Raw genomic sequence first — 114,479 nt, 5'->3', positions numbered from 1 at the left:
GCTGACTCTGGGAGGGCTCACGCCAGGAGTACTTCCCAAAACTTCTGCTGCCAGCGTCCCTGTCCTCATGGTGAGCGAGAGCCACCCCCTGCATCTGCCGGAGACCTTCCAACACTGGCAGGTAAGTCTGGTTCAGTCTCCTATGGGGTCACCACTCCTTCCCCTGGGTCCCGATGCGCACACTACTTTGTGTGTGCCCTCCAAGAGTAGAGTCTCTGTTTCCCCCAGTCCTGTCGATATCCTGCAATCAAATCCTGCTAGCCTTCAAAGTCTGATTCTCTTGGAATTCCTCCTCCCGTTGCCTGACCCGCAGGTTGGGAAGCCTGACATGTGGCTCAGAACCTTCACTCCAGTGGGTGAACTTCTGTGGTATAAGTGTTCTCCAGTTTGTGAGTCACCCACCCAACAGTTATGGGATTTGATTTTATTGTGATTTTGCCTCTCTTACCTTCTCAATGTGGCTTCTCCTTTGTCTTTGGATGTGGGGTATCTTTTTTGGTGAGTTCCAGTGTCTTCCTGTCGATGACTGTTCAGCAGTTAGTTGTGATTCTGGTGTTCTTGCAGGAGGGAGTGAGAGCACGTCTTTCTACTCCACTATCTTGAACCAATCTACAGTCACGTACTCCTTGTTTTTCTTCTACTATTATTTCTCAGTCTCTTTTACCGAACTTTTTTTTTTTTGTCCTCCTCTATTCACCCTTTATTGTTGGTGTTCCTCAAAATCAATCTTAGACCTACCATTCTTCTTATGCTATAACCTCCCTACTTGTTTACATGCATATGAATGCTTTCAGTTATTATGTATACACAAATGACTCCCAAATTTATACCTCCAGCTCATACTTCTGAGGTCCAGGCCATATGTCTAACTGCCTACTTGAAAACTCCAGTTAGATGTTCAAAAAGCACCTCACACTTGAAATGTGCAAAATCAAACTCAGGGCCTGCCCTCTACCCTGACTACTTGGTCTTTTTTTTGCTTTAACCTTTCCCTGTCTTGCCATCCATCCATTTTCTAGGTCAGAGATGGGGAATCATCCTTGACTCTTTTCCCTCTCACTTCCCATATCCAATATTTCAGGCTGGTAAATTGTTATCTCCCTGTGTTCTCAGAATTGCCACCAAAGCTCTAGAGCTAACAACAACAGGCTCCAAGGAACCCCTATCATCTAAAGAGTGGGTTAATGAGAAGCAGCAGAACTAGCTTTGCAAATGCAAGCATCAGTCTCTCCCACCCTCCCTTTGCATTTTATACACACACACACACACACACACACACACACACACACACACACACTAGAGTAACATAAAGAGAGTCCCTGGGGATAAATGATGTGTCTCTTTCCCTCCCCATATGCCGAGGTAATAAAACCAATCAAATTTCTTGTAAAGACAAGAAACGTGTGGAAGAAGGAAATACAAGCATCTCCTTGCTGGGTTGGACATCTACTTAGGCAGTGGACTTGTTAATTTGCTCTCAGCACCACCCTGAGCAGCAGAAAAACAGAACTTGAGAATAAAGGAAAGTGACATCAGTTCGAGTGGCACAGTGGTTGGATTTCCCAGAAGACACTGAAGAAGAAAGCTACACTTGAAGGGAATTGCTGGTAGGTGTCCAAGAGGGCCAGAGCCCAAGTGAGGGTGCCACAACACCAAGAGGCTGTGGTGTACATTGCTAAAGTAGGGTGTCAAAAGAGGTGGCCCCTCCCACATCAGAGAACTATGCAGAGGACCTTGCATGACCCTGTGAAGAATGCCTCATCAGACAGAGGCAGCATTTGATGCCTACCAAACAGAGTATATCAGCAGCAGCTCCAATTAAGTGGGAGACATTTGTAACCTTTCCCCAGCTCTACACTCAGGCCCCATAGGCCACGGAACAGAGAAAAAGGTAAGAAAACAGACCACATGGCAACCCAACTTCCAGAGACATCTTTCAGTCCTTGGGTTATAACTGGACTGAGTGGGGGTGGGTGGAGAAAGGTTTAAATTGGGTATAAGATTGGACTAGGCCAGACAGGACTTTTTAATAACAGTAAATGATCTGCAAACTATGATAATCTGCTAGAGATGTCATTAAGGAATCTGAAAGGAAATGGGATCAGCACATGTGAAGACAGTGGTTAGCAACAAAAGTAGAATCTTTTCATGTTTATATCCCACTGAATTAAGTCCCTTCAACCACCTGGTACACAATCGATCATAGAGACTTCTCTCTGCTTCCAGCACTCTTGGCCCTCTCCACACAGCAGCCACAGTGCTCTCGTAAAACACAGATCTGGTCACACAACCCTCCTGATTAAACTCTTTAGTGGCTTATCATTAACACACCTGGGATAAAGATCTAACTCCTTAACACTGCCCACAAAGCCCTGATTCCAGTCCCACCTGCCCCGCCTCCCTGCTCTGTACTCCACCCACTCTGGTCTGTCCAGGCCTCAGGCACACCAAGATCAGCCTTCACATATGCTGTTCCTCTGGCCAAAACACCCTTCCCCACCCCTCCTTTCCCACTTCCCACTCGTCTAGAGTTCCATTCATACGTCACTTCCTCAGGAAACTATTCCTTAAACTAGGCAAGTATTCCCTTGTTACACACTCTCAGAGCACAGTATACATCTTCATAACACTTATTATAATAATTACATATATTTATGTATTTGTTCAATGAAAAAAGAGCCTGAGTAGTTTTATTTACCTTTGTACTCCTGACACTTAGCACAGTAGCTAGCAATGAGAAGGCACACAAGAAATATTTGATGAATAAATGAATGAATGAGTGAATGAATGAATGAATTTCCATGCATTTACCAATGTCATTGAGTACATCTCCAACTAGGCATCACTGAACATATTTTAACCTCAGTAACAGCAACAAATGAGATACGGTTTACCCTCAACACAAACATTGAGCAAGTCCACCTTAGCTCTTGTCCTCTCTGGGAAATCTTCTCTGATTACAATAATGGACTACTAGTAGTAATATGAGGTACTTAGTGAGAGCACACTGAGTGCCAGACAGATTGTGCTAAAGTTTCTTTATCAATCTTATCTAATCATCACAACAATACCATGGGCTAGGTGCTTTTATTATCCACTTTTTTTTAAAAAGAGAAGGAAACAGAGGCTTAGAGAAGTTAAGGGACTTGCCCAAAACCACATAGCAAATGTGCATTAAGATGGGACTGGAACCCAGATATGGCTGACTCTAAGACCTATGTTCCTCAATAGTCACGATATGGAAACAATCCAAATGCCCACCAATAGATGAATGGATAAAAAAAAGATGCGGGAGGAGCTTCAAGATGGCAGAACAGCAAGGCGTGGAGATCACCTTCCACCCAACAAATACATCAGAAACACAACTACATGTGGAACAACTCCTACAGAACACCTACTGAACACTGGCAGAAGACCTCACATCTCCCAAAAGGCAAGAAACTCCCCACATACCTGGGTAGGGCAAAAGAAAAAAGAAAAAACAGGGGCTTCCCTGGTGGCGCAGTGGTTGAGAGTCCGCCTGCCGATTCAGGGGACACAGGTTCGTGCCCCGGTCCGGGAGGATCCCACATGCCGTGGAGCGGCTGGGCCCGTGAGCCTACAAAGAAAAAAACAGCGACAAAAGAATAGGGATGAGACCTGCACCAGTGGGAGGGAGCTGTGAAGGAGAAAAGTTGTCCACACACTAGGAAGCCCCTTCGCGGGCAGAGACTGCGGATGGTGGAGGGGGGAAGCTTCGGAGCCACGGAGGAGAGTGCAGCCACAGGGGTGCGGAGGGCAAAGCGGAGAGATTCCCGCACAGAGGATCGGTGCCGACCGGCACTCACTAACCCGTGGGGCTTGTCTACTCACCCGCCGGGGCGGGCGGGGGCTGGGAGCTGAGGTTCCGGTTTCGGCTTCGGTAGGATTCCAGGGAGAGGACTGGGGTTGGCTGCGTGAACACAGCCTGAAGGGGGCTAGTGCGCCACAGCTAGCCGGGAGGGAGTCGGGAGAAAGTCTGGAGCTGCCGAAGATGCAAGAGACTTTTTCTTGCCCCTTTGTTTTGCGGTGCGCGAGGAGGGGTGATTAAGAGCGCCACTTAAAGGAGCTCCAGAGACGGGCGTGAGCCGCGGCTAACAGCGTGGACCCCAGAGACGGGCATGAGACACTAAGGCTGCTGCTGCAGCCACCAAGAGGCCTGTGTGCAAGCACAGGTCACTCCCCACACCTCCCCTCCCGGGAGCCCGTGCAGCCCGGCACTGCTAGGGTCCCAGGATCCAGGGACAACTTCCCCGGGAGAACGCACGGCGCACCTCAGGCTGCTGCAACGTCACGCCGGCCTCTGACGCCGCAGGCTCGCCCAGCATTCCGTACCCCCCCCTCCCCCAGGCCTGAGTGAGCCAGAGCCCCTGAATCAGCTGCTCCTTTAACCCCATCCTGTCTGAGCAAAGAACAGACGCCCTCAGGCGACCTACATGCAGAGGCGGGGCCAAATCCAAAGCTGAACCCCAGGAGATGTGCGAACAAAGAAGAGAAAGGGAAATCTCTCCCAGCAGCCTCAGGAGCAGTGGATTAAATCTCCACAATCAACTTGATGTACCCTGCATCTGTGGAATACATGAATAGACAACAAACCATCCCAATTTGAGGAGGTGAACTTTGGGAGCAACGATATATATATTTTTCCCCCTTTTTCTGTTTTTGTGATTGTGTATGTGTATGTTCCTGTGTGTGATTTTGTCTGTATAGCTTTGCTTTTGCCATTTGTCCTAGGGGTCGATCTGTCCGATTTTTTCTTTTTCTTTTTTTTAGTATAGTTTCTAGTACTTGTTATCATTGGTGGATTTGTTTTTTGGTTTGGTTGCTCTCTTCCCTTCTTTTTTTTTATTACTTAAAAAAATTTTTTTAATAATTATTATTTATTTTAAATTATTTAATTAAATTTTATTTTCTTGTATCTCTTTCTTTCTTTCTTTTTCTCTCCCTTTTATTCTGAGCCGTGTAGATGACAGGCTCTTGGTGCTCTGGCTAGGCATCAGGGCAGTGCCTCTGAGGTGGGAGAGCCAAGTTCAGGAAATTGGTCCAAAAGAGACCTCCCAGCTCCACGTAATATCAAACAGCAAAAATCTCCCAAAGATATCCATCTCAATGCCAAGACCCAGCTCCACTCAGTGACCAGCAAGCTACACCCTATGCCAAACAACTGGCAAGACAGGAACACAACACCACCTATTAGCAGAGACGCTGCCTAAAAGTATAATAAGGTCACAGACACCCCAAAACACACCACCAGACGTGGACCTGCCCACCAGAAAGTCAAGATGCAGCCTCATCCACCAGAACACAGGCACCAGTCCCCTCCACCAGGAAGCCTACACAACCCACTGAATGAACCTTAGCCACTGGGGAGAGACACCAAAACCATGGGAACTACGAACCTACAGCCTGAGAAAAGGAGACCCCGAACACAGTAAGTTAAGCAAAATGAGAAGACAGAGAAACACACAGCAGATGAAGGAGCAAGGTAAAAACCCACCAGACCTAACAAATGAAGAGGAAATAGGCAGTCTACCTGAAAAAGAATTCAAAATAATGGTAGTAAAGATGATCCAAAATCTTGGAAATAGAATGGAGAAAATACAAGAAACTTTTAACAAGGATCTAGAAGAACTAAAGAGCAAACAAACAATGATGAAAACACAATAAATGAAATTAAAAATTCTCTAGAAGGGATCAATAGCAGAATAACTCAGGCAGAAAAATGGATAAGTGACCTGGAAGATAAAATAGTGGAAATAACTACTGCAGAGCAGAATAAAGAAAAAACAATGAAGAGAATTGAGAACAGTCTCGGAGACCTCTGGGACAACATTACACGCACCAACATTCGAAGTATAGGGGTCCCAGAAGAAGAAGAGAAAAAAAAAAGGGACTGAGAAAAAATTTGAAGAGATTATAGTTGAAAATTTCCCTAATATGGGAAAGGAAACAGTTACTCAAGTCCAGGAAGCACAGAGAGTCCCATACAGGATAAATCCAAGACACATATTAATCAAACTATCAAAAATTAAATACAAAGAAAAAATATTAAAAGGGAAAAACAACACATAACATACAAGGGAATCCCCATAGGGTTAACAGCTGACCTTTCAGCAGAAACTCTGCAAGCCAGAAAAGAGTGGCAGGACATATTTAAAGTGATGAAAGGGAAAAACATAAAACCAAGATTACTCTACCCAGGAAGGATCTCATTCAGATTTGACAGAGAAATTAAAACCTTTACAGACAAGCAGAATCTAAGAGAATTCAGCACCACCAAACCACCTTTACAACAAATTCTAAAGGCACTGCTCTAGGCAGAAAACACAAGAGGACTTCCGGGAAGATGGCGGAAGAGTAAGACGCGGAGATCACCTTCCTCCCCACAGATACACCAGAAATACATCTACACGTGGAACAACTCCTACAGAGCACCTACTGAACGCTGGCAGAAGACTTCAGACCTCCCAAAAGGCAAGAAACCCCCCACGTACCTGGTTAGGGCAAAAGAAAAAAATAAACAGAGACAAAAGGATAGGGACGGGTCCTGCACCAGCGGGAGGGAGCTGTGAAGGAGGAAAAGTGTCCACACACTAGGAAGCCCCTTCGCGGGTGGAGACTGCGGGTGGCGGAGTGGGGGAGCTTCGGAGCCGCGGAGGAGAGCACAGCAACAGGGGTGCGGAGGGCAAAGCGGAGAGATTCCAGCGCAGAGGATCAGGGCCGACCAGCACTCACCAGCTGAGAGGCTTGTCTGCTCACCCGCCGGGGCAGGCAGGGCTGGGAGCTGAGGCTCCGGCTTCAGTCGGAGGGCCGGGAGAGGACTGGGGTTGGCGGCGTGAATACAGCCTGCAGGGCATTAGTGCACCGCGGCTAGCCGGGAGGGAGTCCGGGGAAAAGTCTGGACCTGCCGAAGAGGCAAGAGACTTTTTCTTCCCTCTTTATTTCCTGGTGCGCGAGGAGAGGGGATTAAGCACGCTGCCTAAAGGAGCTCCAGAGACGGGCGCGAGCCGCGGCTAAAAGTGCAGACCCCGGAGACAGACATGAGACGCTAAGGCCGCTGCTGCCGCCACCAAGAAGCCTGTGTGCGAACACAGGTCACTATCCACACCACCCTTCTGGGGAGCCTGTGCAGCCCGCCACTGCCAGGGTCCCTGGATCCAGGGACAACTCCCCCGGGAGAACGCACGGTGCGCCTCAGGCTGGCAACGTCATGCCGGCCTCTGCCGCCACAGGCCCACCCCGCACTCCGTGACCTTCCCTACCCCCCGGCCTGAGTGAGCCAGAGCCTCCGAATCAGCGGCTCCCTTAACCCCGTCCTGTCTGAGCAAAGAACAGATGCACTCCGGCGACCTACATGCAGAGGCAGGGCCAAATCCAAAGCTGAGCCCCTGGGAGCTGTGAGAAAAAAGAAGAGAAAGGGAAATCTCTCCCAGCAGCCTCAGAAGCAGCAGATTAAAGCTCCACAATCAACTTGATGTACCCTGCATCTGTGGAATACATGAATAGACAACGAATCATCCCAAATTAAGGAGCCGTGTGGATGAAAGGCTCTTGTTGCTGCAGCCAGGAGTTAGTGCTGTGCCTCTGAGGTGGGAGAGCCAACTTCAGGACACTGGTCCACAAGAGGCCTCCCAGCTGCACATAATATCAAACGGCGAAAACCTCCCAGAGATCTCCATCTCAACGCCAGCACCCAGCTTCACTCAACGACCAGCAAGCTACAGTGCTGGACATCCTATGCCAAACAACTAGCAAGACAGGAACACAACCCCACCCATTAGCAGAGAGGCTGCCCAAAATCATAATAATTCTACAGAAACCCCAAAACACACCACCAGACGTGGACCTGCCCACCAGAAAGACAAGATCCAGCCTCATCCACCAGAACACAGGCACTAGTACCCTCCACCAGGAAGCCTACACAACCCACTGAACCAACCTTAGCCACTGGGGACAGACACTAAAAACAACAAGAACTACGAACCTTCAGCCTGCAAAAAGGAGACCCCAAACACAGTAAGATAAGCAAAATGAAAAGACAGAAAAACACACAGCAGATGAAGGAGCAAGACAAAAACCCACCAGACATAACAAATGAAGAGGAAATAGGCAGTCTACCTGAAAAAGAATTCAGAATAATGATAGTAAAGATGATCCAAAATCTTGGAAATAGAATAGACAAAATGCAAGAAACAGTTAACAAGGACCTAGAAGAACTAATGATGAAACAAACAATGATGAACAACACAATAAATGAAATGAAAAATACTCTAGATGGGATCAATAGCAGAATAACTGGGGCAGAAGAACGGATAAGTGACCTGGAAGATAAAATAGTGGAAATAACTGATGCAGAGCAGAATAAAGAAAAAAGACTGAAAAGAACTGAGGACCATCTCAGAGACCTTTGGGACAACATTAAACGCACCAACATTCGAATTATAGGGGTTCCAGAAGAAGAAGAGAAAAAGAAAGGGACTGAGAAAATATTTGAAGAGATTATAGTTGAAAACTTCCCTAGTATGGGAAAGGAAATAGTTAAGTCCAGGAAGCACAGAGAGTCCCATACAGGATGAATCCAAGGAGAAATACGCCAAGACACATATTAATCAAACTGTCAAAAATTAAATACAAAGAAAGCATATTAAAAGCAGCAAGGGAAAAACAACAAATAACACACAAGGGAATCCCCATAAGGTTAACAGCTGATCTTTCAGTAGAAACTCTGCAAGCCAGAAGGGAGTGGCAGGACATATTGAAAGTGTTGAAGGAGAAAAACCTGCAAACAAGATTACTCTACCCAGCAAGGATCTCATTCAGATTTGATGGAGAAATTAAAACCTTTACAGACAAGCAAAAGCTGAGAGAGTTCAGCACCACCAAACCAGCTCTACAACAACTGCTTAAGGAACTTCTCTAGGCAAGAAACACAAAAGAAGGAAAAGACCTACAATAACGAACCCAAAACAATTAAGAAAATAGGAATGGGAACATACATATCGATAATTACCTTAAATGTAAATGGACTAAATGCTCCCACCAAAAGACACAGATTGGCTGAATGGATACAAAAACAAGACGCATATATTTGCTGTCTACAAGAGACCCACTTCAGACCTAGAGACACATACAGACTGAAAGTGAGGGGATGGAAAAAGATATTCCATGCAAACGGAAATCAAAAGAAAGCTGGAGCAGCAATTCTCATATCAGACAAAATACACTTTAAAATAAAGACTATTAGAAGAGACAAAGAAGGACACTACATAATGATCAAGGGATCGATCCAAGAAGAAGATATAACAATTGTAAATATTTATGCACCCACCATAGGAGCACCTCAATACATAAGGCCAATACTAACAGCCATAAAAGGGGAAATCGACAGTAACACATTCATAGTAGGGGACTTTAACACCCCACTTTCACCAATGGACAGATCACCCAAAATGAAAATAAATAAGGAAACACAAGTTTTAAATGATACATTAAACAAGATGGACTTAATTGATATTTATAGGATATTCCATCCAAAAACTACAGAATACACTTTCTTCTCAAGTGCTCATGGAACATTCTCCAGGATAGATCATATCTTGGGTCACAAACCAAGCCTTGGTAAATTTAAGAAAATTGAAATTGTATCAAGTATCTTTTCCGACCACAACGCTATGAGACTAGATATCAATTACAGGAAAAGATCTGTAAAAAATACAAACACATGGAGGCTAAACAATACACTACCTAATAACGAAGTGATCACTGAAAAATTCAAAGTAGAAATCAAAAAATACCTAGAAACAAATGACAATGGAGACACGATGACTCAAAATCTATGGGATGCAGCAAAAGCAGTTCTAAGAGGGAAGTTTATAGCAATACAATCCTACCTTAAGAAACAGGAAACATCTCAAATAAACAACCTAACCTTGCACCTAAAGCAATTAGAGAAAGAAGAACAAAAAACGCCCAAAGTTAGCAGAAGGAAAGAAATCATAAAGATCAGATCAGAAATAAATGAAAAAGAAATGAAGGAAATGATAGCAAAGATCAATAAAACTAAAAGCTGGTTCTTTGAAAGGATAAACAAAATTGATAAACCATTAGCCAGACTCATCAAGAAAAAAAGGGAGAAGACTGAAATCAATAGAATTAGAAATGAAAAAGGAGAAGTAACAACTGACACTGCAGAAATACAAAAGATCATGAGAGATTACTACAAGCAACTCTATACCAATCAAATGGAAAACCTGGAAGAAATGGACAAATTCTTAGAAAGGCACAACCTGCCAAGACTGAATCAGGAAGAAATAGAAAATATGAACAGACCAATCACAAGCACTGAAATTGAAACTGTGATTAAAAATCTTCCAACAAGCAAAAGCCCAGGACCAGATGGCTTCACAGGCGAATTCTATCAAACATTTAGAGAAGAGCTATCACCTATCCTTCTCAAACTCTTCCAAGATATAGCAGAGGGAGGAACACTCCCCAACTCATTCTACGAGGCCACCATCACCCTGATACCAAAACCAGACAAAGATGTCACAAAGAAAGAAAACTACAGGCCAATATCACTGATGAACATAGATGCAAAAATCCTCAACAAAATACTAGCAAACAGAATCCAACAGCACATTAAACGAATCATACACCATGATCAAGTGGGGTTTATTCCAGGAATGCAAGGATTCTTCAATATACACAAATCAATCAACGTGATACACCATATTAACAAATTGAAGGAGAAAAACCATATGATCATCTCAATAGATGCAGAGAAAGCTTTTGACAAAATTCAACACCCATTTATGATAAAAACCCTCCAGAAAGTAGGCATAGAGGGAACTTTCTTCAACATAATAAAGGCCATATATGACAAACCCACAGCTATCATCGTCCTCAATGGTGAGAAACTGAAAACATTTCTGCTAAGATCAGGAACAAGACAAGGTTGCCCACTCTCACCACTCTTATTCAACATAGTTTTGGAAGTTTTAGCCACAGCAATCAGAGAAGAAAAGGAAATAAAAGGAATCCAAATCGGAAAAGAAGAAGTAAAGCTGTCACTCTTTGCAGATGACATGATACTATACATAGAGAATCCTAAAGGTGCTACCAGAAAACTACTAGAGCTAATCAATGAATTTGGTAAAGTAGCAGGATACAAAATTAATGCACAGAAATCTCTTGCATTCCTATACACTAATGATGAAAAATCTGAAAGTGAAATTAAGGAAACACGCCCATTTACCACTGCAACAAAAAGAATAAAATACCTCGGAATAAACCTACCTAAGGAGACAAAATACCTGTATGCAGAAAATTATGAGACACTGATGAAAGAAATGATACAAATAGATGGAGAGATATACCATGTTCTTGGTTTGGAAGAATCGACATTGGGAAAATGACTATACTACCCAAAGCAATCTACAGATTCAGTGCAATCCCTATCAAACTACCGCTGGCATTTTTCACAGAACCAGAACAAAAAATTTCACAATTTGTATGGAAACACAAATGACCCTGAATAGCCAAAGCAATCTTGAGAAAGAAAAAATGGAGCCGGAGGAATCAGGTTCCCTAACTTCAGACTATACTACAAAGCTACGGTAATCAAGACAGTATTGTACTGGCACAAAATCAGAAATATAGATCAATGGAACAGGATAGAAAGCCCAGAGATAAACCCACGCACATATGGTCACCTTATCTTTGATAAAGGAGGCAAGAATATACAGTGGACAAAAGACAGCCTCTTCAATAAGTGGTGCTGGGAAAACCAGAAGCTATGTGTTAAAGAATGAAATTAGAACACTCCCTAACACCATACACAAAAATAAACTCAAATTGGATTAAAGATCCAAACGTAAGGCCAGACACTATCAAACTCTTAGAGGTAAACATAGGCAGAGCATTCTATGACATACATCACAGCAAGATCCTTTTTGACCCACCTCCTAGAGAAATGGAAATAAAAACAAAAATAAACAAATGGGACGTAATGAAACTTAAAAGCTTTTGCACAGCAAAGGAAACCACAAACAAGATGAAAAGACGACCCTCAGAATGGGAGAAAATATTTGTAAATGAAGCAACTGACAAAAGATTAATCTCCAAAATTTACAAGCACCTCATGCAGCTCAATATCAGAAAAACAACCCAATCCAAAATGGGCAGAGGAATAAATAGACATTTCTCCAAAGAAGATATACAGATTGCCAACAAACACATGAAAGAATGCTCAACATCATGAATCATTAGAGAAATGCAAATCAAAACTACAATGAGATATCATCTCACACCAGTCAGAATGGCCATCATCAAAAAATCTATAAACAATAAGTGCTGGAGAGGGTGTGGAGAAAAGGGAACCCTCTTGCACTGTTGGTGGGAATGTAAATTGATACATCCACTATGGAGAAGAGTATGGAGATTCGTTAAAAAACTAAAAATAGAACTACCATACAACCCAGAAATCCCACTACTGGGCATAAACCCTGAGAAAACCATAATTCAAAAAGAGTCATGTACCACAATGTTCATTGCAGCTGTATTTATAATAGGCAGGACATGGAAGCAACTTAAGTGTCCATCAACAGGTGAATGGATAAAGAAGATGTGGTACATATATACAATGGAATATTACTCAGCCATAAAAAGAAACGAAATTGAGTTATGTGTAGTGAGGTGGATGGACCTAGAGTCTGTCATACAGAGTGAAGTAAGTCAGAAAGAGAAAAACAAATACCGTATGCTAACACGTATATATGGAATCTAAAAAAAAAAAATGGTCATGAAGAACCTAGGGGCATGACGGGAATAAAGACACAGACATACTAGAGAATGAACTTGAGGATATGGGAAGGGGGAAGAGTAAGCTGGGAGAGAGTGAGAGAGTAGCATGGACATATATACACTGCCAAACGTAAAATAGATAACTAGTGGAAAGCAGCCGCATAGCACAGAGAGATCAGCTCAGTGCTTTGTGACCACCTAGAGGGGTGGGATAGGGAGGGTGGGAGGGAGGGAGATGCAAGAGGGAAGAGATATGGGGATATATGTATATGTATATCTGATTCACTTTGTTATAAAGCAGAAACTAACACACCATTGTAAAGCAATTATACTCCAATAAAGATGTTAAAAAAATGTGGTACATATACACAATGGAATATTATTCAGCCAGGAGAAAGGAGGATATCCTCCCATTTATGACAACATGGATAGACCTTGAGCACATTATGCTAAGGGAGATAAGTCAGAAAGAAAGACAAGTACTGTATGGTACCACTTGTTTGTGGAATCTAAAAAAGTTACACCTATTAAAAATAGAGAGTACAATGGTGGTTACCAGGGCATGGGGGGAGGAGGTGCTGTTAAGAGAGATGGTGTTCAAGGGTACAAACTTACAATGAGTAGTAAATAAGCCTCAGAGATCTAAGCACAGTAGAATGATTTTAGGTAATAATGTTGTCCAAAAAATTTTTTTTAGAAACCTATGTTCCTAACCATTATAATACATTGTTTCCAAAACACAGGGCTTTCTCCCTCATTTAATATTTAAGATTGTATCTGGAGATATAATCTTCTAATCCTTACAGTACTGTTTTTTTCCAGTGCTATTTAACACCTGGATTAAGATATAAGACTTCATGTTTGTATGTTTTGATTTTTCATTAAATTTTAAGTTACTGGCAGAGAGGGGCCTTTTATTGTGTTTTGCTTCTCTGGCTTCCTCACATGGCCCATGCTTGGTTGTGAGGGCTGAGAAATATTTATATAGGATGAATGAATAAATGAGTACTGGAAGTACCTTACTTAATAGTTTATGTGGACTAAATGTGCTATGTTCATTAAACACAATTCCAAGTTTAGGGAGACATATTTTTAATAAAGATGCCTATGGATCAATGCCATGACTCCTATTTAAGTGTTTGATATGACAATATAATGTTCCTCTGGAAAAGTTAACACACCGTATTTTCTTATCTAGAACATCAAAACCTGACCACTTTGTTAGATGTTAGTTTCAAAACAATTGCCGAAATGTTTATGTTAATTTGAGATAAAATATTAAATAGACAATACCTTTTATCAGCTATGTAAAGTACATTAGGTTCATCTTCATTTTGTATAAGGCTAGAAGGCACCATTCCGATAGTAAACCTCCATTTACCTGCTCAAATATTAAATCTCCCCATGAATGGTGTGAATGTAAAATCTTATTCAGGTATTTGAAAACTATTTTGTTACTGAGAAAGAAACCTAGAAGAGAAATCAATAATTCTCCTGGCTTCTGACCAACAATTTTGTAATTGTGTCAACCAAATAATTTTCAATTTATTACCTCACGTCAGGAAATCATAAAGATAATTCTTTCCCACTTACTACAACTGGGAGCCCCTGAGGTAAATCTCCCTATTTAGTCATCGATATGGGAAACAATACATCAAATATATGCATTTTTGCTTAAATTCATTTTGCCAAAATTGTATGAAGCTTTATCATCTCCACAATAGAAAACGTGGGTTGAAATAATTAAATGAAAAACAAATACTGCTCTCACATTCACTGCTTCCAACTTCATGCATCTGCCTCTTTAAAGGATCCACAGCTTACTTCATCAAGTGCTTTGCTCCTGAACATTCACTGCAGGGTCAAGAAAAGAAAATGAGTTATATGCAGCTATATGAGGTTGTGTTCACTTAATCATTTACTCTAAGTAATATGGACCTAAGGGCATGACACATTGTAAGTTAAAAGAGCAATGGCCTAAGAACTACAATTTGTAGTTTAATCTGGATGCTGTTTTAAATCTTTTTGAATTTCCGCTTTCCCACTGGAAAAATGGTGAAATTCCTGACTTGTATCTACTTATAGGAATTTTAGGAGGACTGAGATGATATATCAGAAACACTTTGAGAATATCTAAGGTTAGCTGTATCATAATTCTTGGTATTTTTAAGTAGCTTTGGCTTTATTTTACATAGATACTACTGAGGAAGACTGGAGAGATAAATGTTTCCTTCTATTACAAGCCTTTTTCAGAATTTCTCAACACATATCAACAACCAGAGCAAAATAATATTTGTGATCCTTGATTACTTTAAAAAACAAAATACAATTTTTAAAAAGCATGAAAGAAGTAAGACTGGTAACTTTCTATTCAGCTCAAAATTTATTTTAGAAATGTTAACTTCACCATGAACTATTCACCTTCAGTCTTAAGTGTATTTCATAGGGATGATTTAAATTTCTGATATTCTGGTTTCCACTGATGAATTCTGCATTTTGACAAGTTTTGATGAAGTCTATTCACTCTAGACAATTAATACAAACTTAACTTGAATAGTTGATTTTGACTTTATCCCCTTGAGTTCCTAGAACTGCCTTGATTAAATTTTAAAATATAATTACAGGTAGCACATTGAGTCAGTCAGTAGTCAGAGAAATCTGAGCTCTGAATGCCGACTTCCTGCAGCACACTGCATTAAGTGCTCTGGAGGAGGGTGGCGGTAGATGGGAACAGTCATCATGAAATGATTTAAGGATTATTATTAACACAACATATCACCAAGTACAAAGTATTCAAGTGGAAACTGTATACACAAAAGTTCAAGAAATGGAGAATAAAGGAAGCACCTTTCCTGCTTTAACTGCCTGTCCTATACATTTAGTAAATGTGTTTTGTGACTGCTAGTAGCTTTGCTGGCATCCCAAGAAAACAAATTAAACAATGTTGGTCGACTTACAAATGGGCAGCCTGGGTTGGTGCAGAGCAGTTCTTTAATTTGTTTTACCTGGTAATACTGCAACAGTTTTGTTAAGTGAAGGGTCAGGGAGAGATATTTTTAAGAAACTTTTTGTTTTGGAATAATTTTAGATTTACAGAAATGTTGCAAAAATAATACAGGGTTCCTATATACCCTTACCCAGTTTCCCCTAATGTTAATATTTTGCATTGCCATAGTACATTTTTCAAAACTTAGAACCAACATTGGTATATTACTATTGATTAAACTTTGGAATTTATTCTAATTTCATTCATTTTCCACTAATGTCTTTTTCTGTTTCAGGATTCAATCCATATATCACATTGCATTTAGCAGGAGTGTCTAACGTCTTGCTGCTGCTATTTAAAATATCAGTCGTTTCTGGACAATGAGGCTACTCAGTCAAAATATTAATGTGAGCAGTAATAAAAATGAATTGAGTGTCCAAGGGCCACCTGGGCACACCATAGTATCAGATTCTTAACTAACTTTGGAAAAAGTTAAATATGGTTTTGTAGGCAGTCATTAATCTTTTATTTTTTTATTTTATTTTATTTTTTTGCGGTACACGGGCCTCTCACTGTTGTGGCCTCTCCCGTTGCGGAGCAACAGGCCCCGGACGCGCAGGCTCAGTGGCCATGGCTCACGGGTGCAGCCGCTCCGCTGCATGTGGGATCTTCGCGGACCGGGGCACGAACCTGTGTCCCCTGATCAGCAGGCGGACGCTCAACCACTGCGCCACCAGGGAAGCCCAATCTTTTTTATTTACCTAAAGGTGACGATTGTATCAATACAAGCTCTATCATCATTTCTAGAGGGGTTTTTTTGTTTGTTTGTTTTTTGTTCTGGGGGCTTTTTTTTTTTTTTTTAGTATATCCATGAGAACATTTTGATGTGATCATTCTTTTGGTATCACCTAGTGTAGGCACCTAGATTTTCCAAACGAAGACATGGGAAGAGGCTGATTTGGTTCCCAGTTAAGGAAGCTTACCTTAGACACTAGAGAAAAAAAAAACCTTAAATGGTCGGCTTATATGTATCAGAAGATAATTATGGATCAAGACCAGTGGGTCTCCAGTTTGGGCATGCACCAGGATCACCTAGAGGGCTTATTAAAATACAGATTTCTGAGTTCCATCCCCAGAGCCTGACTCAGAGGGTCTTGGCTAGCCCAGGCATTTGCACTTCTAACAAGTTCCCAGGTGATGTGATGCTGCTGGTCCTGGTACTAAACTTTGGGAATCACTTTTGTTGATAGTTGCATGAAAGAAAAATAAAGCTATTTTGTTCTGACAAGGTATAATCATAGGTCCCTGGATTTATCTGTTGCCTACCAGTCAGATAAGGGGTCTGTTAAATCTCATTTCATGTCTGTGCAACGACTAAGAAAAATAAAACAAATATATTAGCTTTCTGCAGTAGTTCCACCAGTCTGTCTTCCCTTCAAGCAATGTAATCATTTAAAAAATAATATTGTTTTTAACAATAACATTATAAACCAACAATAAATTTTTGGCCTGAAACAAGGCCTCTGACTGATCAGTGGAAATTAATATGGGTGGGGGATGTAATGCACATCTTCAGCAGTGTTTCTCAGACTTTAATGTGTTTACGGATCACCTGGGGATCTCTCGGTTGGCCTGGGTATGGACCCCGAGATTCTGCATTTCTGTCGAGCTTCCAGATGATGCCACTGCTGCTGGGCCATGGATCATACTTCAGGTTAGCTCTATTATGCCTTCTGAAGGTTTTAGCAAATACAAGATGTTCTAGCATCTAGTGCTCCCTGGAGAACCCTGGAACTTCCTAGCATGTCTCTGTCGTAGGAATAGTGCCTTGGACTAAGGCAAATTTTGGAATATACTAATCTGCCTCTGAACTCTAGACTTTAGAATAAAGAAGGGATAATTGTAGGGAAACTAAATCAACAAAATCTTCCTGGAGGGTACTGGTACATGGTGGAAACTTTTGGAACCTGGTCACTTACTGAGGGGTCCTTTATCTCTAATCTCCACTTTTTTACCCTAGTTAATCTAGTAAGTAGGAGTGACCTAGAGAAAAAATAGAGAAGAGTATAATCCAGTTCTGCAGTTTCTGCCCACATCGCTGCTGTGAATGCTTATCTCATGAACACGTCTTCAGTTCCTCAGACTGTTCTTCCATCTCCTTACCTCTCTGTCCCAGAGGTCCTACTGGCTCGTATGATGGAAATTCCAGGAAAGCTACCGACTTTTGTTATTTCCCCTAAATGAAGCTTAGCTTTCTTTCAATTTTTGTGGAGCCAAAGGCCAACATTATGTAAGACCTTATCATCCCTATTAGAGTGTAAAGGGATAAAGGATAAGGAGTCTTTTATCTCTATTTCAACTGGTTGCTATAAGAAAAAAAAAAGGAAACTTCAGAAGAATTGAAAAGGTTTGTTGATTGCCTCAAGAAGAAGAGTGGCTATGAGAATGCATTCTTTTCCATCGTGGGTTGGAAAAGAAGAAAAACCTTAGTCAGAAACAGCTAATAGTATAAACTTTGGCTCTCCCAAGATGCTGCCTAATGATCCATCATAGGGTGGGATGGTGATGTGCATCTTGCACAAATGAACAGCGTAGAAGGACCCCCACAAAGCACCCCTCAGACTGTCTCTATCGGTAGACTCCCAAAATATTTTCAAGTTAATGATAAGGTGGCTCTAGCTAACTAATGGTGGCAATGGAAAAGTCAGGCAATTTTCAGGAGTCCATAGATGAAAAAGGTAACAGTGAGATGGCCTAGCCTGAGAAATAGCCATGGGAAGTATATATCAACAAGAGGCCCTCACCACTCACAAATCTCCTAATTCCTTGCTTCCATCCCCTGCATTGCATTATAGGTACTACCATCAGTGACCTGGAGCCAAAGGAAGCCCCTATTCAAGAAAATCAGAATTTCAGAAAACCTCTATCCCCCATTGTAAGCTTGGCAGCTTACTAGTACCTGAAGACTTTTCTGATGAGACTAGTAGTGATTTTAACAAACGTGATTTGTTGATATTGTAAAATATAGTGTGTCAACTTTTAGAAGAAATGCATAACTCAGTGAACCAATATTTTCCAGATGACCAGTGAATGCGTGATATTACAAAATCATGCATGGGTAAAAGATCCATTAAAAATGAAAAATGGACTATTAGATTTTAATGTAACAGAGCATAAAGAGCTGCTTAATATGATTTCAGATTGTACATTGCAACCAGCCTTTAAAAAACTTAAAACTAGTCAAATTTTAATGTAATATCAAAGACGAACATCCATGGCTATCTGAAGAAGTTCTTAAATACTCCTCTTTTCCAACCACATACCTGTTTGAGGCCAGATTTTTCCTTATATACTTCAACCAAAATGGTATGTCACAACAGGTTAAACATAGAAGTAGATACAAACCCAGCTACCTCCTATTAAGCCAGACATAAAAGAGATTTGCCAAGCATGTAAAATAATGTCACTCTTCTCATTAGCTTTTTTGTTTGGAAAAATACAGTCATTTTCATAATGTGTGTATGTTATCACATAATGGGTCTATTGTTATTATTTTTAAGTAAAATATATTTTTTCTCAGTTTTAATTTCTACATGGTAAATATTGATAGATAGAAACCACATAAATGAAAGTTCTTTGGGGTCCCCAATAATTTTTAAGGACAAAAAGTTCTAAAACAAAAAGTTTGAAAACCGCTAGCCTAAGCTAAGGACTATGCTTCATTAGCTTTCATTTTTAATATTGTGTCTCTGATAATTGTATAGAATGTTTGCTATATTTTATGTTCATGAAATGACATGGTAGAGAATATTTTATTTCACATAGTAATTCTTTCTATGATTATGGAAAATTAAGACAAATATGGGGAAAATAAACAGCATCGGTTGAAAACAAATAAATGAATATCTGTGTCTCTGGTCTGAGTGATCTAATCACTACGTGCAGGTTAATATCGATGGGAAATACATCCTGAGCTACCAACAAGGGACTTACAAACACACCTAATCTGGCTCTTTGAAGAAGACATGAGAAGAAACTTGGTCTTCATTATAAAACAAGGTAGTGGTTATAGAACCTCTCATACTTTTGGGATTTGCTTTCTTACTTGGGCTCTCCCCACTGGAGTTCTTTGAAGGCAGGGAGATAGGTTTGTTTGTTTTATAATGCTATAGCCAGAGGATCTGGCATAAAGTATGACTTAATAAATATTTGTTTAATGAATGAATCAAAAGAACACTAGATACTTAGATATATAAAAGCCATTCCAGGCTGATATTTAAATTATATTTACGGTTGCTACATAGTCAGAAACACCACTCAGAGGCACAGTATACCTTACAAAGAAATAAATAAAAGTTCCTTTGATGAACTCAAACAATAAGAAATCACTTTAAGCGATGATATTTTAGTGAAACTGCATTTAAAAAAAATTATTATTAATTTGGTTGCACTGGGTCTTAGCTGCAGCAGGCGGGCTCCTTAGTTGTGGCATGCAAACTCTTAGCTGTGGCATGCATGTGGGATCTAGTTCCCTGACCAGGGATCGACCCTGGGACCCCTGCATTGGAAGCACGGAGTCTTATCCACTGCGCCACCATGCAAGTCCCTGAAACTGCATTTTAATTGTGGTGCTGCTTTCCCTGGTCAGGTAAGGATCAGAAATATGTATCACCATTTCTGACATGGTGGACCTCTACGTGCTCTGGAAATATTAACAGGCAGAAAAAAACCCTGTTTATTCAGACATCTCACCTTATTGCTAAGGATCAAGCTACTTGGAAAATAAAGAGAGCACTGTCCTTGCATCCTACACCATCATGGCCAAGTTTAGAGTCTACCGAAAAAAAGTTAAAGGTCTCAAGGAAATGATCAGAAGTTATTCCAAAGATACAATCTAAAGACTTATTTCTGGAGGAAAACTTCTGGTTTCCTAATATATTTTTGGTTTCTGGAAAGGCCAGGAAATGCATTGTCTATTTCACAGTGTGGAGTATATAGGGATGATAGTATTCACCACACAATTACTCTCCAGGTTTTCAGTATCTGAGAAGTCCCTGTATTTGAGTCATTCTAATTCAGTTTTAGATAGGAGAGGGTGTGGTTCTAATATCTCCTCACAAAATTGTATTCATTCTACTCGTGTGGACTTTAATTTCTTTCAAAGGAGAGCTGACATTGTGAGAGTCCTTTCGACACTTGGAATCCTTGTAATAACTTCTCAACCAACTTCCTGTGTCAGTACAGTCTGGGAAACAAACCTCATTAGTCACTAAGGTAACTTAAGGTAAAGAATACTGTAAACGAAAAAGAGAACTCTCAAACTTCCATTAGATAAGTAGTTTAAGTGCCCAAAACAGGTCTTGGGTACCAAGGAAACATTCATAGATGAGACGCTAGCTTTGTAATAGTTCTATTGTTCTGTCAAAAGAAAATTTGGAGAGCTTTACTTGATATAAACATTTTATCAAGCAAGAAACACTACTCACAAACAGGGCGATTTGAGCTGAAAGGTGGTTAGAAGCTCAGCATTCAGCAGTTACAGCTGAATTTATAAAGCATGGATGAGGGAGTACATTTTTTTTTTTTTGTGATTGGTTACTAGAAACTTAACGTCTTTTTATGGGAGTAGCACTGTGTACACTGACCTGAAGAAAGCTTTTGTGTTTTAGGTCAGAGGCAGTACTTTGGGGAAATCAGGATTGTTTTAGGTCGGAGTCAGTACTTTGGGGAAATCAGGATAGTTTAAGTTTTGGTTATTTAACTATGAGTGTTTGGTCAAAAAGTATATTCAAAATGTGGCCTCTGTTTTGGTTTTTCTTTTAACAATTCTGAGCAACAAACTGAATGGCATAATTCAAGCTCAGAAAGCGTTAATTTATTACTTTGTGTTTGCCCAAGGGTTATACCACATTGCAAATAAAAAATCTTCCATCCCTAAAACTGATATTCCTTTTTCTCATGCAATGGATTAATATTTTGAACTTTTGGAATGGTTTCTGTGATATAAAGAGCTTAAGTCATATTGTAAAATACAGATCAAATTTTCTCAACAGAATCTTAGGTCATATATTTATTTAGATCACTGAACTCATCTGGTGTCCAAGTGTTGTATTCCATGGTCTCCCAAATGTCAGAACTAAAACAAGTAAAAGATATTTATTAAATATCAAAAATAAGTGTTTTATTTTAAAATAATGTATACTCTATTAGAAGGGGGCCCTGAAAATAATGAACAATGAAGCAATTACTGAGAAAAAACAAATGGAAGAAATGGACCTCATATTAAGCAGCACTCTACACTGACCACTACTGAATACTTACACTAGAATTGTGTTTTATCTTCTGCTGAACTGTAAGGTACTTGAGGGCAAACATGATGTCTTTCTTTCTCAACAATGTTTAGCTTAGTCTCTAGATCTAGACGTAATAAAAATAGCTAGTTAGCATTTATTGGGTGTGTGTATTTCTTTAATGTACATTATCTCAATAACCTATGTGGTAATATAATTAGCCCAGTTTACAGATGAAGAAAATGAAGCTCACAGAGATTATGTGATTTAACTGAGATTTTATAGCATCTGAGCCAAAATCTGAACACAGATCTGAATATAGAGCCCACTGTTTCCATCATACTTACTCACTCTATTCATTTATTGAGTAGCATTAAATACACATTTGATGAATTGATCAATGCTTTTATGATTTCTTCCAGATAAGAATTTTATTCTGATCATAGAAATCGTCTTATTCAACCCACACAACTATTATTACCAGTAAGTCATGAAGGCAGTCTCTATAAGCAGTCTTTTTTTTTTTGCTGTACGCGGGCCTCTCACTGTTGTGGCCTCTCCTGTTGTGGAGCACAGGCTCCAGACGCGCAGGCTCAGCGGCCATGGCTCACGGGCCCAGCCGCTCCGCGGCACGTGGGACCTGACCGGGGCACGAACCCGTGTCCTCTGCATCGGCAAGCGGACTCTCAACCACTGCGCCACCAGGGAAGCCCATAAACAGCTTTTGGTCTCATTTGTAGGGCACCACTGAATAAATTAAAGACAGTTATCTAGTTCAGGATTATTTTGTATTCTTATAAGGAAAGAATGTATTATATGTAGGGAGTTAAAATATTAAGGCTAGAAGAGACTTCCAAAATATTTTTTTCAGTCTATGTTTTTTAGATAAAGGTTGGTTTGTCTCCTCCTGCTGCCCCTCCTCCTCCTCCTCCTCCTCCAACTCCTCGCTTTTGATCTGATTTTTCCTCTTTAAATAAACTGCATAATATTTTATAAATTATTACAGCCAAACCTGTATGTCAGTGATTTTTTAGCTCAACACTATTTGTTCCTTTCTATTGTATTGTACAATTCAAATCCAGTTTTGGATCTAAACATGATAGGTTTGTCTTCTAATCACAATTTTGCAGTTGTGGCTTGGTAGTAAGTTTTGGTGGGACTCTTATTCTAAAAGACAGTTTTGATGTTTTTAATGTCCTGTTTAAAAGAACTTAAAAAGGTGAAAAACACAGTACAGACACCAAAATGTTGGATTATCAAAACACCCAATGTCAATATTGAAACATATAACTTGAAATTAAGACAATTTCTGGAAAATCATGTGCTGACTCTAAACCAAAAGGAATTCTGTTTGGAGGGCATTTTCATAAAAAATTAAAATGAGAAATACAGCAAAATTTAACCACTGGGGAAACACTTTCTTCACTTGGCTTCCATGACACTCTACTCTCTTGTTTTTCCCTTCTCATTCTCCTTTACTAGGTCCTCCTTTTCTCTACAGCTCTTCATGTGGGACTGCTCCAGGATTCAGTCCTTCATCCTCTTCTATTTTTCAGTTCTTTATCTACACTCATTATAATGGTTTGAAATACTATCCGTTTGCTGATGACTCCCTAGTTTTGCTCTCTAGCCCACAGCTCTCTCTCCTGCTGCAGAATCACACATCCCAACTGACTACCTGACAACATGATGACGAGTAAGCATCTCAAACTTAACATTCCGTTACTGAAGTCTTGATCTGACCCTTCAAACTTGCTCCACATGAAGTCTCTCCCATCTCAATTGATGGTAACTCCATCTTTCCAGTCACTTGGTTAAAAAATCTTGGAGTCATCCAAGATTCTTCTCTTTCTCTCATGCCTTTTATTCAATCGTAGGAAGAATCTGATCACTTCTTACCACCTCCACTAGAACCACCCTGGTTCATGACATTCATTTCGCCCCTCCTGTCACTTTCCCTCCCCTACAGTCCTTTCTCAAGAGAAGAGTCTGAGTGATGCTTTTAAAATGTGTCAGGTCACGCCATTCCTTTTCTCAAAATGCTCCAAGAAATCTTCACGTCACATAAAAGCCAAAGTCCTTACAAAACCCTACACAATCTGGCACCCTAACCCCCCCCCCCCCAGCACTTACTCTCCTCCTTTCTCATTTGACTCCTGGCTTCCACGGTGTTTCCTGAACAAGCTAGGCTTGCTACTGACTAGGAGCCTTGGAGCTGTAAGTTTCCTTTGCCTGGACAGCTTTTCTCAGATTAACAGATCTTCCCCCAGTTAACTGCATAGTATGCCCCATTACCTCCTTCAAATCTCTGCTCAATAATGAAGCCCACTCTGAGAATCCTATTTAAGAGTTGTAGTCTGCCCCTCTATCCCCTCATCTTCTTTTATCCTGTTCTATTCTTTCCACACCGTGCACTACTTAATATTAATAGTTTACCACACTAATTATTTTGGAGCTCATTGTTGTCTCTAGTAGAATGTAAACTCTCTATACTTCAAAGATTGTTTTGTTCTTAGGTTTTAGGGGGTCGGCACACGGAAAACGCTCAATAACGGATTCCACCAACTCATCATTTCATTGTTCACACTGCTGGGCAAGCTCCCTAAACTCTCCTTAAGCCTAAATTTCAGCACCTTCTTAAACCGCTAGAACTCACAAAACTATACATTTTCCTTTAAGAACTTTGCGACCCCGGAAGTAATAGCTTAAGGACGGGGGTCGGAGGAGAAAGCTACTTCCGTTTCCGTACAGACCACAAGGAGCAAAAATACCATGGCGAAGGCCGGGGCAAAGAGCGGCGGCAGCGGAAACAAAGGCTTGAAACGCAAAGCTGCTACTGAAGAACCTCAGGAGGCTGCAGTCGCTGAGGATGGGACGACGGAAAGTGGGGTCCAACCCTCGAAGGCGGCTGCCTTTCCTCCAGGCTTCAGCGTTTCGGAGATTAAGAACAAACAGCGGCGACACTTAATGTTCACGCGGTGGAAACAGCAGCAGCGGAAGGTATGAGGCGCGGAGGCGGCAGAGCGCGTGCGCGATGTCCCTTTCGCTCCTCTGGGGTGGAAGTTGGGGGATGGAGGGGATGTAGAAGGGGCATCTAACCCATTCTGGTGTGCACGTATGGGGGAAGGGTGTCCTAGAAGACTTATTGGGACTATAATTTCTAATCCGAGATCTGATGGATTGAGGGTCAACAGGCGCTGGGGGAAAAAAAAAAAAACCTATTTTATATTGTGTGTCAAGCATTCTGTTCAGAAGTCGACAGAAGTTACAGATTTACGGTACATCTTGCCGGTTCTTGATCATTTTAAAAGCATGTTTTGTTTATAAAATACTTGAGTAACTAGTGATGGTTTTATTGGAAACAACCTGAAAACTCTCTCATTACCGTTTATTTTTAGTACTTTTCAAGACAAGCAACCAGCATAGCCACGGTTTTCTTTAGGATGCAACTTGCAAAGGAATGCAAAACAAAACAACAAAAACTATTTAACTTGTTTAGATGTACATTTTGCACTTTCACTTAATTTGAGGTTTTATAGTAAAAGATAAAGCTAGTGAAATTTTAAACATTTAAACTTGTCAATTTAGATTAGTGTTTTGAAGGAGCAGAATCTTTGAGAAATCTTATTGATTGGCTAGCTCATTTGGTTTACAATAACAGCTACGAAAATGTAAGTCAGGATGTTTCTTTTAATACATTTCTAAGATTGCTCAGTTTAAATATTCATAGCATTAGTAATTTGTAACTTCAGTATGTGTTTGTGATATAACTGGTGGTTTCTCAATATTGTTCTTTTCTTTTTCAAATCCTTTAGGAAAAGTTGGCAGCTAAGAAAAAACTTAAAAAAGAGAGAGAGGCTCTTGGTGATAAGGTAAATGAAACTTTTAGTCCTCTGCTTTCTGTCTGGTATTATGGAGTGCTCCCTGATACTTACATTGAATCACTTTCTTTTAAAATTTATTATGAAATATTTTGGATATATAAAATGATATAAAAATAAGGCAGCATACCCCTTTCTATCCTTTACTCAGCTTAAGAAATTATGCATTAGTAGATAGTGTTCAAGTTCTTGTGTACTTTTTTCTGATTGTTTTCCCCTCCAAAGAAACACTCATTGGGACTTCCCTGGTGGTCCAGTGGTTAAGAGGGTTAAGACACCGTGCTTCCACTGCAGGGGGCACCGGTTTCAAACTTAGATCCCTCTTGACATGTAGCGTGGCCAAAAAAAAAAAAAAGATAAGCACTCATGAAATTGCTCTTTATTGTTCCCATGCACTTCCTTTATTACCTTTACTATGTTTGTGTCCCTAAACAGTAAACCCAGTAGTGGTGTTTTGCATGTTTTCAAAATTTCAAAATGGTGTGTATACTTCAACTTGCTTACTTTACTTAACTTTATGTGTTTGAGAGGCAGAGACACATCTCCCTGACTGGGAATGGGGAAGATCCCCGGTTTAGGCCTGTAACTGGAGCTCTTCTGACTTGATGCACTTTGTTATGCAAGGCTGGGGAATGGCTGGGCACAGCCTCTTCTGTTGTAGGGTTGGGGCATGTAAGAATGAGAGCTGACTCTGAGGTTAGGAACCTGCGAAGAGTGAGAATGGGGAGTGGGAGGAAGGTGAGATACCTGAGTGGATTATGGCAAAGAAGAGAGAAGAGATAATGCATCAAGAAAGGATTTGGCTATTTTTGTGATATTAACAAAAAGTGAAATCTTTCTATTGAAAAATTTTAAAAGAACTACTAAATACTTCTGCATTATTGCACAGCTAAGTTATTTTCATTTTAGTTTCATTTTATTTATAGTTAGTTCTAGGTTACAATTTATACTTGCAAAATTTAAAAAATGTTCAACTTTTCCCCCCTCCCATCTCTTAAGATGAGGGACCAAGAAATGATAAGCATTTTTGAGAAAGTGAAAAATAATAGACTATACACACACACACACACACACACACACACACACAAACTAAACGTTTCTTCTTCGTGAATTCTATTTATAGTATTAGGTTAAATCACAGGAAGTTGCCAATATTAGACTGTTTTGACCTGTGAAATCCTATCAAGCAATGTTAGTCTTTTTTAAACTCTCAATAATCAGTCAGTTATAGCAAATTAATATGCTGATCACCATTTGAGAATATCACCTTTCTTGTTTTTGGATTGAAAGATGACTTCCTAGAACTGCCTCTTTTAAAAAAATTACTTCAAATTTAATATTCATTTCATAGAATAATAAAAAAATCCTAGTTTGTCAGTTCATATTCATCTCTGTTAGTGTACATATATTTTGGATTAGCTTTAGTCAGTATATGGTTACAGTTCTGTGTTCTTGCTCCTTAAAATTTCATTTACACAATATTTTGGTCTAAGCAAACAATATTGTGCATGATTGCTGATTCTCATGGTATTCCATTATGCTGGAAATGCTGTAGTCATTATCCTGTTGTTGGACATCTGCCCTATTTACTGTTCATTTCCACTAACCATAGTGATAATACATATTTCTTTGTATAAATTGCTCCCCCTTTTCATTCCTTACCATAAATCCCCCAAACTAGATTTACTAGTTCAGTAGATGGAAACAGATTTATAGCTTTTCTTATATATTTCTGAATAGCTTTCTGAAAGTATTGAAACAAAGCTACATATATATGTACCTTTGTAATTTTTTCCCATTTGATATTTTTCTTCTTCATGAATAATTATTTTGATTCCAGTTTCTTCTCTCTGCTACTTCTGCCTGGTTTTAAGCCATTTTATTTAGTGTCAGCAGTTCTTCCAGTATGTGCATGTGTCTGCTCAGAGAATTAAAAAGCCTCTTACTCAATATTGTTATTAGGATTGATGTAGCAGTGGGTTGAAATGAGGAACAGATTGAGTTTTTGTATTATTTGCAGATTTCTGTTATTCTTCCCCAATCATAATGCAAAATTATTAATGTAAAATGCTCCTAAGACTTAACCCTTTTTCTTTTATTTAGGCTCCACCAAAGCCTATACCGAAGACCATTGACAACCAGCGAGTATATGATGAAACCACAGTAGACCCTAATGATGAAGAGGTAATGTTAGAAGTCTTAAATGAATTTGGATGACCACACTTGATAAATTGTCTATTCGTATGTCAATGTTTAAATTAAAGTACTAACTGGTGAAGATGTATAATGGACTGATTCAACTGTAATGTTGGCATATTATCATTATTTATTGTAGATTATTTCATAATTGAGTTTCCCAACAATGCTGTAGAAAAAGGGAGTAATTATTTATTTCCTAGAAAGGTATTGTATTTTATGCCTAGGTAAACTTATTTGTCATTTAATCTCTATAGTAGTTCCAGTGTTTTTTAATGTCATTTGAAAAGCATTCCTCATACTATAGATTTTTGTAGTATTTGTTATACATTTTGACACCTAAGGATGACATTTGATGGTATTTTTGTGTCCTCATAAAACTCTTGGTTTCAAGATAACCTTCCACTTTTCACATTTTCCCTTTAAATAGTTTGCAACAGTACAGTGAGAGAATCAAGGTTTTAAAACTTTGTATATATATGTATTCTTTGATTTGTGTATGGGAAACTTGTTTTTGTTATATTTATTTGCTTTCAAACAATGCTGTTACCAACATTCTTTCACATATTTCCTGGTATAGCCATTCATTCATTCAGTTTGTCAGTCAGTTTTCCAGCAAATGCTTCTTGATTGCCTGCTATGTATGGAGATCTGTTTTAGGGACATGGGATTCATCAGTGCACAAAATACACATATACACACAAAATTTCTGCCCACCCAGAGCTTACTTTCTAGGAAGAGAGACAAACAATGAACATAATAAAATAAATTACCATAGGTTAGCAGATGGTAGGTTACTAAAATTAAATAGGGTAAAGGAGATTCAGGACAACTTGGTGTAGAGCGAGTTTGCAATTTTACAAAAAGGGGGGGTGCATGAGAGAGAGTATCTGTGTGTGTGTGTGCCTGCATTTTATTTATTGCAACATAATTTCAGACTTAATAGAAAAGTAAGAATTCATGTATACACTTCACCTGGATTTCCTAAATGTTAAATTGTATCACACTTCATTTTCATTTATGTTCTCTCTGAAATGCTTGAGAGTAAGTGGCAGATATAAGCCCCTTTACTCATACATGCTTAGTGTGTTTTACCTATAAACTTTTTCTTTAATAAGCACAGTGTACAGTTTCCAAAATTAGACAATTAACATTGATATACATTATTATCTGATCTGTACAGCTTACTCACATGTCACAATGATGTCATTTTTCATAAAAGAAAAATCCCAGTTCTTGCATTTCATCCCATTACAATGACTCTAACCTCCTTTAGTTTGGAACAGTTCCGCAGAATTTGCTTTTAATGACATTGACATTTTTGAAGAGTACAGACCAGGTATACTTGTAGAATGCCACTTAATATGAGTTTGGTGTTTGCTCATGATTATATTCAGCTTATGTACTTTTGACAGGAGTACCACAGTTGTGACGTTATGTTCTTTTCAGTGCTCTTAGCAGGAGTCACATATTGTTGATTTTCCCATTACTGGTTATATTAACTTTCATCACATGATTAAAGTGGTGTCTGTCAGGTTTCTCCACTATAAGTACTATTTTCCCCTTTGAATTTAATCAGTATTTTGGGAGGGAGATACTTGGAGATTATATAAATAAATATATGTTACTCTTTAAACTCTCACTCAAGATTTTGCAATTACAAATAATTTTTTCCAGTCTGATAGGTGAGAAATAGTATTTCCATGTAGTTTTAATTTGCTGTTCTTTTGTTATGAATGAGGTTGGACATCTTTTCATGTTTTCTTCCTTTCTTTCTAATCAATTGTTTGTTCATGTCTCTTGCCCATTTTTCTGTTGGTTAGGGTTGCAATTTTTATACAATGGTTAGGGTAGGCTTCATTGAGGAGATGACCTTTTAGCAAAGACTTGAAGGATGTGAAGAAATCAGCCATCTTTGGGCAGAAAGTAATCCAGGATAAGGGGACATGGCCAGTGCAAAAGCTCTAAGGCAGGAACATGCTTAGTTTATTTTTGAGAATCAATAAGGAAGCCAGTATGCTGAAATTAAGTGAGCAAGAGGGAGGGTGGTAGAAGAGGTGCCAGGAAAATACGGGGAAGGGAAGAGGCCAGATCAGTGACTTTGCTGGCCATTGTGAGGACTTTGGCTTTTATACTTAGTGAAATGAGGAGCCATTGGATGGTTTTGAACAGGGGAATGATGTGATTGTATTTAATTTTTTTAAGTAATTGGTTGCTTTACTGAGATAGCAGTCAGAGAGGTAAACAGACTAGTTAGGAAGCTAATCCAGGAAAGAGATGATGATAATGACGGTGGTGGGGGTGATGATGATGATATTGGGACCACAGTGGTTACAGTGAATGTTGAGAATCAGTCTGATTCTGAGGTTTGAGTTTTTGGCCTTGGTGTATTTTGATATTAGAGCCACTAAGAATTTCTTGATATGAGGTGTTAGAGAAAGAGGATTCAAAGATGGCATTGAGGTTTTTAGCCTGAGCAATTAGAAGGACAGAATGATGGAATTATCATTGACAAGGTATGGAACAGGCCTTGGCTGGAGATAAATTGGGGATCAAAAACATGTAATGTAAAAGTTTCCCTAAATATTTACATAGGGGAGAATTTGTTAGTTCATGGGATGTATAAATGTTCAACTTTACATGAAAGTGCCAAAATGTTTTCCAAAGTAGTGGTTGTATCATTTTGCACTCCCATGGTGTAAGAGCAATATTCCTGGTCATCCACGTTCTGTCCATTGCTTGGTATATTCAAGTTAGTGATAAAGGGCTATCTCATTGTGGCTTGAGTTTGCACTTCCCTGATTCCTAAAGTGGTTGAGCATCTTTTTGTGCATGTACTGTGGTTTTGGTAGAGATATGCCAGCTCATGTCTTTTGCCCTATTTTCTATCCTGTAGTGCATTTTACTGATTTGTAGAATTTCTCTAATTTCTACTAATCCTTTACATGTATTACAAGTATCTTCCAATTTGTGGATTCTCTTTTTACTTTCTTCTCTGGTGTCTTCTGATGAACAAAAGTCCGTAATATAGTTGGGTTTAATTTTTTTTGTTTTTGTAGTGAATGCTGTTTTTGTCATGTTTAAGAAATTTGTCTCTATCCTGTAATCATATGATATCATAGTTTTTTTCCTAAAAGAACTGTGGAGAGCTACTTTTCACATTTATGTACTTAATTATCAGGAATGAATTTCTCTGTTTGGTGTGAGAAAGGAAACCAGTTTCTCTCTTCCACTGCTCCCTCCTTCCCCCTCATACGTAACCAGTTTCCCCAGCACCATTTTTGGAGCAGTACAACCTTTTCCCATAGTAAATTGTAATGCTGTGTCATATATTAGGTATCCGTATATGCTTAGTCTTTTTCTGGGCTATTTTTTTGGTAGTTTGTTGCTGGATCAGTTCTTTACTTTCTTAATTATTTAGCTTCATGATAAGTTTTGATACCTGTTAGGGCAAGATGCCCCTCCCCATTACCATCCTCAAATCCCTCTGTTCAGGAGTGTTCTCTTCCTGGACCTTTGGTCTTCCATATAAAATTATAAATTGTACTAAATCAGATCAGTTTGAGGATATATATATATTGCTTAATTAGGTCTTATTTAAATACTGAAAATGTATTTCAGTGAATTTCATTGTTTTCTTAATACAAGTTGTACACATGAATCTTGTTAGAGCTATTCCTGGGTATCTTACATTTTTTCTTATTAGTGTAAAGCACATCTCTTTGAAAACTGTTTAAATTGCTGATTTACAAAAATGCAGTTGATTTTTTTAATACATTTTAAAAAATATCTATCTATCTATATTTGGCTCCGTTGGGTCTTCGTTGCTGCGTATGGGCTTTCTCTAGTTGCTGCGCGTGGGCTTTCTCTAGTTGCTGCAAGCGGAGGCTACTCTTCGTTGTGGTGCACAGGCTTCTCATCGCGGTGGCTTCTCTTTCTGCGGAGCACAGGTTCTAGGCCTGCAGGCTTCAGTAGTTGTGGCACGCAGGCTCAGTAGTTGTGGCTTGCAGGCTCCAGAGTGCAGGTTCAGTAGTTGTGGAGCACGAGTTAGTTGCTCCATGGCATGCGGGATCTTCCTGGACCAGGGATCGAACTTATGTCCCCTGCATTGGCAGGCGGATTCTTAACCACTGTGCCCAGGGAAGTCCCTGCAATTGATTTTTGGATCATGATCTTCTAACCAGTAGTTTACCTAAATTCATTTCTAATAATTTGTCTGAATGTTGTTTTCATTTCATGTTTAATCCTTTCTGCAAATAAGTTTTTGTTAATTACTTTCAATCCATTAACAGTTTCTTTCGTTCTTACTTAGAACCTCCAGCATGTCAAATAAATTGAAAAAGCAATATTAGCATCTGTGCCATGTTACTGATTTTAAAGAGAATACTTCGTGTATCATTATTAATGTTTGTGTCATTAATGGTAGATTCTTCTTATGAGTTATGGAAATTCCATTCTTTTTTTGCTGGATTTTTTGTTTAATGAATGAATGTAGAAAGTTAGATGCTTTTCCTGCAAATATTAAGATAATTTATGCACTTTTTCTGCAGATATTGAGATGAATGTGCAGTTTTCTCCTTTATTGCACTAATGTAGTAAACGAAATAGATTTTCTAATCTTAAACCTCTTGTATTCATGGGATAAATACAATTTAGTTAAGATGACACAGGCCTACTAGAGAATGGACTTGAGGATACGGGGAGGGGGAAGGGTAAGCTGGGACAAAGTGAGAGAGTGGCATGGACATGTATACACAACCAAACATAAAATAGATAGCTAGTGGGAAGCAGCCGCATAGCACAGGGAGATCAGCTCGGTGCTTTGTGACCACCTAGAGGGGTGGGATAGGGAGGGTGGGAAGGAGGGAGACGCAAGAGGGAAGAGATATGGGAACATATGTATATGTATAACTGATTCACTTTGTTATAAAGCAGAAACTAACACACCATTGGGAAGCAATTATACTCCAATAAAGATGTTTAAAAAAAAAGATGTTTTATCTTAACATATTGTTTTGGTTTTTTAATACTTTGTTTAGAACATGTACATGTGTGTTCATGAGTGAGACTACAGTAATGTCCTATTTTCATTCCTAATTTTATTTATTTGGGCTTTTCACCAGAGGTGTATCTGTTTTGTTTTTCTTTTCAAACTATTGTTTTCTTTAATCTTCTCTATTGAATCTTTGTTTTCTAATTCATTTATATCTCCTCATACCTTTATTTCTTTTACACTGTGAGTTTACTGTTTTTATTTTTTTGATTAGCTTATTTTCATCTTTTTTATTATGAGCAACTAAGGTCATAAAATTCACTTTTGCTATAGCCCCCAAGTTTTAAGATGCATTTCTTTCATTATTGTTTAAATCTGAGTACCTCTTTTAATGAAAGATGATTTCTTCTTGTTTGCTATATTTTTTTATTTCATTAGTTTTCCCCTGATCCTTGTTATTTCTTTCCTTCTGCTTACCTGGAAGAGCAAATGAAAGCTCTTCCATTTGCTCTTCTTTTTCTAGCTTCCTAAGATGGAAGCTTAGATTATTGATTTTATACTTTTTTCCTAGTATAAGCATATAAAGCTCTGGTTTTCCCCTAAGCACTGCTTTAGCCACATCCCATACATTTTGGTATGCTTGTTGTGTTTTCATTTTCATTCTGTTCAAGATATTTTCTAATTTCTCTTGTGATTTCTTCTTTGGCTTATGATTTTCAAGAAGTGTCCTTTTTAATTTCCAAATATTTGAGGATTTCCCAGATTCCTTTCTGCTGTTGATTTCTAATTCAATTTTATTGTGGTTTGGGACATATTTTGTTTGATTTCAGTCCTTTTCAATTAAAGAAATGTCCTAGCATTTCTGTCCTAGCATAAATAAGATCTATTCTGAAGAATGATTTATCACAATCTACTTCAAATAAATACTGACACGATTCTGGTAAAATACAGCAAGTTTGCACCAGTATAGCTTCATGACCCTCCACTCTTAATCATGCTATTATTGTCAGCACACGTTGTTATATATTACATCTGTCTATGTTATAAACCCAGTGTTGTAATTACTGCTTTAAACATCCTGTTTTTTTTAAAGAAATTAAGAGCATACACACACAACACACCCAGAGTCTTTTATCTTTACCTTCATCATTACCTATTTACAATGCTCTTCTTTCCTGTTTCTGGATCAGAGTTACCATCTGGTATCATTCTCTTTCAGCTTCTAGGACTTTCTTAAGCCTTTGTTTTTATAGCAGGTCTGATAGCTAATTATCTCAGCTTTTGTTTATCTGAAAGTGTGCTTATTTTGCCTTCATTTTTGAAAGAATTTTGTGGGATATAGAATCCTTGGTTGACTTTTTTTTCTTCTGGTACTTTGAACTTGTTCCATTGCATTTTGACCTTCATTATTTCTCTTGAGAAAGCAGCCATTAATAATCATTGTTCCCATGTACATGATTTATTTTTTTCTTCTTTCAAAATTTTCTGTTTTTTGGCTTTTACCAGTTTGACACTGATATGTTTAGGTGTTGTTCTTTCTTTTTATTCTACTTAAGGTTTTCTGAGTTTGGACCTTAAGTTTTTCATCCTTTATTTCTTTGAAAATTTTTTTCTGCCCTCTTCTCTCCTTCGGGGACTTCCTTTTCACACACACTGTTGAAATGGTTAAGAGTGTTCTAAAAGTTTCTGCGGCTTTGCTCCTTTTGCTGATTGTGTTCTCCATTCTTCAGATTGGATACTTATTAATCTATTTTCAAGTTTATTGATTATTCTGTACCTTAGATCTGCTATTAAGCCTGTATTTTTCCTTAATTCCTTGAATATATCTGTTATAGCTGCTTTGAAATTTTCACTAAATTCAACATCTGGGCCCACTCAGTTTTTATTGACTTCTCTTTTCCTGATTATAAGTCATACTTTTCTGTTTCTTTGTATATCTGATATTTTGGTTGAAAATTGGACATTTTAGAAAACATTGCAATAACTCTGGATTGTTTTATTTTTTTAAGGGTTATTGATTCTTTTTGTTTTAGTAACTTGTCTGGACTTAAACTGGAATCTGTCTGACAGTAGCATTATGTTACTACTCAGTTTGTTATTTTTAACATGCCTCCCTAGGGACTGTCCCAGTGTTTGTGTGGCTTAATGGTCAGCCAGTGATTTGGGTAGAGGTTGTGGTGTGACACCATGAACCCCTAAGACATACATGCCCTCTGCCAGCTGAGCTGTGTGTGGATTGAGGAATGCATTCAGAGTTGCAGCCATTTCTCAAGTCTCCCTTGCCTTTCAGGTGCACTGGATTCTCAGGTCTCTCTCATGTGTAGTTTAGCTGTCAGTCAGGAATTTTGGGAGAGATTATGTCAGTCCCTCTATGATTTTTACTTCCAGAGCTCTCATAAATTTTTGGCTGGTCCACATCTACCCTGAACTGGGCCTGTAACCTTGGATTGGCAAAGATAGCGTCTTCACACCTGCCCCTCCTTGAATCTGGTCCACCACCTCTGGATTCAGGATTGCTGGTTCTCGCCTACTATCAGTCCTGAAGTTGGTAAAGTTACTGTTTTCACCAATCAGGTTGATAGAGGAAATGGAATAGCTCTAGGCAAGGTTCTTGATGTTCTTGCCCACAGATGTATCCATTTTTCAAGAATAAACGCATCTCAGTGTGTGTCTTGAAATTGTTTTTGACAGTTTTTTTCCAGTTTTATATTAGTATTCTTCAAATAGAAAATTACCCAACCTCTTCATGTTGCCATTAACCTAAGTCCCTCCTGGGCCCTCTTCAAAAAATCACCAGTCAGCTAGGTAGTCAGTGTTATAGAATCCCTACTGTAACTACTTTTAAAATGCTGGCCCAGTAGAATGTTTGATGTAAAATTATCTCTTTTTCTGTTTTCAGGTTGCTTATGATGAAGCTACGGATGAATTTGCTTCTTACTTCAACAGACAAACTTCTCCCAAGATTCTCATCACTACATCAGATAGACCTCATGGGGTAAACATATCAATTAGTATAGCTCTTGAATTCTTAATTTTCTTACATTACTTAGATTATTTAAAAGAACTCTGTTCAGAAGAGTTAAATTATTAGTAATTGCCTTAGATTATGCCTGTAAATAAGCTAAATAAAATGTAATGCTGATGTGATATAGGTTCACTAAGCATGATTCTTCAGGATAGGCTTTCCCAGCCTCAGCACTGTTAGTATTTTAGGCTGGATAATTTTTTATTATGCAGATTGTCCTGTTCATTATAGGATGTTTAGCAGCATCTCTGGGCTCTATGCACTAGATATCCGTAGCAGCCAAACCCCACACTACCACCAGTCATAACCACCAGAAATGCTTCCAGATGTTGCCAAACATCCCTTGATGGCAAAATTGTCCCTCGTTGAAAACCACTGCTTTAGGTTGATCAGCCTTTGATGGATGAAACATTGTTTAGGTTTCACTCTTTCCCTAGCCTTGCTCTCTTTTAATAACACTATCTTATAATAATTACTTCTTTGCTTATAAATATGTGCTACACAGATTTGTATTCTTTTTCACTTTTGAGGATTTTTGTTATTTTGTTTTATAGAGAACAGTACGACTCTGTGAACAGCTCTCCACAGTTATACCAAACTCACATGTTTATTACAGAAGAGGACTGGCTCTGAAAAAAATTATTCCACAGTGCATCTCAAGAGATTTCACAGACCTGATTGTTATTAATGAAGATCGTAAAATACCAAGTATCCTTTGTTTTTTTATGGAAGTTTTCCTGTCTAAACAAGAGACAGCTTCAGGGAATTCATAATCTAGTAGGAGAAAAGAAACATGTAAACAAACAAAAATATAGTGTGGATAGTACAATTAAGAGAGAAATACAGGATACAGTGCAAACTCTGGTAAAATCTGCCCTGGGGATATCAGGGAGGAAGTACTTGATAGAAAAAAGTGCTTAAACCCCGTCTAGGTGGATATGGGTGAATGAGGTAAGGAAGAGGAAGAGTACCCACTGCAGAAATAACCATTTGGAAAGATAGAGGCGTGAAGGTGCTGACCCAGTTGGGGATCTGCAGCTCTCATTTGATATGACTAGATTTTATGGTGCCAGAGGTGGTATCACAGGATTGCATTTTTGAAGTAGGTATTTGGGCCCATATTATGTATTAACTAGTATATCAGATGCCAAGAATAATCTATCCTTTTACCATGAATCACAGATCTGAGGTGAATGTGTTCCCTAAACCCTAGGTGTTTCTTCCTGTTGTGAGGTAAGAGATCATATAAAGGATGCCTAGATTTTTTGTCATTGCTGTTGTTTTACTTACTCATCTCATGGTGGCCTGTGAACTCAGTAACTTTAAAGATGGCCAGTTGAATGAGTCAAAATTATTAAAACAAGATTATTAAGGACTTAATAAACAATAGGGACAGTACTTCTCTGCTGCCAGGTTAACATTTTTTTTCTTAAATCAATGAACACTTTTTAAAAAATAATGGTTTACAAGCTGTTTTTTTTTCATCTAAATAATTTTTATGGCTTTTATTGTTTTCAATGTGAGTTAAAGACTTTACCCCACTTGTACAGGTTGCTTTTCAGAGACTTTTAAGACTAAAACTAGCTTTGTATTGTGGTATATTGTTGGTCATTTTATAATTTGGCCGGATCGTGAGTTACTGTAACAAAGTAACAAAAATCTCTTGAATACTTAACTATTCCAGAAGAGATTTGTTTTAAGGTAGTTGTTGCCTTTTTAAAACTACCCTCCCAACATAAGGTGGCAAGGTCTGCGTTCCTCTATTTTTGGCAGTCAAAAACCCATCATCATTTCATTACTAGCAAGCCTGCTAGTAACTCTTTGCTAAGAAGCAAGCATTTATCAATTCAATAAACATTCTATCCATCTCTTGCCTTTAGAAAGCTTATATTCTCTTTACTTTATAATACTGTGTTGTCTTTTTACCCAAAATGTATTAATATTTTTCTGTTTACCATATTGGACACCCTAGAGGGTAAGTTAACCGTCAGGTAATTAAGGTACCATCAGTACACAGACCTGATTTAAGGAAATAATTAGGCTACTTAAGTAATCCAAATGTGAAACTGCTTACTCCTATTCATATAAACATATATATATATACAGCCTGCCCTCCCTGTCCACAGGTTCTGCATCTGCAGATTCAACCAACCGTATTGAAAGTTGGAGGGCTTACTCTACTACGCCAATTTATATAAGGGATGAGCATCTGTGGATCTGCCCTCCATGGTGGGTCCCAGAACCAGTCCCCCACAGATACTGAGGGAAAATTACCCAAGACTTAATTTTTGGATACAGAATCATGCAGCAGTTTCTAAAAGTCCTCATGATTGGAAGTTTTATAAGTATAATCCTGCCTGGATGTTAATTTTTATAATTTCAAAGATGTTTCATTTTCTTTTCTGATTAACATCTAGTAATGCAGCTGATGTCAGAGTATCAGTGAAAGACACTAGGAAAACAAATCTCTTGATTTACTTGATCACATAGAATGATCTTCAGACTAATGCACATTGGTAAGCTGGACTGGAAGTCCATCTTGGATAAGAGATTGTAAGATAAGGCAAAGAATATCTGCAGAAACTTGTAAATGAGACTGTTGCTCTAAGGAAGATACGAGACAGGTAAATGGAGGAAGGACAGTGGCTAATCTTTGCCATGATCCCCCCCCCAAAAATGTAGAATTAAAGGGAGAATAATTTGTAAGCACCTAATAGAAATGGTGATTCCTAGAGACTTAACATGGGCTCACAAATAACAAATCATGACTCCTAATGATGGCACTTGGAGAAAAGTTGAAAGAATTGAAGATATCCAGCCTGGAAATAAGAAAGTGGGAACATGACAGCTGTCTAAAGATATATTGACAGTAGGAAGGGCTACTGTGTGCCATATGGTGGAAATTTATAGGGGTATACATTTTTGACTTATTCTAGAAAAGAGCTTTGTTATCCTACCAGTAGCCTTGTGGCTTTGGGTCAGGCAGATGTGATATCAAATTCAGAGTTCATTACTTGCTATTTTTGTGAATTTAGTCAAGTTTCTTAGTTTCCTCATATTTTAAATGTAGGAAATAATACCTATCTTTGGGGTTCCCACAAGGATCACATTAAATGTATTATGTTTCAGAGGCATAGTGCCTGGCCTGTATTAGGCATTTTATTAATTGTGGTGCAGTGGGAAGCATGAAGGCTTTTTCTGGAGAGAGACAGACTTCCTCTATTCATTATTTCTAAATGGAAATTTGAGGTAGGATAAGTCTTTGTGCTTTTGGCAGCTTATAGGGTGTTTTACATTCCTAGCCTTTGTATCAATCGTAACAAAATGCCTCTATACATTTCTAAATGGAAATTACCAGTCAAGAGTTTGGGCTCAGGTGTAACCCCACCCCAGTTGTGATCTACTGCCATGTAGCACTGAAACTTGGGTTGAATCTACCTGACCCTTCTCAGACTCTTCCTCATTGCTAAAATCAGTATGACTCCTATTTTACATGGTTTGGGTTAGAGATTAGCAATAACATAAAGCCTTTGTACAATGCAGGTACTTAGGAATTGATACGCCTGGATTCTGTAGTTTCTTTTGACACAAACGACAATTTACTGGGAATGTTCTGGAAAGGATCCAAGCCTTGATTTAGGTTGAAACTAACGACTTCTACCTCTCTTAACCCCCTCAAGATTTTATGATTTTTTCAACGTGCAAATGATACAGAAATACTTTTGCCTGTACCTCATGAGGTTGAACTTTTGGTGAGTCCTTGAAGGGAAGGAAAGAATTCAAACATTTACTGATAATCTGCTATGTAGTAGGCACTAGTATCTGTCAGAAATTAGTTAATAGATTTGTTGGGAAGAAAGGCATTTTACATGACTGTAACTCAAATGACAAGTGCTGTAGTAAGTAACAGTGAGATCGAGACTATTTAGAGCTTAATTTTGACTGTAAAGAGAGGTGGCATTTGAAGTGGGTCTTAATGGATGAGTAAAATATTGTAGATACTTGAAATACAATGAGCAAAAATCACATGATAGGATTAGTGTGTCTGGTGTGTGAGAGACTGTGTCAGTGTCTACCAGCTTGGAAGCAATATGGGGAGACAACAGGTTAGAAAGGTAGTTTGGAGCCACAGTATGACTGCTATGACGATGTCTTAAATCTATAGATGAGTCTGTGGTGAGAGTAGTTTGAAATTAGCTACAGCTGTCAAACTCTCACAGTATCCAGTTTTTCACATAGCACACGAGGAGCTATGGTACAGATACAGTGACACAGCCGAGTCCCATAGCTTTAGTAACTGTAGAACCAAGGCCTGAATCCAACTTGATTTAGTCTATATTAGAAGATGTACTTGAAATGGTGAGAGAGGTCAAACCAAGCAAAATACTGTTTTCCTAATCTGGGTGGAAAATCTCAAGGACCTCAATTAAGACAGTAACAATTGGGGTAAAGAGGAAGCTATAGAAGTGAGGAATTTAGGAAGGTAAAAGCAGTAGATAGGATTTGATGGGAGGAGGAAGGTGATGATAATAACCACCATAGTTTTTCAGTAGATGAATGGGAGAATGTCGATGGCTTTTTTTTTTAATCTTGAATTTTTATTTTTTTATACAGCAGGTTCTTATTAGTCGTCCATTTTATACACATCAGTGTATACATGTCAGTCCCAGTCTCCCAATTCATCATGTTGATGGCTTTTAAATATGGCAACATCTGTTTTATAAAACTCATATTGTGTGCAGAAAAAGAGTTTAATTCTGACCTCCTTTTAAGGTTAAGTATTTGAAAGAATCAAGTTGTGCTACAAAGACTTGAGGTCTGTTGTGTAGTTTAGCCGCATTCCAAACTTTTAAAGCCCTTGGGCTGCTAATCCTGCTGATTGTAGGTAGTTGTCTTATACTTCATTTGTAGTTTAGAGTGTCTAGCCTAATTCTGTTTGTGGTAGGGTAAGTGTTTAATTAATAGGTTGATTTTAAATTGTGGTACAGTAATCCCAAGAATTAAGACCATGTCTCTTGAGAACACTAATAACCTTGATTTCCAGAAGAGTTTGTCTCTGGTCTTGTAGGATGATATTCAAAACTGCATATCCTGACCTTAACAAATGTGTAAGACATATATATGTATGAAAGTGTGCCTTTTAAGGGTTATAAAGCCTCTGAACATAGAGGTAAACTTATATTCCATTTGCAATGCTACAAGTATGCTAGAATCTCATTCTGTTAGAGTATTATAGTAGTGGATTTTAGCTCTTTTCACCTATTTCAGTTGAATGCCGAACATACCCTATAGCTATTTACCATATTGTGAAGAGAAAAAGTAGGACTGCTGTAGGTTAGTCTATTTTTCTGAAAGATTTAGGTTGACTTCTGTGTCTTGAGTTTTGGGTATGGTAAGAAAATCTGTTAAGCCAGAGGAATACATGCACCCACCTATTTACCTAGCTACAGATTTTAGGAGGCTTTGGGCATACAAAGGACTAGTTATTTAAACAATTTAAAACTTAGATTACAGAATGTAATCTAAATGTGTTCTTAGCTTTGTGAACAGATGGATTAATTCTGAGTCACTTGCCAAATGGCCCAACTGCTCATTTTAAAATGAGCAGTGTTCGTCTGCGTAAAGAAATTAAGGTAAGTTTTATGCATTCCTTGATTGGCATTGGTCTTCTCACAGTATTTGATCAGTAAATGCTATAACCTATATAGATCTAATTGATTTTAATAATGGTATTTCCTCTTCTGGTTAAAGGGATACTTTCGTGTACTGACCGTTTTCTTGTGAGATTATAACTGAGTTATGGCAGACAAGCAATAGCCTTCATTACTATGAAACATGTCACTTTTTAGTAGAACTTTCTTTTTGGTGCATTCACTGCATATTAAATAATTTTAGATAAATCTTATTTCATGGGTTTGATTAAGCCATTAAGATAACTAAAATGTTTCAATGTCATGTAAATTCGAAAACTTGAAATTGCAGTGAGATCGTTATTGTGACTTTTCATCATTTTTCTAGAGAAGAGGCAAGGACCCCACAGAACACATACCTGAAATAATTTTAAACAATTTTACAACACGGCTGGGTCATTCTGTTGGACGTATGTTTGCATCTCTCTTTCCCCATAATCCTCAATTCATTGGAAGGCAGGTTGCCACATTCCACAATCAACGGGATTATATCTTCTTCAGATTTCACAGGTGAGAAACTCCTTGGACTTCAATGGTGAAATACATTTTACACACAAACCTGTTTTCTAATGTATTCTGACAAGTATTGTAGATGAGAAATTATCTTTCAAACTGTCATATTAAAGAAATAACAGTTTGGGTTCATTCACACTAATTTCCTTAACTCTATTTTATCTTTGAAGATACATATTCAAGAGTGAAAAGAAAGTGGGAATTCAGGAACTTGGACCACGTTTTACCTTAAAATTAAGATCTCTTCAGAAAGGAACCTTTGATTCTAAATATGGAGAATATGAATGGGTACATAAGGTATGTGCTTACTCTTTGAAAAGCCATTTAGATAATTTTAAAAGGATGGAATGAGAATAAAACGACGTACTTTAAGCTTTGGGCGTTTATACCTTAAGTTAGGCTTCTGAATTTCTTCCCAGGAGCTAGCAATAATCAATCTCTGATACAGCGTTATGGTCTAGAGATTAACCCTGGTTCATCTGAAATATCCCTAAAGATCAGTGGTTCTCAAAGTGGGACCAGTAGCATCACCTAAGAACCTGTTACGAAGGCAGACTGTTGGGCTACAGACCTGCTGAATCAGTAACTTAGGGAGTGGGCCAGCAGTCTGTTTATGAGCCTGTGTTATATGATTCTGCAGCATGCTTGAAAATTATTTTATAAAAGTTATATAGAAGTTACATTAAAGTTCAAATTATTTTATAGAAGGTTTTATAGAGGTTTGGAGATCATTTTAAATTATAAATGAAAACTTTAATACTTTAAAACACATAATTTTTCAACCTAATAAGAAATATTTCACCTAAGTATGACTAAAATTTTATATCTATTATACACACACATATTGGAGCAGTAGTTTCCAATACTTTTTATATTAGAGCTAAAGACTTAAACTGTCTCAGAGACAAACCTAGAGGTCCTTTTTTTATAGCACTGTTACAGATTGTTTACTTTTGTTGTTGTTGTTTTTTCTAATTTTCAGCCCCGGGAAATGGATACAAGTAGAAGAAAATTCCATTTATAAAGCACTGAGGGGATAGTATTGGATTGTGCTGAACAGGCCTATCTTGAATTTATGAAAGAAGAACCTTTTCAAAATGGCATTTACTGATTTCATAAGCCTTCTGTCATGTCTGGATAAAGTACCAAGTGCCATGAATTGCCACTCACTATTTATGTAGCAAATAAAAGGTCATTTTGGTAAGAGTTTATAAATTCAAGTTTCCTAAAGCTTAATTCTCTTATTTTTAGGTAACTGTTAATAGTTGAAATTGGGATCAGCATTCAAACTAACATTCCTGTTTGTACTTTCATGGAACATGTGGGCTGGAGAGAAATACAGTGCTTGGTAAATACTGTGTAGCCCACTGTTTTCTATCAGACTGATCTTCATAGTTTTAATTCTGTTTCCCGAAAATACATATATTTGGGGGTGAGGTTTCTAGGCTGTTTTAACATTTCCTTAAGCCTTTCAAGAAGGGTAGAAATTTTTAAAGCAAAGTGTTTTGCCAAGGACTAAAAGCAAAAGTTGCAAATTATTGATGCTAATCTTTGGTTCCCTTTTCCTTGGTACTTCTTTACCTCATTACATTGTACTGTAGTGCTCCACAGGAATTACCTCGGGCTCTGAAATTTTTCTCTTCCATCTTGTAATGGAATTCTTACATATCTAGTCTTTACTATCCTTACTAGGAGAGCCATGTGTTATGAAGTAAATAACTTCTAGGTGTAATGGTAATACCCCACAAAGTAGTTCATTAGAAAACAAAGCTAACCCTGTAAATAACTCATCAACAGAAACTAGTATTATTAGCAGCCTCCTCCTGACCTTAAAAGAACAAATTTGCAACTTACCTTTAATTCTCTAACAGTCTTGCAAATGTATGGCATAAAGTTATGTGAGATGAGTTGCTGGAACAAACACTAAAAATTTTAACCCCTTAAAGATGATGGGAAAATTGTCATTTTGTTCTTAGGTGTTCAAAACAAATTAATATTATACATAGTATATTTAATACCAGTAATTAATCCAAAAACTTTTATACTAAGTATTTTATTGTATGCTGCCACCCGTGTATATAAAATAATTACCCTTGTGAAACAGAAATTCATGAATATTCAGAGAGGTAGACTGACAAAAGTAGAAGTTTGTATAGTATGGCACATGTTATAGAGACAGGCTTTTGTACAGGCTTCAGATTTAGCTTTCCTTTGAATATTCACCGGTTTATGAAAAGTGGTTTAAAAACCTGAAATGAAAAAACAAAAAAAAAACAGTGAATTAGGGTAAAGTATCATAAGAACAATAGCTTTTTTTCTGAATAGCAGTACATCTTACATTACATTTAAGGTATTCATCTGAATGTCAGCTTATAAAATGCTTTCAATTAAACTAAGCCTGTTTAAAAAAGAAAAAAAAAAACAAAACAGACATCACAGGGTTTCTAGGGAAAAAAATGAGAAACAGGATAGAAAATGCCTGTGGTGTAAAATGTAACTTTCTCTTAACCACTCTCAAGTATATATATATATATAACGTATGATTTATAACCACTCTCAAGTATATGTAACTTAGGGTTTAGAAATAAACAGACTTAAAGTTTGACTTGCCAATATCATTGCCAAAATACACTCCGGATCCGACTTTTTAAAAAGGTTAATATAAAAATCTCTGAAGTTGAGAAATATCTGAACACCTCTAGGAAATGAGCAATAGTATTGAGGAGAGCAAGATGCAATCCCTTCTATTTACTCACATAAACCTATATACAAAAAGAAATGTGTACATGGATATTGACTATAGTAATGGTTTAACAGCAGAGGACTGGAAGTAGCCTAAATGCAACTCAATAAGCCAATGGATAAATAAACTAAGGTTCATACACATGACAGAATACTATACAGCAATTAAAACGACAAAACAATCTATGGATTAACACAAATCTCAAAAGTAATGCAGTAATAGTTGTTCCTTAAAAATAATACCTATGGTTTAAAACTATAAAACAATAAATATATATAAAAAGTAAAAACAGGGGCATAACAACTTCAGGTTAAGTCATCTATATAGAAAGGTAGGAAAAGTATCTTTTATTTCTTGAAAGTTGGGAACCCTGGCAGTCCAGTGGTTAGGACTTGGGGCTTTCACTGCCAAGGGCCAGGGTTCAATCCCTGATCTGGGAACTGAGATCCCACAAGCCACACAGAGCAACCAAAAAAAAAAAAAAAGGTAAACCATTTAATTCAGAAGAGTAGACACCTGGTTTTTTATACTTAGTTAAAAATTTCTGTTACTTCATTACAAAAATGTGTTACTTCACCACAAAAATCAGTGGTTTTTTATACTTAGTTAAAAATTTCTGTTACTTCATTACAAAAATCTGTTACTTCACCACAAAAATCAGTGGTGAAAAAAACAATGTGTAGCCTCAGTTAATCAGTGCAAATTACAAAAATGAGATAGGCAGAAGAAAGTAGCAAAGAATCTGAGATCTGTTTGGCAAGGGCTCAGCAAAAAAGTACTCTTAAGCTCCAGATGGAATAGCAAAGTTTAATTTGGCAGTTTTCAAGGTTATTACATTTTAAATGTCATTCCTTATTGTTACTTCTGGGAATTTATCTTAAAGAAATGGGTAAAGTATACAGTGGGCACCAAGATCTTCGCCTCAGTGTATCCTCAAATTTGAAAACTCAATATTCGATGAAGTATAATTTAACTTATAGTACAACCACATTTACAAGGACTATTAAATGAGAGCACCAAATCCTAACCTCTAGACCACCAGGGAACTTACAAAGACTATTAAATGAAATAAGAAAATTCAAGTGTAGAAAAAAACTGCATACTATGATCACTATTTTTCAATGATAGTTTTTTTCTCTTAAAAGGGAGTATCTGTTAACAGTGGTTATTTCTAGGTATGTGGATCATGATAACTTCTATTTTAATACCTTGTACTATCTGTTGCTAAATTATCTATGCTTTTAAAAAAATTATATAAATATATATATTTTTAAAAGCTATGAGTATAAAGACTTAAATACAGACTCTTTGCATCCATGCCACTCAGTGTGCCTAGGACAACCAACATCAGCATAACATCCCAGACCTACTTTCAAGTTTGAGAAGAAATGCTTTTACATCCAAATATTCTTTTCCTAGCCAAAAGTGTTTCAAATCATAATATCCACAAAGCTAAGGGCTTATTATACTGCCAGAATTAACAGCCATTATTTTACTTTTAAATCTAGATTCTTATCCCAACCATATTTTAACCCTGAGCAACTCATTAAACACTTGTCTGCAGACTCCTATGAAATGAAACTATTAACAGCCAATTAAGAAGCCAGGCTTAACAGTATTTTAAATGAAAATAAACACTTTGTGAAGAGAATACAAGAGGAACCGTAAAAATATGAAATTTCCCAAAACTGCCATGAAGAATTAATACTGCCAGGAGCAAACGACTTTTAACCTGTTAAATATGAAGGTGCTAGACTTAAAAAGAATTACTTCCCTTAAACTCAAAGGCGGGTTTTTTTTTTTCCTGTGTTTCGAAAATCTTAACCAATTCAACCCATCATTGTATTTACTGGAAACATGTACTTATACAAACTTCCTGGACACTCCCAAGTCTACGAAGTTTAATTAGGGAGGGCACAACTATGTAACATGGTATTTTAGGAAGCAGCTTCCTGCACTTGGAGGAGTCAGAATGTCTGTAGATGGTGTGTGCCATACACAGTCTTTTTTTTTTTGAAGCACTATTTAAGTTTGCTTCTCGTAGGTCAATATGAGTAAATGCTCTGACAAAAGTCCTATGGATTTATGAAGGTAGTACCCTTGGATTACATTTTCAATTATCCACATCATGTTTTCTTGTCACATCTCTTTTGGATTAACATGTTTTTGCGTACACTGACATTTGTTCTGTAAGTTACACGTTAACGTATGCTTTAAACCAGCCCCAAATTTAGTTTCTTAATCCTCTGAAAACCAATCCACTGTCTGCCACCATGAACATATATACTTCATTTCTCTCATTTTATCTTTACCTAACAACAATAAAATTAAAACCTGTTGTTCCCCAGTCCAAATGCCAATACCATGTAAGCTTATTCGGCTATCTCTTCAGTTTCTCTTGCATTCACAACTCCCAATTATTTGCTATGCTGTTCTACTAGATCATCATTAATCCAAATCAGTTGATAGTACTTCAAAAGCCACCACCATGAACACTGCAGATTTTTTTTAATGTCTAATTTTTTTCTTTAATAATGTGCTGTTATTTACTGATTTATCCTCTTTTTTTTTTGGCCGCACAGCATGTGGGATCTTAGTTTCCAGACCAGGGATCAAACCTGTGCATTGGAAGCACGGAGTCTTAACCACTGGACCAGCCAGGGTAGTCCAATGTCTAAATATTTGCTAGATACACAAAAATTAAACTAGTATTTGGGGGCACCAGAATACACCATTAGGCCAATGCTATAAAAGGTAACATGACTTGTCACAGCAGTGAAATTTTCTAGTAACTCCTATATCCTCTTTATGGTTATTAAATCCTCTACTTAATCCTTTATGGTAAAATAGAAACAATGAGTCTTTATGACTACTAAATCAGCAAATTTCATCAATCCTCACAAAACAAAGACTGGAAACTCTAATAAGTGCCAAACAAAAGTGTATGGGATGATTTTGCTCAACTTATAAGTGCTGCAAAGAAAGAGACCTGACTAGTTATCCCTACTGTGTGGGGCTTTGTTGTTTTCATTTAAGGAAACTTACCTTGCAAAGATTCATTTTACTACAAAAAGGAACAGACTTTCTGAGGTCTGAAGGGATTTGTACTTGAAGATACTCCAGTCAGCAGGGGGTCATGTTGAGCATTCTGCAGACAGAATTGTTTCAAATCTGCAGCTGCCTGCGAAACCTGTATATAACAAAGGGTGGGGGAAGTGGGTGGGAGGTGGTGACAATGTTTTAATTAAGTTTTTCTCAAATCTTCAAAAATACCTGCCAATAAACACTTATCTTAACTCAAAAAAGAAATATACTAATTGAAGCTCAACAGTCATATACTTAAAACACTGCATGTAAATAAGTATGAACAGTACAATTCTGTTTATTTGTAAAGCACAGCACATCCTGCTAGTTTATTAATAAATAGGTTGTTCTACTGTAACCTTGAGGGTACTCAACATCTTGTCTTTTATTAAAAGCAGTACACAGGATATTATAGGTTAAAAAGTGTTAAAATGCTAGTAAACTATTACTCTGTCTTGAAAGCAGTATGGGAAATGGGAAAATGCTACTCTGAGTGAAGATCATGTTCAAAATCTGAACCATTCAGTTTATTGTTTTGGTATATGTACCATCAGCTGTTTAATGTTACAAAACTGGACAGTGACAGTTTCTGCTCAGGGTCATGTGACTGAAAGGCTGATTAGCAAACTTCAGTTTATTTTAACAACTTTACCAAGCAGCCTGCCTTTGTGAAACTGTGTATGCCTTAAATGTGATTTAATAATTTTCATATATGTATGCAAAGCCATTTAAACAGGACTTAGGAACTTCTGTGGCTTCATAGTTAAAATAACTTTATATCATGTATCACTTAAACATCTACTATTTGTATATATTCTGGTAAGGTGTGATACAGGACACCAAAACAATAAACTGAATAGTTCAGATATATAACATGAATGACTAAAGGATGCCTCAAATACATACAATACCCTAACTCTTGAATTGAGGTTTAAGATGGAGAAGATAATCATTTATTTTATTGTTTTAACTTCCCTTAAGGAGGGTGAGAACAGGTGTCCAGTCTGGCTGGGTAATATTTAGCCTTTGAAAGGGAGCTTAGGGCATCACAAATGCTCTCTACAAAGAACTTCTGCACATGACAGCTGTACCCCAGACATTAACCTGATAAAAGGATCCATCATCATGAGATGAATCTAAACTCTTATTGGAATCTAATTTATATGTTTGGCTTATATACCAATCCAGGGTAATGAGTTCCATGAATTTATTTAGCAACTGTGTGAGTAAACAGTTTATAAATTCCTGGTACCAAGTACTATAACAAATGGGTACCCTGCTCCCCTAAAAGGTGTAGCTACAGTGGGGGAATGGTGGTATAATTTTTCACTGTTGTATAACATGGTTTCATTCATTCACATTAACCAGCAGTAAAGAATGTGTTAATTATCTGCCTAAAGTGTAGGTAGGCGCCAGCTTAACTCCCTTTCACAAACTTCTCATCACCTCTATGTGCCAAATAAAATTTTAGGGACTGAGAATATGTAAGAACAGCCAGATCCCTGCTGTCATGGAGCTAACAGTTCAGATGAAAAGAGACAAGGTGCTCTGCAGAAAAACAAGTGTTTTTTTAGATCAGGACCTAAGAGAAAGTGTCTTTGAGGAGGTGACATTTAAATTGAGATCTCAGTGACAAGAGATCCAGCCAAGTGACCATCAGTGAGAAAATGATCAGTGACAATTCCAATCAGTGGGAAAATGGACACAAAGGCTTAAAACTCTAACAAGCTTCTAGCCCCTATGGCACTGTAATAATCACCATCCAGGAGGCTGAAACCCTATAATCCTGGCATAATAATCAGCGCCCTCTTTCAAAAGTGCCCTGGGTTAAGTGTATGGTTACCCAACAGTGGGAGAGTCTGTCAAGCATTTGTGATAATTTCTATCAACTACTCAAACATAAAGGTTTAAAAAGTAAAGCTGTGGTAATTCGAAAGTAAAATATCACTACAAAAGCATCTAGCATAGAGTCATGGGTAAAACAGAAGCACAAAATGAAATCGAACTAACCACACTTTGCAACATGTCTAATGAAAAGCTCATTTAAAGTCCCAAGGTGTAATGCCTCCTCTCCTTGTTACACACAGCCCTGGGATCAGACAAACAGATTTCTAAATAAAACCAAATCACTTGTGGTGCCTTTAATGATTCCGACGAAAACCCTCCTAAGAATAGGAGGAAGGCATCATGCTGGGGAGTTATTGGAGGGGCTAGAGTTTTCATGGTAAAGCGTGAGCCTGAGGACTTCAACTCATTTCCTTTGGAGATTAGGGCTAAATACCCCTACTTAACACTTTCTGCTTTCAATCAGCATTTTTCCCCTCCCCGCATTTTTTTCTTTCCCGGGCCACTCCGATCTATGATAAAGACACGCCTGAATGATAAGATAGTGATTTCAAAGTTAAATCCAGCCAAGACTAACCATAAATCACTGGAATGAGGTAAGAATCTGGAGATTAGAGAAATGGATTCGAGACAGCAATGGAGTTTACAACACTTAAAGGACAGGAAGAGAGGAGAATCCCACCCCAAGACTCATGGGAATTTCCCTTCCCTCCCGAGATGACCACAACTGAGTAAACTAGGTCCCTGACATTTCTACTTAAGGAAATGGGTAAATAGGAGACCATCTTACTCCACAAAACATTTCAGGGGGAAGTAAAAACTAGCCTAATGAGTACAGAATCAAATCATCTTGGAAACTGGCTTTTTCTTTCAACAGAGTGCATGCTTTATACTCTTCTCTGTTTCTTTTTTAATTACAAGTGTTTCACACGTAAACTGACCCGCACCAGAAAGAAGCCAATCCACGCAGGATTTAAAAAATCAGGGAACTCGAAATAGCACTTGAACGTCAGGTTGTCATATCACCAGACACAAAAGGCCTTTTCCCCAAAGTAAATACCCCAGGACAAGATCAATGCTAAACAGATGCCAAAATAAATAAAACTGGTCCACCCTAATTACTTTTTCGGGTACGCGCGGACCAGTAGATATACCCAAAGTCACAACACAGCAAACGATGCCAAACAGATACGAAATGCACGCTTTGTACGAGGCTGTACAGGGCACCAGTGGTAACCTTAGACATGGCGAACGTTTCCAAAACAGGCTTCTTTAAAGTTATGCAAGAATTCGTTTTCAAGTGTGTGTTCGGTGAATGAGAGGAGCTGGAAGTAAGACTCTACTACTAAAGGGAGTGGATTTGGGAAAGTTCTGAAATGCAAAGAAAAAATACTTCTGAATCAAAAGTCGGATAAAACCCCGTCGGGTGACAAAAAACAGAAGAGCTGGTCGAGAGGGCCGGGAAGGGTGCGGACTGCGCGCGGAGGAACAGCTGTCGGCGAGCACGGCCGCGGAGTCACTACGGAGGGAGGGAGACCGAGAGGAGGACCGGAATGCGGAAAGCCGCTGTTCAAGCCAGGGCCAGCTCGCCTTGAAAAGTCTTAGGGCGGAAGGGCACACTAACCTGCCCCCCAAACCACAGCGCCGACCCACGCCGCTACTTTTCTAAAGCTGGCCGCAGAGATCGCCGCCGTCGCCGCCGAGAGCGCGTCCTCCCTAGGGGTGGCGAGAGCCGGACGCGAGCCTCGCCCGCCGCGCCAGCTCGCCTGCCGGATCCCCCCCGCCACCTCCCCCGCCCTCCCCTCCCCCTCAGCCGCCCGCCCCCGCTCACCTTCACGCGGTTGAGCCCGGCCTCCAGCCGGAGTTGTTGAACCACTTTCTTCATAGCGGCGACGCTGGAGGAACCAGACATGGCGCACGCGAGAGCTGGGCAGATCGGCAATCCGTCGGTGGATCGGTGGTAGGTCCGCAGTGCCAGACGGCGGGACGGCGGGGCGGCGGGTCTGCTGAGCAGGGGGCGGGGCTCGGAACTTTGTCTCTAAGTTTCCGGTTCTTTGCCCCGTGGCTCCACCCGCGGCGCGCATGCGCGCCCTTCTCCGCCTTCTGTTTCAGCTCCTCACTCGGGCGGGAGCCCGAGCCTCAGTGGGGTGAGGGGAGAGCTGGGAGCGAGAAGGGGCGGAGCGGATGGTGGGCGCGGCAGCTGTGGGATGCTAACGCGACCAGACACCCATCCTCTCCGCTCTCCCTCTCTGGAGAGGACGATTTGGTAGAGGTAAGGAAAGAGCTTGTCGTTATCCTCCAAGACCCGAGGGGACCGGTGAGAGAAGTCAGATATTGAGGGACTTTGTAAAAGGCCTGGTGGCGGGACGACGAGGCGGTTCCTGTTTTCCTGACGGAGTTGGCGGCAGAGGTTGAGGGAAGGGAAGGGGAGAGCCTTACCGAGGCGTTAGAGCTAGAAATACGGGCTTGAGTCACTGCCACCCTTTCCCCTTAGAGACGCATCCCTAAGTGACCCAAGTTTGTCCAACGGGCGGCCCATCCGCAGCCCGCTTCCCCATCGTCGGACCCCAATAGGAGTAGATGCAAGGTTAGGGACCTCAACAGCAAAAGAAATTTGACTCTTCTCTTTAGTGCTTAGCTATAAACATGAATTACCTATGTATCTCCTCAGCCGGCATCTCACTACTGGTTCAATCAGTCATTCTCTCTAGTCTTTATCTCTTTTTCTGTTGTGGTTTACAAATAATTACAGCTTTCTCATAACATGGGCTTGCTTCATGGATATGATACTGCTTCATGACTTCCCTTTATACATTCATTTTGCTTCAGTATCTACTAACTACATACTTGAATCTTGAGTTCTTCTCCCAATTTTAAGTCCTAAGGGCTCATCTATACATGCCAGGCCACTTTGTCTCTGGCCAGCCAGGATTTGGTCTTTAGTATTGATACAGTCAGTAATGACAAAGGGAATTGTAGCTCAAAACACGGCTTGTTTGCTGTTCCTTTAGAAGGAATACTATAGGGGGGCAGTTTAATTTAGGATAATAGTAAAGCAGGTCTTGATTGCTCTATCTTGAGTTCACTGAATGAAAAATTTGTTCTGAGTTAGAATATCAAGTTTTTAATGCATCCAGAAAAATTGAAAGTTGTAGTCTCCCAGTTGGCATACTAGTTAATGAATGCCAGTATGCTGTATTTAATATAGATTATTACCATTAATTCTTATCTAATAAAGAAGTTGAGTTGTGCTTTGTTAGGTTCATAATTGAGACTAATGGTAGTACAATGTCAGAAAGAGCCTTTGGATAGATACAGAAATAGAAATATTTAATGTTTCCTTAAAGTACTAATGTATTTAAAATAGCGTTTGAGATGGTTAAAATGACAAATCACATTTTGTTTTAATTGTTGTAAAAAATTTATATAGGAAGTAATATGTGGAAATAATTTGATTTGAAAGATTGTGTGTCCCAGAATATAATCTTTTAATTTTGATACCATTAGAACAATTAGTGGAGTCTGATAGGATTTCATAGAGACGTAATCAGTACTAGATCACAGGAATTTTAAGTTCTGTCAGATTTAAATCACTATCTTAACATAAAGCAAAGCTTTGGAATCTTTTTTTTTTTTTTAAGAGAAAGAAGCACACTCCATAGACAGTGTGGGCTATCTCAGAAGGTGAAAGGCACCAGGGTATGGGGGTTGTCAGTTTTTATAGGAGTGGGTAATTTCGTAGGCTAATGAGTGGGAGGAGTATTCTAGCTGTTTTGGGGGAGGGGTGAGGATTTCCAGGAATTGAGCCATGGCCCACTTTTTTTTTTTTTTTTTGCGGTACGCGGGCCTCTCACTGTTGTGGCCTCCCCCATTGTGGAGCACAGGCTCCGGATGCGCAGGCTCAGTGGCCATGGCTCACGGGCCCAGCCGCTCCACGGCATGTGGGATCTTCCCTGACCAGGGCACAAACCCGTGTCGCCTGCATCGGCAGGCGGACTCTCAACCACTGCGCCACCAGGGAAGCCCGACCCAATCTTCTTGAAGAGGAAGTACTTTTGTAACAGCATCAGAGTACAAGGATAACTGTCTATAAATGACAAGACTTAAAAGGCATGGTTAAACATCTGATTACAGTGTAATCCATAAAGAAGCGACAGACAACATTTTAAGATGACAGCTAGAACTATAGCATTATACCAGGACATATCCAAATTCCAGAAACTATATAATTTTTAGAATGTCTGTGTTAATAACATTCATCTATACAGTATATCTTAAGTAGGTTAATCGCTCGTGTGATAATGCTCTCTATGTAATTTAACATACCAAATAATACTGGTTAAATATTTCTCTCTGAGATGCCTCAGGGGCCCTCCAAAACATCCCAAAGTTAGCTGAAAGTCAAAAGAACTTTGATTAAAATTTGATATTTGGGAAGTTTCTCAAAAAGTTTCAACACTTGATCAAATAAGGTCATTGGTCACTGTGAGACAATACTTATTTGTTAACCAAAGTTACAAGAGATCTCAAAAGCAAATACAGATCACTTAAAGGCAAAGAAACTCACACAATATGTTATCAGAAACGGCATTCCAGGGACTTCCCTGGTGGCACAGTGGTTAAGAATCCGTCTGCCAATGCAGGGGACACGAATTTGAGCCCTGGTCCGGGAAGATCCCACATGCCGAGGAGCAACTAAGCTCATGCACCACAACTACTGAGCCTGCGCTCTAGAGCCCACGAGCCGCAACTACTGAGTCCACACACCACAACTACTAAAGCCCGCGTGCCCAGAGCCCGTGCTCCGCAACAAGAGAAGCCACCGCAATGAGAAGCCCGCTCACCGCAACAAAGACTAGCCCCCGCTCGCTGCAACTAGAGAAAGCCCGCACGCAGCAATGAAGACCCAATGCAGCCAAAAATAAGTACATAAAATAAATAAATTTATTAAAAAAAACAGTATTCCAAGAAAACCTTGTTCTTGGGCCTTCCTGGTGGCTCAGTTGTTGAGAATCCTCCTGCCAACGCAGGGGACATGGGTCTAATTCCCTGGTCTGGGAAGATCCCATGTGCCGCAGAGCAACTAAGCCACAACTACTGAGCCCGTGTACCTAGAGCCCATGCTCCGCAGCAAGCGAAGCCCGTGCACCACAACAAAAAGTAGCCGCGGCTCAATGCAACTAGCGAAAGCCCACGTGCAGCAATGAAGACCCAATGCAACCCAAAATAAATAAATAAATAACTTTTTTTTTTTTTTGAAAAGGAAAAGCTTGTTCTCTTAACAGAAAGAGAAACCAAATCCAAGACTTAGCTTACTCCCAACAAAATCCATTTACCCACCTAAATTCAATCCCATCTTAGGAAATCCTGATCATGCGTAACTCTTCAGTATTTTTTCATCCTCACGCCTTCTTCTTTTTTTTTAATTTATTTTATTTATTTTTGCTGTGTTGGGTCTTCGTTTCTGTGCGAGGGCTCTCTCTAGTTGTGGCAAGTGGGGGCCACTCTTCACCGCGGTGTGCGGGCCTCTCACTATCGCGGCCTCTCTTGTTGCGGAGCACAGGCTCCAGACGCACAGGCTCATTAGTTGTGGCTCATGGGCCTAGTTGCTCTGCGGCATGTGGGATCCTCCCAGACCAGGGCTCGAACCCGTGTCCCCTGCATTAGCAGGCAGATTCTCAACCACTGTGCCACCAGGGAAGCCCCCTCACGCCTTCTTTTACTGAAGACACATATCTAACTTTGCTTAAAAATCTTTCCACATTGGGTTGCTTTTCTTACTGACAAATTTGCAATAGATATAATAAAGTCTAGTAAACCTAAGTACAACAGAAATATTGTACAATATTATACTTAACATTGATGACTCTAAAGACGTGTCTATATTAATGAAGCCAACAAGCTTAAGCCACCTTCAATACCAGATATCAATTTAGTACTGAATATTTTCCAGTACTACTGGGGCTACTCTTTGTTGCAGTGCGCGGGCTTCTCATTGCGATGGCTTTTCTTGTTGCAGAGCATGGGCTCTAGGCACGTGGGCTTCAGTAGTTGCGGCACGTGTGCTCAGTAGTTGTGGCTCACGGGCTCTAGAGCGCAGGCTCAGTAGTTGCGTCGCACGGGCTTAGTTGCTCCTCGGCATGTGGGATCTTCCCAGACCAGGGCTCAAACTTGTGTTCCCTGCATTGGCAGACGGATTCATAACCACTGCGCCATCAGGTGAAATTCATTCTGGCCAGATTATTTTCTATTTCTGAGTATATAAGCGCTAATTTCCTTTAAGTCAGTGAAATAGAGCTCTTTTACTAATTACTTTTCGGCAATACCATACATCTAAGACACACATAGATACGTACGAACACACAAACAAACACAGAGACCTCATTGTTCCCATTCCAGAATTTCAGCCATGAGCCAGGTACAGCAATGTAAAACCCATCAGTCTGCAAAAGAGGTTGGATTAAAATTGGGTTTCTGGCAGATGTAACAAATCAAGCTCACTTGTCTAGATGGCTAAACCCTTGTTAATAATATTTATGGAAAAGATGCTTAAGATTTTTATTTGTCCTTGACAAGTTCCAATTTACCCCCTTTTTCAAAATCTGCATTTTAAAAAGATGGCAGAGATTAGGGTTCCTGGAGAAAACCAGGTCAGATATTTGCATCTCAAAGGCACAGGCAAGTTCCTCCTAGGATGACTGTTTCCCCTTTAATACTTACAAGTCTCTTAGGATAAATAGGGAAGCTTTTGGGAGTGATAAAAGGATTGGTGGGCTTTGGATTATTTTTGGAGCCATACCTCTGATTCTGTAGAGACCAGATTTGTAAAACAAGGATAGTTTTGTGTTTTTTTTTTCTTTTTTTAAATAATTGGGTGGCTACCTCAATGATACTGAAAGACCGATATACCTATTAACCTATGTTGGAATGTTTTACTTTCCTCATTTAGCTTAGGGGAGAACGCCTCCCCCAAAATTTCTATGAGGTACGGTTAGCTTAGACCAGTGGCTTCCCATTTTGGTGCGCTATTTACAACACTTTTGGGAACCCTCCCTAGGTTTAAGAAATTTTTTAATTATAGCCCTCAGTCAGGCCTTTGATTGGAGGAGGCTTGCCTACAGCCTCATGTGATCTCATATTTAAAGGTAGCCAGACAATTTTCTTTCTTTTCTCCATTCCATTCCTATCCTGCAGGCACCCTCAGCTTGAATTTTAAGTTTTGTCAGATTTAAATCACTATCTTAATATAAAGCAAAGCTTTGGAATCTTGAAAAAACTTCTCTACTATTGGTATTATAGTATATCCCTAAGGATTGCCCCACTTTGATAATTCTTTTTTAGAGTAATAATTCTGCTACCTTATTTTTTAACTTTTATTATATATTTATATACTTTAAATTTTGTTGTGTATTCTTGTAAACTGTCATACATTTTCTGAGGGAAAACACAAGAAATACTACACAAACATAGGTACACAAACCTGATATACTCAAAGACTGATATTTTCATCTGGAATAATTGTTCACATTTATTATTATTGAGGTATCCAAGGCCAGGAAGAAATGTAAAGGGTAAAACAATTTTCATCATTTTACAGCATTTGTATAAGTTTAGTCTTCTACTTCCAAAAGTATATTTCTGCTTTGTGTAAAACACTATATATATTTAACCTTAATTTTTGACCAAGAGAAAATGAATTGTTTAGAATAGTAAAAAATGTTCTAGTCACAAGTCTATTATAATTTACCACTTTACCACTTTACTTAGTTGTATGGGATATATGTTCATTTCATTGCAGTTACCAGCCCTACTTACTAGTAGTATATCTTTTTGAATTATTATAATAAGATTGTATACTTAATCAAGTTTTCATTTTGAGTCTAAAGCCTTTTGTGTTTTTCTGTTTATTTTTTGAATGAATCAGAGACCAGAAATGAGTGGAATGCTATCTTAAACAAGCCAAAAATCTGTTATAACCTTTATTAAATACTACTTCAATGAAGAAAGATTAAAAAACCCTACAAAATTCCAACTGATAATTACCCCATTCAGACGTTGGTGAATATGTCCCTCAGTCCAAGTCGACCTTCCTCATCAGAGGTAAGAAATCTTTTTTACACTAAATATAAGAAAAACCTGCTTATCATTGGTTTTGAAAAGTTTTGATAAAGCAAAAATATGGATTATATAAAGTATTAGATACCAACACCACTGTGAACCCAACTTTGTGTATCCCAGTACTTGATTACAGTTCTTGTATCTCTAAGGACCCCAATTATTCTGGGATCTCCAGTGCATTGATCCTATCACCTTTTTTTGTTTGTTTATTCCTCTTCTCAGGATGCCTTCCATGGCTGGCTTAAATATCACGGAGCACTCTTTTGGGTTTTTTTTGGAATTTTTGAATTTTATTTTATTTTTTTATACAGCAGGTTCTTATTAGTTATCTGTTTTATACATATTAGTGTATACATGTCAATCCCAATCTCCCAGTTCATCCCACCCCCACCCCTACCCCCCACCACTTTCGCCCTTTGGTGTCCATACGTTTGTTCTCTACATCTTTGTCTCTATTTCTGCCCTGCAAATTCATGGAGCATTCTTGATCACTCTCTTGCACATACTTTTGACTCCTTGCCCTCTCTCATTTCACTGTAGTCCTTGACAAAACAAAAACCCTGCTTAATCTTCTTCACCTATTCTTCATATGTACCTACAGTGGAACATGGCTGGAGAAAAATATACCAGCATAGGACTATTCTCATTTTAAATTAATGACCATGAATCTCAAGTGGAACTTTTTGCTAGTAGGCAATAAGACTATCTCCCACTCACTCATTCACTCTTCCACTATTCTAGATAACTATTTCATACCTTCTTAAACCCCCAATACCTTCTTCTCATTTTCACTTTAAATCAACTCCAGTCAAGCTTTCACTCTACTATTCCACCAAAACTGCTCTGTTAAATTCACCTCTACATTACTAAATCTATTGCTTAATTCTTATTCCACATAGGCTTGATCTGTGTGTGCACAGTAGTTGACACTGTTGATCACTCTGTCTTCCTTGACATAATTCCTTCACTTGGCTTTTAGCATACACATTATCTTGGTTTTCCTTCTACATTCCTTGTTATTCATTTTCAGTCTTCTTTTTTGTGTCTTTTTCTTCTTCCTGTTCCCTTGATATTGGGGAATTTCAGGGGTCAGCTCTTTGCTCTCTTCTCAAGCTGCCTACTTGAAATCTCCGCTTGGATAACCAATAGACAGCTGAAACTCAGTATGTCTGAAAATGAACTACAGTTCTCCCTGCAGCCCAAACCCATACTAACCATGACCTTACCCATCTCAGTTGATGGCAAATCCATCCTTTCGATATCTGAGGCCAAATACCTTGGAGTCATACATCACACCTTACTCAAACTTCACTTCTTGGACTCTAGCTTCAAATTATATACAAAATCTGACCACTTCCCATCACCTATATTGCTAGCATGTTAGTCTGAGCCACTATCACCTCACACTTTAAATATTCAAATAACTCTATAACAGGTTCCATTTTCTTGTCCCTTATAGTCTGTTCTATTATCCCTTTAATAATTATTAAATATACAAATATTTGGGAGTAGAGCATTATGTATGCCCAAATGTGAAGTAATATGTAATACAGGGTATTGTGAAGTGTACTTACCCCAGTTGATTAACACGTGTCAATTGAGGGCTATAAAGTCAACTGTTTACAGGAGAGAGAAGGATTGGAGAAATAAGTTAAATGACACCTTAGGAGTTAATAAGGTAAATTCAGAATGCAGAACAGCCTGTTAAACAATTGGTCCAGTCTCTTTAAAAAGTGCCATGAAGAGAAAAAAAGGCAGGTCTGGAATACTCTTCCAAATTAAGCTTTTTAAAAGTTGTGACAAAGGGGAGAAGGAGAGAGGGAAGGACAAATTAGGAGTACGGGATTAATAGATACACACTAGTATACATAAGATAAATAAGCAACAAGGATTACTGTATAGCACAGGGAATTATATTCAGTGTCTTACAATAACCTATAATGGAATATAATCTGAAAGAAAATAACTAAATCACTTTGCTGTATACCTGAAACTAACACAAATTGTAAATCAACTATACTTCAATTAAAAAAAAAAAGACGTAACAACCAAATGCAATATGTTATCCTTGATTGAATTCTAGATTGAAAAAACATTCTGAGGACAGTTGGACAGTTGGCAAAATTTGTATATGGACTAGATATTAGTTGACATTAAGGAATTGTTAATTTTCTTAGATTTGTATCCGGACTATTCTATTTAAAACTGAAAACTACTCCCTCTTTTATCTTCCCAATTTCCTTGCCCTGCTCTACTTATTCTCTTTTCCCAGTACTGCCCACTTTCTGATTTGCTATATCACTTACCAGTGTTTTATATTTAATGTTTATTGTCTATGTCCCTCACAGGACTGAGACTAGTCTGAGGAAAATGAATCACTTGCCTTTGGTGCAAAACTTAAGCAGGCACCAAAAAATTAAGTAATTAAGATAAATATTTTAATAAAAGATTTTTAAAATGAAAAATTAATGCAAAAAGCTGTGACAAGATATCAACATTTTAAATAGAAACAGGATCTAATAATGCTATGCCTAGCCATTTTGGAGCCTGAGGCAAAAGGCAAAATATGTGCCCATCTGTATACCTTTTAATGTATATTTATTATTTATTTATTTATTGTAAAATAGTTATTTTTATTTTTACTTATTTAAAATAATTTTTTAATCAAAGTATAGCTAATTTACAATATCATGTAAGTTTCAGGTATACAGCAGAGTGATTCAGATATATATATATATGAATATATATATATTCTTTTTCAGATTCTTTTCTCTTATAGGTTATTGCATAATATTGACTATAGTTCCCTGTCCTATTTAATGTATTTTTAAAATAATAGTTTTAATAAGAATATTATTGATGGATTTACTTCCATTAAAGCCAGGATAAAGTTGGGTTTTGATATAAATAGAATGTTTAACCTTAAAATGATGTTGTGAGTTTTAATACAGGCTTTCAAAATTTTCAATATTTTTTCAACTATGTTGTTCTGGAAAAAGTTAACCATTAAGAAATGTATTTTTTAAAAAAACATGTATATAGCAGTTCATATTTTTCCTTTCTACTCAGGCTCTAATAGTACCATTCTGTCTTTAAATTTATGATATTTTATTCATCATGAATTTTTTGCATTGAATAGATTTATTTATTTATTTTATTTTTGGCTGTGTTGGGTCTTCGTTGCTGCGCATGGGCCCTCCCCAGTTGCGATGAGCGGGAGCTACTCTGCTACTCTCCTTTGTGGTGTGCGGGCTTCTTATTGCGCTGGCCCCTCCCACTGTGGAGCACAGGCTCTAGGCATGCGGGCTTCAGCAGTCGCAGCACACGAGCTCAGTAGTTGTGGCTCGCGGGCTCCAGAGCGCAGACTTAGTAGTCGTGGCACGCGGGCCCATCTGCTCCATGGCATGTGGGATCTTCCCGGGCCAGGGCTCAAACCCGTGTCCCCAGTGTTAGCAGGCGGATTCCCAGCTGCTGCGCCACCAGGGAAGTCCCTGAATAGATTTTTTAAAATATTATTTATCTTGATTACTGAGGTTTTGGTACCCCTTTAAATTTTGTACCTGAGGTGAGTGCTTCACTTCCTTCACACTTCTTCTTGTCCTGATACCTCATTAGAATCTCAGCTGCATGCAGGCAAGGATCTTTGTTTTATTCACTACATATTTGTAGTACCTACTATGTGCTGGCACATAGTAGGCATATTTGTTGAATGAATGAATAAATCCAAATTCCCAATAAATTAATTTACTTCACAAAATGTTTCAAAGGTCAGGAAAGTTTTGTCAACTATATTTTCTTTGTATTGCTTCCTCTTTCAATTATAGAATGAAAGTCTATATACTTTGAATTATAATTCATGAATTGTTATAAAATATATAGAAGTAATTACTTCATCTATGAAAGCAGAGTAAAATGTTTAGTTAAAGAAATATATTTTCTCCTGTAAAATATTAATACATTTATATAATGGGCAAGGCCATATTTACTTCAGATTTCTGAAGGTTTTACAAATATTTAATAGTAAAGCTTTAATATTTAATATTATAGTATTAATATATAGTATAGCTTTAGCTGTTAATAGGATGGTATAGTTAGAGAATAATCTTTTAAATGCCCTGATATTCAAAATACAGCATATAGGAAACTTCACTGTTCCATCTATTCAAACATCTTAAACTGTTGGTTAATATTCTGACATCAGAACTATACAAGTAATCCGCTTGGTCTATAAAAACAACTTGAGCAAAATACTCAGTTCAAGAGCCATTGTCGGGCTTCCCTGCTGGCTCAGTGGTTGAGAGTCCGCCTGCCAATGCAGGGGACACGGGTTCGTTCCCCGGTCCGGGAAGAACCCAGATGCCACGGAGCGGCTGGGTCCGTGAGCCATGGCCGCTGAACCTGCGTGTCCGGAGCCTGTGCTCCGCAACGGGAGAGGCCACAACAGTGAGAGGTCCACATACTGCAAAAAAATAAATAAATAAATAAAAAGATGTTAAGAGCCATTGTCATTTCCTATAAAAATTACTAATATTAATATAAGATCATATTTACTTAAAATTTAAAAAATGTTTCTCAATATCATAGAGTATAATCATTTCAATGCTTTGACTTTTAATATACATGAATAGCAAACTTTCATTAGACTAAAAAATAAGCCTTTATTTGCTGTAATTGTTCTGTTGTAGTAATCTAAATATTCTTCTCAATAGATGAATTCTAATTGAGGTCATAAAACACTAATAGGAAAAAAGATAGTGCATATAAGCACAGACATGCCCTATGTGAAAACAACCATTCCTTTCCCCATCACTGGTCAGGAATAGGTTCTTCCTTGAATTCTGAGAAACAAAAATATTCCCCAAGCCCTAGTATTCACACTTTAGCAGGTGCCGAGAACTAGCACTCATCACAGCTGTGTTAGGGAGACAATATGTAAAGGATAAGGATTCCACAAGATAACACCAATGCAACTGTGTAGGTAGAGGTCAGGGAAGGCGGAAAGGTTGGTAATAAGAAAACTGATCTTGGCAATCTGGTATCCTTACTGCAAGCCACAAAACAAGCATTGTATGTCGGTATGTTAAGGAACTCTAGGACCACAGCTATGACATTGTTTCCAAGGGAAAATGTGCTCCAAGTGCCAAGTAGCCAACCTAAAAAATTTTTGGCTCTTCATTTTGTTTTTTTGTGTTTGTTCAGAGGATACATGTATTCCATGTTTATTTCAATTATGTTTATTAAAATTAAAATTCTAGAGGACATCAGTTGATTTTTTTCACTTTAAAAATAATTTTAACTGATTTTATTCTCAATTTATTCACTTGGTGGAACTTCATGTTTTTTATGTCCCTGAAGGATCTTGGAACTATCAGTTAAATACCATTGCAATAGAAGTTGTTAACAAATTAACTTTAGCTGGATTTATAAGGCAAGTATTTTGTAGTCATGTTACAATGTGCCTGAAAAAGCAATCTTTTTTTTTTCTGCAGAGAAAAATGCTTTCTGGAAATTCAAAAATTCTAAGTGAAAAATATCTTATTCATGTGATGGATCCAGTCCCTGACTTAATGAATACTATCTATAGGTAGTGCTATATAACAGTTAAAAAGTACTATAGGAACAGATGTCACTTAGCCATAGTACTGCCACCTAGAAAACAGAGTATAACCTGTGTATTACTATGGCTATACCCAAAGAGAATTAAGAGAGAAATTATCTGAAATTAGAAACCTGTTGAAGAGCTGTGAATAGCGATTAAACCAGTATATCTACAATTACTTTTTCACTGAACTGTTTAAAAATAGAAACAGAATACACACACACACACACACACACACACACGTGTATATATACACATATATGCTCACTTCTGGTTTCTCGTATTTATATAAGGTTTATTTCTTTAATCAAGATTTTTCCATATTTAAACCCTTTAAAATGCAGTATATTTCTATTCTATGCTAGTTAACGTATCATTATTATGTATTTGCTTATGCGATTATTTGTTTAACATAACTGCCATTAGACTGTAGCTCCCTGTGAGCAGGGACTTTATGTTATTCACTACTGTATTTACAACCAGTGCCTAACAAGGTGTTTAGCACTTAGAGGCATTTAAATGTTTATTGAAAAAATTAAATAATGAATGATAATGGGAAAAAAAATTTTCCCCCAAAGTAAAACTATAAAGGAATTTGCTATGTGGAATTCTTGGGCTCAGTAGGTAGATTTAAAGTTTTTGTCATTAGAGTTCTGTTTAGTATAGCAGAATATTAATTTACTGATCATTAAGTTAGTTTTCCTTAATCAGGGAAGGAAAGGAACAACCCTCATAACTTTTTGTTCTTTTTCATGATAAGTAAAATTGCAAAATACCAATCACAGAATTCTAGATTGGAAGGGACCTAATGACAATTTAAGCCAACTTCTAAAATGCTTCTAATATCAATATTTTATTATAATATTTTCAACAAATATTTATTGATGTTTTTCTGTATACAAAATGAGAAAAAAGAATTGACTATGGATCCTGCTCTTAAAGAATATTCAGTGTAGTGGTGAAGATAAAATACATAAATAATTAAAATAGCATATTCTGTATATTTAGAAGAAAAGGAGACTGCTTCCAGCAGGACAAGAGGGGAGATGGAGAACTTTAAGGAAAAAGTGATCATCAGTTTAGATTTTGACAGAAAAATATTTGATCTTGCAAAGATGTTGGGTGGGAGAAGCTTTCTGAGCAGAGAAAATAGAATGAGCACAGAAATGGCAAAGGAGGCAACTCTAGGGAAAAGTGAGTGGTTCGGTTTTTACTAGAGCATTGACTGTGTGAAAGGGAATAGTAGACAACAAGTTGTAAAAGTTGTTTATTGAAGGTCTTGAATGCCAGATTAATGAATTTGGATTTTTTTTTTTTCTGAAGCTTTGGAGTTTTTGAGCAAAAGATGATATGATGAGAGCCTTAAGAAACTAGAGACAGGAATTGTAACCAGGAGACTTTTGCAGTGGTTAGGCAAGAGATAAGGAGAGTCTCAGGAAAAGGCTGCCTCTCAGATTTGATCTACTACTATTTTCTCCTTGGTTCTACACTTTAGCCACAAAAATTTTCCTTTGGTCCTCACATACAGCAAACTCATTTCTATTTTATCATCTTTGTACTTGCCTGGAAATCACTTCCCCCGATTTTCAAATAGCTTGCTTCTTGTTTTCATAATTCAGTTCTCAGCTCAGTTATTATCTTTCAAAAATGGCCTTCTCTGACCACCTAGTTTTCAGATATTCTTTCTCTGAATTCCTCTCTATTAAAGCACTCTGTTTTATTTTCATAAATCACATATCACTATCTTAAATCACATTTATTTAACATCTGCTCTCCCAAGTAGAATATAAGCTATGTGAGAGCAGGGACTTTGCATTGTTTACAGTTGTATCCCCACCATGTAGAACACTACCTGACACATAGTATACCTCAATATTTGTTGAAAGAATGAATGAATAACAAATTAACTCTATGGGCTGAATATTTAGGAAATAAAGTTTACAAAGTTGGATTCTAGAACCAGATTACCTGGTTTTGAATCCCAATTTGAAAACTTCCTATTTATAAAATCTTGGGCAAGATGCTTAACCTCTCTTTGCCTCATGTCTGTGAACTACAGACAATATGTGTGCCTATCACATGAATTGTGAGGATTAACTGAGCTTTATATGTAAAGCATTTAGAATAATGCCTGGCACATAGTAAGTCCACACAAGTGATAGCCATAATTATTATTAAATGACATAGAATTTCTATTATGTTTAGTACAGTGAATAGAAATAGGATTATATTCTACATTTTCTAGAACATAGCCTTAGTTACTAGCTTTTTGATTTGATTTTTATGTCACAGAAATACGCCGTCTGCAAAAAAGTGAGGGTAAAAGTAATTGAAAAAGTAATTACAGAAGCTTTATTTCCTCATTTATTTCCAGGTGAAGGCAAAGCAAGAATCAGAACTGAAACTCAAATCATTTGCTCCTCCATATGTATGTAATGTGACATTTTAAACTTATACTAATTTTTTAACTTATTTTTTAAAGTGTAAGCTAATTTTTTTAAATTTCCTGTATGTTTTAGGCTCTTCAGTCAGAGTTATATTTGCTTCCTATAATGGATCATTTAGGAAATATTTATTCAGCATCATCAGCAGTTTCTTTAGATGTGCACCAGACTAATAATGGTGTTGCTGAGGCTGACGGAATAATACACAGACCACTTAGTGTAACTTTGTCAAAGGAAGAACCTGGAACAGATCCCAGTTGTTTAGAAAACACTTTGAAAAAGCTTCTTAACAAGAATCAGGAAGAAGGTGATTTCAACTGGAATGGGAAAGACAAAGAGGTTGTTATAGTACATTTTAACAGTCAGGTCTGGGCAAATTCTGGGCAAATCTAGCCTTACGAATATAGGCAGTATAAAAGGAAAGCTACAATTCAATATGGGGATTTTAAAAACTAGTTTCACCAGTTGGGAGGTAAAAAAGACAATTTAAGTACTGTTCGAAAATAAAAATAAAATCAGGGCTTCCCTGGTGGTGCAGTGGTTAAGAATCTGCCTGCCAATGCAGGGGACATGGGTTCAAGCCCTGTTCTGGGAAGATCCCACATGCCGCAGAGCAACTAAGCCCATGTGCCACAACTACTGACCCTGTGCTCTAGAGCCTGCAAAAAAAAATAAATAAAATTTAAAAATCAAATAAAGTCAAAGTACTTACAGCACTTACGTAAAGTCTACCACCTTTTATAATAGTTTCAGATAAAGTTAAGGCTAAAGGAGAAAAGAAGTTATTGTTTCATAAAATCTTGATATTATTATTATAGTTCAGAAATATCTTAGCCAGGAAAACAGTATCAAACCAAAGCAAAACAACTTTAATGTTGGGATACATTTGTATTTCAAAGACTTTACAATTTTTTATATGGTTACACCCACCAATTTACTGATAATTCAGTTCTTAAAAAGTGGTAGGTAATTAAAGAAATCAAAATTAAACTTATAAACATATAAATAAAGCTGGAACTACACTCTAAGAATCGATTGAAAAAAAGTCAGTTGAATTTTTTTACCTTATTGCATACAGCAAATAAATTGTGATGGAAAAGCAAATATACTAAACATTTATGAATTAAATGAATTCTCCCCCCAAATAACACACTCCTTTTTCTGTGAATCTATAACATTTTATATGTACATCTACTCTAGCTCTCAAAACACTATATTTTTTCAAAAGTAAATAGACCTGCTTTCTTATTAAGTTGCATAGGTATTGAATGGTGCATTGCATTATTCTCTAAACTGTTATTAGGAATAAGAGATACATGTCATATATTCCTATCAAAATGTCACTCAGAATCTACTGAGTTTTCCATTGTTGTTTGTTTTGGGGGGCAGGTGGGGGGAGTGGTATTTTACTATCAGTTTTAAACAGCTGATATATCCATTTTTTGTTCCTTTGCCTTGAATATATCTTTTTAGAAAATCCCTATTTGTTGTCTTTAAATGACTAAGTCCAGTGCCAGATAGGAAATAAGTGGTAGCAACCTGACTAAAACTAAACCAATATGGGCTTCTGGTTGCAAAATACTGTGGCAACTCTTGTAAAATGACTTTTCACACACTAATATGACTCCAATTTTTTCTAAATTAAAAAAAATTGATTTCCCCAAGGGAAAAAAATCTGTATTAACACTACCAGGTTCACGGATCTCTTGTTCATGTAGATCATGTGGAACATTAGTGCTAATGTTTTAAAGACATTGTGTGGTTTTCTTATATGGAGAAATTCTGTTAAAATGAAGGGAGATTTTATAAATGAAAATGTATGTGAAATAACACATGGCATTACATGCTCTGTATTTATACCCAGCACTTTCCAGAGAAGGATCCTCAGAATACCCTTTTAAAAGATGCTTTTGGCAAAAGCTTTATGAAGACAACAAAGTTTGAATAAAACCCAACTTACCCCCTCTTGCAGGTTCATACTGTACATAAAAACAGAGAAATCCTGCCATAGGGGTGTGTGTGTGGGGGGGGGGATTTGTGTTCTGTTAGGATTGCTTAATCCAATTTTTCCCAAACTGAATTTACCAAAGAATTCTCCTTTTGCATAAACTAAAGTTTCATGAAATTCAGTTTGGGAGAGTAAAGTTCATAGAGATTCTGAAACATGGGACAAGAGTATATAGTATGTACATAAAAAACCAAAATTTTATGTTAGTATTTTCTTAATATTATGAACTTTCTTTGCTATGGATGGGCATCATCATCAGCTGGGGGAAAAGCCACTCCAAATGAAAATCAGACTGGAAATAATCAAATTGGAAATTCTGAATTGCCAGGATCACAGGAAGATTCCGATAATGATTATTTTAGCGGCAAAAAAAGGTAATTAATACGGATGGTGATTCTACATGTCATAATCTAGACTATAAGAAAAAGAGTGAGATATCCAGGGTACTGTTATAAAGACTTCTAATTAGAACAAAGATATGAGTGAAGTTAGTGACATTTTTAATTAAAATTACCTTGATTCTGATGTTTACTGTTAGATACTAATATTCCCTTCCAACATAATGAGGGATAATTTATTGCTTAAATTTATTCTGTTGTAATCCTTTTGTCATCAGGGGCAATCTAATGACAGAAAAATTTCGGTCTTCATTTGCCTTTCTTAGAATTAATTTTTCTGCCTCTTTTATATTCCTGGTTTTGAGTAAACTAATCATGTTTGAGTTTCACATTGGTATTTCATTCAAAATTATAGTACTTAAACAACAGTTTTGCATATAGTCTTCTGAAATTAAGGAATTTTATAAACAATTATTCACAAAAGAACTATAAGCAAAGTATGTTTACAAAATTTCCAGTTATTTTACCTTGCTATAGACATTGGACTATGATTTGAATTTAGCTATAATATAATGAAATATTATTTTATAACTCATGCTAAATGTAGTTTATGTTGATAATTAATGAGTTTGAAAGATAATATAATGGTTTCAAGCAGACTTTAAAAATTTTTAATGTTATATTTGTGTTTATAGAATATTAAATAAAAAACATGAAAAGTTAATATTCATGGAATCATTTTTTAATATGACTTACAAATCTGTCATTCCCCTTTAAGTCAGTTTCTTTGGAAAAATGAAGATGATAGAACTAATATCATTAGAAGAGAGGACAATCAGGTATGATTTTTAAATTAAAAAAATTATTTATTTATTTTTTTATACAGCAGGTTCTTATTAGTTAGCTGTTTTATACATATTAGTGTATATATGTCAATCCCAATCTCCCAATTCATCCCACCACCACCACGACCCCCTGCCGCTTTCCCCCCTTTGTGTCCGTACATTTGTTCTCTACATCTGTGTCTCTATTTCTGCCTTACAAACCAGTTCATCTGTACCATTTTTCTAGATTCCACATATATGCATTAATATACGATATTTGTTTTTCTCTTTCTGACTTACTTCACTCTGTATGACAGTCTCTAGCTCCATCCACATCTCTACAAATGACCCAATTTTCATTCCTTTTTATGGCTGAGTAATATTCCATTGTATACATGTACCACATCTTCTTCATCCATTCCTCTGTTGATGGGCATTTAGGTTGCTTCCATGACCTGGCTATTGTAAATAGTGCTGCATTTTTTTAGATGTGGTATTGCACCATAATATTTATACTGAAATTGAAATGGAACTGCAGATTAAAATGTCTTAAATTTTCTAACCTTAAATGTTAGAGAAGGGGAGATAAACCTCAAAATTCAGGAGCCTGCCAATTCAGTGAAATTTCTGGGAGTTTCATGATCTGGGACATGTTGATGTATGCCCTTTAAAGTAAAAACCAGGTTTTTTATCTTGCCCCAGCTACCATGAAGAATGAGTCACTTGATGGACCTGTTTGGAATTTGGAGATTTACTGCATTCGGATGCATGGCTCCAATCTTTTTTTTTTTTTTTAATCAAGTAATCTAAAAGACTGCCAACTTTGAGTGGGCCCAGAGCAAGAGAAGGCTCACAAGGTGATCCAAGAGGCACAGCAAGCAGTGCTGCCAGTTGTGTGCTAATATCCATCTGGTCCAGTGATGCTTGATATGTTAGAATACATATGTATGTTGGTTGTTGGTTATATATGATATGTTGGTTGGAATGCTGAATGGAGTCTGAGACAAGTCCTGAGAGGAGAATCACAGCTCAGAGCCTTTGAGTTTTGGAGCAGAGGCATGCCATATTCAGCAAATAATTGTTTTATTGTTGCTAGATATTAATAAAATATGCTGTCTTCACACTTTAAAATTTTTCCAGCTGGTGGGTGCTTAATGCTATTTCACTGTGGTTTGAATTTTCATTTCCCAGATTACCCATACAGTTGATCATATTTTTATATTTTATAGACTCCATTTTGATAACTTTTTTGGAGAACTACCTTTTCAAGTATTTCTATTGTGTTGTCTGCCATATATTTCTGATTAGTAGGAGTTTTTAATATACTTTGGAGGGTAGTCCTTTGATGCTTATGTGCATTGCAAATATCTTCCCCTACTCTGTGCCTTGTCTATAATCTACATTGTTTAATATGTTGTTTAAGTGTTCCATATCCTTTTTTTTTTCCTACATTTTTCTTTCTATGTCTTGGACTGAGAATAGATATATTAGAATCTTCTGTTATTAGTATTTTACTGTTTATCCTTACATCTCCTGTGGTTTTTGATTTATTTAGATTTCTATGTATTATTTGGCACAAAGTTGTTCTCATGCAAATAGTAATATTATCACTTTTGCATTATGAAGTGCCCTTCTTTGACTCATTAAATGCTTTTTTGACCTGAATTCTCCCTTACTGCATATCAAGATACTAACCTCTCCTTTCTTTTTGTTTACATTTATTTGGTATACCCCTATATTCCTCCCCTACTTTTTTCCCCAACTTTTCTGAATTGCTTTGTTTTAGGTATGTCTTTAACAGACACGCTAGAGTTGGGTTTCCCTTTGTAAGCCAGTCTGAAAGTCATTTTCATTTAGTAGATGAGTTATGTCCATTTATGTTTTTGATAGGACTGATATATTTGACCTCAGATTTCTCATTTTACTTTATGTTATAGTTACTATGTGTTACTATGTGGTTTATTTGCACTCCCCCCTACTCCTGGTATTTAGGAAACCTGAATCTCATTCTAGTGTTTACCTTTATACTGATACAAATTTGTGCTAGTATTCCTAACCCTCCTTTTTCCTTTTTTTAAAATTTATGCTTCTGATTTTGATTTGTTACCTCTAAAATTATCCTCTGACTCCTATCTTTAAATTCAAGGCAATTAAAAAGTCATCTTTCCCCCTCCTTTCTCCTCTCATGTAGTTTTAGTTGTGTTATTTCTACTTTGTAAAAGAGCAGAACATTTATGGGCTGTGCTTCTTGTCTTATCCTCCTCACCTTTGTTTTAGTCTTAGATCTATAATTAAATATGTTCAACACTTACTGCCAGTTCTTTTACACAAGATTTTTCAATCATTTCTTCATTGGGTAAAGCTCTACTTACTAAAAAAAAAGCTCCCAGGTACGATATTCCCTTACTTCTTACGTATTTAAAATTTTGTCTAGAGCAGGAATAGGCAGACAAGGCCCACAGCTTGTTTTGTGAAGCATGGGACCTAAAAATGTTTTTTACATTTTTAAAAAGTTGAAAAAAATAAGAATTATGACAAATACCATATGTGGCCCACAAAACCTAAATTATTTACTCTGAGGCCTTTTACAGAAGAAGTTTGCTCATCCCTGCTTTAGAGCCTTGGTACTTGAAGGACAGCTTGATTGGCTGTAACATCCTTGGCTTACATAATTTTTCCTTGAGTTTATTAAAATGTTGCTCTACTGATGTTTTATATGTTACTGTTAAGAAGTATGATGCCAAACTGATTTTCTTTTCTTTGTAAATTGGCTTGGTTATTTTTGTCTGGAAGGCCAGAGGATCCCTTTAATGTGTAGTAGTTTTATCAGGCTATATTTCAGTTGAGAGTTCTAGGTCTGGTTTTTATGGGTACCCAGTGGGCCCTTTCAGTATGAAAATCAGGACTTCTTTTATTTCAAGAAATTATAACTCTAGAAAACAATATAAATAGCAGATCCATTCCATGGTTTTTTTTTGTTTTTTTTTCAGAGACCTCAATTGGTCTTATCCTAGTTCTTCTTTACCTTTTATCTCTACTACTTTCTCTATGATCTAGTTTACTATTTTCTTTATGTTTAATTTTCTTTATTCCTTTTATTTCTGTTCTCTATTATGCTTACTGTATTTTTGGTCATATCTGTTCCTTTTTGGATACCTGTTATTCATTTCTGAGACAGTTTTGTTTTTTCTTTAATTTCTTTCTTCAGTTTGGTCAATTTCCATTTTACATCTTCCTGTTATTTTTCCATTTTTATTCTGAGTTTCTAAATATGTGATTTGTGGTGTTCATTAATACCTAAAATGATTTGATTTAATTTAATTTAATCTATGTTGGGAATATTGTTAATTTTTTCTCTGCTTCCTGGCTGCTGGTTTTGTTTTGTTATAGTTCTCAGTTTTGAGAGTTTTCAAAAAGTAACTTTGTATGGATGCTATATTATGTTGTAGATTTTGTCTATGTTTATTTGTGTTGGATTTTTCTGAATCAGTAACAGGTGTTCTTATAGAGAAACAGGTGTTCTGGTGGTTTATTTTAGCTTGTATCAATAGATTAGGAAAGCTCTCTCCTGTTGTTTTAGTGAAATGCATTTATTTATTTATGTATTTTTAAATAAATGGGGCCTTAAGGGAAGTGGTCTTTTTTCTTTGTATTCTTTCCTGCTAATTTAATTCAGCAGAACTCTTAACTTGACCACCTTCTTTTCTCTTACCACCTAGCCCTGATGAACATCTCTTGCTTCCAAAGAATTTTCCTCTCACCCAGTAGCTGTGTTTTCCCATAATTACCACCTCTGGCCACCTACATTTTAAAAGCCCCTTTCTTTTAGATTCCTCATAGAAAGAGCTTTGATTTACCATTTGGTACCCTTACTCACTATTCTTCCACCACATGCAGGACCTTCTCCTTTAAGACTAAATTGTGGTTGATGTTTACTGTGTTATCTGTGTATTGTGCTCTTTAATGCATAGTTCCCATCAGACTCTGCTCAGGTGTGAGCTCCTAAGCACACTCTGCTGGTCTAGGGTGTTTATTTCCCCACTTACATGTAAAAAGTATATGTAAATTAGAGGATTCTGTGTCCTAGTTATTCTACAGATATAAATATGGGTGATTGTATTTGCTTTCTTTTTATAGTAGTTGAGAGCATGAGTGGAGAGATTTTAGTGGCTGCCATTATCCTGTGGGAACCTGACCTTGTAAGTTAAGGTCAATGCAATAAAATATAAAAAGAATAATAAAACAAACAAAGTAGGGGTAAGGGATTAATGAAGATAAAAGTAGAAGCTAATAAGTTACAGAAGTTAAAAGCCTGGCAGAATTGAAAACAACTCAAGGTCTATAAAGTGGTAGTGGCAGAAACATTAACATTGGTAAGGCTTGAGGTAGTTTATCAAAACAAGAGTAGAAACACAAAAATTAGGTGAGATGAAGGCAATATAACACAAATACAGAGGTGATAAAATTTATGAGAATAAAATGTATGCTAAAATTTGAAAATGTGCTAGGATCTCCAATTTTCTAAGCAAATATACATGATCAAAATTGGCTCAAAATGAAAAAAAATCAATAGCCATCTTAGAAACATTTAAAAGTTGCCATAACAAGTAACTGAAATCAGAAATCTTGGAAGGAAATCATGTTTAGAAAGGAATATGGATTCTTTTTTTTCTTCTTTTTGAATTTTAAGTTTGAAGCTCCTGTGGTATAATGTCCAAGTAATGTCCAGTGGAATGGAGAAGCTAGAGCACAAGAGAGTGTCTATAGTTATAAAGACAGATTTGGGAGTTCATCACCATACAAGTAAAACAATGCATTACTGTTGTGCATTACCAGATGTTTACAAATAGGTGAAAAACAATGTGTAACCCTACCAGATCTTACTGATTATCATGTTTGCTTACGGCTAGGTAAAAAAGAGTGCATCAGCTTACCAGACCTTATTGATTTTCCTTCAGTTCCTTGTCAACCTGCTCTTTCTCCAGGAATAACTGATATATCATATATATATACTGATATATTACAGATTGAGAGTAAGTATGATGATACCATAAGTACAGATGTAAGTACAGATGATTCTGTGAGGTAAAGTTAAATAATGTTAATGAGGAGTTAATTGTTTAATGCATACACAGTTTCAGTTTGGGAAGATAAAGTTTTGGCGATAAAGGGGTGGTGGTTGTTGCGGAACATTATGAATGCATGCATGCAGCGCCATTGAACTGTACATTTAAATGTGGTTAAAATGGTCAATTATATATGTTTTACTACAAGAAGTTAAAGTATTTTAAAGTCTATGACTGTTATGTTGATTACTGCATATGTGTGTCACTAATATTATTTCTGCTTTTTAAATATGTACTCTAAAATATACATTTTTCCATGTAAGATTTAAGTACAATAACTTCGGTCCCAAGATAAATTTACTTAAAGAATTAAAACAAGATGTATAACTACATGAGCTTTGCCTAGTTTCCATACATGTATATAAATGCAGAAGAGACATACTGTATTGTTTATATATATATAAATCCCCTACAGATACTGAAATGACTCCTCAGTGTTTTCCATCGTGGCACATGCTGTACTGCAGCCAGAAAACCAGAGTTTGGGGTAAAATTCATACTTGCTGTTGTAAGCATTTTTTAGTTTTATACTCTATATTTTAGAATATGAGCCGTCTTTTAGCTTTTGGACATTGATGAGTATGGGTTATAATCTTCTAGGAGAGAATATTATCGAAAAAAATGAAACAAGTAAAGGAAGAAAGAAGATATCTGGAAATAATTAAAGAAGAACTAATAAAAAAAGTTGAAAGGCTATTGGAACAAGGCAAATTAAAGCGATATCATGGTAAAGTTTATTACATATCTTTTATCACTATAAATGAAACTCAAGTTTTACAGAATTTATGCCTTTGGAATAAATGATAAAATGAAATATTTACTATTTTACTGTTGTAGTTTAAGTGGTACACTAATATAAATTCACTATAGGAAAGATGAAATCATTGTTCAACTCTATACAATAAATGCAACATGCCTTTTATTAAAATTCAATTATTTTTTAAAATGGACATTTGTTTATTCATCTCAACATTCATTTATTAAATAAGTATTTATTAAGGGCCTACTGAACTTAGTCACTGTTCCAGGGGCTGAGGTGATACTAATAGGCCAACATAATCTTGTCCCTGCCTTCAAAATGCTTATGGTCCAGTGGGGAAATGATGATCAAGTTAAGCAGTAGTGGTACATACTGTTGACTGCTATGATAAAGGAATTACAAATTCTATGCATAGGAGTACAGAGGAAGAGCACCTAAATTAGATGGAAGAGGTCAAGAAAGGCTTGCAGGAAAAGTGGTAGATGTACTAGAATCTGAACTGTGCCTCTCTTGGCTGTAGGCCTTCAGGCATTCTTTCCCCTCTGCCACCTAAATCTTCTTTTCCTATCTTCTCCTTCTACCCACTTCTTCCCAGTTCCTGGTTATTTCCTACCAGTCATTCAATCTCAGCTAAGATACCACTCTCGAAGCCTTCTTTAAGTCCCTTAGTGTCCCCTAGGTGCTCAATTTTTTTGGTATGTGTGTGCGTCTGCTTTGGTAAACTGACTGGATGAGTGAATAAATGAGAGAAATGAGGTAGGAAAAATAGACAGTTTCCTTGCAATAGAATTAGAAACAATGTTGTTAGAACTGGTAGAAATGGAAAAATGAGCCAGGGTGGAGAAAGTATAGGATAATGGTTTGAGAAATGTTAAATAATTTGAGAGGCCTGCATTTTGTGTTGTATTTGAGGATAAAAAGGGTAAAAGGTATATATGGAATTAACTGCCTTTAGGATTCTCAATTTACAGCAAAATTATTGCTTCAATACTAGATCTGACTAGAGGTTATAGACAATGTCAGGAGGTATTTCTTAATGTTCTACCTCATAATATTAAAGTGTGTCCCAGAAGTGGTGGCAGTGATTTGGCCTTGTGGTGCTGTTAAAAGAACAATTTTATCAGACAGTATTGAGCAATGGATTAGAAATCACAGGACAGTGATTCTAATACTAGAATAATCTTATACTTAGGCAAGTTATTTCTCCTCTTTGTGCTGCACTCCTTCTATTTATAAAATGAGAATCATTGGTCACTTTCTATTTCAACAGGAATGTTTCAAGATAAAAGGTATGTATCAGCCATCAAATATTTATTGAGCCTACTATATACCTCAGTTCTCAGCATTGTTTTAAATGCTGAGGATACAGCAGTAAACAAGACAAACATAGTCCTGCCATTAAGGAGCTTGCCTCTAATGGGAGGAGACCGACAATAAGTAAGTAAGACAATGTCAGCTACTGATTAGAGCTGAAAAGTCAATTAAAAGAGTGCAGTAAAGAATGGTGGGGCAGGAGAGATGGTTTAGCTAGGGCTTTCAAGGAAGGCTTCTTTGAGCAGATATCACTAAGATTTGATTAATAAAATGGTAAGCATGTGAAGAGACAGGGTAAAAAGAGTCCAAACAGGAGGAACACTAAAAATCAAGGTACAGAGATAGAAATAAGCTTGCAGAATTAAGGACCTGAACTAAGACCAGTACGGCTGGAGTGTGATAAATAAGGAGGAATGTAGAGGGAGAAAATCAAAAGATCAGCAAGGAACAGATAGGCCAATTCAAGGAGTTTGGATTTTATTATCAATACAAGTAATATGGGAAGACATAAGAAGATTTTTAAACTAAGGATTTATGTGATTTTTAAAATATCTTAAAAATATCAGGATGACTGCAGTATGGAATAGCCTGTAGAGGGGCAAGTATGGAAGCAGAGAGACCGTTAGAAAAATAATACAGCTTTCAAAAGATGATAGTGGATTGCCTAGGAATGTAGCATTGAAGAAGGGATAATGTGCCAGATGCTCGAAGTATTTTGGCAGTGGTACCAGTAAAACTTGCAGAGGGATTGGATATAGGGCTGAGGAAAATAATTAAAATCTTGAGTTAAAAGTTCCATATAGTTTTATATATATATATATATATATATATATATATATATATATATATATTTATTATTTATTTATTTATATTTGCGATACAAGGGCCTCTCACTGTTGTGGCCTCTCCCGTTGCAGAGCACAGGCTCCGGACGCAGAGGCTCAGCGGCCATGGCTCACGTGCCCAGCTGCTCCATGGCATGTGGGATCTTCCTGGACCGGGGCACGAACCTGTGTCCCCTGCATCGGCAGGCGGACTCTCAACCACTGCGCCACCAGGGAAGCCCCATAGTTTTATATTTTTAATTAAATCAATTTATAATATAGAATTTTAAAATTTGGTGTTTTTGTTTCTTCAATAATCTGAAAAAAAGAAACATAAGCATATTCTGGTATGCTAGCATGCAGTTTGTGTTCCAATTAAGTTTATATTTAGAATCTCATTGGTGTCAAAGTGATTCCTAAACTGGCAGAGTTTAATTTCTAATTTTCTAAACCAGAAGTCTCAGGTTTAAGAAATTCTGCCCTACAGAAGTTTGGGGATATACCTGGAACAATGTTGATAAATGATGAATCAGAATCAGCTGATTACACAAAACAAGTCATTTTGGGGCTGAAAAATAAGGAAAATCTGAAAAAATATATTTTGCCTTTTCTTTCATAGCTTTAATTATATAAATAGTGAATTCAAATCAGATTATAGATAAAAGTAATTGAAATAAAAAGTATACATTTCTTGGGCTTCCCTGGTGGCACAGTGGTTGAGAGCCCACCTGCCAATGCAGGGCACACGGGTTTGTGCCCCGGTCCGGGAAGATCCCACATGCCGCAGAGCGGCTGGCCCCGTGAGCCATGGCCACTGAGCCTGCGCGTCCGGAGCCTGTGTTCCGCGATGGGAGAGGCCACAACAGTGAGAGTCCTGCGTACCGCAAAAAAATAAAAATAAAAAAGTATACACTTCTTGCTATAGGTAGTATTTTGAAGAAAGATTTTCTAAACAAATTACAAGCTTAAAGAAGAACTTGATTTTGGTTCCTGGATTTATCAGTATTTTACTATATTTATAAGCAAGTCCTTTTATTATCCAATAAACATTTTACTCTTAACTCTAATTTCCTCAGAATATAAGAGAGGAAGGAGAGGAGAGAGGAATGGTTTAAATTAACTCTAGGGTCCTTTGCAGGTTGAAAAGTTTAAACAAACTATAGCCTTTGCTTTTTTTTTTTTTAAATAGCCTATGATGTTTGGAAGAAAAAGTACTTTGAAACAAAGAAAGTTACAGCATCATTGGAGGAGATTTTAACAAAACTTCGAGAAGATTTGCAACTTACTATAAAAAATTGCTCATTCAGCTTGAAGCCAGGGTGATCAAGATGAGACCAAAGAATCTGGCAACCATCACAGACTCTAAGGTACTACTAAATATGTTCACATTCTGTTAGAGAAGTTCTATTTAAAATACATGCTTTGTAATTGTTAGTATGATCATATCTAGGATGTTTTGGGCTACAGGTAACAAAACCTTGGCTTAACCTGGCTTAAACAATAAGTAAATTCATGATCTCCTGTAATGAGTGCTGAGGAGATAAAATCAGCCGCTTAATGATGTCTTTAAGGGCCTAGGTACTTCTGATATTTCCTCCCTATTATTTTCGGTGTTGGCTTCATTCTAAGACTGCTTTTCCTCAGGGTAGCAACAGAGTTACCAATGGCAAGTAGGGATATATGTCTCCAAAACAAGAGACAACCTCTTCTAGACGCATGGACTATATAAAACTTTCCCTTTGGCCTGATTGGGGATCAACCAAGCCTACCCTGGATTGATCATAGTTACCAGCGAATGCTAGGATCTACCTCTGTACCAGGGGAAAGGGTCAAGATTCTATGGGTAAGAGTGAAATACCTAATGAAGTATGGCAAGGGAGTAATAGTGAGTAATACATTTCTTTTCTTTCAGTTGGGGGTGGGAAGCACAGTTTGATAACCACAGAATCTATAGGTAGTGATAATCTAAATAAATTATAAATTATATTAAATTTTGATCAATTCATTTTCTTGAGATAGTCTTCAATCTTGACAGATGAGAGACATGAAGTTTATTTTTTAGTTGAGTAATTCTACCATATAATTAAACAACAAATTCCAGAGGCCATTTATCAGTTTAATTTTTGTTTGTTGATACCACTTATCCAAAAAAGATTTTATAATATGTTAATTATGACTGAGTATAGATTTAACTTTAGACATGATGAAATATTAAGTTTACTTTTTTCCCAGTTTTATTGAGATATAATTGACGTATATCATTGTATTAGTTTAAAGTAGAAACATAATGTTAAGACATATGTTCATGTTGTAAAATGGACACCACAATAAGTTTAGTTAACATCCATCACCTCACATAGTTATTTTTGTGTGTGATCAGAACTTTTAAGATCTACTCTCTTAGCAACTTTCAAATATACAGTACAGCATTGTTAACTATAATTGCCATGCTGTATATTACATCCCTAGAACTTACTTATCTTGTATCTACAAGTTTATACATTTGACCACCGTCACCCATTTCCCCTAATCCCCACCTCCTGCTTCTGCCAGAGCCACCAACCTCTTCTGTTTCTATGAGTAAAAGTTTACTATTTTAGATCTATTTAATATAAAATCCAAATAAGTTCAAGTAGAAGTTTCTTCTTATTAGCTGATACTTTTTTTTAAGCATTATTGAAACTTTTTATCTTACTGTTTTCTCAAGTTCAATATATGATAATGTTTTTTTCACAAAAGCAGCTTAAATTCTTTGTTGACTATTACAGCTCATAAACTTTTCTGAAGAAAAGTAACTAAAAGTCTTCTAGAATAGCTTTTCTCACATTAAACAGATTTTCTTATAAAATACACTATTTCATTATTAAATATTTTTAAGTAATTCTAATATGATTCCACTGATAAACCATTATGCCAATTTCTAAAGCCTTGCTAAGTATCTTAATCTAATGTATTCCTCTTATAGTAATAGTTGTTGGTTTTCATGGTGCTAATTTAATGGTAACTTTTACAAATACATATTTATTTTTATAATACATGAAAATGGTAGTAAAACAGAAAGGAAAGTGGTCCCTAAAACATAAGAAATCAACAGTTCAATAGTAATTTACTCCAAAGCAAAAAGTTTATTTTATGGAATGGGTTATTTTCATTATTTCCTTTTTTGATATTTGATAACACTTTGTAGTTTGTATTGGCAGGTAATTAAAATTAAAAATGAATAGATGTTATACTAAACAAAGATGTCTTTATATGTCTCATACAGAATTACTTTATCATTCAGATCACTGAAGTACAGCATGCTATTGACCAACTTAGAAAATTGGATACTGACAAAATGAAACGAATAACAGAAATTAAGGTATTTTGCATTTCCCCTAATTAGATTATAACATTTATCTTGAAATAAAATATTTTGGTGTTTTAACTTTGGCTGTCAGTAGCATAAGGGTAGTAAGGACTGACTGTCTTAAAATTGTTACCTTAACAAAAACAAGAGCATGAATGGAAGATGGGTTCAAGATGGTGGAGTAGAAGGACGTACTCTCACTCCCCTTTGCAAGAGCATGAGAATCACAACTAACTGCTGAACAGTCATTGACAGGAAGACACTGTAACTCACCAAAAAAGATACCCCACATCCAGAGACAAAGGAGAAGCCACGATGAGAAGGTAGGAGGGGCGCAATCACAATAAAATCAAATCCCATAACTGCTGGGTGCATGACTCACAAACTGGAGAACACTTATACCACAGAAGTCCACCCACTGGAGTGAAGGTTCTGAGCCCCAGGTCAGCCTTCCCAACCTGGGGTACTGGCAACAGGAGGAGGAATTCCTAGAGAAACAGACTTTGAAGGCTAGAGGGATTTCATTGCAGGATTTCAACAGGACTGGGGGAAACAGAAACTGCACTCTTGGAGGGCACACACAAAGAGGTGTGCGCGTCGGGACCCAGGGGAAGGAGCGGTGACCCCATAGGAGACTGAACCAGACCTATCTGCTAGTGTTGGAGGGTCTCCTAGAGGCGAGGGGTGGCTGTGTCTCACCATGAGGACAAGGACACTGGAAGCAGAAGTTCTGGGAAGTACTCCTTGGCGTGAGCCCTTCCAGAGACCGCCATTAACCCCGCCACAGAGCCTGGGTAAGCTCCAGTGTTGGGTCCCCTCAGGCCATACAACCAACAGGGAAGGAACCCAGCCCCACCCATCAACAGACAAGTAGATTAAAGTTTTACTGAGCTCTGCCCACCAGAGCAACAGCCAGCTCTACCCAGCACCAGTCCCTCCCATAAGGAAACTTGCACAAGCCTCGTAGATAGCCTCATCCACCAGAGGGCAGACAGCAGAAGCAAGAAGAATTACAGTCCGGCAGCCTGTGGAACAAAAACCACATTCACAGAAAGATAGACAGGGTGAAAAGGCAGAGGGCTATGTACCAGATGAAGGAACAAGATAAAACTCCAGAAAAACAACTAAATAAAGTGGAGATAGGCAACCTTCCAGAAAAAGAATTCAGAATAATGATAGTGAAGATGACCAGGACCTCGGAAAAAGAATGGAGGCAAAGATCAAGAGGATGCAAGAAATGTTTAACAGAGACCTAAAAGGATTAAAGAACAAACAAACAGAGATGAACAATACAATAACTGAAATAAAAAATACACTAGAAGGAATCAATAGCAGAATAACTGAGGCAGAAGAACGGATAAGTGACCTGGAAGATAGAATGGTGGAATTCACTGTCATAAAACAGAATAAAGAAAAAAGAATGAAAAGAAATGAAGACAGCCTAAGAGACCTCTGGGACAACATTAAACATATTAACATTCTCATTACAGGGGTCCCAGAAGGAGAAGAGAGCAAGGACCCAAGAAAATATTTGAGGAGATTATAGTTGAAAACTTCCCTAGCATGGGAAAGGAAATAGCCACCCAAGTCCAGAAAGCACAGAGAGTCCCATACAGGATAAATCCAAGGAGAAACATGCCGAGATACATAGTAATCAAATTGGCAAAAATTAAAGACAAAGAAAAATTATTGAAAGCAGCAAGGGAAAAATGACAAATAACATACAAGGGAATCCCATAAGGTTAACAGCTGATTTCTCAGCAGAATCTCTACAAGCCAGAAGCGAGTGGCATGACATATTTAAAGTGATGAAAGGGAAGAAACTACAACCAAGATTACTCTAGGCGGCAAGGATCTCATTCAGATTCGATGGAGAAATCAAAAGCTTTACAGAAAGCAAAAGCTAAGAGAATTCAGCACCACCAAACCAGCTCTACAACAAATGCTAAAGGAACTTCTCTAAGTGGGAAACACAAGAGAAGAAAAGGACCTACAAAAACAAACACAAAACAATTAAGAAAATGGTAATAGGAGCATACATATCGATAATTACCTTAAACGTGAATGGAATAAATGCTCCAACCAAAAGACACAGGCTTGCTGAATGGATACAAAAACAAGACCGATATATATGCTGTCTACAAGAGACCCACTTCAGACCTAGGGACACATACAGACTGAAAGTGAGGGGATGGATAAACATATTCCATGCAACTGGAAATCAAAAGAAAGCTGGAGTAGCAATACTCATATCACACAAAATAGACTTCAAAATAAAGACTATTACAAGAGACAAAGAAGGACACTATATAATGATCAAAGGATCAATCCAAGAAGAAGATATAACAATTATAAATATGTATGCACCCAACATAGAAGCACATCAATACATAAGGCAACTGCTAACACCTATAAAAGAGGAAATTGACAGTAACACAATAATAGTGGGGAATTTTAACACCTGACTTACACCAACAGACAGATCATCCAAACAGAAAATTAATAAGGAAACACAAGCTTTAAATGACACAATAGACCAGATAGATTTAATTGATATTTATAGGGCATTCCAACCAAACACAGCAGATTATACTTTCTTCTCAAGTGCACACGGAACATTCTCCAGGATAGATCATATCTTGAGTCACAAATCAAGCCTCAGTAAATTTGAGAAAATTGAAATGATATCAAGCATTTTTTCTGACCACAACGCTATGAGATTAGAAATCAATTACAGGGAAAAAATTGTAAATAAACACAAACACATGGAGGCTAAACAATACATTATTAAATAACCAAGACATCACTGAAGAAAACAAAGAGGAAATCAAAAAATATCTAGAGACAAATGATAATGAAAACACGATGATCCAAAACCTATGGGATGAAGCAAAAGCAGTTCTAAGAGGGAAGTTTATAGCTATACAAGTCTACCTCAGGAAACAAGAAAAATCTCAAACAATCTAACCTTACACCTAAGGGAACTTAGAGAAAGAAGAACAAACAAAACCCAAAGTTAGTACAAGGAAAGAAATCATAAAGATCAGAGCAGAAATAAATGAAATAGAAACAAAGAAAACAATGGCAAAGACCAAAAAAACTAAAAGCTGGTTGTTTGAGAGGACAAAGAAAATTGAAAAACCATTAGCCAGACTCATCAAGGAAAAGAGGGAGAGGACTCAATTCAATAAAACTAGAAATGAAAAAGGAGAAGTTACAACAGACACCGCAGAAATACAAAGCATCCTAAGAGACTACTACAAGTAACTCTATGCCAACAAAATGGACAACCTGGAAGAAATGGACAAATTCCTAGAAAGGTATAACCTTCCAAGACTGAGCCAGGAAGAAATAGAAAATATGAACAGACCAATCACAAGTAATGAACTTGAAACTGTGATTAAAAATCTTCCAACAAACAAAAGTCCAGGACCAGATGGCTTCACAGGTGAATTCTATCAAACATTTGGAGAAGAGCCAACACCCATGCTTCTCAAACTCTTCCAAAAAGTTGCAGAGGAAGGAACATTCCCGAACTCATTCTATGAGGCCACCATCACCCTGATACCAACACCAGACAAAGGTACAACAAAAAAAGAAAATTACAGACCAATATCACTGATGAATATAGATGCAAAAATCCTCAACAAAATACTAGCAAACGGAATCCAACAGCACATTAAAAGGATCATACACCATGATCAAGTAGGATTTATCCCAGGGACGCAAGGATTCTTCAATATACGCAAATCAATCAATGTGATACACCATATTAACAAATTGAAGAAGAAAAAACATATGATCCTCTCAATAGATGCAGAAAAAGCTTTTGACAAAATTCAGCACCGATTTTTGATAAAAAAACACTCCAGAAAGTGGGCACAAAGGGAACCTTCCTCAACATAATAAAGGCCATATATGACAGACACACAGCAAACATCATCCTCAATGGTGAAAAACTGAGTGCATTTCCTCTAAGATCAGGAACAAGACAAGGATGTCCAGTCTGGCCACTATTATTCAACATAGTTTTGGAAGTCCTACCACGGCAATCAGAGAAGAAAAAGAAATAAAAGGAATACAGACTGGAAGAGAAGAAGTAAAACTGTCACTGTTTGCAGATGACATGATACTGTACATAGAGAATCCTAAAGATGCCACCAGAAAACTACTAGAGCTAATCAATGAATTTGGTAAATCTGCAGCATACAAAATTAATGCACAGAAATTTCTTGCATTCCTCTACACTAATGACGAAAAATCTGAAAGAGAAATTAAGGAAACACTCCCATTTACTATTGCAACGAAAAGAATAAAATACCTAGGAATACACCTACGCAGGGAGACAAAAGACCTTTATGCAGAAAACTATAAGACAGTAATGAAAGAAATTAAAAATGATACAAACAGATGGAGAGATATACCATGTTCTTGGATTGGAAGAATCAATATTGTGAAAATGACTATACTACCCAAAGCAATCTACAGATTCAGTGCAATCCCTATCAAATCACCAATGGCATTTTTTACAGAACTAGAACAAAAAAATCTTAAAATTTTTATGGAGACACAAAAGACCCCAAATAGCCAAAGCATTTTTGAGGGATAAAAAACGGAGCTGGAGGAATCAGACTCCCTGACTTCAGACTATACTACGAAGCTACAGTTATCAAGACAATATGGTACTGCCACAAAAACAGAAATATAGATCAATGGAATAGGATAGAAAGCCCAGAGGGAAACCTATGCACCTGTGGTCACCTTATTTTTGACAAAGGAGGCAAGAATATACAATAGAGAAAAGACAGCCTCTTCAATAAGTGGTGGTGGGAAAACTGGACAGCTACATGTAAAAGAATGAAATTAGAATACTCCCCAACAGCATATACAAAAATAAACTCAAAATGGACTAAAGAGCTTGATGTAAGGCCAGACACTATAAAACTCTTAGAGGAAAAGATAAGTAGAACACTCTATGACATAAATCACAGCAAGATCCTGTTTGACCCACCTCCTAGGGAAATGGAAATAAAAACAAAAATAAACAAATGGGACCTAATGAAACTTCAAAGCTTTTGCTCAGCAAAGGAAACCATAAACAAGACGAAAAGACAACCCTCAGAATGGGAGAAAATATTTGGAAATGAAGCAACTGACAAAGGATTAATCTCCAAAATTTACAAGCAGCTCAATATCGAAAAAACAAAGAACCCAATCCAAAAATGGGCAGAAGACCTAAATAGACATTTCTCCAAAGAAGACATACAGATGGCCAAGAAGCACGTGAAAAGCAACTCAACATCACTAATTATTAGAGAAATGCAAATCAAAACTACAATGAGGTATCACCTCACACCAGTTAGAATGGGCATCCTCAGAAAATCTACAAACAGCAAATGCTGCAGAGGGTGTGGAGAAAAGGGAACCCTCTTGCACTGTTGGTGGGAATGTAAATTGATACAGCCACTATGGAGAACAGTATGGAGGTTCCTTAAAAAACTAAAAATAGAATTACCATATGACCCAGCAATCCCACTACTGGACATATAACCAGAGAAAACCATAATTCAAAAAGACACATGCACCCCAATGTTCATTGCAGCCCTATTTACAATAGCCAGGACATGGAAGCAACCTAAATGCCCATCGACAGACGAATGGATAAAGAAGATGTGGTACATGTATACAATTGAATATTACTCAGCCATGAAAAGGAATAAAATTGGGTCATTTGTAGAGACGTTGGTGGATCTAGAGACTGTCTTACAGAGTGAAGTAAGTCAGAAAGAGAAAAACAGATATCATATATGAACGCATATATGTGCAACCTAGAAAAATGGTACAGATGAACTGGTTTGCAGGGCAGAAATTGAGACGCAGATGTAGAGAACAAACGTATGGACATCAAGGGGGAAGTGGTGGTGGGGGTTGGTGGGATGAATTGGGAGATTGGGATTGTCATATATACACTAATATGTATAAAATGGATAACTAATAAGAACCTGCTCTATAAAAAAAATTTTTAATAAAATTCAAAAAAAATAAAAATTAAAAAATAGAAAGCATGAATGAAAAAAAATACAATAATAATGAAATTCTGTGAAAAGCTTCCTAACAAGGCCAAAGTAAAATTGAATAAAATTTCACTAAGAAATAAAGTAAAAGAACCTTGTGAATCAGTATAGAGTCTCCGTAAAATATTTTGAAAGAAGTAATATTCCTACATTAGAGTTGTTCATAAATAAGTCTGACAAACCACTGAGCTCTCTGAGCTCCCATTTAATTTTATTTTTTTGTCCTCTCTTGGGTAATTATCTCATTCTCTCTGGTTATTTTCATATATATATATATAATGTTATATGAGTGCTCTCGATTCACCTCTTTATCAGAAGTAGCTTTATGACCCAGAATAATGACCCCTATGTAGAATTAGCACTGTCCAATACAACTCTCTGTGAAGGTGGAAATGTTTCATACCTGCACTGTCTGATAAGGTAGCCCCTAGCCACATAAGGATGTAGATTGTTGTGTGCCTGAGGAATTTAATTTTAGATTTAATTTTAATTTCAATTTAAATAGTTACATGTGGCAAGTTGATACTCTACTGGACAGCGCACTTCTAGATACTTTCGCTAGCCTCATACTCAAGGCTAAATCCTGGCTCAGCACTGAGAAGCTTAAAACTTAAACTACAGAAAAGGAAAAAGGCAAAGGACAATTTTAAACCAAAAAGAGGAGTTATTTAACATTCTTATACAGTCTGCACTCAAAAAAATAGTTCGTTCAGTGAATGAAAACTCCTGTGCATTCAAAAAAAAGGAGAGAAATCAAATGTGGAAACTTGTCCCCTTAAGGATAGTTGGATGGGTAGAAGCGAGTAATAAAAATACCTCCAATGCTCTTTTCTTCTGGAAAGCATACAAATTAGTTCTTACCATTTTTGTATATTTTAATTTTATAAATATTACATATAAATGTTTTGAACCCAAATTAGAATTATTAGTGAAAAAACAGGAAACACAAATGGAAAAAAAGAGATCCAAGTTTTCAGCCTATGCACTGGGGGAAAAAAATCCTACATTTTACCATAGTGCCTAATTGTCACATAGTAAACATTATAAGAATTTTTTATTGATTTCTGAATGATTTACCCCAAACTACCCATAAGATACAGAACTAAGGGGCAGAAAACCTAGCTTGACTGTTTCAACCATGTTCAAGATAATATAGCACAATCAGTGCTTCTCAAAATTCAATGTAATGTCACCTGGGGATCCTGTTAAAATTAGCAGGATCTGACTCAGTAGGTCCGAGGGGAGGCCTGAAAGTCTTCAGTACTAACAAACTCCCAGGTGATGCTTATGCTGCTGGTCCGCAGACAATACTTGGAATAGCAAGAGCTCTGGTACCAGATTTAAGTTTGAATCCTGGCTGTGCCACTTACTAGTTTTATGCCTTGAGCAAGTTACTTAACTTCTAGGCATCTCAGTTTCCTCAACTGTAAAATGGGGAGAAATAACAGTATCTGCTTCAATTAAAAATTTGAAAGTATCATAGTACACTTAGAAGAGCACTTGCCACACTTGTATTTCTTAAGTACTTATTCAGTTTCTAAGGGCTGAGAATTAAGGTTTTTTTGGAAATTTTTTTAGGATGCAGAGGTTTTTTGTTTTTATTTTTACTACTTTCTTTGCACAATGAGAACAGATTTTGAAATAAGCAAAAGATAAAATTCTTTCTCACTCTAGTTTTTTAGAACCGTTTAATTTTATCATGCCTATATACTAATAAATGAAATTATTTGGTAGCATATCTAGCATGCATATTCAAAGGGACTTATGAACTACACATTTACCATAGTAATCCGGTGCAAGTGAAGGCATTGAAGGCAAATGAGAGAAGACATGAAAGCCGTTATAAAAACCCTATTTATATGATGATTATATAATTTTAGAAAGGTAAGATGAAAGTTCATTTTTGAAAGTCAGTTGTTCTTTTATAGATGAGAAAACAAGCAGTTTCAGATTTACGCACATTGAAAGCTGAACTGGCACAGAAGAAATTTATTACATCTTTTCAGTCTCAATAAGGTATGTTAACTTAATATTTTTATTTGTTAAAAAACTTACTTGAACAGATTTGTTTAACCGTTGTTCTCCTTGCTTTCATATAAATTATAAGTTTTACATCTTTTCCTTTTTCATGTGTTTATTATACAGTGTTTCAGGAAATATTAGACGTAAAAAAGCAAAATGGTGTCTATTTGACTATTTTTGAAGGTTTCAGATGTGTAACATATTATTTTACAGTACTATATTTCATTATTTTCATTTTTTAATAGTCTTAAAATGTAATACCTAGAAGGACTGTAATATGAAAAATCATATATTTTAATAAATATGAATCTAACTTGCATCTACAGCTATGTAGAGATTAGTACTAAGAATTTAAATTTTTAAAATTTATTTTAAAAATACAAAGACAGCAGTAATTCAGCAAGTACTATGGAAAATGGTTGGTTTTACTTTGCTGTAAATAATTGTGCAAGTAGGAAATGAAATATTCTCCTAACAGATGACTGAATTGTCATTTATTCCAATTTGGAGAGGGAAAAATGTACAGGGAAGGCAGGATTTATGTAAATCCAGAGTTTAAGGATGCAGATTTCTAATCTAAGTATTTATAGGAACTAATATAAGTTCTACACAATATTCTTCTTAATTGTCTTGAGAAAGGAAACTGAGACCTCTGTACATTTCTTTGCACAAAATGTCTCTTTTAGAAAGAATAAAACAGTTGAGAAACCAATGTCTTTAGATAATTAAAAGTAAAATGCAGATATAGAAAATGAAAAAATTTAACCATGGAAACAAAACTAATCAAGAAATATATTATAGATGTCCATAAATGAAGGAATATTAATAATTGGAAGGGTAAATGCTAATGAATAGAATCGGGTTCAACACCAAGTTTTTCATAAACATTTAAGATATAACCTCAAAAAAATAATTTAGTTGGAAAATATTAGGTGGCTCTAACCTACTAATTCAAAATATTACTACTAAGTTATCTTCTTGTATTTTCTAAGTATTTTGATCCTTTATATTCATTATCCCCACCCCACCCCCGCCGGAGGCATAAGTGAGTTTAATTCAGGTGACTCAGAGAACATGAGTGCTATATGGAATCAGGAAGGAGAAAAATGATTTGCATCAAATGAACCTAAAGACACAAAATTGCAGGTTTTAAATTTAGATTAATAAAAAATATAGAGCAAACTGATTCCCAAAGACTAAATTTTTAAAAATGTATTTCTAAGCAAAAAATTTCTACTTCAAATTATACATATTTTAGAAATTAGCATTGATTGGTAAGCATATATTTTAATATGGAGGAAATTTTAGCATAATAAAATTGTGAAAGCAGTTGTTCCCAACTATAATATTAAACATCATACAGAAGAATATTTGATATGGTAGGTTGACTTGTTTCTTACCTTTATGTTGTTGTACACTGAAGATATAAATAGTTATGTATTTTTCAAATTCAAACAATCGAAGCAATTCTTTATTCTTTATCTGTTTTTGAGTACACTAATAACTAAAATATGTAGCAATCTGAAAAAAGGTATATATTTTTTAATCTCTTCAAGAAACTACATCTGTTTAAACAGATCATTTTTCTAAACCTTAATAGTTTAACAAAAGATGTTCATCTCTGTCACAGCTTTGGTTTTAAAGCTTTCCACATTTCTTCAGTTTGCTGTTTGTCTATAGCATCTCCAGAGTAGTCAAGACAGTTTGCATGCCACATGCCAATGCCGAGTAAGCCACGGTTTTGTACATATGCTGCCTTTAGAGAAATGCTCTGAGGGTCATCATACCACACTTGATGAAAATGGCCAGCCTGATCCTATACAAATAAATTAAAATGTAACTTTAAAGTATTCAGTGCAATAAGAGGGAAAAGTGTTTCTTAAATCCAATGATTCAAGAAGGGTTCAATGAAATAATAAAAATTTTAGGGCATACATAATACTTTCCATGGTTGTATATGTAATACTTTCTAGATATCATTGCTTATGGCACTTTTACAACAATAGAGATTACACAAATGAGCCTCCCAGTATATCCTATTTAAAGTCCTTCTCATGCCCTAAGATTCTTTCCTTGCTCTGATCTGATGATTATCAACCAAGATGTACTGTACACATTTGAATCACTTGTGAGGGCTTTTAAAAGCAGATTCTTGGGACCCACACCACATGAAACCTATTGAATCAAAATCTTCCAGGGCTAGTGCTATAACATATATTTATTTGTTTCTTTATGTTATGTTTTAATGTTCCATTAGGTGATTCTAATATGTAGCCAAGGTTAAGGAGAATCACTGCTTTTGTCCTCTAAAACCAGCTTATATACTTTTTTGGATTTCCTTACAGTTCCTGGAAATGTGCCTAGTTAGGAGCTCAACAGGTGATTTTGTTTATGATGAATGGCAGTGGACAAAGAAAACATCTCCTTTTCTAGGTCTTACAGAATTGAGTCTAAGAGCTTGTTGGGTCTGGACCCCATGGGTGACTTAGGCACCCACCTAAGAACCACAAACTAGAAACTAGTCTTATGCTCACCTTCCACCCTGTAAAGTCCTTCTCCCCAACATCACTTGCCTCTATCTAGTGCTAAACACAGTCTCTTTTATAAGGTATGTAAGCTATGGATAAAGGATAAAAGAAAGAGGAAAGGAGCAGAATTAGGCAAAAGGGTAAAGGAAGAGAAAAAGATAGGAAGTAAAAATAGAATGATCTGTGATTTAAAATAATTTACTGATTTTTATATACGTCTGGGGAACTCTTTAAAGACAGTTCTCAATGAATACCAGTAATATTTCTATTTATGGTAGCACCACGAGAATTAGAATCATCTCCTAATATGACTGCTTTAAAGGACAATAGTCACTTGGTAAATGAATAAGCTATGGCATATTTAAGTATAGTAGATTCATTACATACAACCATATCTCATACTATATCTTATATTCCATTCTTTAAAATCTTTAGAGCTAGAAAAAGCTATACATGCTCTAGTTCCAATTGTGATTCAATAAAAGGCAACTTGCAAAACCTGTACCTAAATATAGAAAGATTTATTTTTGTAGAGTCAGGGGCAAACCCAAAGACATGCACCTTTGAATTTTGCCATCATTCTAGCTAGTACTTTGAGCCTTTTTGATATGTTAAGAAATTTCAAATGCCTCAAATAGTGAAGGATCAAAGGATAAAAAACTGAGTATATGTAAGTTTGACAGATGTCTGGTTAAGGAATGTATGCCTCCAAGAATATTGAGTGCAAGATGAAGCTGCTATTGCTGAGACAGCATAAGAAAGCAGAATGATTCTCTTCAGTGAAAACAAAAACTTGATTTGGGTTGCTGTGGAATTTTACAATGAATGAAGAAGAACAAATTGGTTATAAATAGATGGTTGTCTGAAGTGCCATTAAATGAATGGTTTTCAAGGCTCATCAAAATGTTTCCTGAGTTCTAAAATCTTAAAGAATGTGTCTTCTTATGCATTAAAGAAAAAATAAGTCAGGAATTACAAAAAACAGTACATCATAGGGTAAAGTATTTATTCTAAATTACATATTTCCAAACTATGTATAATTGGTTAAACAAACCCTTTACCAAACTGATATCCATGAAACACTGTTCCCCTGCATGTTTCTAAGAGTGCTAGGAAACAGGGTTCTATGTTAAACAATTAAGTGGCTTTATGTACTGTAGTACATCTTAAATCCTTGAATATAATGTTATATATTATAAATCTCCAAGAGAGACTTACAGTTTGTAGTGTTTTCCAAATATATTTGGCCATGGCACATGCATGTGTATTTGTGTGTGTTTGTGTGTGTGTTTGTGTTTTTTTAGCATATTCTTTTTAAGTTTAATCTTTAAAATGAAAAAAAAATTATACAATTTTAAAGGTTACTTTCCATTTACAGTTATTACAAAATACTGGCTATATTCCCTGTGTTGTACAATACATCCTTGAGCCTATCTTATACCCAACAGTTTGTACCTCCCACTCCCCCACCCCTGTCTTGCCCATCGCCCCTACTCTTCCCACTGGTAACCACTAGTGTGTGTGGGTGTGTGGTGTCTATGTGTTATTAACAGTTCCCAGAACAGAGTTCTATAAATACTGTTTGGTAAAGACAGGATCACAGTGTACCCTAGTTTAATGTTTATACTTAAGATTCTAAAGTTTAAAAAGCTCTACACTAAAGCTTTCTACATAATTGATATACAGGCATGTATATCAATTATAATTTATTAAATTTGTATATTTGCAGTCATCCTTTTGTAAATGGGTACCAGACCATTAGAAAGAAATATAAATTGTTGCTGGAATTAACGTTCATCATATCATTTTAGGGTTCCTTTTGTAGTAACATAATTCAAGGTAAATTAAAGATGGTTTGTACTTAGATTTTTGAAGTGTGAAAAAGTTTTTATTATGCTAAAGGTAAACTATGGAAAAGATAACTTTTCTTTGTCCCTTTGGTATGGCAATTCCTATTTATCAAACACTACCTGACAGAATTGCTAGTCATTTACTCTGTTTCTTCAAATTTCTGTTTGTAATATTTTTCTGTCTCTAATTTTTAATTTTGTTGAATATCACATAGTTTGAATTGTGGAATAAATTTGAAATGATACCATTTTCCATTGTGAAGTCCCTGATGACACATCTCCTGTTCTCAGCCTCATTCCTCCCTATATAAGAGCCTCATCAGAATTTTGGGGCTACTTTGAAATAGAGGTTTTCAGAGCAAGCAACCCATTTTGGCCCAAAGCTCTTTCAAAAGCCACAGACATCATTTATAATTGACAACTCTTAAGGAAATCCTGTTTGTGATACACATGTTTTTATTATATCATCTAAAATGACAAGTGGTCCATGCAGAGCAGTTCCACTATTAGCATAACTTGAATTGCTCACAAGGGAAGTAAAGTTCCTGATTACACAGATTCAAAGACAAGTCTACTCATGTAAACAGCAGTCTGTATGTTGTACCCTATAAGAAAACTGATAGAAAATCTTACTTTCAAATATGTAATTATGAAAATACACAATTATGAAAACTAAAGATTGATAACTTGTGAAAAGTCTTACTTGATAGTGATAATAAGGAGACTGCTGAATTTTATCCCACAGTCTTCCAGAAGTAGAACTATTTACTTGCTTCATGATCATTTGATAGGCCACCTGACAGTATACAGCATCTTTACAAGGGTATTTTGCAGTGGTACAAACATGATTCTAGAAATGCAAAAATGTTCATGTTATAGATTATCAATTAAGCAAATCTTAAGCAATTAAGCAAATCCAAAAATATAATAAAATTATTTATTAGACATAAAATATATACTATAAATAGATAACCTGACTATATGGAATAAAAGTTAAATTTCATTACTAAATAGAAATATAATATTCAGAAACTTGTATGGGATTTAATTATTTAAAATAAACTGTCTATATTTTAGTCTCAAACTATATTAAATAAATTCTCAATAAAGTGTATATATTCTATATAGAGAGAAATTTCTAAATTAAAAATAAAATGAAGTTTATATAGAGGAAACAAAACAGACTCTAAAAAATATAATAGAAAGAGAAAAAAATTACATAAGAAATGATCTGTTCTTACCGCTGATAGATTTTGGCAGGTATAATCATAACCATACCAGGGAATACCCATTACAAGTTTCTTAGGGTTAATGCCTATCTTGATGTAGTCATCATATCCTAATCAAATAGGAACAGAAAAAGCATATTTTTTTCTCTTCATATGTCTACTAATGTGTTCATACAAGCTATGCAACCACTCAGAATCCAAGTTTGTAACAACAGGTACATTTATGTAAAATACTAATATAGTGTTTCTCGAATATATTATAAAAGTCATCTCTTAAGAACTATAAATTTGGTATCACTTTCTAAACAATTGCTTTTTGAATAATAGAGAACATTCAAAACAATTTAGAACAAATTGAAGCAAAAAATTCACAAAATTTAATTTTAGGAACAATGACACATTTTAGTAACAATGACACATTTTAGGAAAGCATGCTAATTGTGTCTATTAACTGCTAAGGCATGGATTTGATATTCTAGATTCTAAAGCTTTAAAAAAAGTTCTATAAGTCTTAAACTTTCTGGCAGGTGTGGTCTCACAATTACTTACAGAACACACAAGTGTTCCACATTTTATCAATATCCTATAAGCATGGATTACAGCTTGGGATAAGAAATGACCCCATCTTACTCTGTAGCAGATAATCTGTAGTTATAGGAAACAAAGAGAAAAATGAACAAATTCCTGGTACTATCAACCCCTTTCTTGCCCATGCTGCAAATTATGTTTTCCCACCAAGATATGTTCCAAGATTAGCTAGAATGTTGAGTAAATTTGCTGTTTTTCAGAGGCTTTAAAGTTATTGTGTACTATTAAATATCCAAGAGAGGGGTGGAGTATGCATCATTTCCCAAACATATTTGATAATGAACCTTTTATTGATATACATAATTATCATCTCTTTCATAAACACAGTTGGCAAACATTGGGTTAAATAATTATTTTGTATTATAACACAAATTATTTTTCAAATTTTAAAAAGTATATGCTTATGATCAGACTATTCTATCCAGACAATTAGGACATGATAAAATGAGGCCAGGTTCTATGATTTTACCTCTATATGAAAAAGAAAATAATTTTTATTACTCAACACTTAAATCTATGCTAACTATCCCAGAAAATCTCACTTAAGTCCAAAAGATAGCAAGCAATCTTTAATTCAATTGGTTGATGGGATATAAACCAATCCAAACTTTGGAAAGAATAATGCAAAGGCCACATCATATGAATGACAGATCAGAAGTACTCTTTTTTTTTTTTCCTTGTGGTACGCGGGCCTCTCACTGTTATGGCCTCTCCCGTTGCAGAGCACAGGCTCCGGACGCGCAGGCTCAGCGGCCATGGCCCACGGGCCCAGCCGCTCCGCGGTATGTGGGATCTTCCCGGACCCGGGGCACGAACCCGTGTGCCCTGCATCGGCAGGTGGGCTCTCAACCACTGCGCCACCAGGGAAGCCCCAGAAGTACTCTTAATTCTAATAGGAATATAATTTTTAATGTAGCATGGGTACTAATAGTAAATGCCAAAAAAGATAAAGCCAGTCCTATCAATCATGTATAATACGTACTCATATTATAGCTACCTTTGCTATTAAATTATTTAACATTGGTTATTTCAACAAAAATATTCTATCAAATTCTAAGTAAGCAAATATCTTCTTCGTGTAACTTTCTGACAAGAGTGTTGACTTGAAGTTAGAACACCTGCTTTAGTTCCAACCATATAATACTTAATAGCTGTGCAATCATGAGAACTTATCACCCTTCATCTTATCTATAATAGAGAGTTAATATAATACACCTGCCTCCCAAGACTTTTTAGAGGTAATTGAAAACTTCAGAACTTTAAAACTTTTTGTAAACTTTAAAGCTCTCAAATTAAGAGGTTTTTATATGTTTCAAGAAAGCGTTACGAATGGAAAAGGTATACAAATGACTTAGAAATACTAAAATATATCTTAATGTTTGAGGTTATAGAATTAATATCGCTGATAAATAATTGTTTTGTGAATTCTTACCAGTTAATGTCTTAGTATAGGGAGAATTGGCTCCTGCAATACATTGTGACCAGACCAGACTTCGTTCACCATAAGACATCACAAAGAGAAAGTCACAAGCATCTGCAATTCCAGTATAATTATAGCACCTCCTACCTAAGCAGTTTGGAGACCAAGATACATCAAAGGTTACCTGTGGGAAAACCATTTTATGTAACATGATCAAATATGCATATTATGGCAGATGTTTTGTTGATTATATATTCTCTTGCCTCATATTACTCCCCCCCTCAAAAAGAACCACTTATGTGTCTGACTTAAGGTTTGACATGTATGGAACTAGAACAATTCTAAGAAATATATTTTTTGCCTACATGGACTGACCCAGACATATATTTTGGACAATGTTTTGGACATATATTTAGATAATGGACATATATTTGGACACAGGCATATTTGGACATATACAATGACCAGGAGCAGGCACTGTGTAGAAGAGGAGTTTAAAGTCACATGCCTCCAGAGGACAGACTAGCAACTCGACTGACTGAAGGAAACTGTTGTAATCACAGTAGGGTGTGGTAGGGCCCATAAGCAACTAGAGAGTAAAAGCACACTAAAAGAATTCGAATACGAAAGTTCTTAAAAATATCATGCAAACTAAATTGGTCATCTCTTGGCACAAGCTTACTGGACTGTGCTGGCAGCTTGAGCCCTTGATTTACAATTACTTTACATGGTAAGTTTAGTCCAACATTATAGTTAAAGAGTAGTGGTGTTTTATGGCTACAAGTATAAATTAATCAACTCAAAATGTTGAACAAATCACTTAAATGGTCTTATTTTATGGAAATATTCAAATAAAACTTGAGTGTTAAATTATCTTTCATTTTTGAATAGTGAGCCAGTCCTCAATAAGATTGAATCTCTTTAAAAGATTTATTGCCGGGATTCCCTGGTGGCGCAGTGGTTAAAAGTCCGTCTGCCGATGCAGGGGACATGGGTTCGTGCCCCGGTCCGGGAAGATCCCACATGCCGCGGAGCAGCTGGGCCTGTGAGCCATGGCCTCTGGGCCTGTGCATCCCAAGCCTATGCTTCGCAACGGGAGAGGCCGCAACAGTGAGAGGCCCGCGTACCGCAAAAAAAAAAAAAAAAAAGATTTATTGCCTTAAGATGTTGGTCAAAGGGTCAAATTTTCAGTTATAAAATAAGTAAGTTCCGAGACCTAATGTAAAAAAAAAAGATTTATTGCCTTAACTGAATATTAGCTTTATTTTATTAATATAGGTCTGCAAACATTCTAAAGCTTCATTAAAAGTTTTCTTCTTAATTAGGCTCTCAATAAATGTATTGATTAATATTACAAAAAATTGAGGTATTTTAGTTAAATTTTTACACTTTGGCTAATTTATTCTACTATAACTCTTTTTAGGACTTCCTCAAAATTCTCTCTGTAATTCTTTCATTATTAACACTAAAGGAAGCTCTGCTTTGTAAGTCTAGGCTTTCCCCAAAGCTCTCCAGCAAAATAGGTTATAAAGTGAAATTTTTACATATTGGACTTCATTTTATCACTGTCCCCTCTTACAAAATGGAAGTATAAGGTAATAGAGAAAGTGATTACCTCTAAGCAGGTAAATTTCAAATCCATTTTGTAAGTCCTTACCTCTCTCCTGAGCAGTGAGAATATTTTCACCTGGGTTTCCTCCTGAGCAGTGAGAATATTTTCACCTGGGTTTCCTGTCATGGTTAATCTCATATTTTTGAGAAGGCAGCATTATTAGAAAAGAAATTAGAAAAGAAATCAAAAGACTTTGGTTCTTATCTTGGCTCTCTTGTAACTAGGTTATTTCATTTTAAATATCTGATCTGTTTTCCCACATGTAACAATGAAGGTGTAGAAAGAATTCTTCAAGAGCACTTCTAGCTCTTTAATTCTGTGATCACAAATTCTATAATCCTAAATTATCCTCTTTTCCCAAAAACTCATTTCTCCTTCCTGGGGCTCTATATTAGTCATTTTCTTCTGGTCACCAGTTTAAGAACCTTTGGGCCATTTTGTGACTCTTCTTCCCTCACACCCCATAACTAATCTCACATTTTCCTTTGGGTGGCCTCTCACAGTTTTTCTGCCCATTCCTTTCCATTAATTAATTAATTGAATGAATATTGAACACTTGCTGAGTGTTAGGGTTATGCCATCATCCCAGTTCAAACCATAAATTCCAAGTTATTGTATTACTGGGTTAGTCCTTACAGGTCTCTCTTTCTCCTCTAGACTTTTTTACGTACTACCATAAATAATCTTCCCCAGATACTTTCTATACACATTACCCATTACATACAGAATAAAATGCATACTCTTCAGTGTCACATCCTGGATCTTCCACAATCTGGTTCATCTTGGCAACTCTACTTCCCACTAACTTAACTACTCTACTTCCCACTAACTTAACTAACATGAACTTGACATAGTAGCCCAAATTGCTCTACTTGCCCCTCAAACATGGAAATAGACATTCCTACTGCAAAATCTTTGCTCAGTCTCTTCCCCCTTGCTCTTTCACTATAGCTTAATCAGGACTAGCAAATAAGTTTCCATACATTAATTCTACCCTATTAACAACAGCAATCTAGAGAATGAGGGAAAAGTTTCTGAGACCAAAATGTGTGAGGAGAGGAGTATGGCGGCTTGTATACCAGGTATTTGCTATTCTTGATCTAAATTGTACTCATCTGAAAAGCTGAATTCCACACTGACAAACCTTCCCTACTTGTATAAAGCCACAGAGATGTTGATCGTTACATCACTTATTATTTTTCCAGTGACTCTCAAATTCATGTTGACCAACTACAACAGAATCACCTATCACACTTGGTAAAAATACAGTTCCTAGAATCTATGCCAGAATCAACTTCTGGGCATATTTTTAACAGGCACTCCCAGGTGATTCTGAGATAGATTTAGAGTCATTAGTTTATACTATATATATCCTACTTAACTAGATTTAAAATTTTGAAAGGCAGGTATCATTCATATATTCAATAAGTAATTTTTAAACATTGTGTTAGACATCAAGGAACTGGTTCCTGCCTTCAAAAAACTCACTGTCTAGCCTAGCAGTTTTTTCTCAGCTTTACTAAGGTATAATAGACAAGTAAAATTGTAATATATTTTAAGTGTACAATATGATGATATGCATATATATGCAAAAGTATTCCCATCAAGTTAATTAACATAGCCATCACCTTATTTATTTTGGTGATAACACTAAAATTCTACTCTCAGCAAATTTCAAATTATACAATACAGTACAATCAACTATAGTCATCATGTTATGCACTAAATCCTCAGACCTTATTCATCTTACAACAAAGTTTATACCTTTTACCAGCCTAACTGTATCTAACTACAGTTTCCTTATTGACGTTTCCCTATTGATTATCTGTCTGAATAAGCTGTCCATTGCTGAAAGTGGAGTATTAAAGTCCTCTACTAATATTATATTGCTGTCCGTTTCTCCCTTCAGATACCTTAATGTTTATTTAATATATTTGGGTGCTCTGATGTGGAGCACCCACAATAAATATTTGAAATTGTTATATCTTCTTGATGAACTGACCCTTTTATAATTATATAATGAACTTTGTCTCTTGTTACCATTTTTGGCTTAAAGTCTATTTTGTCTGATATAAATATAGCTACCCCTGCTCACTTTTGGTTTCCATTTGCCTGGAACTAGTTTTTCAATCCTTTCATTTTTAGTCTATGTGTGTCCTTAAAGCTGAAGTGAGTCTCTTATAGGCGGCGTATAGTTGGATCTTGTTTTTTTTAATCCATTCAGCCACTCTGTGTCTTTTGATTCAAGAATTTAGTCCATTTAAAGTAATTACTGATAGGTTTCTACATAATATTGCCATTTTGTTAATTGTTTTCTGGCTATTTTCTAATTCCTTTTTTCCTTTCTTCTTTTCTTGCTCTCTTTCTTTGTGATTCCCTGTAGTGGCATGCTTGATTCCTTTCTGATTTTCTTTTGTATATCTAATGTAGGTTTTTGCTTTTTGGTTATCATGTGGCTTACATTAAAAAGAATTTTGTAACTATGTATGGTGATGGAAGTTAACTAGACTTATTGTGGTGATCATTTTGCAGTATATACAAATATCAAATCATTATGTTGTACACCTGAAAAAATAACTTTTTAAAACATCTTATAGTTACAACAGTCTATTTTAAACTGTTAACAACTTAGAACACATACAAAAGCTCTACATTTTTATACTCCACCACCCGACATTTTCTGTTTTGGATGTCAAAATTTACATCATTTAAAAAAAAAAAAAATTTACATCATTTTTTATGTGTTCACTAACAAATTATTGTATAGTTTTTTTTAATAAGGAAACATCCTAATGTGTTCCTTTATAATTTCTGTAATATACTTTTTTATTGACATATAGTTAATTTAAAGTGTTGTGTTAGTTTCAGGTGTACAGCGAAGTGATTCAGTTGTACATATATATATACCTATTCTTTTTCAGATTCTTTTCCATTATAGGTTATTACAAGATATTGAATATAGTTCCCTGTGCTATACAGTAGGTCCTTTTTGTTTATCTGTTTTGTATATAGTAGTGTGTATATGTTAATCCCAAACTACTAATTTATCTCCCCCCTACCTCCCCCCCACTGCTATCGCCTTTGGTAATCATAAGTTTGTTTTCTTTGTCTGTGAGTCTATTTCTGTTTTATAAATAAGTTTATTTGTATCACTTTTTAGATTCCACGTATAAGTGATAACATATGATATTTGTCTCTGTCTGACTTCATTTAATATGATTATCTCTAGGTCCCTCCATGTTGCTGCAAATGGCACTATTTCATTCTTTTTTATGGCTGAGTAATATTCCATTGTGTATATATACCACATCTTCTTTATCCATTCACCTGTCAGCAGACATTTAGGTTGCTTCCATGTGTTGGCTATTGTAAATAGTGGTGCTATGAACACTGAGGTGAATATGTCTTTTCGAATTATAGTTTTGTCTGGGTATATGCCCAGGAGTGGGACTGCAGGATCATATGGCAACTCTATTTTTAGTTTTTTAAGGAATCTCCATACTGTTCTCCATAGTGGCTGCACCAATTTACATTCCCATCAACAGTGTAGGAGGGTTCCTTTTTCTCCACTCCCTCTCCAACATTTATTATTTGTAGACTTTTTTTTTTTTTAAAGAAGATGTTGGGGGTAGGAGTTTATTAATTATTTATTTATTTTTGCTGTGTTGGGTCTTCGTTTCTGTACGAGGGCTTTCTCTGGTTGTGGCAAGCGGGGGCCACTCTTCATCGCGGTGTGCAGGCCTCTCACTATCACGGCCTCTCTTGTGGCGGAGCACAGGCTCCAGATGCACAGGCTCAGTAGTTGTGGCTCACGGGCCTAGTTGCTCCGCGGCGTGTGGGATCCTCCAAGACCAGGGCTCGAACCTGTGTCCCCTGCATTAGCAGGCAGATTCTCAACCACTGCACCACCAGGGAAGTCCTGTAGAGTTTTTAATGATGGCCATTCTGACTGGTGTGAGGTGACACCTCATTGTAGTTTTGGTTTGCATTTCTCTGAATAAGAATCTCTGGGAGTGGGATCCAGTGTACGTGTGTGTGTTTAATTTTTTTAAGATTCCTGGTTATCTTGGTGTATGACCAGTTTTGAGAATCACTGATCTGGGGCCACACTGTCCTTCTGTTACTCACACATTGCCTGGCAAGATGCCTTATGTTGTGATCTTCTCTCTGATCATGCTCATTATGGTAGTAGGGAAATACTGCCTTTTGTCATAGCACTGACAAGCTCTATGGAATTAGGCTTTGAGCCTTACTGGGCCTTGGGTGCTTTACAACGTAATTCAGAGTCTATGGAGCAAGTGAGACACTTCCCCAGAACTACCTCTACTCTTAGGCAAGAGCTGTTTCTGTCCTGCACTGATGAAAGCAGAGCCTGGGCAGCTAAATTCTTCCTGATTCCCATTGCCTATCTAATATTTCTAACTCTGCTGCAAGGCAGGTAGGTGGGGCAATTCCAGTATTGTATCCTGATGTGAATAAAGAACAGATTTGGCACCTTAAAATTTTATAAAACTTCTCTAGTTAAGAACTCAAAAGTTCCAGAAAATTTTTTAGGATGTACTGAAACTCTTCCTACTCAATAAAACTGAGATTCTATTTGCCATACCTTCATGAACACATTTTTTTTGTGTGTGTGTGTTATGCGGGCCTCTCACTGCTGTGGCCTCTCCCATTGCGGAGCACAGGCTCCGGACGCGCAGGCCCAGCGGCCATGGCTCACGGGCCCAGCCGCTCCACGGCATGTGGGATCCTTCCAGACCGGGGCACGAACCCGCATCCCCTGCATCGGCAGGCGGACTCTCAACCACTGCGCCACCAGGGAAGCCCCCTATGAACACATTTTGGTAGGAAAAATAAGGGGTTTCCAAAAAACACCAAATGAATTTTTACCTGTGATCCCTCAATTTCACGCTGGAAAGAGTCTGCAGTTTTTTGACTAAAGCAGTTAACGCATAATATTCATGTGATGAACGAGCAACTTCTTGTCTAGATTAATTCCATCCATATATTGTGTTTTGGCCAGCTTAACTTGTTGAGCTAACCAGGATGCTCTGAAAGTAGCATTAATGATATCCCTTATGGATACATCTCCTATGGAAGAAATATACATCTTTTGTACATATATGCTTTTGACAGATTAATAAAATTTACTTCACAAACTCATTCCAAAGACATCCAAATGTCTTTAAAACACCTCATAATTTTGGAATACTAAGCCCCAAATTTAAGTTTTCCAAATGAAGAAATAATATATCAAGATCACAGAAAATCATTAGTCATTAATCTTCGAAATAACCATTATGAATAATTAGTAATATTATCAAATTAAAAGAAGAAATCATGGACTATGGCTAGCTAAGGGTCATCATGCACCCAAAGTAACAATTAAACATTGATCATATGCCAGGCACTGAGAGTAAAACAGTGAATAAGACATAGGGGTCCCAATTAACTGGTGGCAGAGGAAATTAGTGGGGCCTGGAAAGTAGGAGACGGTAGGCTAGGAAGAAATAAGGGCAAGTGTGAAGGCCTGGAGGCAGAGCATGGAGGTTTGCTGACGCCTAAAATTTGGAGGGAGACAACAGTGAAGAACCTGAGGGTGGTAGGCAGGGTTAAATCATGAAAGACCTTGAAGCCCTCTTGAGAAATTATCCCAAGGGAAAGGGTTTTAAAAAGAGAATATATGTATTTTAGGTATGCATTTTAGAAAAATCCCTTCAGCTGAAGTGGAAAATAGTTTAAAGAGGCAAAACTGGAGGCAGAATATCTAATAGGAAAGCTTTGGAAGAATGCAGGCCAGAGATGATGGTGACCTCAACTAAAGTTGTGGAGCAGCGGAGACTATGAGATAAATGAATAAATCTGGAAGATCCTAAGAAGGCAAAATTAACAGGACTCTGACCCACTGAATGAGTAAGGTAAGAGAAGGGGAGGAGGTTGAAAATACTCAAGTTTCTGGCTGCTGCAGATGGACTCATAGATACTGCATTTACTATGAATGATTTCTGGTGAACCTTACTTCTTAGACTAGTACTCAAGTTAAATACTAAGGTGGTTGATGTTATGTTTCTCCTGTATTTTTTTCTCCACAGATAATATTAGAAGCACTGATCATTTTTACTTTATCCCAAATAAGGTGTTAATTCATTGATTTAGCAAATATTTATTGAATCCCAGTAAGGTATAGGCAGGGTATATTGTTAGGCATTAGTGACATAGACGAGGTCCATTGGTTATTTAATGCAATAGTGTTAAGGGCTACATGGAAATGCAGGGCGCCATGACAGCATATAAAGGGGACCTGCGACCCTGGTAGGGCAGGAAAACTTCCCTGAGGACTACACTCTTTAGGGGAGGACTGAAATCTGGGCAATGACCTAGACAGGGGACAGAGGAGGGGTACCAGTGCACAAAAAAGAGCATTCTCAGAAGAGGGAACAAAAAAGGGCAAAGGTCTCAATACCTCAGGAGAATTCTGAATTTCTGGAGCCAAAAGAAGGTCAGTGAGGCTGGAGCACAAAAATCCTGAAAGTATGTGGAAACAGGTGAAACTGATGAAACTACTGAGGTAGGTGGTGGCAGGATCAAGTAGGGCTTTGTAGACCACTGAGGAGTTTCTATTTTCTCCTGAGATGAATGGGAAGCATTAAAGTATTTTAAGCAGAGGATCATAAGATTTGCATTAAAAAATGAGAGAGACAGACAGACACACAGGGAGAGGGGGACAGAGAAAGGGAGAGTGATATCTATGATCAGTGGGCCACTGTGAGGAGAATGGATGGGTGAGGGTGGGGAGAGAGCTATAAAAATTAAACCAGGCTCTTCCTAATTTTCTGTCTCCTTTTTGGTTTTTTGTTTATTTTTCAGAATTAACTGTGCATAACCCATTTTTCTACTAGGCAGTTACCCACTGAAATAATAAAAATTACAAAATGTGAAACTGAACAGCCCATTGTTTTTAGACTTCTTAGAATCATATTTATGTCACAAACCTTACCCCTATTTCAATTCTGATAACTAAGATTGAATATGTTAAAAATGTACAGAGAGCTTGTGATATAATAGAAATACTAAAAAAATAGCTTGATGAACCAATTGAATATATAAGGGAAAAAGTAATGCAGTCTAGTCTTTGTCTTTGAAAAATATAGGTCAGTAGAGAGAAAAGACCATTAACCACCAGCATACAAATGAACAAAATTTGGCTTCTTTGCATAATTGGTTTTCTAAATGCCCACAGATGCCGCCTAACCGACTAAGAGGTATTGGGTGCTACAGAAAGTCTTTCAGATGTTAGGCTTACACACTAGGCAGGTTCTCCATAAACACTTCCACCGTTTTTACTTCTTCTAAGCAATTATATTACTTTTTTTAACTGATATTTAAATGTCCCTGCCTCAAATGTAATCTGCTAGATTAAGAACTGGCAATTGTCACTATGTTTACACAAGAATTGCTCTTTTGGACTGAACTTTTCCACCTTCCTGATGTGTCCAGTTCCTGGTGCAGTCATCAAACTCTAGGCAGACAAGTGGTCTTCACATTACCTCCGAAAGAGTGTTTGCTTAAAGCTGCCCAAGGCCTTATAAATTCTTAGGTGGGTAGATGGAATTTTTACTTAGAGACCTATTTTTATCCCCCTTCTTGTGTGGCAGGTATAGAAAAGCAAAGTAAGCAGAACGTTCAGTCTTCCACTGGACCGTGGGAGTGCTGAGATTCCTTCAAACTCATCCTCAATTCTCCTGGAAACCAATGGGTGTTGCTACTTAGGGAGTATCTCCTTACCAGCCTCCTTGCTTATCTGGCCAGACTGCCTGGGGAGAGGCACAGCAGGGCAATGCAAGGAACTTGCACTTAGAGTCAGATCTGGGTTGGAATACTTACTGTGAGACCTGGGAGGAGTTACTCAACCTCTCTGAGCCAAAATTTCCTCATCTTTAAGGCTGAAGGAAATCTGTGGACAGAAAGGCCCCTCTGCGAGCGGTCAAAGCTGGTTTTGCGCCCCCAACACCTCTTTCTCGGGCTTGGTTATTCTACAGTAACTTCTCTTAGGGCCTTGAGGACCAGACCCGGAGCGTCAGGGGAGAGAGGCCACTGACCTCGAAGTCGGGGCGATGGGCGATGGGTGATGGGACGGCACAGCGCTGGGGCCTGGCAATGGCAGTCGGCCCCGAGCCCGACGCTCAGCGCCAGGAGCAGCGGCAGCAGCAGAGAAGCCAGCCCCAGGGCCCCGTGCAGCGAGGGAATGAGGCGCCGGCTCCGGAGCTGCGGCCAGGCCATGCCAGCGGCTCACCAATCAGCAGAGCTGTCCCGGATTCCCTGGCGGCGCCTGCTTTATGGACGGGAGGGGAGGGGCCGGGCCGAGCTGCCCGGCTGGGCAGGGGAGGAGCTGGGCGGTCGCCAAGTCCGGGGGATCTGGGGCTGCGGGAGAGAGGGACAGAGGCCGAGGCCGCGGTGCCCCTAGCACGTCGAGCCCAGGAAGCCGGGGCCTCGGTGCCTGGCAGACAGTTGACTCAAGTGTATATCGCCTACCATCTATGTGCCTCTCTTTGGCTCTGTGTCATAGTTGTTTGTGTCTTCCTTGTGGAGTCTGAAACTGGGGGGAGTCCTCACAATGGAGAAGTAGGATGCCTTGGAAGGGATGACTGTGCTACATGGTTGGAATGGCCCAAAGATTTTGAAGATACAGATACCTGTTGAATTAAGACAGCGGTTCGAATACGGCCTCTAATTTCGCCTCCTCCCATGCTTAAACTCCAGTGAAAACCTCAACCCACAAGGGAAGGGAAATGACAGCAACATTTTGGAAGCTTGAAAGCACAAGTATGAGGGGTAAGTGTCCCAGGCCCCAACAGTGTGGAAACTTGAGAAACAACGCAGTTTAAACCAGAATCTTCAAAAGGTTCCGGAACTACAAGAAGTGCCTCAGGAATTAGGGGTGAAGGGGAGATGGAGGTTAGGATGTCCGAAAATAAAGGGGAATAGGTGAAAGCTGCTTGAGAAGCAGTGAAATCTCTAGATCCTTTCTCCAGCCTTATGTCTCTGGGCAGCTGCCCCTCTCCCACCCAGGCTGAAGTTTGGAGGTTTAATGCTCTGGGGAGGGTGAATTCTCTGGTACTTGCTCGGGTACCATACCTAAAATAGGATATAACTGACTTTGTGCCTGACCAAAGATATTGACAACATGCCCGCAGATCATCCTGTAGCAAAATTTAAAGTCAGAAACACCAGGCACCCACTCAGAGCTCTCTTTACTTTTTATCTCTTACTTTTAATCATGGACAACAAACAAGACAATTGAATAATATAAAAGGAACAACAGAAAAAGGAATATGGAGGAAACAAATATTGTAGGGAGAACATTAAAAAAAAAAAACTCTCAGTAATATCCCCAGAAAGGCAAGAGAAGATGAAGCCACAAAAGGATGATATTTTTTAAAAAGCAGGGTGGGACTAGAAAGAGTTCTTGGCAATTAGAAAGAAGATCACAGAAATGAGGGAAAAATCACAGAAGATTTGAGCAAAGTAACACAAAAATACTCTTCAAAAAGAAAGAAAATTGGAAGAGCAGTCCAGATGGGAAGAAATCATCAATTAAGTAATTCAAGAAAAATTCCAGGAATGAAGGACAGGAGTTTTCAGAAGGAAAGGGCAAAGAATAGATCCTAAGAGCTTCCAGAGAGAAAAAAAATCACAAAGTATCAAGAATCAGAATGTCATCAGATTTCTCAACAGCAACATCTAAAGCTCAAAGACAATGAAACAATGTTTGAAATTCTGAAAGAACATGCTTTCCACATAAAATTCTGCAGAATTATCAATCAAATGGGAAAGTCATGTAAAATTTCAAAATATTGACCTATCATATACTCCAAATGGAGTGTCTAGGCCCTGCCCCCAGAGATTCTGGTTCACTGAGTCTGGATGGGGGCTGTGAATGTGAATTTGAAACAAGAGCCCCCAGTGACTGTGATGCAGGTGGTTGTGGTATATAATCTGAGAGTCACTGCCATAATTAGTGATTTTATAATCTCTCCAAAGTACGCTTTTCGATTTTACATCTCACCACTATTTCAGAAGCCTTCCCCATTTAGTAGGGCAGTATTTCTTATTATGGGAGCTCACAGTTTTGTTTTGTTTTGTTTTTGAGGACCTGCGAATAGCTATGAACTCTCTCTCCAGAAAACAGCATATACATATTCATACAAATTTTGTGAACCAGTTTTTAGTTTATCTGTGGGCCACTAGGGTGCTCTTAGGTATAAGGCTAAGAAGTGATGTTTTACATTTACATTCCTGGAGTGACATTCACATTTCTTTTACTGCCACAATTCACTCATGCCCCATTTTTCAAAACCTCCGCAGTTCAGCTCCTTCCCATTCTCCTTACCTACTGCTATCTTGTCACTCCTGCTGCTAACTCTGCATATAAAAGTATTGAATTTTCCTGAACCAAATCAGGATGACACTTGATACGAATGACAGAAAACTCGAGCAAAAAAAAGTGGGAATTTATTACCTTAAGGAACTGAACTTTCATGGGTAGATCTTCAGGACCTGGAGACGTTAATCATATCACTAGTTCTCAGTCTCATTCTCCATTTCTTGGCTCTGCTTTTGTCTGAGTTGGCTCTGTTATCGGGTAGATTTTCTCCTTATGGTGCAAAGATGGTTTCCAACATCACAGGCTTCCTGACATCTCCAGAGCCTCCCCTAACATTTGCAGGCCCCAGGGCAAGGGCACAAATGGAAGTCCACACACCTGAAGTTTAATTTTTTTTTTCCTAGAGATTTTATTTTTCAACAGGAAGCCAAAGTGAAATGAGTGCAAAACTGAGACTAGAAGTCTCGATATAGTTTTCCACTGATTAGTATCTCATTTTCTGCCTACAAATCGGTTTAAGGACACTAAGTTTTAATTCACGAAGTTGCTGGGAGGATACAGTCTGACAGTTAATATCAACATCTTTTGGTAGTGTTTGTAAATGCTTGGCATTCTCGTTATTAGTAATGCAATGTTTTTGCATTCTTATCAGTAACATGTTTGTCATAGAATATTGTAGAGTTAACATTCTGAGATCAAACAATATTCACATTTTTATTATGTGCTGGTGAAAAATTAAAGAACACATTACTTAGTGTTACACATAATTTTTGAGAGGGGGCCTATGCTTTCAACTGATTAACAACTTCCATATCACGTCAGGTTATTTGGGTACACAGAAGTGATTTTTTTTTTAACCCACAGCAATTGTGGTAAATTGGCTCCCAAACTGATCATGAGAGACTTCATTTATTCTTGTGTTGTCATGAGGTGAAGATGTATTAGGCCCCAAGTTTGTATGTTAGGCTGATTGCAGTTTTGAATTGTATGAAATGACTAAATTTCTCAGTTATTTAGCTTGAAAAAATACAATTCAAATATTGTAAAAATGAGACTCCACAGTGAATCCCCACAGTAAGGAGAATGGTCCACTTATTTCTACATGGAAATCCCCAGTTGTCACACTACATCAATGATCTGACATATAATCTCTGACTTCCACTGAGCTGGAATGTGCTTTAAAGATCAGGTCTCTGGACAAAGAATTTTAGCTTAAGTGGGTTATGCAACAAAAATGCCCAAACCCAGAGCACTGTTTTAATGTTGACAGAAATAGCTTCTCTTGAAATAGCAGACAGGAAGAAGAAAAATGGAAGATTTTAAGCCCAAAGTCCTTTGCCTAAGCACATTTTATAATGTTTCTGCCCACATTTCATTAAAAGCTGGATAAAGGAATAGGGGTGGGGATAGAACCACATCATCTACTTTCATAGAAGGTGCATACTGGAGTCCCACAGGCAAATTTATTTGGCCTACACTTTAGAAATTTGGGAAATGCCGTATTATAAAAAAAAAACCAGATTTCTGGCTTCTCTCAAGAAATGGAACCTTTGGCCACAGTGGGCCTGTATTCATACGGGGGAGAAGCAGGCTGGATTTGAGAATCGCTACTCTCTTTACACACACTCTATGATTTTCTGTTCCTTACCACGCTGAACGTCTTACACCACATTTACTCTACATGCCTCAACCCTCAGGCATTGCGATTCCTGCAGTTTATGAAACGGATGAACGGGTCTTTTCCTTTTTCCTTTAATGATGGGCACATCTTTTTGTTAAAGGAAGAGGGTCGGGGGATGGAGAACTAGTGGCTGGTTTTACTTCCGAACAGTCCTAAATCTGCCATTTTCAGCAATCTGACCCTAACCTACTTTTTCCGGATGGCCCAAAGTATAAAACTAAGTATCAAAGGATGGCCCTTGTAGTTGCAGCTCCATCACAAGTCAGCCATATGACCTTGGGCAAGTCCATTAAGCCCTCTTGGCCAAAGGTGATGGAAGGTCTCTAAACGGACTTAATACCTGTTCTGAATACTTCACAGGGCTGTCGCACAGCACACAGGAGATTTTGAAAGCACTTGTAAGTTATTTATAAACCACCAAATGCTCACTAGCACAAGCGTCTGCAACACCAGGGCTTTAGAAGATGGGTTACTGGAACCCACTTTGGTTCCACTGGGCTCCCACCTCCCACGCGAGCAGAAGAAGATCCTCAGGGGAGAAGCTCTGGAAAAGCAGCTTAGAAATGCAGTGAGAAGTCCCTTAGCAGGGGTAAAGTTGTTGGTGGCATTTTCAAGGCCCCAGAGTGGCATACCAACTCCTAGCCTAGTCCCTGGGCCACCTTCCTTCTGGAAACCCGGACCCCAGAAGCCAGGCCTGAACCCTCCTAACCAGGACCCTAGACCAGGTATCCCGGACCTCACCCTCCTCCAAGTCTAAATATTTCAGTTATAGCCAAGCCAACAAACTCTTCTCTATCTTGAAAAATATACTTCATAGTGACTAAATAGATAAATTTATCTCTGTGTGTGTGTGTGTGTGTGTGTGTGTGTGTGTAAGGCTATAGTTTTGAGTTTTTTTAATTGATTGATTGATTGATTGATTGATTGATTGATTTATTTTGGCTGCATTGGGTCTTCGTTGCTGAGTGTGGCTTTCTCCCGTTTCGGCAAGAGGGGTCTACTCTTCGTTGCGGTGCTCCGGGTTCTCATTGCGGTGGCTTCTCTTGTTGCAGAGCACAGGCTTTAGGCGCACAGGCTCAGCAGTTGCGGCACTCAGGCCCAGCTGCTCCGCAGTGAGATCTTCCCAGACCAGGTCCCCTGCATTGGCAACCAGGGAAGTCCGAGGCTATAGTTTTTATAACTGAATATCAGTGAACTATTAAGATAATTACACTTATTATTACAAAGATGTTAATTATTTGTTTGGATTTTCTGTGTTTTTTATTATTCCATTAAATTTGTTTATCTTGTCTTTATTTCAGCAAAGTCATGCTGTTATAATCAAGATTTTCACATAATTTCTGGTCTGTTGAGAGTAATGATCTTAAAGATTCAAAATAAGTGTAGTAAGTTGTATTCAGAACACATGAAATTTTAATATATATATTTAAAAAGTAGATGAAAGTCAATGTTAAACAAAAATTTTAATTATTTTTATGCTTCTAAAAGTTATTTTTATTCTAAAATAGTCAACATTTTATATTAAAATATAAAAGCAAAATACAAAATACTTAATGAACATAACATTTTTAGAGTACTTTTATGTTTGCAGAAAAATTGAGCAGAAAATACAGAGTTCCATATACCACCTGGCCCTATACAAAACGACTAGAGCTAATCAAAGAACCTGATAAAGTTGCAGGATACAAAATTAATGCACAGGAATCTCTTGCATTCCTATACACTAATGATGAAAATTTGAAAGAGAAATTAAGGAAACACTCCCATTTACCATTGCAACAAAAAGAATAAAATATCTAGGAATAAACCTACCTAAGGAGACAAAAGACCTGTATGCAGAAAATTATAAGACACTGATGAAAGAAATTAAAGATGATATAAATAGATGGAAAGATATATCATGTTCTTGGATTGGAAGAATCAACGTTGTGAAAATAACTATACTACCCAAAGCAATCTACAGATTCAGTGAAATCCCTATCAAACTACCACTGGCATTTTTCACAGAATTAGAACAAAAAATTTCACAATTTGTATGGAAACACAAGAGACCCCGAATAGCCAAAGCAGTCTTGAGAACGAAAAATGGAGCTGGAGGAATCAGGCTCCCAGACTTCAGACTATACTACAAAGCTACAGTAATCAAGACAGTATGGTACTGGCACAAAAACAGAAAGACAGATCAACGGAACAGGATAGAAAGCCCAGAGATAAACCCACGTACATATGGTCACCTTATCTTTGATAAAGGAGGCAGGAATGTACAGTGGAGAAAGGACAGCCTCTTCAATAAGTGGTGCTGGGAAAACTGGACAGGTACATGTAAACGTATGAGATTAGATCACTCCCTAAGACCATACACAAAAATAAGCTCAAAATGGATTAAAGACCTAAATGTAAGGCCAGAAACTATAAAACTCTTAGAGGAAAACATAGGCAGAACACTCTATGACATAAATCACAGCAAGATCCTTTTTGACTCACCTCCTAGAGAAATGGAAATAAAAACAAAAATAAACAAATGGGACCTAATGAAACTTCAAAGCTTTTGCACAGCAAAGGAAACCATAAACAAGACCAAAAGACAACCCTCAGAATGGGAGAAAATATTTGCAAATGAAGCAATTGACAAAGGATTAATCTCCAAAATTTATAAGCAGCTCATGCAGCTCAATAACAAAAAAACAAGTAACCCAATCCAAAAATGGGCAGAAGACTTAAATAGACATTTTTCCAAAGAAGATATACAGACTGCCAACAAACACATGAAAGAATGCTCAACATCATGAATCATTAGAGAAACGCAAATCAAAACTACAATGAGATATCAACTCACACCAGTCAGAATGGCCATCATCAAAAAATCTACAAACAATAAATGCTGGAGAGGGTGTGGAGAAAAGGGAACCCTCTTGCACTGTTGGTGAGAATGTAAATTGATACAGCCACTGTGGAGAACAGTATGGAGGTTCCTTAAAAAACTAAAAATAGAATTACCATATGACCCAGCAATCCCACTACTGGGCATATACCCTGAGAAAACCGTAATTCAAAAAGAGTCATGTACCAAAATGTTCATTGCAGCTCTATTTACAATAGCCTGGAGATGGAAACAACCTAAGTGTCCATCATTGGATGAATGGATAAAGAAGATGTGGCACATATATACAATGAAATATTACTCAGCCATAAAAAGAAACGAAATTGAGCTATTTGTAATGAGGTGGATAGACCTAGAATCTGTCATACAGAGTGAAGTAAGTCAGAAGGAGAAAGACAAATACCGTATGCTAACACATATATATGGAATTTAAGAAAAAAAATGTCATGAAGAACCTAGGGGTAAGACAGGAATAAAGACACAGACCTTCTAGAGAATGGACTTGAGGATATGGGGAGGGGGAAGGGTAAGCTGTGACAAAGCACGAGAGAGGCATGGACATATATACACTACCAAACGTAAGGTAGATAGCTAGTGGGAAGCAGCCGCATAGCACAGGGCGATCAGCTCGGTGCTTTGTGATTGCCTGGAGGGGTGAGATAGGGAGGGTGGGAGGGAGGGAGATGCAAGAGGGAAGAGATATGGGAACATATGTATATGTATAACTGATTCACTTTGCTATAAAGCAGAAACTAACACACCATTGTGAAGCAATTATACTCCAATAAAGATGTAAAAAAAAAAAAAGAAAAGGAAAATCTACAAACAACAGATGCTGGAGAGGGTGTGGAGATAGGGGAACCCTCCTGCACTGTTTGTGGGAATGTAAATTGATACAGCCACTATAGAGAACAGTATGGAGGTTCCTTAAACAACTAAAAATAGAATTACCATATGATCCAGCAATCTCACTACTGGGCATATACCCAGAGAAAACCATAATTCAAAAAGACACATGCACCCCAATGTTCATTGCAGCACTGTTTACAATAGCCAGGACGTGGAAGCACCTAAATGCCCATCGACAGACGAATGGATAAAGAAGATGTGGTACATTTATACAATGGAGTGTTACTCAGCCATAAAAGGGAACGAACTTGGGTCTTTTGTTGAGATGTGGATGGATCTAGAGACTGTCATACAGAGTGAAGTAAGTCAGAAAGAGAAAAACAAATATATTAACATATGTATGTGCAACCTAGAAAAATGGTACAGATGAACTGCTTTGCAGGGCAGAAATTGAGACACAGATGTAGAGAACAAATGTATGGATACCAAGTGGTGGGGGGTGGGGGTGGGGTGTGATGAATTGAGAGATTGGGATTGACATGTATACAGTGATGTGTATAAAATTGATGACTAATAATAAAAAAAAGAAATC

The 114,479-nt window shown here is 37.2% G+C and overlaps 4 protein-coding genes across 5 annotated transcripts; 2 read left to right on the top strand and 2 right to left on the bottom strand.

The window, feature by feature from the left end:
* Positions 1–24,844: 24,844 nt before the first annotated feature.
* Positions 24,845–69,414, top strand: RPF1 (ribosome production factor 1 homolog). 2 transcript variants are annotated; one of them, XM_022580961.2, is made up of 12 exons: positions 24,845–25,095; positions 25,911–25,967; positions 28,080–28,160; positions 36,065–36,160; positions 36,745–36,898; positions 41,741–41,823; positions 42,209–42,390; positions 42,564–42,690; positions 43,376–52,025; positions 57,990–58,165; positions 66,157–66,210; positions 68,494–69,414. In XM_022580961.2, the coding sequence occupies exons 1-9, from the start codon at positions 24,868–24,870 to the stop codon at positions 43,415–43,417; spliced, it is 1,050 nt and encodes a 349-aa protein (XP_022436669.1). In that variant the 5' UTR covers positions 24,845–24,867; the 3' UTR covers positions 43,418–52,025; positions 57,990–58,165; positions 66,157–66,210; positions 68,494–69,414. The 2 variants fall into 2 exon arrangements, with proteins under 2 accessions (XP_022436669.1, XP_089776450.1); XM_089920324.1 differs by having other exon boundaries at positions 43,376–52,337.
* On the bottom strand, positions 44,418–52,114 carry GNG5 (G protein subunit gamma 5). Its single transcript, XM_022580965.2, has 3 exons — positions 51,897–52,114; positions 48,182–48,326; positions 44,418–44,642 (listed from the first exon to the last, which is right to left on the bottom strand). Exons 1-2 carry the CDS (start codon positions 51,975–51,977, stop codon positions 48,201–48,203), a joined length of 207 nt encoding a protein of 68 aa, XP_022436673.1. The 5' UTR covers positions 51,978–52,114; the 3' UTR covers positions 44,418–44,642; positions 48,182–48,200.
* On the top strand, positions 51,976–114,185 carry SPATA1 (spermatogenesis associated 1). Its single transcript, XM_089909897.1, is given in 15 exon segments — positions 51,976–52,025; positions 52,178–52,337; positions 63,499–63,767; positions 65,988–65,991; positions 66,157–66,210; positions 66,302–66,533; positions 68,494–68,608; positions 69,351–69,411; positions 71,209–71,212; positions 74,307–74,433; positions 75,128–75,249; positions 78,610–78,699; positions 78,702–78,787; positions 80,686–80,781; positions 88,772–114,185. Coding segments are annotated over 15 exon segments (1,557 nt in total). The 3' UTR covers positions 88,859–114,185.
* On the bottom strand, positions 90,354–106,399 carry CTBS (chitobiase). Its single transcript, XM_089909874.1, is given in 8 exon segments — positions 90,354–90,681; positions 93,947–94,093; positions 94,485–94,582; positions 96,493–96,664; positions 102,983–103,023; positions 103,026–103,076; positions 103,079–103,202; positions 106,130–106,399. Coding segments are annotated over 8 exon segments (1,068 nt in total). The 5' UTR covers positions 106,373–106,399; the 3' UTR covers positions 90,354–90,489.
* Positions 114,186–114,479: the final 294 nt, after the last annotated feature.

The sequence above is a fragment of the Delphinapterus leucas genome, chromosome 1 (assembly GCF_059928025.1).
Source record: "Delphinapterus leucas isolate spDelLeu-1000000601 "Yukka" chromosome 1, BTC_Dleu_Yukka2, whole genome shotgun sequence".
Taxonomy (NCBI): domain Eukaryota; kingdom Metazoa; phylum Chordata; class Mammalia; order Artiodactyla; family Monodontidae; genus Delphinapterus; species Delphinapterus leucas.
The sequence above is the reverse complement of the archived record's forward strand: the minus strand, read 5'-3'. Positions and strand labels throughout refer to the sequence as shown.

Coding starts and splice junctions, on each gene's coding strand:
- RPF1 (XM_022580961.2), top strand. CDS start 24,868: ATGGCGAAGGCCGGGGCAAAGAGCGGCGGCAGCGGAAACAAAGGCTTG. Junction 28,161..36,064: donor TAGACCCTAATGATGAAGAG/GTAATGTTAGAA, acceptor TTCTGTTTTCAG/GTTGCTTATGATGAAGCTAC. Junction 42,391..42,563: donor ATCTTCTTCAGATTTCACAG/GTGAGAAACTCC, acceptor TTATCTTTGAAG/ATACATATTCAAGAGTGAAA.
- GNG5 (XM_022580965.2), bottom strand. CDS start 51,977: ATGTCTGGTTCCTCCAGCGTCGCCGCTATGAAGAAAGTGGTTCAACAA. Junction 48,327..51,896: donor CCGGGCTCAACCGCGTGAAG/GTGAGCGGGGGC, acceptor TGTTATATACAG/GTTTCGCAGGCAGCTGCAGA.